Here is a 118,868-nt window from a genome sequence, read left to right as displayed (position 1 = left end):
TGGCTGCGAATACCTGGTTGCCGTTATCAATACACAGCCGACTGTTGACGGGGCCTTGTGCGGGCGCGGGCGGTAATGGTGGGGGGGGGATGGGTGAGATTTACAGTCTTCTTTACCAGGTAACGTCTCCTGTTGTGAAACAATGTGACAGAAAATCAGTAGGTCTGTGATGTCTCAGCAGTGTTTCTTTGCCCCTCTACATTCTCCTCGAGGAGCTAGTCCAAAGCCCACCTCAAACATAGCATATGTAGCTGGCGGATGACTCATCCTCGGGAGAAAGGGGCTGTGTGGTGCAGGTAGCCTTGCAAATAAACATTTCACAATTTGCAGTGTCTACTCAAGTACTTTGCTGAGTTAAAGTCGGATCTGTCTGCCTGCAAAGACAAACTCTGCTTTATTCTGCCTCCCGTGGGTTTAAATGCCCCCGTGTGTGTTGCACATGTGGTGACTTTTATCACTAAAACACTGAGACACACGCTTGGCAATCCACATTCTTTGTCATTTTGTTTATTGAAACAGCAAATTTGTCATCATTGCAGCAATTGCCATGGAGACAGGGTTAAGTCCCAAACCTGCTGCTGTCATACGCTGCAAGCTCATTATCACAACTTCCAGTAATCCTGGATGGGTGACTCCTCTTGGTTGATGGTTAGGGAGTATGCTCATATTCAAATGATCCTTGATTCCTGGTAGCGTTCGCACTCGATTCCCTTCTGAAAAAAGGCTACCTTGGTTCGTTACTATGTTTTCTTCTTCTTCTCAGCATCCCATGATTCTCTGTGGGGTTATTCTTGTTTCATTTTTCCATGGAGATGTTCAATAAAAAGTTTGCGGTCGTGGGTGGTTTTAAACTTTCTTATGATGTAGCTAAATTCATGTATCAATGTTTTGTTGTCTTAACTTGGATTTTGATGATCCGCGAGGCTGCGTTTATTTCTTTGTTGTTTTACTTTATGGCGATTTCAGCTCAAAAGGACAGAACTGTAATTAGTCAACATGAGGGGTTCAGTCCTCGAGAGTTACCGTCCTGCAACTTTTAGATACATCCCTGCTACAACACGCCTGAGTCAAAGGGCTGACTTCGCTCACTAGCAGTAACCCAGCTCTGCAGAGGCCTGCTAATGAGCAACTCATTTAATCCAGGTATGTTAGAGAAGAACTGTATCTAAAATTTGCAGGGTGGTAGCTCTCGAGGACTGGACTTGGGCACCTCTGGTCTACATGTTAAAAGAGTCCGTGCAGCTTAGGACAAAAAATGATCACGACACAGTGCTCTTAGAAAGTATTTGCCTCTTTGTTCCATTTTTGCTGTTTTGCCACACTAGAAGGTTTAAGATTGAGTCAAATTTTAGATGCGCTTATATGCTCAACAGCCGCTGAGTCAGGGCCAGATTATTGAAAACTCTTGCAAGCAGATGTCCAGCAGATTTCCATGCCTGAGCTTCACGTTTACAACTTTTTTCCCTGCCTCACCTTGCCCTTGTGTCAATATCTACTGAGCAACCCTGCTTCCCTGCTTCTGTGCCTTGACCTATGAGCTTGCCTAACGTCTCAATTTGTTTGCCTACCTCGGATTATCTGTGTGTGGCCCTCACCTGCCACTTGAATTACAAAACAATCTCTGCCATTCTGCATGATGCCTCTGCAGTGAGTGAAGCCTGCTCTCTCCACTGCCAGGCAGAAACCAGCTTGCTCCAGCAGAGCTTCACTGACTGGATCCAGGCTTCTGCTTTGAGTAAACCTTTTAAAAACAACTCTATGTCTGGCTTGAATTTTAGGTCCTCGGTCTATTTGTCCTGACAAATGGACAACATGAAGTAGGCTGATGCATCTCAAAACAGTGGTTAACACTCCCAGGAGAGGCCAGACTACCAAAATTAATCCAAGAGTGCCCTGAAAACTCATCCAGGAGGTCACAAACGAACCCAGAACAACATTTTAAGCTCTGCAGACCTTATATACCTCAGTTAAGGTCCAAGTTCATGATTCAACAATAAAAACTAGACTTGGGCAAAAAGGCATTCATAGGAGATTCTAAGGTGAAAGCTACTGCTGACCAATCAAATATTTGCTAAAAAAAATCTCGATGATCCCACAAATCTTTTGATACTTGTCAGCTGTGTGTACCATTATATTTGGCCAAAGACCAATGCTGCATTTCAGAAATGGAACATTACACAGACATTGCAATATGGTGGTGGTAGTGTGATGGTCTGGAGATGCTTTGCTGCTTTGGCCAATTGGTGTCATGGTTTGGGTTCTTGTTTGTTTTGCCTTTGGACTGCCTGCCTGCACCTTCTGCCGAGATTCATCTGCCTAGTCTGGTTCTGTTTGCCTGCCTCACCCACCACTACTTATCATCTTCACAATAAATCTTTTAAATGTAACTATATGTCCGGCTGACTATCGGGTTTACCAGCAGTAATCATTACTATTGACAACTTCTCCTTACTGATGTAACCATAAAGTCTGTTCTTTTCCTAAAAATCCTGAAGGACAAAGTAGCAGCAAAATAGTGAATCAGTTGAAGCATATTTGTTTCACAAGTGTTTTAGTGGGCAGTATGCCAGGTGGAGCTGGGATTTTGGTACAATTTAGCCAAATGTGCCAAATCTGCACCAAATGTGTTTTTCAGCCCATGAAACGGAATAAATGTGCAGATTTCCATTGTAGGACTCTTTATGCATATGAAATAGTCTTTGGTCAGCACATTCACCCCTTGTATTATGAAACTTACCATTTTGCATGACATTAAATCAATACTCTACAAAGCAATGCATAAAGCCAAATCGTAAGCTTGATTATGCAAGGAAATGACGTCACTGGATCTGGTGTTACAAAGACAAGCTTTACAAACCTCAAAAGGGGGGTTACTCTTGTTTCACGGGATATCGGATATGGGAGGTTTCAGCCAGTAGATGTGTGTTATGTGTAGTGTTTTTTTTTTTTTTCTAAAAATAAATAGCTGTAAAACCATAAATATTTGAGCAAAAACATTAAACATTAAAGCCTCCTCTTGTAAGCCAATTAGAAACAAAAAGCCGTGTTTCACGTTGTTTTGAAGCAGAGTTTGTGTAAACACCTGTCTCAGCTGGGCCCACCTGTGGGTCCCTCGGGCTTAAAGGGGTTTATAGACAGTCCATGTTTGAAAATGTTCCAACGTGGCTGTATTAAAAACAATTCTGTAGTGAAGAATGGACCAAAATACAACGATGTAGAAACCTCACCTCCATACATCATAAATGTTTGGCGGCCGTTATTATTGCCAAAGGCTGGCACAACCAAATACTACAAACTCGCTTTTTCACAAAGGGCCAAGTTGGTTTGGAAATGAAGTCATCATTTGAAATCTTTCTGTATTTACTCGAATTATCTGTGTGAAATTAAAATTTGCAGATAATCTGAAACTATGGATCTGTCAATCTGTAGCCAACAGGCGCAAATGCACGGTAAACGGTTGAAACGTTGAACATAGATTGTTATGTTGAAACGTGCCGCAAAGCAAAAAAGCTGCAAAAAAGAGCAGCAATCGTAGAAAATAGAATAATGCAAACTTCAAAAATCAAACAATCAAAAAAAAAACAAATGCAACAGAAATAACGATGCAAAAGAAAAAATTCTGCAAGTACCAAAAACAACAGAAAGTTTAAAAAAAGCTACAAACTAACTAAAAGAACACTGAAGTGTGCCAGACCCCCCAAGTCAGGTGGGACCAGAACCTCAGGAAGGACAGTAACGCAATCCACAGAAGAAAGTTCGGAGGGAGGAAAGAAAACATACGTAATGGTTCATATCCTTTTAAAACACTGCAATCTTTCACAATTTTATTGAACATCAGCATAATTACGGAGGTAATATTAGCATGCTTGTCTTTACAGACTCCTCCTACTACCCCTCAGAGGTCTGCCGTACTTTTGTTTTTTAGAGCAAGTTTGCAGATTTTTTTAACTTGCTGTTTTGTTTTGTTTTTTCAATACTTGCAGCATTTTTCATTTTGCTTCTATTAAATCAGTTTTTATGTTGCACCATATTTGGCCATTTGTGGCGCTTTCAGACATTTGCTGCACATTTGATGCATATTTGCACATGTCAGCCACCGTTTAAATTGTGAAAACAAAACCAAAGGCAAAAGAAGTCTGTAAGTCCAAAAAAATTTTGACAACATTATGTTGTTAGCTCATTAACTTTTTTTACAAAGGAGTATTATGATCATTTGGATTAATTTTAAGATTAAAGTTGAAATATTTAGAATAAAGTCAAGGATCCAAGTTGAAGTTAGAAACTCTGCATTATTCAAAAACCTGTTTCGTGATTAAAGTCAAAATATTGAGAATGTATTGAAAATTATATCTTAAACAAAAGTTTGACCGCTGGAACCTCTGTGCTCTTCCCAGGCCGGTGTGTCATGATCTGGATAGCCTACATGCTGACTGTGAATCAACAAGGTGTTTATATACTAAAAAGAGTAGAATAATATTCTAAAGTATAAAGTTACTCACTCATTTACACAAGGCATGGTTGTCACAGGTCTTAGTGGCACTGTTAGTTTGGTTTAATGGTTACAATTAAATATGATATAGAGACTTTATTCTTGTTATTTTGACTTAATTTTTATGAGCTTTTTTTTTTTTACATATTCTTAATATTTCAACATTTCCCACATCATTTTGACCTACTTATTAATACTAAAATGGATAAGAAACAAAAAATACATCTTTTATTGTTACCTCCCCAAGTGACCTTCATACCCTATCCTAACTTTTATTTATTCTTGTTGAAGAGGGAGAAATATCCCTTTACATTTTCTTGAATCCATCCATCCATCCATCCATCCATCCATCCATCCATCCATCCATCCATCCATCCATCCATCCATCCATCCATCCATCCATCCATCCATCCATCCATCCATCCATTTTCCAAACCGCTTAATCCCTCATGGGATCGTGAGGGGTGCTGGTGCCTATCTCCAGCGTTCACTGGGCGAGAGGCAGGGTACACCCTGGACAGGTTGCCAGTCTGTCGCAGTTTTGGTTTTACATTTTTATATTATTTATATGCACTGATTCTGCATACACACCTGCAAAGGTTTTTTTTCCTCCCTCCGTTGACATGTGGCATTATACGTTTTTTGATGTCGAAGACAAACAGTTCCAGTCAAATTTCACAATTTTACATTTAAAAATGGAAGTTGAGTAAGTAATGCAATGCTACGTATTTGCAACATATTTCAGAATATACAGTAAACAAGTCTACACTCGACCTTTCTTGCCCATCAAGAGAAAAAATAACTTTGTGGCAGATGGCTTTATTACACAAATGTACAACTTTTTTTTTTTTACAACTGCAAGAGTTCATGTATAGAGTAGTAGTCGATGTCTGGGTAGCCAAAGGGTCTGCACCCACCAATATTAAAAGCCACATGAATATCCAGAACACAGCGGTCCTCAGCACAGGACTGTGAGGGATGGTCTTGGCAAACAGAAGCTTAGGCTTCTTTGGCCTTTTTACACTGGTGGCCGTTTTGCCAGAAGATTTTAGGTGATGCTGCTGCATTCACGCTTCATCTCTCATGTTGTGTTTTCCTTCTTCTCGTGTGGATACTACAACGTCACCAAAGAGCAGATGGAGAGGCCTCCACTTTCAACGTCACAGTGTGGGAAAATTTGCAAAGCTTCTGTGCGCAACAAAGAGAAGCTGTTATTATACGAAATTACACTGAATAACTATACAGTACCATTGTCACAGCTTTTTCCCAAATAATTTAAATCTCTGGCAGAAGCAAGTGTTTATAAACTAATGTTTTCTTAATTGCAAAGCTAAAATGGTGAAGTATGTACTGCCAGTGGTTCTAAAGACAATGAAGTAAGGGATACCAGTGCTGCTGAAATTAAGGGGCTTTATGGTAGGTGATGGCCTCAGTTTAAAGGAACTACCCTTGATTCTGCTAAAACTCCAACCATGAGTGAGAACAGTTTAGTTTGAACTGTAAGCCTCGCTCCCAACTGTTTTTACTCAATAAGAAACCCCTCGACATGCACGAGACTAAACACAACACTCAAGCCTGAGCACAATCTTCCGGTGTTAAACAAGGCTTCGTCAAGGGACTTTTCTTCATTATGTTTGACATAAATTGCTATGTTTCAGGTAAATGATAAATTATATTTTCTTACGTAAATGGTCAACATATACATACATGCTATGTTGTTCTATTTACATACCCTGTCGTGCACACGCTGGAAGAGTTGCTGCTTAGCAAAGTCGTCATAGGTAGTTCACAGTTTGCTGCTTAATCCTGCTGGGAAAAAAAGCCTGGGCTCACAAGATCATGCAATCAGCCAATTGTTATTATTAAATTAGCTCTTTTAAAGCACAATACAGTACTTAAAATGCCTTTTTCTTAACTACAAAAATAAATTCATACGTATAGTTCCTTTAAATTGATGTAGAATTAAGATATCTCCTTCTATAAAAGTGTCATAAAAACTGTTTTTCGTTTCTTAAATAGAAATGTGCTCCATGGACATTGCTTTGTTTTTGACTCGTGTGTAATTTAACAAGAGTGTTAGTGGGGTGTGAACAGGTTATGTAAACTTTCCATTGAGAAAATTGTTTGGACATTCCCATTTCTAAGATACAAATTTGCTTTTTGAACTGAACAAACTTATATTTAGAAGTTCAGCCCTACGTGAGCTAACAGCAAAACGCTGGCCAAATTGGCAACATTCAAATTCATGCTGATTTCACAGCACAGGCCATAAACTAAACAATGTAACTAGACTTGTTTCTCGAACAATTGGGGTTTTCTTTAAAAAAAAAAAAAGATAGTTCCTTGTGCTTTCCAAACAGAAGTTCAATTTAGCTTCCAGCTTTGATAACTGAATACAAGTGTTTGGTTGCTCCCCTCTCAGATCCAAAGCTGTGTGCCATGTGTTTGCACAGCTGCATCATCATCCACATATTTGTTTACCTGGTAAAAAGCAGCGAAGAGTCCATGTCAAATCCAACCAAAACTGCTGGTGCTGCTACAATTGAGTACTGTGACATGTGTTTCTGATGCATGAGTAATATAGATCGTTTTGTTTATCTTTGGTCTTTGAGTTGTATTCATAACAGAAGTCTACTGATTTGTATCCCAGACCATGATTTATTTATTTATTCTAGTTTTTGCACGAGCTAATATTTGCATAGTACATTAAGGTTTGATTAATGCATATAATATAGATATGACTAAAATAGGAACTTAATCAAGTTTGGGAGTTTAGAAATAATTTGCCAAGGTTCAAAAATGCATAATTTTACTCCTCATTTGCAACCTCCAAATAAGACATGTTACATTTAAAGTCATGGTGGGTGTCACAGCAACTCTTTGTTGTGAAACCTAAGGCATCTCAGCTTAATTTAAAAGATATTTTTCAAACAAATGTAATTGAAAATGTTTAACAAACTGGACAAAAACAAATACAAAGTAAGCTTGAGTATGAAACAAAAAACTTATATGTAGAAAATACTAACTAAAATTGTAAAAAAACAAAAAAAAACAAACATATGCAACTTTGATAAAATGTTTGTTTTACTTCCATAGTTTACTTTCTTTTGTGTCTTCTTTTAGTGATATCACAAAAATGGGGAAAAATGCTGTTTCAGAGACTTGTATAACATGCAAGCTATGAAAACAATAAAAAAAAAATCTCATCAGTTATTTGACAAGAACATTTCTGGTCATTGTTATATTTTTGTCATCAAGACAAGTCTGTAACTTCAACAGATGATTGTTTTCATCTGATTTAACCGATAAACAAGGCAGAATGTCATCAGTACCAAAAATGACATTTAATGGAGCAATAAGTAAGATATTTGCTGTAAAAACAACCTAAATCATTCTCACAATCATTTGGTTCAGAGTGCTTAGCCTGTCTTTACTTCCTGGTTCCTGTGCCAATCATATGAAAGTTCCCAGGGTTCCCAAAACGGAGCACAGCATTAGGTAGCACAGCCTGCAAACATGGAAGCAAGTCAGAGAAGCAGAACAGAAATAAAACAGAATACAACAGCATATACATATCCTTTGTTCCTTTAAGTCAACTCACATCGGTGTGGAATTTGCATGTTGTCCTTGTGTCTGCGTAGGTTTCCTCCGGGCGCTCCGGGCTTCCCCTACATCTACAAAACATGTTGGTCAGGTCGGCCATTAGTGGTGTGTGCTCAGTCGCAGCGGCTCAGGCTAACCCCCCATCTGATCTACGAAATTTTGTTGTATTTACCATGTATGGACAGTGACAAATAAAGCATATTTTCCTTATTCTTATTAAAGAAACTATTAGCGAAATTTCACCACTATGTAGGCTGTTGAGCAGCGTATTTGCGCAAAAACAAGTGTGACAAGTCTAAACAGACTCGGAGCTAAGCCCAGCCCAGCTTGTAAACAAGAGACTGGAGAACAACATGGAAAGAGATGGTGTGTGATGTCATACCATGTTCCATCTAAAAAGATACCTTTAATTCTTCACATAAATATTTCTTAATTATTTTTATCTGAAATATAAAACTATTGCTTATTGCTCTTTTAACAATTACATTCATATTTCCTAAATAGTGCTCCAAAAGAGTATGTGTTGACAAAACAGAACTGAACCTTGTGCAGATCCCTGAGGAACACCAAAAATAAGCACTATTTTGTATAAATTTTTATCATGTATGAGATGAAGTCTATAATATAGAGGTGTATGACCTTGTCAAATAATGAGGAAACCATTTTCAAATAGGTTATTAATTTGTTTTGGCTGGTTAACGTTTCAGATGATTTAGACACAATAATAAGCAGTTGACTTGGTTTTATTGAGGTGGTATTTCTTCCAGATTGTTGTTCTTTTCACTTGCTTGGTATGTTGAGTGTGTTCTCTACAACAGAGCCAAATAATATCACATGTGTGTGTTCCTGCAAGGATTTATTGTTTCTAACGTCAGATTGCTGTGACCTATCCATGCCCCAACGCATGCAGCAATTTAACAGTACAACCACACAACCCCATGTGTTCTGGGAAATTAGTCATATGCTGGTAATACCATCAAATGGGTCTCTGAGGTATCCTCTGTGTTTGGGCACCTTGCCTCACTGTCTTCACTTACTGGTGGATACTACCCTGCGAATCAAATTATTTACATACCCACAAATGTGTCTGCTTGTGAAACAAACTATGCATCCTGAAATCTGTCAAAATGTTAGGATCTGACCAGTGATCAGCAAGTAATATACAGAAAAATAGTTTTTCCCTGTTCCATAAATAAATCCAACAGATGCCCTGACCAGAGTCCATGCTTTGTAGAGCCACCCTTTCCCTACAGTCCAAGTATTTTAAGGTCTTTTATCTCTTGTCATGGTCTGGCCTGTCTGCTGTTTTCATCCTGCCACTCTTTCTTGTCTCCGTGTTAGTTTAGCCTCATGTACAGCACCTGTGAGCCGGCTCATACCTCACACTTGTTTCCTGCTCTCTATAAGCGCTCCTTAGACAGCGAGTCAGTGCCAGATTATTGAAAGCTTTCAGCTTGTAGGTGTCCAGCATTCTTTATACCACATTTTGTCCAAGACCATGCTTTCTTCATTTTCCTGCCTTGCCAAGCCCCAGTCAGACATCTACTCAGGCTTCTGTTTTCTTTACCATGACCTGGACTGTTCCCTCGACTACGAGTCTTGCCTTGCCTTTTGGATTAGTCTGCCCTGTACTGACCACCAGTCCGTGACCCAGACCTGTTTCCTGGACTTGGACCAAGCCTCAGCCATCCTGTCATTCACCTCTGCAGTGAGTAAACCAGTTCTCTCCGCTGCCAAGATCTCCAGCTTACTCCTGCAGAAGCTTCCTGCCTGGACATTTTTGTCTTTTAAAGACAACTCCGTGTCTGTCTGGTATATCGGGGACCTCGCCGGTCTGCTGCCTAACACCTCTACTATCTTTGCACATCTGGACATTGATTTTTTTTTTTCTTCCATTCTTTTTGAGAAAACAGTTCAGTCTCTTTCAGATTGGAGGCAGCAAACAGTTTTAAATTTTCAATTGGATTTTGCTCTTGAATTTGACTGAGCCATTCTAATATACGAATGTACTTTGTTATAAACCGTTTCATTGTCAGATTAGCTGAATGTTTAAAGCAGACGATGAATCTTCCAGCTGTCTCAATCGTTTGGCATCCTCTTTTAGTTTTAGTTTTTTTTTCAGGATTACCATGTAATTAAATCCTTCCTAATTACCGTCAACTGTTACTTCCACCACTCTCCTTCCTTAAGAAAAGGATCCCACAGCTTGATGCTGCCACCGTAGTGAGTCACCTCAGGGATGGTGTGTTCAGAGGGATATGCTGCATCAGTTTTCTACCTCAAATAGCATTTTATACATTGGTCAAAAAGCTCAGATTTAGTCTCATCTGTCCAGATCAGTTTTCTCCATCTTGGCTGAGTCCAGCAGTTTTTCATTTCTTTCAACATATATATTTTTTTCTTGCTAATTCAATAAAGTTGTTGAGACACGTCAAATTAATGACTGTCCTGTTGCTAGGTTCTCCCACCTGAGCTATGGATCTCTGCAGCTCCTCCAGGGTTACCAGGGGCCTCTTGGCTGCTTCTATGCTCAATACTCTCCTTGTCTGGCCTAATAGTTTAGGTGGCATGTTTGCACACTCTTTCCACTGCAGAATGATCGACCGAACACCTGTATGAGATATTCAAACCCTCTTTCATCATTTCTCCACAACTTTATTCCTGGTGTGTCTGGTCTATTAATTTGTCTTCACAATGCTGTTTGTTCAGTAATGTTCTTTGATAAAGGTTGAGGCCGTCACACAACATGGGAATAATTTTGTAATCTCTTCATTTCCAATTGGATTTAAATCTACTACATCTCTCAAGGATCCCTGTAGCACATTGAAATGGTTTATATGTTTTGTGTTCCTCAAAAAAAAAAAAAAGCATAAATCAAAACCGTATTCATCTGGTCAGAGCTTAAAGAAAACTAGAAACCAGTTTAAACGTCCAAAAGCCTGATTGGTGGATCTCCAGCTGATCTCCAGACAATGGCGATGGTTCTAATGTTTCCACCAGGACAGGCTAGAGAAACCCCCAGTCTTGTTTATTTATGATGTGTCAACATTCGGTTTCACCAAACTACCCTTGCTAGGATCTTATAATTGTGACTATAATCTCTTCTGGCAGGGGGCTGCACTACAGTGCAACCCGTAACTCGCTGTTGCAGTTTTCTCTGGACACAAAAAAACTAAAGAGAGGTTGACCAGCTGCAGGTGGAGAGTCAGCACAACACCACAGAGCCTTCATCTTCCACGACATCCTTTCTTTTTATTCTATAACTTAACTTTTTATCCCGGTCTAATTGGATTTGTTTCAAATAAAGTTAGAAACACGTCGATGTTACACCTACACAGGTGTTTCCACTTGCTACACTTGATTAGACCTCCTCTCAGGACTGTGTGGGTGTGTACAGGCTGCCTAATTCACATCTGCATCACCATCCCCTTTAGTTTTGTTACACTAGTTAGGGAAGCACCAAGGTGTGAATTACACTGAGACATTCGGGGAGGTTGACTTTTTCCTCCAGGTTCTGACGCAACTCTTGTACAATACAAGGAGTGTTTGATTTCTTTCCTGTGTTTTTGCTGTGTTAACATGTGTAATCGGCGATAGCTTACTATGAGATTACAATAAAGGATAGTCAATTAACAGTCCAAAGGATAATTACCTGGCACTTATATTTATTGCCAGATTTCCTCAACAAAGCACTCACTCTACATATAAAGTGTGTACAAAACAAACCTTCATCTGAAAATATAAACAGATAGCCTCAATGTTGGACTTCCACATGTGCCGTCAACATCACACAGAGGGAGATGTTTCTACTGTACAGGGTTTACAACAAGTGTCTTCTCCACTATCAATTACTCATTCACCTAATTTCTCAAAAACGTCAGAACCTATTACATAATCTCATTTAAGATTCCTTAAAAATATAAAACAAATGTTAAAAAATACATGAAGCAGAGGTTTCAGAACTAAACTCGGAAGTTCAGAAGTTGGGGAGCTACAGCAAACAGTGTTGTTTTTATAGGATGCAGGGCATATAAATACAAAGAGCTACAAGATGTGGTTCCTGTAAAAGATCTTAAATAGACTTTTTTAAGCCACGGTTCTACTGGTTATGAGATATAGAGACTGAAAATGTTGCCAATGCTTAGCAAAATACCTTAGGCTCAGTCTGAACTCTTGGACTGGATGAAGGCTGTATGTGAACCAAGATGTTCAGGTCTTGCCACAAATTCTCAGCTGGATTTAGTTTTGGACTTTGACAGAGCACAACATGATTTATAAAGTTGTTGAAACTTCTAACACATGAATTTACTTTGACATAAACCATTCCATTGCAGCTCGGGTTGCATTGTTTAGGACTGCTAGCAGAACTTTGGCATAAATCTCAAGACCTTACCTGCCTCTAACAGGTTTTATTTTAAGATTACCTTGGTCCATCCATTTTGATACAAACCCAAGCATTTCACTTTCCCTGATGAAAAAAAAAAATCCTCCTTACAGCACACACCTGCCACCCTGCTGTTTCACCATAGAGATGGTGCATTCAGGGTTATATGCAGTGTTACTTTTATGTCCCAATTAGTGTTGTTCTTCCACATGTTTACTGTGTCCCCTACATGGCTCTATGAAAACCATGGCTTTCTTTTAACAATATTTTTCTTTTTTCCACTTTTCTATTAACAATGGGTTTGTAGAATGCACAATTTGTCGTTGACGGATCCACCCAACTGAGCCGCTGATTTTTGCAGCTTATCCAAGTTACCAAGGCCCCATTTGGCTGCTTCACTAATTAAAGATTGTTCTGACTGACACAAACAAAAGAAGCAGAAGCAAAATATCCTCACATAAGCTTGGAAATGACAGGAAAACTGATTTTTTTTTTAATTATTTTATTTAGTTTAGGACTAGTGGCAGTTCTATTGACTTTGTTCTGTATAGAGACCATTCTTGAGACCACATTTTGAAAGTAGCGGTCGTTTTTTTATTTTCACAAATGCCACACTCTGGTGTTTTACACAATGCATGTTATCCTTAGCATGTGTGGGTTCTCCCTTGGTCTAAAACCGTGTCTGTTAGGTTCTCTCCAAGTATCCCCTAGGTGTGAGTGTGTATTATGGAAGGATTATTACAATTAAATGCATTTTTTTCTGAACATACTCACTCTTTCGCTCGGCTCCATCAAAGCTGAGATAAATCATGTTGCTGTTGAAAATATAACACTCAAACATTTACCTGAACCTGATATATGTCTATTTTTCAAATAATTTCATCTGAAAATTTCAGGTTGAAACTTGGTACAGATTCTGCACAGTATTTAACTGAAAACCATAATCTCAATGTAATTGGTATTTCCAGAGTGAGTGTCTTTTTCATATGTTTTACATTAATGCTAATTCTTGAGTTTGCTTAATAATAAATCATGTGTTTCCTAATAAAGTAAATAATTTGTTTTCTACCCCTGATATAAAGGGGACATATGTAAAATCCAATTTTTAGCACTTAAACGCAAGTTTTTGAGTACTTGGAGTCACTAGGAGTGCAGAATATGTGAATGTAGTCTTTCCAGGTGCTACATAGATATCTTTATACTCATTTTGGGTCATATTTATCAGCCGTTAATTTTTTTATATTTTGTGTTACGTTTTTTTTTCCCTCCGTTTTCTTTTATTGTTTGTTTTTTTACAGAATGTTTACTGAAACCTGAGCCTTCTCATATGCTTAAGTCCATAAAATTGAAGTACATTCATGTCTAATTTATGTCATTTAGATCTACACCAAAAACTGGTTTGGTCTGTTACAAATCGCTTTCAGAAGCTATAATTGCATGAACTAATATACTGAAATTTAGTGTTGAACTTTAAGCCAAAACGAAAACACTTCAGTAATGTCCTAAAAAAGCTCAAGGTTTTGTTATTATTGAGTGTGTAGCTTTAAATAAGAAAACCTTGTGGAATTGTGACAAGGCTCAGTGGGTTATTTTTCACTGTTATGCAACAGCTTTGATTAGTGATGTTGTTATGGTTATTGAAATAAAGAGAAACACTGATGTTCTTGGAAACCATGGCCATCCAGATGAGAAAATGTAAAGGATTTTGTGAAATATGTTCATTAATTCTGCCTTCCCATTATCACAAAGTCCAACTTCTTTTTTTTTTTTACTCAGGTCACAATGACCTTCAAACCTTCAAGCTAAAATGTCTCGGTGTAATTTTTAACAATGTGGTTTTACAGTCAATTATGGTTTTAAATTACTACACACAAAGCTGTGCAAATGTGGCGAAGCACCTCTTCTCTCATTACATTTTCTCAACATGTATGGAAAAAGGCAACAAAAACATAAAAATAAAAACTTTGAAGACAAATTGATTAGAAAATTGTGCTGTTTTTTTTTATTAACAACAAGTATGATTAGATGTTAAACAACTAATTTAGGTTGTTGTATAAATCCTGCTCAGCCTAATTAATTTATATTACTGAAAGGGTAAATTTAAATAATCTGAAATGGTAACATTTGTTGGAACTGAAACAATCAGATGGTAAAGTTTGCTATAACAGGAAAAAGAGCATAAATCCTTAATCACAAACACTTTTTACCCGGACAATTGACTGAATATGGTTTAAAGTGCTTTGGGGTCCTCAGGACTTCGTAAAGCGCTAAACAGGCGATTTTATCCTTTTTTTGTTTTTTTTGCACACCATATTATATACTAACAATCTGATTACTATTCATTAGGGGTGTGACAATATGCAGAAAAAACAGTTCGATATGTTTTCAGTTCACTTCTATCAAGAGAAATAAACAAATGGTGAACACTATAGGGCTAACTTGAGATCAGGTTTGATATTTTTATAAGTGATAATGCCCGTCGGTGTGTCCATTATCAAAAATTATACCTTGGTCTGGTTGAATACTCGATTCTGATTGGCTGCAGGGTGTCCGTTAAATGGTTTTATAGCACATCTATAAATAGCATGATTGTTCTGAATCATTGCTCTGGTAACCGCAAGGCAGTTGACGCTACCGACACAACGAGAGATAAATAGTCCTCTCAGCCGCTTCTTGTGAAAATCTTACGATTTTAACCCACCTGGATGTACACTAGAAAAAATAACTATTAGCCACTAATAAACTGCTCTTTAAAACACTTAAAGAGCAGAACTGAAAACAACATGTATAGTAATCTAACATGTTTAATGTTTTCTTGCTTTAATCTTAGTTGGAAAAGCACAATTCTATATTGGAGACCCCTGAGAAAATATAATTTTGGGCAGGTAATTTGGTGGTTAGGCCTTAGGTTTAAATCTTGTTTTAACCAGGGTCTCTTTGTGCATGTGGGAGTTTTCTCCAGGTACTCTACTAGTCTTCCACTCTCTCACATCATGCAGGTTAGTTAACTGGTGTCTCTGTGTATTACCTGTGTTGGACCGATGACCTGTCCATGACTTCATGATACTGTGTCTCTTGACTCCTGGCACTGGCTCCGGCCCTCCTGCGATCATAACAAGATTGAGTCTGAGGCAAAATGAGCAACGTCTATATTTCAAGAAGCCTGATAACATTGGTGGAATGCATGTTTCATTGATTCTGCCTGAGTAATCCTTTTGGTTTTCATGCATGGAAGAGTCTACTTTAAGGACAAAATCTATCTCAGTCCAGTTTCAAGCTAATTTAAACAGAAATGCATGATGGATATTCCTATAAATTGCATTTATAAATTAACCAAAAAACAAACTCAAAGACCAGTGGTAACTGACTAAAAGTGATCTTTTGTTCTCCTTCAAAGAGGAGATTGACTACCTTTCAGTCAGGAATAGAAATGCTTGTTTTCAGGTATTTCTCAGAACAGTTATCTAGACCTGAGGTCCTATTCATTGTTGGTCATGTTTCCACTTTACTTAGAAGTAGAAATGTAGCACGCGTGAAAGAGGTTGCTCATGGCTCTTCCACGTGTTCAGTAAACTCCTGGAACCAGAACCAAACGGAGAAGCAGCATTTAGTTCCTATGCTCCACTTATCTGGAACAAACTTCCAGAAAACTGTAAAAGTGCTGAAAGTCTGAGTTCCTTTAAATCAAGATTAAAAACGCATTTGATTAGGATTGCCTTTGACTGCTCTAGTTGAACTAGTTTACTGAAATATTATTAGTTCGACTATGTAGTCCAACTGTTTTTAATGTTTGCTTTTAGTTTCTATTTTCCCATGTTTTATTTTGTTTCTACATTTTATTCCTACTTGCTTTTATTCTGTTTCATTTTCCTATATTTTAATCATGTAAAGCACTTTGCATTGTCTCTGTACTAAAATCTGCTATACAAATAAATTTGCCTTGCCTTGCCTTGCCTGGTAATTCTAGAACTTTGCACCAACCTTCCCAGTATACTTGTTAAGAGATTCCTACTTTCATCAGAGCTGCCATTTTCTCCTTTCCTCTATCTAGTTAGAATGGTCTGCAGGTCCTAACTACGTTACGTTGAGGATTTTTTTAATCTTTCCTCATGGAAGCTCTACTGTATGTTTTAAGCTGCAAAGTGACTGACTATCCCTAGCACCCTCTATTTCAGTTGTTTAGAGGAAAGGATAATAGTTTTAGATGGAGTTTTTTTTCTGTAAAAGGAGTATTAATGTCTTATTTTATCCAGCTTACATTTCCAGATGGGTGTCAGGAGGCTAGTAGGACACACTTGCAGATGGTTTGATTGATGGTTTTTGGCTTATCTCCACAAGTCACTGACTTCACAGGACTGATTTCAATCTTTGGAGGCATTTGGCTGTGACCAATAGAATGTGTTTTCACCAGAAGAAAAAGGGTTTCACAAATCACTTACTGTGCTTTCTTCAGATCAACTAACAATGTTTGGACCAGAATCCATGACCCCCTGCATGTCACTTTCCATGTAAAAGTTGGGCCTATTAAAAGAAAACCGTGAGGACAAAAAACGTGTTGTCCTCACTGCAACTCTGACCCAAACATATGTTAATTTTGGAGACGGGGTAAATTGGCGACACAGACGGTAAAGGGGTAAACTGCAGCCAAACTGGATGGTGATCCCTCATGGGTGTACAATTTCACTCCATATCAGGCTAATTTATTTATACATAAACCTTATCAGAAGCATTCAAAACCGCGGTGTTATATCAAATAAATCCTAAGCCATCTTAAATAAAAGTCCATACATCATTCTATCTGGGTTTTCAACCATCACATTAATTTCCCCGATGATCACCAGGGTGTCGTGTACCACAGATTAACAGATAAATTGTGACAACTACTTTAACTGCTGTAAATAGTAAAATACACTTGCGTGTAATGCTGCTGGGTACGGTACATTGACACTGCTGGAAGACTTTGCAAATGGGAGAATTAGGAGGGAACACGGTTTCAGGGATCAGAGAGTTCGTGGCCAATGATGATGATTGGCTAATATGCTGCTTCAGACTCTGAGGATTGCATTCTGCTATAACCTATAGGGGAAAGTGTCTACAACCCCCCAGGTGCCGGCTCCTTTACCTGCTCTCCAAACCCCAGAGCATAGAGGACGTGCACTTACCGCTCACACATACAGCTGCAAATGTTCTAAAATGCTTTTTGAGCGTTTTATTTAATGCAATAATGGGGTGTCTTTATCATCGTGGGGGGAAACCTCTCATTCAATGTTTATAACAGCAGTCAAGTTTACTTTTTAGTAATTTATTTTAAGTTATTTTATATTATTTTAATGTGGACAACATCTGTGCTTGTGTCTTTGATTTACACATTTAATAAACTCTTCTCTGGGAAATGTCTTTTCACATTTTCTTTGCTTCTTCTCACTGGTTGCAATTACACAATGAAAAAAAAAAACGATCAGCCGACCCATTTTTAATACACATTAACATTCATTAGTTGCTTTGCATTGATCATTTGTGGTTGAATCTGGGCATGTAGAGGGCAGAACATGAGGTGGAACCTGGTACACAAATGTCCTGGTACAGCTGTGATCTTTACAGGAAAATTTCAAGGTGGTGTGCATGCACATGGTTTTATAAATCTAAATTTTGATCTTTTTTTTTTTGCTGTACGCCATTTTCTCTTTTTGAGCATAGGTGGCCTTTTAGTATGGATTCCATGCAAAGCTTTATAAATGGGACCCCTGGCCTGATGTTTCACTGGCAGGATGAAAGTTAAATTGCTCCTCCTGAATCCAGGGTTGAGCAGCTGATCAAATCCTTCGTTCCTGTACCCTGAAGGAAGCTTCCCCAAGGAACCGGGGAAGTATGATCCCTCCGTAGTTCTTTAAAACTGGGACCACCACCCTGGTCTGCAACTCCCCAGGTGTTGTCCCAGTACTCAGCACCAATGAAACGTTTCAACACTGACTGCCACACAATGTCCACGGTCCACAGCGTTTGATGGAAAATCTTTCCCACTCCTAGTGCCATGCCACTGGGGAGCTTTCAACTTCTTTGGCAACCTCTGTCATAATGATCATCGCCAGGGCCTTGTGATTATCCCCACAACTCTTTTGCCTCTAAGGTGAAAGAAATGTGAGCCCTTTCCCAGAAGTTGGCTTCCACAATCCAGGCTGTAAGTGGAGGTGAATCCAACCATATTTCGCTAGCATTGCTCAACCATCAACATATCCTTGCCCACCAGTGAGGGAACTGATTATATTGACTTATCCACTACATATTCCCAAAGACAGACTAAGCCGCAGGAAATGAGCATGTCCAGGCCTCCACACTCACCTGCCACCCAGCTTGAAGGGCACTCGACCCTGATGTTCCCCCATGCAGGTGTTGGATAACCACACAGACAAGACTTCATGTAGCTTCTTTTGGCTGAGCCCGCCAAAAAAAGACGTCCCGCCACCACCGTAGAGATCCACTTCTTTCCGTGATCTGCCAGAAGTTGAAAGTTGTTTCCAGTTCAGACAATTATCATTGTTATCACATGCTTACTCATGTTGTTTCTCAACTTTTCCTCCAAGTAGAGTTTAGTTGGAAAGACAAAGAAAAGAAGACGTCACCTCCTGCCTAAATGACATGTAAATGTAGTTGAAAAATAAATGTAAAGCGGCCCAAAAATGTCTAAGAAGCTCGACCTTGAATGTGTTTGTTCAAGCTATATTTTCACACGTGGGCCAAAGAATAGCCTTAAAGGGGACATATCATGCAACAGCCACTTGTTTAGCTCTTAATACATTTTGTTGTGTACTTAGAGTCTCTAAGTGTAATGAGTGCAGAAAAGTTTAATCTAGTTTCTCCAGGTGCTGCGTAAATATTTCTCTATTCTGTTTGGGTCATATTTTTTCAATCCGTTCAGTTTTCTATTTAATTTTCTGAACAATTATGTGACAGTATTTGCTGCAGAGCTGCTAAACAAGGTCATGGACTTCAGCTTAACAGTTTTGGTCATCCACCATTTGTATTTCTCGTCACCATTTGTATTAACCCGCACAATTCATTACGCCGTCAACCAGCATACTACAAAAATGACCGTAAGGGGTGGAGTGGGATGCTTGGCGACTTGGAGGGGGGTGGAAAGAGCCTTATTTGCATTTAAAGAGACCACTCCAAAACGAGTTGCTGTCAGACTCACCTCAGAAATGGGGCAAAAGAGGGGCTGTGGGGCAACAATGGGACTTAAAGGGTGACGTAACAATCGCACTGCATTGTGGGATACTTAGTGTTAATGTTATCACCCCATGTCGGCGGTTGGACACCTCTGCGTATGAGTCCTGGCAGAGCTCTGTCCTCAGCCCTGCTCTCTGTTCTGCTATCCACCCCACAAACAAAGTGGGGAAGTTTGCGGACGACACTACTGTAGTGGGTCTCATCTCCAACAATGATGAGTCCCACTACACATTTCTGTAAATGAAGACTCAAGATCACTGCAAAAAATTACCTCATTACTTGAGATTCATGAAGGAGGGACTGATCCACGTAACACGGCTCATATCATTCGAAAAGGGACTGATATCAGAGCTCTCGGACTCTGATACGAACTTGCATGCTCTAATGTTTGGAAAAAAAATTTATATATATACCTAGTCTGTTGTTTATGTGTGTCATGTTATTTGTGTGTATCCTAAGCCGGTGTCTGCCACTATGTTTTTTTCACCATGAAAAGACATGGTGGCAATAAAAGATTCTTGATTCTTAAGCTGTTGCCCCGGAAAACGGCGACCACAATCGTGTGTCCTTTCAATCACCATAATGACAAATTCAGACCGAAGTATTGCAGTTCCACTTTATGTAGTCCACTGAATGATTTTAATGTGAAAAGGAAGGCATTAGAAGTATGTCCCCTTTGATCCTTAAAAGGGACAGATGCATTTGACAAATGACATATTTGTTACTGTAAAAACTAAGGAGATGAGATTAGCTCAAAGCTAATAGTGCTTCATTTTCAGCTAACTATGTTCATAAAAGATTTAACAAAGGACCTACTGATAGTTTCAAAGATTAACTCCCAATCATGTTAACTTTTATGCGAGTATTCATAGTGTGATGCCAGTCTCATGCACACCTTTTCAAATGAAGTGTTTCCATGGATATAAGTCTAGCTGTATGTGGGCTGGATTTCTGCAGATGGAGGTTAATTAAATTTTCTCCTGCCTACCTTTGGCTCCGGTTTTTAAAAAGTTAGCAAAAATGTTGCACCTACTTGCATCAAATGGGAACTATTGCTCTTAGAAACAAATCTCCAAACTCTGCCAACCAGTTTACTTACCATATCTCCTCCCACTTTCCGTACTCTTCCTCCTTCAAGTGCACGCAAAGGAGGCACACTTTACTGATGACGAGCAGAGGACGTCTCAGTCAAATGAAAGAAAACTAATAACAGGCCAGCCGCTTCTCCAGGAGCGAAAATTTGGCCCTCAGTCTTTGTCTCTTTGACACACATAAGGAGTCATGCCTCTATATTTTCTAATGCATCCTGTATGCACAAGCACTGGGTCTTTCTGTTTTGCCCTTTCTTTCTATCTTGCCTGATTAAAAAACAATATCCAGCTTATAAATACAAGTTAGGCAGACACCCACACTCATTTGCAGTGAAAGGCAAATGACCCTGGTGATGAGTCATTGCATTCAAGATTGTTATATATATATATATATATATATATATATATATATATATATATATATATATATATATATATATGTGTGATTTAAGAGTATGATGGAAGCATGAGAGAAACAGAGTTTTTTCTACCATTTCGATCATCAGGAGTCTGATTTATTTTGTGGCTCCTCCAAAAAGGTCTCCACGCACACTACATGGCAACACCTGCCAAAGTCAATTTAAAATGTGGTGTCAGTTGTTTTCATGTACATTTAAATGAGCCAAAAGAAAGAGAGCTTTTACCACTCTTTGATGGCAATGACAGCGATCTAACTTCGCCAGTATGTGAAAGGTGCAGGTGAAGCATGTTCAAAGACATAGCAGCCAAAACAGACAAAGATTTCCTGTCAACAGAGAAACGTGTCCATTCTGTGGGACTACAATTTGTGCAAGGCTCTTTGCCAAAAAGAAAGAAAAAAAAAAAAAACAGAAAGAACCACAGACTCATTTTGGACATTAGGCCTAAGGGGTGCAAGTCTTATCTAGCTGCATCAAGTTTACTTTGTTTAAGAAAAGAAAGAATGGGGGAGCGTTGGGTTGGGGGTGTGGGTGGGGGGGGGGGAGGTTGTAACGGGAGTCTTTAACGGGGAGTAAAAAGGGCTGAAAGGATTTTTATCCAGTGATATTATATATCTGTCCTGCTCAAGGCAGACAAAAGCACACTGCAAACCACCAGAGAGCTGAGCATGTCATCTGAATAGTATGTCTTCTTTGCAGTGTTGTACATCCAAAGGCTTTGTGCGGCCGAATTTAGTCGGCAGAAGGCATAAAGGAGGCAGTTTGTTCGCCCCTGACAAGTGTGCTTTTATTTGTGCCGGCCCTTTGATGTATAGAGAAACTTTGGCTGGGATATCCCTTGCAGACAAATACGCAAGAAATCCCACTCCTTTGTATTATCTTTAACAATTCCCTCACCATTCACTCCAAAGCTTTTATTCCTTTTAAGACCGCTATTTTAAACTTTCGGTCTACTGTCTGTCTGTCACCTGTAATACGGTATCTTGTCTGACTTTGGGGGATGGGGGGGGGGGGGTATTTGGGTAGAGATCCTCAGACAGTGGGTATAATGTTAATAAAAAACAGTAATCTGTAAGCTATTTAAACCTTGTGTTAGTTCAAAATAGGGCTAAACAATGTAACAAAAGCTGAAGGCGAGACTGAATCTGAAACACTGGGCGACAAAGGGAAGGGGCTCAAAATTTCCACTGGAATTGTAGAAATAATAGGAGGAATTTAGACTTTATTTTATTCATGTATTTATTTTTTTATTTTGATGAAATTTGCCAAAACGCTATTAGCGTTGAATGGGTTCTGAAGAATTAGGGGAAATCTGAAAATAAAAATTTAATGACTTTGATCTTTGTGCCCTCAGCCTACAATTAATTTAAATACATTTCTCAAAAGGTGAAAATCAGTCTAGTGGTTTTGGGAACACTAACATTTTACTTTGTTTGGTTCCCAAATGTAAATTACTGTTTAGTGCAAAAAAATAGTATGCATCTAACCAAAAATGCTTTAGGCTTTTCGTTGGGCCAAAACTCAGCTTCAAACCTGGTACAAGATCCATCCCATGTATAGTGCATACAATTTAACAGACATCTATACACGGTATAAAAAGAAACAACTTTTTCTCACTACTTAACAATAAATCACACTAAAACTGTTCATCTGTTGGGATTACAATTTGTTTACCTTTGCCAAATTCTGGTGTAATAAGAGTGAATTCCTTTATAAGATTTCTTGTTTGACTTTTTTTTCTTCAAAATTCAAATTTCCTCAATTACTGTACATATTACACATAAGCTATGACTTGGACATTTTTGGATACCCTTTCAAGTATTCTCACAATAGTTTGCTGGAGTTTTTGGCCCTATCCTCCTGACAGAAATGGTGTAACTCGGTTGGATTCAAAGGCCACGAGCACCACGAGATTGGGGCTTTGTTATGGACACTTCAAAACACGGAACTTTGTTTTTATGCTCATTTGTTCCTTGTTTGTTGATTTTAGTTACTGATGGTCATGGTCCATTCGGAAAACCCATTTTTGCCTAAGCTTTAATTTCCTTGCTGATAAATGCCATCATGACGCCATCTATTCTTGCAAAGTGCACCAGTCTCTCCTGCAGTAAAACACCCTAGGCTAATAACAGACAATTGATTGTGGTCAATTCACCCCTTCAATGATTTACACCCTCTTTCTTACTTTCATATTCAATTTCCACAATGTCTCTCTGCATTTGCTTTAACAACAGGGGTTTTATTAAAAATGTACTGACATTTTTCTTTATTGTAATTAAAAATCTTCCTGTTTCCAGTAGAAACTGTAACGGGATAAAGGCACATGAAACGACAAAGCGGTGCAGTGCTATAGCTGAAGAATTACTCTTTACAATTCATTCAAAAGTCGATTCTAACAAATTTGAGACGCCACTCTTTCAATAAACTCTTCTTAGCAGTCATCTTTTGAATATGATGTCTCTACATCAAGTTAAAATCAGTCAAATTCTCTTGAGGGGTAATTATTTACTCTGACCGGAGTCCAGACTAGTTATGTAATTTAGAGACAAAGGCTGAAAAAAACGATCAAAGGTTACGATGATTATGTTCATCAGCCGTCTGTTTTTCTTTTGTTTCGGGGGTTTTCGTGGTATAAATGACATATTTCTGCTGATTGCAGTGAAAAACATTTTAATTGTCAGGTTTATTATTTTCTAAGCAAAAAAAAATAAATAATTTAATTTAAAAAATATTTAGAGCTTTGGATCACATCCATGGATCCTAATTACCAGGCTTGAGGAAGAATCAAAAGGATAAAATCTGTAGTTAGGCCCCTTAAAATGGTTATATTGCTCTCTCCCTGTCCACTCCTCTTTTTCTTTCACCTTTTCTCCTTTAGCATTTTGTCTCAACTTTATTCCTTTATTTCCTACCTTCCTGTTTCTGTGTCCATTGAACATTAAATAACCCCAGCATGAAATCTAATAAAGCCTATTGCATATATAAACCAAGCGGAGCACTATGGCGAAAGCAGTAAGGCTTCACTTGTGAAAGCAAAATCTGTTGGGCTCTCTTTGGCATTAAGACAACTCTTGCCAGACAGGACACAAAAAAAATGTTTTTTGTTTTTCTTGTGCAATATTCTAATGTTCTGAGACACTGAATTGCATTATGTGTAAGCTATAGTTATCAAAATTACAATAAATGAAGGCCTAAAACGTACAGATTTCTGGTTAAAACTAAACAAAAACCAACATAAAATGAAGAACTCTCATCCTCCTAGGGTAAAATTCCTGTATTTATATGACTTAATGTTGTAATTGTTGGCAGTCTTAAAAGACATAATAAAAATAGACCTAAAAAATTGTTTTACAACATCTTTATTCTTTTGGAAAAACTGCTGTTACTTGATGTAGTTCAGTTTTTATTAACTTAAACTTAACCAAAAAACACATCCCGCCACCACCGTAGAGATCCACTTCTTTCCGTGATCTGCCAGATGTTGAAAGTTGTTTCCAGTTCAGACAATTATCGTTGTTATCACATGCTTACTCATGTTGTTTCTAAACTTTTTCTCCAAGTAGAGTTTAGTTGTAAAGACAAAGAAAAGAAGACGTCACCTCCTGCCTAAATGACATGTAAATGTAGTTGAGAAATAAAAGTAAAACGGCCTAAAAATGTCTAAGAAGCTTGACCTTGAATGTGTTTGTTCGGGCTTAACTTAAACAGCTTTTTACATCGTTCTTTTTTTTTTTTTTCAGCTTCTCCTTGTGAATTGTGCCCATGCTTGTAGATAATAATAGATACGTTGATTTTTATGCTTGAAAGAAAGAATAATGCAAAGCACAAAAGCCAAAAAAGTAGTGAAAGCAAAGTGTCTAACTAGAATTTTGGTTTGCACAATGAATATTTAAATGTCAATTTGTCCAATGAGGAGGAAGATGTTTGGATAAATGTATTCTGAGAGCAGTAGTTTGGAGACCTATTTGACCTGCAACCTATCTAGGGATTTGAACCTCTCTGTGGCAAACCAAGAAGGACTTTAGCCCACAACTGTGGTGAATAGCTGCTTATTGCAAAAATTACAATACTTCCACTTCTGCTCCAGTTCTGAGCACTGTAATTACTCTGATGCACGCCAACATGCATCAGCACTGCCATTTCTCTCAACAATTTTATCACCGATAAAGCTTTCTTTATCTTAGAGAACCATTCGGTAATTTATTACAAGGACACCGCCAGCCACACCACTCAAACAAGTTCATCTGCTGCTGGTAAATTTCCCACAATGACATCTTGTTTGACCCTACATGTCACTTCAAGCTACTGCAACATATGCTGGGGCCGGAAGAAGCGTTAAAATACTGATTCAATATCAGGCAGCAGCTGCAATCAAACATTCACACAATAATTAGTCTCATAAATGACTTGGCGACGGTAAAATAAGTCATTATTGCAGCTAATTATCTCAGGTAAATATTCGGGGGCCATGTTTGGAGAGAGCTGTGACAGATTTAATTAATATTGTGATCTCTGTGCATCGGCAGACAATTTAAACTGACAAATTGATGTAACTACAGTAAAACAAAGCATTTTGTTTGCCTAAAACTTTATGCTCACAAACAACACCCATGGTTTCCTCAACAGTCTGGTTGTCGAATCATCGCTAGAGCTATTTGTCGATGTCGTGTGCTGCGTGCTTGTTCCCCAGGCTCAGGTTGTTCCTTTCCTTGAATCCAAGTTTGTAGTGTTTTCATAACCCTGGTGCAAAAAAGTGTCTCCAGTGGGTAGACTGTGTTTAGCAGGTGAAGGCAAATTCATGCTTCTCAAAGCGGCAAGTACGTTCACAGAGCTCACACACATTTCCTGCATTGATGAGCTGTGGGGAAAGTAAAAGTGCTCACTCCTTCTTTTTTTTTTTTCCTGTGTTGTCATCCAGCATCACTACATCCATTTGACATATTGCTATTAGAAAGCTGTTTGTCAGAAAAACGATCAATTTTAAGTGAACAGCACCAGACATCCATGCTCTGCGGTTCCAGACAGCACATCATCCTCCTTATATGGTTGGGGATTTCCATCTTGTAGGTACTTAGTACCAGAAGCTCTCACTGTATTAAAAAGAACAATCTGAAATGTACTTATCTGCTTTGAAAAACAACAGAAAAGCTTTATTTATATGTAATACACATTTTAAGGTTTTCTTACTCTAAGATATGATGCTATTTGATGTTTAACTCAACATAAGAGGAAAAGCCAGCATCCTATCCCACTCTGCAGTTTCCTTTCTGGCCAGTTGGGACTTCAGCCGCTCTGAGCACTTCGGCAGTGAGCATGGATTTGCAGCTGAGGGATTTGAACTACCAGTATCCATCTCCTTTGCAGCTACATTTTATTTCAGTGGGCCGGTAATAGAGCTAAAACTCTTGACCCCTCCATTCCTGGGTGCCCATAAGTGCTTAAGCAGATAAAGATTAAATCCATCATTCAAACATTTTAGTGTGGGTGTCAGAAAAAGGCTTTTACATAAAAAGTTTTTTTTTTTTTTTTTTTTTCAAAATCTGTTTTGTTTTAATGCTGGGTAATATGAATTTTGCAGGGATGCTTGTCTTGAGTGACATGCTTTTATTTTGCTTATGCTCAGTTTTAGTGGCAGGGATTTATGCTGGTTAGTTTTTAATATGGAAACTTAAATACTGATATATCAAAACTTTAGTGTCGTAAAACAGAAGGATTTAATTTTTTTTCTTGTAAAAAAAAAAAAAAAAAAAGAAGTTCAGAGCTTTGGTGTCCGGTTCAGAAATCTTCAGCTTGTGCTTCGTCTGTATGCTGGTTTTGAAAAGAATCCCAAACCGTGACTATCTGAGCTAAGTCCCATAATCCACAGTGGGCAGCTGCACAACTGCAGGAAAACTACCGCACATCTGTAAGCTATAAGAAATAACCACAACTTTCTACTTTTATTGTCGCATTCAACTTTTCTGATACATTCCAGTATGTCTGGCTTCTCGTGCAGCGGGGTCCTGCAGAAAGGAACAAATTCCAAGGACAAAAACCAAAAGCAAAAACCCCTACTGATTGTGTTGTTTCTGTTTCCCACCTAGAGTTCGGAAGACAAACCGGGACGGAGGGACCAAGATGAAATGTGAACTTCCGCAGCGACGTGTGTTACATGCATGTGCTGCACTGAAGGTCAGTGCTTCATGCCTCTTCCGTGCAGTATTTGGCTGAGCGTAAAGGGGCTACCATTTGCCGGCTTGCCTTGCATGCAAAATTTCAGGTCACAACCACTGGGAGCCAATAATGCCTTTGGCTAAGCAACAAGATGCAAATATATCTATTCAAATCTGCACCACTCCATGCACATCCAAGCTTACACAAACACAATCTTGTCTCAGAGCTCCGAGTTTCAGCTTTAAAATACAACGCATTCATTTCAGTCATGAATAAGTCACGGTCAGGGGCAAAAATTTGATTTTTTTTTTCTTTTTTATCTGCTCCCATTAGTTATTGACCAGAAAGAGTTTATGCAACAGATTTATAATTATTCAAACTTTTATGCTTACCCTTCTCGTTCCTGCTGTAGTTTGGCAGCCTCTCAAACCCAATGGCAGGCCCCGAGATTACCCATCTTGCTCCGGCAGCCATAAAGATACTCTCAGACAGGCAGCATCCTCCTCTTCGGGCTGTTGTGCAGATGGGAGGTTAGTCAGAGCTAGGAGATCAATGCCCTCATATGTCACACCCAGAGCTACAGATTTCTGCCCCCGGGGCTCTAAAGACAGAGTTTAGATAGTCACCTGGTATTTAGCGTGTACAAGATGGTGCGGAAAGGACGAATGACTCTGTGTGCAGCCACACACACACACACACAAAAAAAGAAGAAAATAAAAACAGATAGGAGCCATCAATGTCACAGTAGCCCCCTTTGGTGTAATATCAGCCTGCTGAGCCGGTGGGGCAACCCAAATATCATTCATCCTGACACTGTCCGTGACACTATACATAGAACAGCAAAATTAGCACAAATGCAGCGCTCGCCATCAGTGTGAAGTATGGTGGCAACGGGGCGATTATTTACGGGCTGCATTACTTTCTGAGGACCTGAGCTCTGAGTCACCAGCCGAGCCTGATAATTAATTCCTCACTCCACAGAAATATTATGAAGCTGCTCCACAGAATGACAGATGTACGGCACCGAGCACAATGTCAACAGGGTGACTGCTCTAAGCTACTTTGACAGGGACCATCCGGAAATGAAGGCCTCATTATTATTATTTTTTTTTTTTTCTATTTTTGAACAGATTTAGGCCTTTGTCTGTACAAATCACAACGCTCTCACACTCTGCAGCTGGTTTTCTGCAGAACCCGACTTGTTTGACCATCAAATAGCAAAGAGAAGAGGTGTTGGACTTGCTTCTGTGCAAGTAGGACTGTTTGCTTTGTTTCGTTTGCTCTTTGTTTGTCCCAGCGCTCAACTTCCTGTAGATACAAGAGGTAAAGTGTGTGTGTGTGTGTGTGTGTGGTGGTGGGGGGGGGGGGGGGGACTGTAAGAGATAACCTGCAGCTATTTATAACAGCAGGTACTAGTAAGTGATGACGTGAGGGCACATGTTATCAATATTAATGGAGCAAAGATTAAGACAGAGTAATGATCCCGACTGGATCCATTCATGCTTAATAGTTGTCATTACGTTGAGGAGAGACGCACTTACGCAGACTCCAAGTTTTAGTTCATTTCAGCGCTGATTCCAGGCACCCGTTCTGGCTCAAATGTGATTAGCAGATGTAAACAGGGAGAATGTATGAGGACAGCCACGTTATAACTACTTTAACAGTATTTTTTTTTTTCCCGGATTGCAGGAAAGTTGATGCCATTCTAAATATTCAGATCCGGACACTGTGCTTTGGAGAACACTAATGTTCTGATGTCAAACGTTTATGTGTTTTTGTATATGAGGGTTTTTACGTGATAGCCCAAAACAAAGTAGCGCAAAAGTGTGAAAAGGAAGTGAAATGATGCCTGGTTTAAAAAAAAATTTCACAAATGAAATTCTGAAAAGTGTTATCTGCATTGGTCTGAAGCCCTCCTGAGTTACTGCTTTTCACAGTAATTACAGCTACAAATCTCCTCTGGTGTCTCCACCAGGTTTGTTCATGTAGAAACTGGAATTATTTTGCCTATTCTTCTTTTTTAAAACAGATCAAGCTCAGTCAGATTGGATTGAGAGTGTCTGTAAACAACAATTATTTTTTTTTTTTTTGCCTCAGATTGTTCATTGCATTTGGGTCTGGACCTTGACCGGTCCATTCGTTCACATGAATATACTTTGATCCAGACCTCTCCACTGTAGCTCTGGCTGAATGTTTAGGCTCATTGTTCTGCTGGACGGCGAACCTCCACGCCAGTTTCAAGTTTTCTTCAGCTTTTAACAGGTTTATTGTTTTTTCAAAGGTTACCTTTTATATAGTTGCATCCATCTACCCCATAACGCTGACCAACTTCCCTGTCCCTGCTGGAAGAAGTATCCCCACAGCATGATTTCACCACCACAATGCTTCAAAAAGGAGATAGTGCGTTCGGGATGACAGGCTGTACAATTTTGTACAGGGACTGGTTCCGCAAAGTCCTGCAAACAGGACTCCTCATAGGTTCCCTCCAAAAATGTCTTTCTTCCTGACCATCTTCAATATACGCCAAATTTGTGGAGGGCATATCTGATAGGTCAAATGACGGTTCTGTAAAATAGATTCTGCCACCGTGCATCTCTGTTGCTCCTCCAGAGTTACCAATGGCCTGTTGGCTGTTTCTCTAGTCAGTGATCATCCTGCCTACCATCTCAGTTTATGTAAATATCCATATCTTGGTAGTTTTGGCATTTGAGGGAAAGAATATAGACAAAATATTTTACTTTTTTTTTAAACCCAGTAGCATGTAGCTCCCACTTCACAACTGTGTGCTACTCAGTGTTGGCATATCAAAAACTGTGAAAAAGTTCAAGAGGCACCACCACCTTTCTAAGGCATTGTTACTGATGTCCGCATTCATCCTTTGCTGCTCCCTGTGGGAAAATATTGTCCACTGAAACATTTGAAAACTTCTAAAACGGACTTTAAAAAAAACAAAAGAACAAATAAGAAACAGGTGAATTATCTTGGCATCCCGTCGGACGCAAAAGGCATGCAAGTCGTATGCAACCCAGGGGGTGACGTGATTGATCTGTGACCTTGTGCTTGGCCATATGATGATCATTATAATGAAGAGTGCGGGGGAGGGCATGGATAGTGCAGAAGAGACTAGCATGAGTCAGTAACAAAGTCTGCTAAAAAAGGAAAAAAAAAAAGAAAGCTGTGGGAGCAGAGGAAGTGCTAACAACATCACAAGTAGGAGCAAGTCAAGTTACCACGTCAGAAAAAAAAAAAGCAAAAAGGCCCGAGAGTAGGATGATGGTAGGAGCCGGCTGGTGACGGGAAACATACCTCCTCATCATTTCATCGTGTGAGGTGATGAAGGCAGTCCACACTCAATGTGTTACTTCTCTCCCATTTTATGTCTGTCTTTTAATGAGTAAACCCCCACCGACCCCCCCTGTGTGAAAACCCTACAAGGAGTGACTTCAAGGATAATAAGCTGTGTGTCACTCAATAGTTGCAGACAAGGTGGACAAAAATCTTCATATTCTTATAACAGGAGAGGATCACAAATCAAAAAGAAATATCATGGTAATTTTATCTGATTATGCCATCTTGTGTCTTTGAGGCAGAAATGTGTTTAAACAAATTTGCGTTTTTTTTGTTTGCTCAGAATCACCTTTGTTTGTCAGTAGCAGTCCCGGCCACTGAAACTGCTGGACAGAAGTTGAGTCAGGTATTGTGGGGTGTTAATGTAAAGGCGTGTTAATGGACCCTTTTCAGTCCTCACAGTTAAAAATAATCAAATAAAAATTAATTTAAAAGAATAAAAAAGTGGGCTGCCAGAGTCACACATCCGATAGATTTTTGGTTAACCGGAGTTCTTTGGAGATCCGTAGGAGAAAGTCTAAAGATTTACCAGTTTTGTCTCCTGGCAGAAGTTACACCCACATGCAGGTTCCCACGACGTGCAACCCAGTGCTGCGTGATTTCCTTAAACCATGACAAAGAGTAATTTATATCACAAGGCTGACACTTTCGGTACACACGCACAAACTCCAAAAAAAAAAAAGAAAAAAGTTTGGGATGCTGACAAAGAGTCAGGCAAATATCACCTATTACTCATGTTACTTAGTACATTTGGGGCTTCACTTGCAAAGCACAGCGCTTCGTCACTGCATAACAATCAGATGGCTGAGTGTTGGCAGCGCAACTGATGGAATTTTACTGAAAACAGATTTTGCCTTTGAACTTCCTCGTATTCCTAATCGAAAGGTGTCATACCTGGTTTTTAAACGCCGTGGTCGCATCTCTTCAGTGTCATTTTTTCCCCCCCTCTGAGGGACGTGGATTAACTTTTGAATTTTTCCTCAAATTTGTCCGGAGGAAGGGAACAAAACACGCAGCACACCCCGCAGAAATTGTCAATGTAAGTATTTGAGAGAGATGGGCGGAGAGGAGGGGTGGGGTGGGGTGGGGGGGAGACAAGAGCGGGGGGGGGGGGGGTTGTTTTCGACCAGCAACAAGTTCCTCAAGAACTTAACACGCAGACATAGGGGCGCTATAAATGTGTGTTTGTTTTGTGGAGACGACCCCGCTGCGCATTGTCCGCGTTGGAAAAGATCTAAATGTCCACTGCGTATGCGTAATAGGCCGGTGGCCCATTGCCAAATAGGGAGTTTACAGTCTGCAACACAAACGGGCGCATAAGTCAGAAGTTTTATGTCCGTCACTGCTCCTCGGTGCGGATTTAAAGCTTTAAAGGCACTCGTCGAGCGATCAGCCCGGCGTGAAAAAAAAACAAAACAAAAAAAAAAAAGAAAAAAAAAACTACTGTCTCCCCCATAAAACTTGTGCCGCCGTCGCTCATTTCAATCACGTAAGACCCCTAATGGCGTTGTCCGGGCGAGGGTGTTACGTATATCTGTAGAAGCTTTTCTGACAAGCCGGGCGTCCTGTTGTTGTTTGTCTTAACTGTGGAGCCACCAAGGTGTTGCCTGAGAGAGTTTAAGCACGCCGATATTGCAAAGGGTTATTAGATTCATAAGTCAGCGAAGTGGTGGGCGATCTACTGAGCACAGCAGAAGTTCTCATATGATGACTTCAAACAAGACACATTACCTACCAGCATCTGTTGGAGTGAGTGGATATTAAGACACTTCTATCTCCAGGACAGCGTAGGGGAAAAAATGGTGAGTAGCATTTGGAAACACAGCGGCAGCAGCGGCAGATGATGATGATAGTGATCAGGGGGATGATTACAAGTAAATAGTCGTGCTTGGTGTTTAGTCTGGCAGCGCATTGCTGGAAGGGTTGGACTCGGGGGCTACTTGACAAACTCAGCATCGAGAAACCCATGTCTGCTGAGGCTGGTGTTGACAGAGCTTGTGTGAAAGAGACTGTGTGGCATTTCTCTGCTCAGGATATGCCGGTTCAGTGAGAAAGGGGTAAGGAAATGTTAGATTGGGTCTGCGCGCAATGTGTGGATGTGATCTGGGCTGCGTGTTTGGCACTGATGGGTCTTTATGTTTAATGCATGCATGTATGTTCTTCTTTTTTTGTTGTTGTGTGCGCCGAGATAAATAAGCAACATGTGCCGCTTACCTGTGACACTTGTCATATGCCAGGAGGTGAAGCGAACGGTCCGGGCTCGGTGTCAGTAATTTGGCACTAAGAGAGGGCTGCTTTCGCACTGAACTGGACCGGCGTTTGTCATGATAGGCGCTCTAATCTGGAAGGAAATGTCCGAGCAATATGTGATCAAATATTAACAGGACTGTTTTGGCAAGGGGTGGGAAAATACACGTGGCAAGGGGAAAGCAGCTTGTTTTTTTTTTTTTTTTTATCCCCCTTCTTTTGCGTCTTCTTTTTTTAAAAGAGAGAAAAGCGGTTTAAAGTGGGCACTCAAACCAAAAAGCATGTATCTTTTCTTGGCCCCTCATAGTTACCCTGGCTGTGCTATGCTTTCAGCACATTGGACAGAGGTACCGGAGTCGTGCATGGACTAAAACGCCGAGTGGACGCCAACTCTCTTTCTCTCTTTTCCCAACCCCCTTTGCCAAACCTGGGATTGTTTTTTCAACTTTTGGTAAGCTCATTCTCAAGGATCCTTTGGTCTGTAAATGGGGAAATTAACGGGATTCTAACAAGAGACAAAGGTAAAATAATAATAATAATAATAATATAATAGTAATAAAAAAGATAAAAGCAAGGGAGAAAAGAAAGAAGCGCTTGCTATTTTTTTTAAAGAGACATAATAACAGCGTTTTTTTTGTAGCGTACTGTCAAAGTTGAAATGTTAGGGGCGTCTGGTCTTTTGCACAGCACATTCTCGGTACCTATAAGCCCCCCCACACTGCGTTAAACTTTGAGACATGCAAGTCTTGGTCGCGGAGATCTAACCACGCACATAGTGGTTGTCAGCCTCTTGTAAAGGTAAGAGCACAATACATTGTTTTCATGTCAGTCTTTATCCATTTTTTTTAATTTTTTTTTTGCCCATTATTCCTGTCGTCTTTGCGGGCTTCTTGTCAAATTAAACTCCGGTTTTTAGAGGGGGAGAAACTACAGCATGCAGCCCTTTGCCTTGGCTTGGCTGTGTTGGTAATTGTGGACATGCAGTCACCGAAATAACTCCGTCAATAAGACACGATCCAGGTGACTGGGTATATAAATAAATAATCGCTTTTCTCATTCTTCTCTCTACATTTGGACATTTGTTTATCAGAGCGATCGGAGCGTGCAGGGTGGAGGAAAAGAACAGGGGGAAATGTGGTGCTGGTGCTGGTGGTGGTGCTGGTGTGTACCGCGTTTAAACTGGGGCTGGATTTTCGTGCAGAAAGGGAGCTTTTCGACGCGTTTCTGGAGTTCCCGAGCACTGCCTGCTGCAACATTATTTGCGTAATCGTTGCGTTGTGCCTAATCATGCTCCCAATATGGGACTTAAGACGCTGCAGTGATCCTTCCAGCACGATGTGGAGTCAAGATGCAGGTGCATATCATTCTAACCTCTATCTGGGCTTGATTTGTTTTTGTTTTGTTTTTTTTATTTTCCTTCTTGTTTAGTCTGCTGCATTCACGATTTGTCTTCATGTCAAACCCTCTGGATTTTGTTATCAACCAAAAATAGCCCTACTCTTTACCCTAGTCACCCCCCTTTCTTTCCCTCCATCGCCCCCCTCCCGTCATCACCATCAAATCACTTGTGTTTTTACTACGACCGCTCCACGGTTTCATTCATAAGGTGCTTTTCACTTCACCTGCTACCCTACCCCCTCTCTCTTTTGTCCGTACACGGCTCCATGTCGACCTGTCAAACGCCGGTTGCACCAGTGAGTAATATTTAAAAAAAAAAAAAGAAAGAAAGAAAGAAAAGAAGCAGGAAAAAAAGAGGGGAAGTGGAGATAAAATGATGAAGGGTGATAAAGGATTATATTATTCTCAATCGCCTTCCACGAGCGCCATATGCGAGGTTTCGCTTTTTTTTTATAGCGCAGATACAAATTGCCACCTTATTACTATTAATGTTTTTTTTTTCCAGTGTGAAAATTACAATGAAGATGGGCGTGGTCAGAGAGATATCCGCTGACAGATGTTATGGCTGAATGTGATGCTGAGAGATAAGAGGGCTTGATGTGGAATTGTTCAGGAAGCGGACGTTTTCTCTCATTTTCCTTTTCTTTCCTTGAGAACACTCTTCTCTAGAATAGAAAAAAAATAGATGCACATTAAAAAAAACGCTTTAGGACTTTTATTTCTCTCTTTCTCTCTCGCTCTATCTCTCTCTCTCCCTTCCTCTCTCTCTCTCTCTCTCGACTTGTAGCCTTAAAATCGTCTTGCACAGAAGCTGTGGATATTGCCTATTTCCCCCCCCCCCCTCCCTCCCTCCGCTACCACTCTTCACATCCCTCCCTCTTTCTCTCTCCCTGTCTCTTTCTCAGTCATCTTTTTTTTTTCATTTGGTCAAAGATTTAAGATTTCTGATCTAAGTCGATGCAATTACATGGCAAAAACAACAGCAAGAGGAGGAGAAAAGCCCCCCCATCACCCCCTCCTGACGCTTAACGGTAGTCCTGTTTTAATCAAGACTCCTCGTTCCAGGATGCGACTTCATCCAAATATGAGCGCATCCAGTAAATTCCTAATTGCATTTAAATTATGGGACTTTTCCGTCGGCGTTTACGGCATTCTTTTTTTATTTTTTTTATTTTGTTTTCCTCTCTTTTCTTTTTTACCCAGCAATGCAATTAACGCGCGCAGATCGGTTTCTGCACACTGACGCCTCTTAGACACTGAAACCAAAAATAGATCATATTACTTATGAGGCTGTCCGACGCTCATCAAAGCGCTCTTTTAATCAAGACGCGTCGCAGGCTTCAGATTACAATAATATTAATAAAATGGGGAGGGGGAAAAAAAACAGGTTTAAACTGTGGCAATTTAAATAAATCTTCGGCCTTTTTTATTCACAGATGAATTGTGTTTCATTAATATTAACAGTGTATCGGGTTTCTCGGCTTTGTTTTTTTTAATCTAATATATCCTCGGCGTATATCCCGGCTGTGTAGCAGTATTTTTTTTATTATTATTTTTTTATTTTTTTCCCCCCTCTGTTTCAACTGAGACGTGGGATTATGGTGTGGGCGTGGGCGTATTGGGTGGAGGAGGAGGGATGAGCGGAGGCGGGTAAGGAGGGGTCTGTGGGGTGGCACGACACACTTTGTATGTATGAAGGTTTTTTATAGCACTTTTCTGCAATGTACGTCAGCGGATCAGTCCATAAATGGGGTTGCGTGCGCTTGTGTGCGGGCGTGCTCCCGCGTGCGCTCGCGCATGTGTGCGTGCGTCTCCGCGTGTGTTATCTTTACCGAGAATCTCCCCTCTCTCTCTCTCTCTCTCTCTCTCTCTCTCTCTCTCTCTCTCTCTCTCTCTCTCTCTCTCTCTCTCTCTCTCTCTCTCTCTCTCTCTCTCTCTCTCTCTCTCTCTCTCCCTGTGCACTCTCAGCTCTGCAGAGTTGGGGTGGGCGTCAATAACAAACCTGATGGTAGGTTTCATTACAAAATAAATAAATAAGTAAATCAGAATAAAAACTATCGGTAGGCCTGGAATGAAATGCGATGCGCAAAAAATAGCCTGTTTATTATCCACGTTAAATTGTTTTCTCCGGCTAATGTTTTCCCTGCTTTATTTTTTTTTATTTATTATTTTCTTTCTTTATGTTGATGCAAATGTGGGCCTTGCTGTGTCTTCTTTCCGTTGCGATCAATTTGGGTCAAAACGTGGGTTTGAACGGGAAATCTGACCCGCACATTTTGATTAAACTTGGAACGTGACAGCCCACCTTGCCGCAACGTTTTCATTCATGAAACGCCAGCCCCCGTTTTAATCCGCGCTGATGTCTCATGCAAATAATAAATAGGATATTGATTATTTTTGGGCGGAAATCGAGGCTCACGGCTTAGCGGACGTCACGATATATTTAGAGCTAAAATTAATCATCTTGATCGTTATGGAAATGTAGGCAGCACCGCCCGCCGCGCCGCCGCGCCGCCGCCGCCACCACCGCGCCGCCCGCCGCCACCGCGGTCGCGGCTGCTCCTGCTTTAGTCACGGCACCATCATCTTCATCATCACCAGCACCTCCGTCCAATTAACAGACTTGCTCAAACAAGTTCTGGCAGGGAGGCGAAGCCATGCACCTTATTTTGCATCTTTAATTATCGTCATTCAGTGGCGTGATTGTGGGTTTCACACAGAGACGGAAAAAGAAATAAATACAAACCCACGATAAGTTATTAATACACAGTGGATATAGTTAAGATATCTCACGTCGGAGCACTGCGGGACAAGGATTCTCGACACTGTGTGTGTGTGTGTGTGGGGGGGGGGGGGGGGCAGAGGCATAGAGAGAGAGAAAAGGAGGCTGCATGATGCTGGCAAACCATTCACGTGTGTCTCCCAGCAGGTGAGCATGCAGGCAGCCCTGGATCCAAGCAACTTCTGTAAAACATCAAAGTGCTGAAGTTTATTAAGATTCACTTAAAAACACAAAAGAAATTAGAGGGGTTGGGAGGAGGGGGGGGGGGGGGCTGTCAAGATCAAACTGTAACACAAGCTTAGCTTTCTATCGGGTGTGAATATAGTTTCACATTTGCTCCTAATTGATGTTTCAACGCTTCCAAGTATGTATCCAGCAGGCCTGTGGCAGGAATTGTGAGCTTTCATTCATGGAAAACCTCGTCGGGGGGGGTAGAGAGGGTTCAGACAGGATTTGGCAGGATGGAAGTAATGTCGCCCCTGCAGCATGGAGGTGTGAGTGTGTCTGAGGTGGAGTATATCTGAGGCTTATATAAAAATTAAAAAAAAAAATAAAAAAATCCCCAGTCTGCTGTGGCTGCCTCATGATTACATTAAAGGTTATTGTCATCACAGGAGGGATGACATTAGCTCCTGACTCCAGCATCCGTTTAAAGGACCCAGTTGACTGGGTTTGTCAAGCTCCCTCAAAGTCTTCTCCGGCTCGTTTGACGTCACCCGGCCCTCTTACAAAATGTTTCCCCAGTTGACGTGTTTGCTCCTTGAGCAGGAATGCAATTCCACTTTGATCAAAATACCCTCGTCGCCTCCCTTTATCCCCAGTGAAAATGACATTTCACAAAATGTCATTTTGCCCGTGTAACACTGCCCCCCCCCCCCACACACACACACACACACACACACCACACACACACACCACACACACACACCACACACACACTCACCACCACCTTACACATATTTCTACTTGTTAAGCGAAGCTTTCGGTGGCGTGGACATGTCAGGTCCTCATCATCGTTGGCGAGAGGAGCCTTGAAGGGTTGTGCAGCTCCAGTGGTGGGTTTTCTTTTCTTTGCAAGGTATGCAGCTGGTATGGAGCTTCCATGACCTGCTTGCACTGAAGATCTCATTCCAAGAACTAAGTGCTGGATCTCAAGAAGTCAAACACCACATCTCAAGTAAAAGGGTGACTGAGCTGGGTTTCTCGTTGTAGCTTTCGGTTGGATCAGTCAAAAAGAAAGATCATGGCCCCTTTTGTTTCATTGAGAAATACCGGCCAGCCCCCCCCCCCCCCTTTCCCCCCAAAAAAGCTCCCACCCTTTTTGAACCACCTTTAGTTGTGCTGTAGTTGCATAAATGAAAGACAAGAGTATGTTGTTGATTTTGCTCCTCTAATGAGATGGCAAGTGATTTATTTATGAATTACTTGTTTGGAACAGCCCCGTTGTGCAGAGTGCATTTTCTTTTTTTCCTCTCTCTCTCTCCCTCCCTCTCTCTTTCTGTAAAATCCTCTTTGGAGTCATGTCGCTCAGTGATTGCTGATGCAACTCTTTGTCATCCAGAGTTTACCCTCACCTCCTGTGTGTGCCTTCGGGGAGGGCTATATCTATCCTGGCATGTCCCCGGGTGTGTTGGAGGTGGGAGTGACTCATTAAGCAGGTGTGAGCATCCACTCCCATACTGTTGCATGCCAAACAAGAGCTCGATGCAGGGAAGAATCATGATGGCAATACAGCAATAGCATCACACTAAATCTTTGCACTGGACCTGGGCCAGGCCAGGGGGATAACGAGCTGTGCTATCCCTCCATTATGCTTGCTCTTGTGCTCGTCTGAGGTGGGATTTCCAAGTGTTCATCATCACCCCCCTCAGTTGGAAGATTTGGCCTCCACTGACATCTTTATTTGAATCCAGTAGATGAAAAAAAAGGGGGGGTACCAGCCTGTTTAAGATGGTGGTATCAGGGAATGAGAGCTGTTTTGAAGCTTTGTTTGGGTCACATTAATAACCTAGTGAGCCTGCTGAACAGCATCTGCAAGAGACCAAATCTCTTTTAGACCAAATATGGAAGAATCTACCATGTGTTTTTCATATATATATATATATATATATATATATATATATATATATATATATATATATATATATATATATATATATATATATATATATATATATATATATATATATATATATATGTATATCTGTATATATGTATATATATGTATATATATATATATATGAAAAACACATAGTATATATATATATATATATATATATATATATATATATATATATATATATATTATAGGAATGACTCAGACTATTATGTGTTCTGGTGAAAATGATCGACATAAGTGGCTTTAAATGGCATAAGAACGTCCAAAAGCATTACTAAACAGTTTAACTCTATGCCCACTTTGTGCAGATGCCAACACAAAATGTTTATTTTTGACCAACTGGGTATCTAATTTTACTGAAATGGGGCATCTTTAAATGGCACACAGTGCATCACGACTTTGGTGGAGACACGGTGTTACGCAGAACCTCCAGAAAACGATGCCTCCTCCGTAGGCTGAGACTAGAAAAAAAAAAAAAAAACACAGGGAAGAAAAAAAAAAGAACATGAAAAAAAATACGGAAGAGGAGAGGCTTCTTCTGCGTTGCTTTGTGATCTACCCAGACATTATGGCGTGGATGCATGCTGCACGGTTTGCGGACAAACAAAAGCGCGTAATGCACGCTGGAAGCGCATTAACAGCTTCGCCTGTGGGCTGTTTAGACAGCAGATCTGTGGCGACCAGTCAGCCAGCGGCAGGTCACATGTTGCAGCGTCATTGTGTAGTAAAGTTACAGTAGTTTCAAAGAGGCTCCGCATTTCAGCTCCAGAGGTCTCCTCCTCATCCCCGCTGCCGCTCTCGCTGCTGCCGCCGCCGCCGCCGCCGCTGCGTCCTCGGCATGCGACAACTTCACTTTCAGACGAACTCCGCTAACGAGCCGCGCAGCCATGGGAGTGCATTACCTCAGCAGTGCAATTTCCACCATCAATAATTTAATCTATTTGCTCCAAAGCTGAAGAGATATCCCGAAGCTTCTTCTTTTTTTTCTCCCCTTCGTCTTTCGGGAGAGTTGCAGAGAGAGAGAGAGAGAAAAAAATTACCGCTTAAGCAAATTACTGAGGGAGTTGTTCAAAACATCCCAGATGACACCACTATCCTGTTGAATGGTCTGTTTTACGACTGGGCAGTAAAAGGTAGGCTATGGGGTTTGTTTTTGCTTTAGTTGTTTTTATGTCTTGTTTTGCCAGAACTAGTTTGAAATACTTTGAACGTGTCTGAGATAGAAAGGGCAGACAAGTGTGTGTATATATGTGAAGTTTGCGGGAGGGGGGGTCTAAAAGTAGCTCGATCAAGTCCGGTTATCCTGCGGACAGACAGCGACGCGGCCCGAGAGGGGATACGTGTAACCTTATCCCGCCGTTCATTAATAAAAAACGCACTTATTATGTTGATTGGGTTTCCAGCGGAGAGCACAGGCTCAGGAGATGTAATCTCATGCAAAAAAAAAACTAAAAACTAATAAACAGCACTTTTATTACATTAATAAAGAAGACTATTACACTAAGCTGCTTGTGCGTAAAACCCTCCAAGTTTTCGCATTTTACTGCGGTTTGACTCTTACAATGTAAAAAAAAAAACAGCTCAAGAAAGTCTGCATTTGTCTGTTTCCGCTCATTAGCTTGCAAGCACCCTCCTCCACGGTGGACTGAAACGAATCATTTGCCGCGGTTTTATTTCGTTGTTTCTGTAGAGGAAAGAAATAAAAAAAAGAACGTAAGGAGGTGGGGGGGGGGCGAGAAAATAACAAACTTTGATGGACTCATTAAGACTTTATAGGACACCCGAGACCCAAAAACGCTCAGCTGCGGCCAACTTAAACTGTTGGCTTCAGTGTGGTGTGCTGGTACTAAGTAACTTAACGACATAAACAACAAAGAAATCATTTAAAGTGTTGGAAAACACTTGGCTGCAGTGGTGACAGCTTCGTTGGAAAAATAAATTGCAGCTGGAGACCACATATGTATTAGCAATGCAGAAAAAAATCTATCTATCTATCTATCTATCTATCTATCTATCTATCTATCTATCTATCTATCTATCTATCTATCTATCTATCTATCTATCTATCTATCTATCTATCTATCTATCTATCTATCTATCTATCTATCTATCTATCTATCTATCTATCTATCTATCTATCTATCTATCTATCTATCTATCACATGGTGAATGTAAGACATGAGGCGCAAGAACAGAAGCTCTGATTATTTCACGGTCTCACACGCCATCTAGTGTAAGAACTGAGAACTGCAGCTATCCCAATTCTGAGTTGAAGGCCTCTTGGTCTTGTTTCAGTGTCCAGGGACTAAAATAAATTTTATATATTTTTTTTTTTTATCGTAAAGCCTTCATAGGATGCTATGTGCATTAACACATAAACTGCATGGATTCTATATGCGAGAGTCTGCTAAAAAAAAAGAAAAGACGATTAAAAAAAGAGTGGAATGATGGAAGAGACTAATTTAGGTAGCATAAATCTGCCGGGGTGTGTTTGGATGTTCTCTGTTTCTGTGGCAGGAGGCAGGTATGATCTGTGGCAATGCTCATCTATTACCAAACCTGCTCCGAAGCTGGCGCCCGGATTGAAAACAGATCTCGGGGAAAAGCACGGTTCCACATGTGTCAGCCATTACTGCAGACAACTCAATTAAGTCCGAATGCCTTTTTAAGTGCAGCATTGTGGCACACAAGTCGGCTCTGGGGTGATAATGTTTGCAGTTTTTCTCCGGGAAAACTTGGAGGATCTGGAGCCGTTAGGGCCGTGCACGTTGAGCATGACAAAACACGCTTCTTGGGTAAATAGTTCTGGCTGCTATGGTTCTGGAGGAATTAAAGAAAGACAGAAATGCCCATGAGGGAGCTGCAGTGGGAAGGAAAAGAGTCGACGCGGCGCACATTTCTGTTCAAACACACGGGGCACGCTTCGTCCTTTCATCTCCACTGCTGCTGTTTATGTTGCTTTGTAATGGCTTTTAAGGTATCCTGCATGCAGTTAGCAGAGATGAAGCCATAAAGTGGGCCGACATGAGGGAACGCTACTGAATGTGCAATAATACTGGCCTTTACTAGTCCTTTCATGCTTTGGAGAAACTTTTCAGCGACTGTCAAAGGAGGCATTTATCACTTTAATCCCCACCTGGCACAGAGAATGAACGCGAGGGTAAGTTACACATCCCTGCCATACAGCCGGGCCCTCTCTACCCCCCCCCCCCCCCCTCTCTCTCTGAGGAGATGAACAGGTGGTCATCCAGAGACGTCAAAGCCAAACACTCACCTGCTCCCATTGTTCGGGGCGTGGTGTCGTAGATAAAGGCGTGTTTGAGCAGCAATTATTGCAGGGCTTTATTTCCCCTTTGCCCTAAGTTATTAGCTCAGCACTCATATTTAGATGGCCGGAGCCCTTTAGATGAAACTTGACTTCACTGTGTGCATACCTGGATTTCATTTAAAAAAAAAACGTGTTTTAATCAGAGCGGGCCGGAGGAGGTTGCACTTTACTCAGGGAACGTTCCATCTGCGGTCCCCGTTCTTTAATTCCCGTCGAGCTGCGTTACTCACCCTCCTTCCGTTAACACCGAATTATTGTTATTTGTCACATTTAGCCCCCTTTGCAGATGCACGGCGTAGATTCTCCGCCGGTCCCACAGCAATTAAATGATTCATTGGCTTTATCGCGCTTTAACAGGATGTTGATTGGGAGCATAAGCCATATTGATTGTCCTGATGGAAACAGGAAATCACAGAGATAGAAATAAAATCATCTGTGGTTCCCGGTGTGAGGATGCCCGGGGGAAAGGCAGGCAATTGCGCACCGTTGAGTGGCATTACCCCCAGCAACCTCCTCCCCTCCATCCTCTCCCCTATGGAGACCTGGAAGAGACGTCATCCGTGGTTGTTATGCTGCGAAATGACGCTGGCACTCTCTCCACCACCCTGCCCCTACCCTACCCCACCCGCCCCTCGCTGCTGCTGCTGCTGCTGCTGCTGCTGCAACATTACCCCTGTGGTCTCTTACGGAAGATGCAGCACTCCTCGTCTGCACCATTTCCAGCATGAAGTTTGACGCCTGACAGTAATCAAGCCCTCGCCTTCCGCCGTCATTTCCCCTCATGTGGAAGTGGAACCACTTGAGCGCAATGCTGATAATAATATCAGCCTAAATGCATCCTACACATAAAGCTCGTGACTGGCCTCGATCCCGTAAACCTACGTGGTTCTCTCTGTGCTGGGAAATCGCGGCTGCAAACCCCTCGACCGTTTGAACCGGAGCATCGCTTCAAACAATGAGCGGGACTTATTAGCCATCCTCGGTGATAATTTGATAATCGGCTCTTCATCCGTGGCCTTTGCCCTCATTGTTGTTTTAGTTGGCAAGAGGAAAAATACCCAACATCCTTACACACACACACACACACACACATACACACACACAGTGAAGCCTGCCCCTCCCCATGCCCTCCCTCTAACACGCACACACTCATACACTCTGGAAGAGCACGTCACTGAGCTCGGGGAATGAGTGGCTCATTAAGAAGAAGGATGTGATATTCTGAATAGAGACTGTGAGACTCCCAGCACGTCTATTTTTAGCCGCGATATCTCTATGGCACTCACCGTGGTGTCGGTTAATTGCAGCCACAGCCCCAGATACCAATTAAGAAAGAAACAAATGCTTTTTTAAGGTGGGGATGTGTTCTTTTTTTTTTCTTTCTTTCTTTCTTTCCTCCTTCTTACTGGAAAGGTCCTAGTTTCCAGCCTTAGCGCGTTTGCTCGTCCCGCTTTGGCCGTGTCAGGTTTGGGACGCGCGGAGGGCAGTCAAAGAAATCAGCCGGCCTATTTTTAAATGTCTCCCAGTGGAAACCAAGATCTAGATTTTTTTTTTTTTTTTTTTGTTCTAAATCGTTAAGGTTGCCTTAATGTCTCTGGCTGTCGGATGGTCACCATCTTATTGATTTGCTGTGAGCCTTAGAGCTTCTCGAAGGTAAGGGATGCAAACGTGCTCAGCCCGGTTCAATAATTAAGGACATGCGTTCAGAATTTTCTCCTCATCTGGCTCCCCGTGTGCTCCTGCGATTCTCAGATGTCTCCCTGGTCCTCCAGTACGCAGTCATGTTTTGCAGAGTGCTGCTAATGACCCATTTATTTGATTCAGGTGGGCTGAATCCGAGACGTGTCTGAAAGTTGAAGGACACTGGCCCCACGAGGGCCCGAGTTTGAGACCCCTGGTACATGGGAATTTGCCCCTGGTGGATCCTGCCCCCCTTTAAGAAACAGACCCCTGGTTGCTCATTCGTGACCACAAGGTTTGCCGTACCGACCTGTTTGCAGTGGCAGCTGCAACGTTTACCGCTCAGCTCGGCCGGTCAGTGCATGCTGGACAGGTTAGAGGTTCCTGAGGCGTTTCCGCCGGCGAATTCTTGTTGGTCGGCCCTTTAAAACGATCTCTCCAGGAAGGGACTAAAAACGGCATGCACGGCGTGAGCTTTTAAAAGGAGGCCGTTTCTGATGCGGGGTTGGGGTGGAATGATAGCCGGGGCCATTATGAAACCACACATGCCTGCACACTCCTCGCCATGCTCTGTAACACAACCCTTCATGAATAATAGCAAGCCTGTTAGGATGTTTCAAGTATCTATTTTGTGCACTCTTATCTTTAGTAATAAGCAGTCGTTCTCTCTCTCTCTCTCTGTGCTGTCATCTCTCTGATGCTCGGCACAGCTTTGCCGCTTCTGCTGCCAACAAATTGAAATCTAAGCCAGACCTCACATAGACTTACAGTTTGCAAACAGTTTGAAAGCACTGATGACACGGTGCCATTATCAGTTTGATAAAAAAAAACATGTTGTGGCGATTCGAAAAAAAAAAAAGATGTCCGGTTTTGGCGCGCAAACAAAGAGTTGTGGGTGTTGAAGAAGGGCCGGAGCGGTGCGCGACTGATCAGGAAGGGGCGAGCTTCGGTAAAAGCCACTCCTGGACTAACCGTCTTGTTCTCTTCCCTCTTTTCTGCTCTCTCCCCTCCAGTTCCACCAGGTTAGAAGAGTGATGACCATCCTGTTCCTTACTATGGTTATTTCATACTTCAGTTGCATGAGAGCTGCGCCCCTGAGAGACGCCCCGGGCATGCGGGGCCATCGGACGGAAGGCTACCTGGGCGCTGCTGCGACGGCCCCCCGGGGCCACGGGACTCCGCAGAGTGGCGGGCCGGGCCAGCGCGAGGAGCTCCCCTCGCTAACAGACACGTTCGAGCAGGTGATAGAGGAGCTGCTGGAGGTGGAGGGCGAGGCGGCGCAGCTGGGACAGGGGGCCGACAAGAGCCAGGGAGGCGGGGGCCCGTCGTCGGTGGCCGCCGCCGAGGCCAAGGATGTCGACCTGTACAACTCGCGGGTGATGATCAGCAACCAAGTGCCTTTGGAGCCGCCGTTGCTCTTTCTCCTGGAGGAATACAAAAACTATCTGGACGCCGCCAACATGTCCATGAGGGTGCGGCGGCACTCCGACCCCTCGCGGCGCGGAGAGCTTAGCGTGTGTGACAGTATTAGCCAGTGGGTGACAGCTGTGGATAAAAAGACGGCGATAGACATGTCTGGGCAGACAGTAACCGTCATGGAGAAGGTCCCTGTCCCCAATGGCCAACTGAAGCAATACTTTTATGAGACCAAATGCAACCCCATGGGGTACACAAAGGACGGCTGCAGAGGAATAGACAAGCGGCATTATAACTCCCAATGCAGGACAACCCAGTCCTACGTGCGAGCGCTCACCATGGATAGCAAAAAGAAGATCGGCTGGCGGTTTATAAGGATAGACACTTCATGTGTATGCACATTGACCATTAAAAGAGGGAGATAGTGCATAAAATGTATAGATTTTATTGAAGAGTTTAAAAAAGAGAATAAAGAGAAAATATCTATTTGTATATATACATAACAGGGTAAATTATTCCGTCAAATGATAATTTTATGGACTGCATGTAAAAAAAGATGAAGTTTATACAGTAAAGTGATACTACAGTCTATTTATTGAACATATTCATGACCTTGTAAACAATTAAAAAAAATCTGATCAGTCATTTTGCGCCCAGTTTAAATTACTATGTCACATTAATCGAGACATTGTGATCTGTTTACTTTGCCAAGAAATTAGAAAACGAAGGGGGAAAAAAAAGAACAATAACAACAACAACAAAAAAAAAACAAGACACAGGCAAGGAATGAATGAGAGAGGACAGTTCCATCTTCAAAAGCTTGCATGCTGCTTTTAAATTGTGAATTTAAAGAAATTCTCCACTTTCAAAGAAAAAAAAAGTTTAAAAAAAAGGATATGATGCTGACCAAAAAAGAAAAAAAAAATCATTCAGTTTACATATTCAGCAGAAAATGATTTCCTCTCGAGTAAAATTATCTGTTTACTGTTCTAAACTTCTCAAGGTAATGTTGGAATTACATACTATGTCAAGGTGCTGTTGTCAAAGCTTTGCTGTTTATTTTTTTATCCGCACCAGAGGAAAAAATATATTTAAAGAGAATATATATATATATATATATATATATATATATATATATATATATATATATATATATATATATATGAGGAATCTATTCATTGACATGTTTCTGGGTTAATATTATTCATTTTGTATGTTGTGAAGTTGTTTGCAATATTAAACTGAAATATTTGAAGAAATAAAAATGACTATAGGCAACTGAAAAAACACAATCAATGTCAATACAGTTTCCACGGTGCATCTTTAGGCAGGTTAACTCTTCTTATGTAGCAAATGAGCCGCTGAGAAGGCCTGGTTTTGTCCTAAAAAGGTCAAAATCATCGTCAACAACATATTTTATGACAACCTGTGGAGCTACTTAAGAGGGTTCATTTTTTATAAGCTGCTGGAAGAGAACCGTAGAATAATGGAGAAAGTAAGAAAACAGTCTTTGGTGATAAACAAGGCAAATGTTCTCCTCCAACACGGTGACGCAACACAATTAATTGTCCCTTTATATATTTTTTTTTAATACCTCTTTTTCCTAATGATCACTTCACATGCGAGTAAGAAACTTCACGGCTCCAGGCCCTGAACATCGGGAAAAACGTGCCTACACCTTCAAGTGCAGACTAGTACAAGTAGGCCTTGAGTACACACCAGGCATGCCTGAGGTCGACAGTGATGGATTCAGCCACCCATACGTTTGTGTACATTATACATATACACCCAAGATTTTGTTATGAGTGCAAAAGGTAATCCCATCTTTGAACCACCTTCAAAAGAACCGTTGTCACAGATCGTACCCAGCTCGACACTCGCTGTGAGCGGAAGTAAGGGCCGTCCTCGACATCTGGGAGACGACTGGAACATCCCCTTCAGCAGAAACTCCTCACAGCATCGCATGCCAAGTTTAAACGTCACAGTTTAAGGTTCCACTGGGACAGAAGCACACTGCATTTGTCCCCTGCGAGAAAATATTTGGAAAGAGCACGTTTTTTTCATGTTTCATCAGCAGCTTCCTGTACATATCCCAAACACTTAATCTTTTCTCTCCAACTGAAAGGTAAGTGTTGCCAATGAAAAAGCTGACACTAAAAGGGAAGAGCTGATCAGCTTTACATACGGTCCTGGAAGGATTCTTTGACGATACCAGATTAAATGTATTTTCCACCCCAGAATAATGTTTTTTTCTCACCATGGCCACAAAGCCATTGTGATGCGAGTAGAAAAGCCATCCGTTTTCAAGAAGTTTCAGTTTAAGATGGAGCTAGGGGCAAATTTTGTCAAACTCAAGTGCAAACACATCCTTGTCAAAAAAAAAAAAAAAGGAACAATGAATCAAACACTGGGATTCTTACTCGATAAGGTAAGTGCTCCAGTTCTCAGGGGTATGAACCTCGGGCTGTTTTCGTTGCAACAATTTACAAATGAAAGAAAACTGCCACGTCCTAATTACACATCTCTTACACAAGTCGTCAGAGTGAGGCCCGTATCTGCTGACAGAAATATAGTATTTTATGAAATAGGCACCAAAAGGTTTTGAAATTATAATGGGAGTGGAAGGGCTTAAGCTGGGGGTGTAGCCGAAGAGATGAATACAGTCTAGAAGAGGAACAACAATTACAGCTGCTGCACATATTTTAAATTCTGTTGGGACTGTGGAGATTTCCCAATAATCAATGTTGCAGCACTTTTTTTTAATCATCTGTCCAAAGCAAAATGTTTGTGTTTCTTCACTAGATGTGATGTGGTCAGAAATGATTCATGCTCCAAGTTGTAGCCTACAGAGAGCGATGCAGTAGCAGCAAGAGTAATTCTGATGGACTTGAATGTACAGCAATGCTATAATTGGCCACAGGAGGGCAGTAAAGAAACGAATCGTCCTCTGGGGGACAGCAGAGTTTTCATTTTAAGAGTTCCGTTTTATTAGAACAAAACCTATTTTTCAACTTTATTAAGAACACATTTATTCTATAGTTACAATTTTACAATCAGTTCTTAACCCGGATTGCGGTTAAGAAACACTATATGGTTAATATGGAAGGTGCAAACGGAATAACCGGATATATGCGCATCAAAGATTGATTCTGGTGCATCAAGCTCACTTTAAAAAAATATATACGAGCCCAGATTGTTAAGAAATCAAAGAAACAAGCTCGCACGCTTAAATACCACAAGACATAAATGTAACTCTATGAAACCCCCAAGAAAGGAACAGCGGTTTTTGACTGGGCGCTCCTCGGTCCGAGGTTTACCTGAACGCACCACATCACTGGCAGCTAGCCTAGCCGTGCTAACTTAGCTAATCTGATTTACCGTCTCAGTTAAGCGCACGAAACGTTTGTCAGGATTACCAAATTTAGTTTTCCTTAAACTCTCCCCAAAGCGTCATATCACCCCAAGACCGTCCAACCTCTGTTTTGGAGAATGGCATCTCTTGGTGAGCCTGTGCGATTGGAAAGAGGTAACAATAATTAGCTAGTTAGCTCTCGTTATTCGAGAAAGATCTCGGCCTAGCTTAGCTAGCAATCTCTTGAATAAAACTAAAACTGCCTTCGCGTCCATGTTGTGTTATTTGGTTGCACACATAGCGTTAAAGGCGTCTCGTGGACCATTTAAGTCGACTTGGTTTGGCCAAGCGGTGTTTAAATACGGCGTCATGTTGTTTAATTCACACTGGCTAACTAGCTAATATTGACAACAGAGTGATAGCCCAGCCCAGCTGGTCTGGTGAAGTCATGTAGAAAAACCAAGTCTCACTAATCAAAATGTGTTCATCGTTACAAGCAGACAGAAGGATTAACACTCCAAATGCACTTTGAATAAACGAACACTTTTACCTGCAAATTACGCCCGTAAAGAGGCAATTATATCTTTAATTTTGTCACCTCAAACTTCAACACGTTTAAAGATGCCTTACAGTAATAAAATGCAGTAAAATGAAAGCCAATTAAAAAAAATAAGACTTCATAGGGAACAGTTTGTTGTTGCTGTTTTCTGGCCTTTTCTGAAGGATGTTTGCCAGAGAATTGCTTCTAGAGCTGATGACAGCTAACCGGACGCCATTGAAGTGATTTAAGTAATGTTAAATGATTGATTTCTTGCTCCAGCAGCACCTTTAAACACACCTGTACAGTAACTTGACCTGCGGAAAACAGAAGAAATAACAGGGCTTGTTGCCAATTGCTATTAAAGTAGCAAATAACAAAAACCTTTCCTCAAGATCTAAACAAAATTAGGATAAGATAGTCTTTATTGATCTCACATTGGAGAAATTCACTGGTCACATCGGCTCAATAGTCAGGAGTAGGAAAGGGTGCATCAATTATATACAGTGGATCAAAAAGAAAATGAGAAAAACATAAGAATATAAAAAAAAAAAATACAAACATTCAAAAATTCATGGGCGACTTTGAGATTCTCGTAGGATCACTGTAGTGGCATGGTATTAACTAGAGCCGCACATTATACCAAGTCACCCTCCTCGTCTCAGTAGTAATGCGTGCATTATTGCAATTGCTGGATGCAATATTTGGTTGACTGTCGTATTTCAGAGGACGTGCATTTAAATCTGTAGTTTAATTTCGAATTGCCGCACCTTGATGCCTGAACCCAACATAGATTTCAGTCGAGGATATGCTTAAGAAATTTGAATTAGGAAAACAAGGAGATGAGTGGGAAACATGTGGGTTAATCACACCCTATGTCGAGGACCGGTGTCCTGGAACCTTTAGATGTGTCCCTAAATCAAATGGCTGAATTATCGCCTCAGTAAGGCAAGGCAAGGCAAGTTTATTTGCACATGTCAGTAACAAGACAAAGTGCAATCAAGTTCTCCAGAGTCCTCCTGCTAATGACCTGATTATTTACAGGTGTGTTGACGCAGAGTAACAAATAAAACTTGCAGGACACCGGCTGCCGAGGACTGGAATTGAGGACCACTGCACCACTTTTTCTTTTTTTTTGATCCACTGTGTATAACTGATGCACCTTTTTCCTACTTTTGGCACCTTGTTTTGAATATTGATTACTGAGCCGATTTGTCAAGTGAATTTTTCCAATGTGAGATCAATGAAGCCTATCTTATCTTATCATCGTCTCCAACAACGACTATATGCCAATCATTAGGTTTTCTGAGATCTTGCAGCCCTAGTGTTAACACAGAGGTGTGTTTTATGACTCAGTCGCTTTTATCTAATACCTAAGAGCTACAGATGTTTCTGCCGCTGCTTAAATAGTCGTAGCATGTTGCACTTTTTTACAGTTTAAATTTTTACAAAACAAAAGAAGTATACCGGCTAACGTCAGCGGGTTAGTTGGTCGGGCCGTCTGCTCCTGTAGTGCAGTAACGTAGCGAGAGGATCCAGACATTAAAACAAACAAGATAAAATCAACAAAGTGAAAAGAATTCACTTTTCTTTGTGTCAATGAAAACAGGGTTTATGATTTGCTTATGCAACTTGATTTAATAGAGTGGTAAAGAACACAGAGTCAAGACTTAATCCTTTTTCTGTGTAATAAAACATAACATAAAAACTAAATGGCTTGATCTGGGTGTTTGGCAAGGACAGTAATTAAACAAACTATGTTGTTTTCCTGGTCCGGTGCCCAACTTTACCATTGAGGAAACAATTGAGGAATTGAAAAGATTCCAACAATGTAAAAAAAAGATTTACTAATATATTTGTCGTAGAACTGATCACTGAGCAGAAAAAGTAAAAACCAGGATATATGGTGACTGTCAGAAGTCACCGTATCACCTGGTTTTAAAATCACAGGCAGACTGGCCCAGGTTTTGCAAACTCAAGACATGGCTTCTTGTTTTGGACACTAAGTTATGTCTTTTTCTGGCTCTTCTTCCTTAAAGCCCATATCTGTGGAGTCTACAGCTTATTGTGGTCCTATGGACAGATCCTCCAGTCTCTGCTGTGGAGCCCTGCAGCTCCTTCAGGGTTACCTTTAGTCACTGTACTGCCTACCAGATTAATGCCCTCCTTGCCCAGTCTCTGCGTCTTGGTGCTTTCCATTTCAAGGTGATGGAACATCAAAGATTTGGATGTTTTTTTTTTTTATGTAACTCCACCCTGACTTGTAACTTCTCAACAACTTTGTCCCTGACTTGTTTGGAGAGCTATTTGGACTTCATGGTTTGATGCCTCTTGCTCAGTGGTGCTGCAGCCTCTCGGGCCTTTCAGAAAAGACGTGTTTATACTGACAGGTCATGTGACACTTAGATTGCACAGAGGCAGCCTTCATTTTTACTAATTATATGATTTTTTTGAATGTAATTGGTTGCAACAGAACTTTTTAGGTGCTTCAAAGCAAAGGGGTTGGACACACATGCACAGGCCAGTTTTCAGTTTTCTTTCCTAAAACTTTTTTTTCATTTCACGTCACCAATTTAGATTTATTTGTGCTGCTCTATCACTTAAAATAACATTTAAAAAAACAACAGGTTTCAGTGTAACAAAATAGGCAAAAAGCCATGGGGGGGGGTCACTTTTGCAACCTACTGTACATTTTGTTTGCCACGCCGAGATCTTCAAAAGGCAAAACACTTCCAATTTATTTAGTCCAATGTTATTTATTGCCTTTTGTAGCTTTTGATCTAATTTCAGACAAGGCTCGATTCTATGTTTGTATAAATCAGACAGAATAATTTCTTCAACACCAGCGCAGGATTTTCATTTCCATTTCTTCTAATGTAGTTGGGTATAAAATCAAGAGGAAAGAGTTATAATCTGAACCAATACAATACAGATAAATTCAAATGTATTACTGAATTATTGTATTATACAATTCTAATTGTTTATTGTATCATTATAAACAATAAATGTATTATTATTATGTAATATTATAATCTATTAGTTTCAATAAAATTTGATTCGAACACTTTGTTGTACTTCCATTTGGCTCTCTACTGCTTCTAGAAACAGCCCAAGTCCTAAAATAACCTTTCCAGATAATTTTTTGGCAATAAATAAATGTATTGTTGGTGTCTGGAAAACATGCCGTTTCAAAAACCTCCCAATATTTGCATCACAGTAGGCGAGCCCTCTGTCTTTTCTGCTGTCTTCATTCTCTTCAGCTCGGTGCATTGAGGCTGAGCGCATGCTGTTCCCACATGAACCTTATTTTATCACTTGTGAATATTGAACTGTGATGCTGCTGTGTATGTTTTCTGGTTTGGCAGATATCAACCGTGCCATCGAGCTGCTGGACAAGCTGCAGAGAACCGGGGAGGTTCCTCCTCAGAAGCTGCAGGCGCTGCAGAGGGTCTTGCAGAGTGAATTCTGCAACGCTGTCAGAGAAGTGAGGCGCTTTAAACACTGAACCGTATGGCCTCTTTTCTCTCCTGCGTTGCTTTAATCATCTGGTATGGTTTTAATGCGTCTTTAGGTTTATGAACATGTGTATGAAACTGTGGACATCAATAGCAGTCCTGAGGTCAGAGCCAACGCCACAGCGAAGGTAAACCCAGGGCCGCTTTCTAATCTTTAATTCCTATTGCAGCAGTTCACATTTCCCGTCGAAACGGCTAAATGAGTACGTTTGCTTTCTTTTAGGCCACCGTGGCAGCTTTTGCAGCAAGCGAGGGACACTCACATCCGCGTGTGGTGGAACTGCCCAAGACGGAAGAAGGCCTGGGATTTAACATAATGGGCGGAAAGGAGCAAAACTCGCCGATTTACATCTCGCGGATCATCCCAGGAGGCATCGCCGACCGTCACGGAGGCCTTAAAAGAGGCGACCAGCTTCTCTCTGTGAACGGGGTGGTACGTTCAGGGCACTAAGGGAAATTCAAAGGTTTAGCCTTCTCTAAAGCAGAGTTCGAAAGTTTGTAGAGAACTGCGTGGACAGACAATGTTCCTCAAAGCACAGGCGTGAGCAAGAGGGCCTTGCAAAAGATTTAATTAGCGTGGGAGTTAGGCCTCTATATCGTCGGTACCAGCTGCAGACACAAATAAAATCAAAGTCTTCAGCAGTAACAAGAACCCGACGAACCGTTTCTCCATTTGACATCTGAAAGAGGGAATCAGACGAGGCGTACACACAAGAATGACGAGCGCAGTTTCCCTTCAGACTGAAAGGGATTTTTGTTCTTCTGGTACTGAAGATGTGCCCAAAATAAGATCTGAGACAACTTGTTAAAAGGGAGCAGTCTATTTCAGTAATTCAAGTCAAGTGGAACTCTCATCACACTGATATATTTGAAGTGTTTCTGTTAATCTTGTTGATTTTGGAAAACCAAAAATTCAGGTTTACTCAGGATAGGTAAAGGTAAAGAAGGATTTTTAACTACTAAAAAGGATGGCCACACAGCGTGCAGTATGTGCACTCTATTTGCCAGATATCCTTTTGCATGAATCGGTGCCTTAGTGCAGGGTGGCCTGGAGGAGGTCATCACTGACTTTGAAAGCTTCACGTTGTACTTTAAGCAACTCTTCTTCCATGTCTCATCACAGCAGTCCAGTTCTTTGTTTGTCCTAAACCCAGGTGAGACATTTCTGGCATCCTATTATGGTCAAGCTTTACACCAGGATTGGCCCAGTTGTCCTGGATACGACTGTGTGGGATCTCTCTAAAAACACTAACCGGGTCTCAGCCCCGCTTATTGTGAATCTAACTTAACTCTTGAATGATTTGACTTCACCGTCCCTTCAAGGCTGCAGCTATCCATGTTGCTTGTGAACCATTTCCCACCACAGCTTTTCCTTCCACTCAACTTTCCGGTAATATGCTCAAATACAGAAATCTTTACCTTTTGTGAATTACCCACCATCAGCACTCCTGTGTAGGCTGTAACGTAAAATTTCTGTATTAAAAAAAAAAAACACTAGCTGTCTCAGAAACAGAATTTTATGTTTTCAATAAATATGTCATGAAAATAATCACTTGAAATACATCACTGTGAGTAATAAATCTATATAATAGGAGTTTAACTGTTGAATTGCATTACAGCGATTCGATGATATTTTGATTTGCAGACGCACATAGCTTCTGTCCCATTAAATGCTTGTCCTGTAAAATGAGTGATTTATCGTTTCCCTTCAAAAAGCACTCGTCCAGCTTGTGAGATCTCTGTATTTTCTGTTTCCTCAGAGCGTGGAGGGGGAGCACCACGAGAAAGCCGTGGAACTCCTGAAAGCCGCTCAGGGCACAGTGAAGCTGGTTGTAAGGTACACGCCCAAAGTCCTTGACGAGATGGAGTTACGGTTTGAGAAAATGAGGTCGGCAAAGCGCCGGCAACAGAACAACTATCCTCAGTAGGATTCTTCCAGCTTCCTGCTCGGCTCCCGTGGGTCTCCTCGTCTAGTTATTTTGGTTATCTGCTCTAGTCTCTCTTTTTATCCACTTATTCCACCACTTCACTCCTTCCACACATGCAAACTAAAACAAAAATGGACAAATTTTAGTTATTTCTAACACGTGCTGTACATAGTGCTTCGAAGCTCCTCTGTAGCATTTTACTATTCACCACTGTTACTGTACTTGACACTAAAACTCTAGATACACTAGAATGATTATGATTGTCTGTGACTTGACAACTTGAATGCAGAGTTGTTGTTTTGAGGTAAACTGTGCGACTCCTTTTTACCAGAAGAGGTTTTTATTTGTTTTATCACAGCCACTATTAAGTGCCTCAGGGCAAACGTGTTTATGTCATGTGCTGTGGAAACTTTGTTTTATTTTAACATTTTAAAGACAAGAACTGGTGATTAAATGTTTGTGGCAGGAAATACAACAACATAGTATGTTTTCTTTCTTTTTTTATCATATTAAAAATACTTTGTGAGCAATCTTTAAATGATAGATTTTAGATTAATGTCATCATAAAGACATGACAGCAATAGAAAAGCTTGGGAGTTGAGATAGAAATGGAATAGAGATTACCTTTATTGCCCCTCAGTGGGGAAATTCAAAATGGTTTCGTTAAAAAAAAAAAAGATACTGTAAGATCGCTGTAATGTCAAGGCTCAAGCTTTAGTTTTTCTTTCTTTTTTTTTTTCTTTTTTTTTTTTTAACAACTGTACTGCACGGTAACAAGCCCAGCAGGGATTTAATGGAGTCTCAGCAAGACTAGAACTGAGCCGGCGCCACCACTGAGCCTCACAGCAGAACATTTCTCAGAGTTTGGCTCCGACAGAGGGACAAACTCTGCAGTCGGCCTGAACCGAGACATAACCCGTTCAGTTTCCACTCATATCATTATTAATGTACGCCCGTCATACATATGAACCTCACAGTTTGTCACTAACAATGAGTTTCTCTATGTTGTTCATCTTCAGTGAGTTTGGTTTCTAAAATCTCAAAAATATACAGCATTTTGGTGTTTTTTTTTTTTTTTGTTTTTTTTTTGTTGCTTTTTTTGTTTTAAATGTGGATCGCCTGGCTGTTTTCACTCTTCTCGTCCTAGTTTTAGCTTCTAGAGATTTCATAACTACCTACTAGGAACCACCTCCTGACTGCGTTTGCTAGAAAGCAGTCCCACAGCATGATACTACCACCACTATGCTTCACACCTCATTAAGCTCCCCATACGGCTGATGTTTGTATTAGTATAAAATGTTCTAACACGCGGCATTTTCATTGTCTGTTGTGATCAGCTGCAAATGTTGCAGGAGTTTAAAGGTGCTTAAATATGATGGTAGAGGTTCCTTTATTTGGCGGCAGTCTGACGTAAAACTGTAGACGGCGACAGCGGTGCTCCAGCAGCTTCAAGTTTAGAGCAGACCTGTTATTTGGTGGTTTCTTCCAGTTTAAGCTATTTCTCTGATGACCAAGTAGCAAGCCTTAAAGTGGTATGTATGTACAGTATAATGAATGTAGAGGTTTGTTCGCTTTCTTGGATCTGCTTTCGGACTTTCCCTAGTTTTTCAGGGTTCTTTGATTCAGTGACGGCAGAAACAGCACAGAAAGTTGGGAGATTTTCTACTAACATTTGTTTGAGGCTTTGATTATCAGTGAAGTGATCGTCGAAGTAGCAATACAGATATATTTGATCCTGTGTTTATTTTAGAAAGCCTGTTGGAAATTCGATTGTTCACAACCAAAAACACTTATTGCAGTATTTCTTTGCTACGTTTTGAAGCAAAAAAAAAGCGGATTTTAACCCAACGTTTTAAATAAGAAAAAAAAAAAAGCGTTCAGGCAGATTCTCTGCAATTTTCCCATTGCTTTTAATGCAAAAGTGAACATTTTAATTTCACATTGACTTCATTTTGCCTTTTTTTTCCCCCCAATAGTTGATTAAATTATAAATCATTAAAGGGTTGACAAACAAAAACAGAAGAAACTTGAAGTAGTTGCAGCAGTAAATAATGTAATCAATAATGTTCTTAAAACTGTCTTGGCCTTGTTTCTCTCTTGCATGAATGTTATTTCCAAATAACATATGTTCTCAAATGTTTCTTTTCACACATTAAGGTCCAAAATGTCACTAATCTCATACAATGAGCACTCCATTTACAGCTACATCACTGCATGTAAACTAATACTTTGTATTCCTGAAGTCTTTGCATTCTTCAATCCTGTATATGATGAAATGTTTTATGTTGGGAATTATTTGAATTAGTAAAATCTCTTCTGAGTAACTAGAACAGCATAAGTGAGATTAGCAGTTTCTTAAATATTCCAGTGAAGGAAAATAAAAGTTAATTTTAAGATTAAAACTGTCTTAAAAACTCAACATAAACCAGATCAGATTTATTAGCAGAGATTTTTTTCTTCTATATTTCTAAGGTACGTTTTAGTCGTCCAAGCCATACAGTTGTCTCAGGATCGATAGGCTGCATCTCTGGGACACTAGAGCAACACTAGGAGCTCGGATTAATCTCAATGAAGGAAACAGACGATTAAGTGGCTTTAACAGCTCGTTAGGAGATAATGACTTTTAATAACAAAGTAGTGCTAAGGTTTCGTTTTATTCAAAATGAACATAGATCTAGTTAAATTAACCTCTAATTTTTAGCATGTTCTCTCATGACAGACATAAAGCCAATGTAAATAGTCATAGTTTTTCTGAGTGGTGGGTGCATGAAATTTGATCATTGAATGTACAGTTTGGTGTTATATTTTTGTGGTCTTTACTAAACCAGGTGTTAAATAGGACAGCTCCCGCTAAAACAGTCCACTAGTAGTTTCTGAATCGACTAATAAAAGTGTTATTTGGCACATTTTGGGTACCGATTATACATAGTATTCTGATATAGTGACAGGTACTCATAAAGGGGGTGTTAACATTTAACAAATTGCATAAATGATACATTTTGCACACAGTGCCATTTTATGTAATGGCTACGCTCTTAGATTTCACAACATTTGTGGAGGGGGGAAAAAGCCTAATCGCTGGGCAAAATGTAAAAAAAAAAAAAATGGAACTGGCTAAATGTAAATCAATTATCTATGCAAATTCATTTTACAAACTTTGGAAATAAAACCTACTGGTGCAAAACAAGCAAACAACATTGAAAGAATGAAAAAATGAAACATGACAGGTGTACTGTGACACAATGGGAGTTACACAGCTTTACTACATCATTACTAAACTGATCCGCAGCTGAATTTACACTTAAAATCTGAAACGTAAAGTCTAATTGGAGATGGTTAAAGTCCAGAGCAGGTAGTTTTCTACTAAGCGATATTTAGCAGGGTGTGGTAAAGATGTAGTCAGAAAGGAGTCTGCTGATGTAACTTGCCGTCCAGACTGATCTGATATAACTTCATTTTTTGGGCTGCAAGTAGAAAATAAGTACAAAAAAATAACTTTTAAATGGGTACAACTTTATAATAAGACAGTCCTTATAAAATAGTTCTATATACTGTAGTTATTATTTATGACTTTATAAATAATACGCTGGTATTTCAAACAATGTAGTTTCACTGTTGGGTTAGGAAACAGATCCTTTTACCTTGATTCGCCCACTAACTAATTTCCTATGACTGCTTTATAATGGTTTATAAGTGATTTACAATTTATTTATAACGACATTATTTACTATTAATCATTCATGAGTTTTATTATAAGGTAGTATCCATGAATTGGTGGAAATATTGGAAGTTAATATTTTAAATGTTTTCATATTACTTAGAACATTTTGGGTTTTTTTTGTTTGTTTTTTTCTAAGTTATAAATGACAAATCTTTAAAGCTAAATAGAAGATTGCATATAATTCTCGTTTCAAAGAGTGGCTATAAAGACATCGGTTTGTAGCTTATTTGAAGTTTGCTTTTGGGTCGAGTGTAAATAAAAGTCTTAAAGTAGAACAAACTTTGCTCCTTAATTCTGTTAAGTCCAGCAGTAGCTCGTAGTTTAATCCTCACACACATTCATGTTTATATCGGAGAAGTAAACATAAAGAGACTTGGTGTTGACACTGCATAGTCACAGTTCCTCTGAATGTCTGTGCCCGTTGTCTGAGTTCAACTTTTTACAGGTTTTCCTTGTCTGTAAATCTGAAACGTCAATAGAATATTTTTTTATAATGGTTTTCTTTTGATATTTTTTCTCAATTTTTATAAGCGGTTTTCCTAAAAAAAAAAATACAAATGATGCCAGGGATTGGTACTTCCATTTTGACTTTATACCAGGGCAATATCAGCTCAGCCCTTCCAGAAGGAAGCTCTGAATCACAAATGAGATATATGGTCCAATATTGGTGCTTCTTTTCTGAGCACTGGAATAACTGTTCTTTTCTTTGTAAAAAAAAAAAACAACAACAAACACAGAACATTTGTTCAAATTGTTGGTCATGTTTTAGGATCTCTTGGTCAGTTCTGATTTAATAATCAGTAGATGGTGTTGTGTTCTTTTGTGTTGTCTGGTTTTGTTTTATTTACTGTGTTATATTGATGTGAAATGTAAATGTTGTGATGTAGAACATGAACATAGTTGTATCAGAAAGTCCAATAAATTGTGATTACATTTCTGAAATTTAAGTGATTTGTATTTTTTTCTTTCATTGCAACTCTTGCCTTAACCAGCAGACTTATCTGCTGATGGGGCAGGTTGGCTTAAAATTATATTTTCTTGTGCTAGCTATTGTTATTGGCAAAAAAGGTGTGCAGCCATCACTGCTTTGCATCAAAATAGCTTCATGTGAAGGTAAACTGCTTCTAGGGTCATTGTAGCTGAAAGATCAGTTCAATAGATCATCAAGAGGAGAAGTGATGAACCTTCATGACACCCAAGAGTCCCCAGCAAGTGCAAGCACTGGTTTATCTCAGAGGCGTGCATGACAGAAGCACTGATCTCTATTTATTCACTGGATTGCTGATTGGCTCGAAAAACTGAAGTCACTTGCCACCATCTTGCTACTCCCTACTGTCACAGAATTACAACGTAAACATGCCGACGTGTGCAGCATTTAGCTGCAACAACTAGCAGTTTTCTGGCTGTGGGAAAATGTTTCACATGTAATTTTGCAGTGCATGTACTAACACTATCAAGTACTGAGAAAGTCATGTGCTGAAATATTTGACATGTTTTATATATATATATATATATATATATATATATATATATATATATATATATATATATATATATATATATATATATATATAAGCTTAATATTTATTCATTTTGGACAAACCTCTTTTTAAAGAGGTAAAGATTACTGGGTGTGAGTAAAAATCAAGTGTATGTGCCCCATTTACAGGAAAATAAGTTATTGCACTGTTGTGTTTGACCTACTGACCAAAATGATCTTTTTCCTGTTAACATTATTGGTGCCGTGTGTTTGACTACAAGTCATCTCAAAGCATTACCTCTGTGTGTGGGTGTGTTTAAAGAAGCAGTTTTACTCTGAGGGATCTATATGTGCTGTAAATGTTTCTAAGACTGAAGTCTCAACAGAAGCGCAGCAGCTAATCGGAGCTGTTTGTCTGTAACCGAGTGCAACAAGTGCAGCTGGTTGTTAATACTGAAGCGCGTGGCCCAGCTGCTGTTTTCTTACAGTACAGATTCCCATCTGTTGCAGAGGCTGCATCACTTTAGCTTTTCTGGCAACCAAAGCAAATCACAACTCATAGCAAACATAGCAGCAGCAGTGAAGAAGGGGGAGTAGGCCGGATCAGCAGCAACACTAATGAGCAGCAAAAAAAAAAAAAAAACACTGATTTTAGTTAACTTGATGTTTTAAGACACATTCACCTGGTGCGAAAAGATAAAAATGTTATGGTTTAAATAAGGAAAGGGAGGTCTGAAGAAAGTACGTGGTCCTCTGTAGTGTCACAGCTAATCTTTTGTTAAAAAATACAATTAAATATCTAATGTGAAAGCTGAGAAAGCAAAGCAGGACTCAAATCCTTGCGAAACATTGATATTATTGTTTGTTTACTGATTTATTTAAAAAGAATTTAGCAGAATAAAGCTGCTTAAAAGAAAGGTAATGTGTAGAATGATTTCTGAAGGTCACTTTTGTGTGACCTTAAAGACCACATCAAGAATGATCCAATAGGTTTCTTGGCTGTTACTTTTGTTTAATGTTTAAAAGATGTTTGGGAAATGTTTTCTGAGAAATAATGTTTCGCAAAAAAGAGAAAAAAAGCCCAGAAACTGATTTTTAAAAACTCATGGATTCAAGAATGATTTCTCTATTTCAAAAGTCTACGTCAGCAATCAACAGTCAACAATAAAGACAATCATAATCAGTTTGTCAAATAAAAAGAAAAAAATGCCCACATTTAAAATTCTGTATTTAGTTTCTCGTGTAAGTTGGAATTTACAAAACAGATCCTACTTAAGAAGAAGCTCAAAATGAATGGTGTCCAAACTTTTCAGCATGAGTGCCTAAGTTGTCAGGTCAAAAGTACTTGAGGGCCAAAAAATTAATTAAAATAGAAAAAAAAATTATGCTGTGAATTTTCTACAAAATAAGATAATTTTAATTAAACAAATCAGTTATATTTTTAGTTGAAAAGGGGTGTCTAAATCAGCGTAGATCTAGTTTTAACACAAAATCAGTTCAGGGGCCACAAAAGTCCCCCAGTGTTGCACTTTAGACGCCCCTGCCATAGATATAATATAAGAGAATATATATAATAATAATATAAGATAAGATAAGATATATTATGTCATAAATAATATAAGACATAATATAATACTCTTTATATATGTCTATGGCCCCTGCTGTATGTGAAAAGAAATCGCAAACAAACTCCGGTGCAGCAGGAGTCATGGCGGGTTACATTCCACCACTCACGAAGAAGAAAACCCTTTTCCGCCTTCCTCCAATGACGTCACGTCCTTTCTGCCCGTGCTACCCTCGTAGTGAACACGCGCTGTCCTTCTTAGCTCAAGTGAGTGTCCTTTTTTTATCCAAAAAAAAGCAGTATTCTCTATGAAAATAGTCCCGATAGCTAAATAAAAAAACTATCTTGCGGCTCCGGCCGCGTTAAGCGCCGAAAAGCGGCGTTTCCGCCAGATTTAATGCGTTTTACTCTGAGCGGAGCGGCTGCTCTGTTAGCTTGTGGCAGAGAGAGGGAGACGCATGCTCCCCGATCACTGAAAGACGGATCTTCTTATTCCCGTCGCTATTTCAGATTGTTCTGTCACATGTGGGTTTATTTAAATCAGATAGAAATCGCTAATAAAAGCTCGTCTCGTTGACAAATTGTAGGTCATGAAAAAAGGCCTCTAGATCAGGGGGTTCCCAGGTGATGCCGATTTAAGATATTTTGTATTTCTTTGTGAAATCGGAACCAGAGTATAACTTTACAAGATGCTCAACATTCCTCATTTTAACGCATAAGGAAGGCTGCATTCTTCATAATTTTACAAGTGTATTTTCAACATCTGACTTTTTTTTTCTTATAATTTTCCCTCAAAAATTGGAAAAATCCCACCCACCAAAAGAGTGTCAGCAGTACCTGGCACTGTTATTTTAGGGTCGCAGGCTAAAAGGTTTGGGATCCTCTGCTCCAGATTATGATACTCAATAAGATAAGATGGGCTTTATTGATCTCACATTGGAGACACTTTTAACATCTGCTCAGTAATCAATAATCAAAAGGAGGAAAAGGTGCATCAGGTATATACAGTGTGTCCATATGTATATACAGTGGATCAAAAAATAAGAAAAATAAAAATACAAAAAGGAAATAAAGCAGAGATTTAGGATGTCTTATGTACATTCACGGTGACTATATACATATGTATTGACGTACATTAATAATCTTGTCCTTGCAGCTTTGTGCATACGACACATAGTACAGTCCTCTGCATTTAACCCGTACCTCTTAAGAAGCAGTGGGCAGCTTCTGTGTGGCGCCCGATGAGCGTTCTACAGGCCATTTTACAGGCCACCATTATCCGATGATCTTTAGATAGTTAAAACGTATTTGTAATAGCATAAACCTTCATGATATATGGGTGAAACTAGTTTTCATTTAAAAACATTAATAAAAGAAGTATTATTCCCTTGTAATCTTCACCTTCTCCATGCTTAAACTGATTTACATGAATCCTGACATTTGGGTCATTATAAAACCCTCAACTAAAACGAGTGCCTCTCTGCTTCCCTCAGAGAAAAATGCAAATCCATTCATGAAGCAACTAGTAACAAATTGAGTAAATAAATGATAGGAAAAAAAAAAGTGGAGCAATATCTAAATGTCCGGCTGTGTTTCAGGATGCGTTACGTCGCCGCTTACCTGCTCGCCACCCTGGGAGGCAATGATAACCCGGAGGCCAAGGACATCAAGAAGATCCTGGAGAGCGTTGGCATCGAGGCTGATGACAGCCGTCTGAACAAGGTACAGAGACACCGCCGCATGGAATCGGTGACTTTGGTCTCACCTGCAGTTGAACAGGTGTTCATGTTTATTTCTGTTTCTAACAGGTCGTCTCAGAGCTCCAGGGGAAGAATGTGAACGAGGTGATTGCCACAGGTACGTTTGTTTTCTTCAATTTTCTTCTTCGTTTCAGTGTCCGGTAAAAAAAAAAACAAAGGTACGCTTGTTTGGACAAATATGATTGTGACATATGGGTTTAATGTAAGAACTGATCTCTAGACATTTTCCATTGTTTCTTGATAATAACCCCAGTAGCTGTGGCGTTTTAGTGCCAAAAACAGCTTTTAGGCATTCCATGTTTTCTTTTTTGCCTATTTAATCACATGATACACACTGGAGTTACTATTTGATTGCATAACCATTGTTTTTGGTGACTGCAACCAAGAAACGGTGGTGTGTACTTGGTTCTGTGAAGTCATCTTTTGATTGATGCTATTACATTTCAGTGTTTTTCTTTTTACTTAATCTTCTATAAACCCTAATTAACGGTGGACACTTGTTGTAATTGAAACAATAACTTCAAAGCATAAACAATCCACGGAAATGCTGTAAGATGCCCATTGTAACAGGTGTTTTTTTTCTCGTCGTGTCTCATTGTTCACCTGTACTTTTTATCTCCCCCCTCCAACCTTTCTTGCCTTCAGGTTACAGCAAGCTGGCCAGTGTGCCATCAGGTGGCGCTGTAGCTGTTGCCAGCTCTGCAGCCGCTGGCTCAGGTGGCGCTGCTGCTCCTGCTGCAGGTGAGCATTTTACATCAGCACCTTATTTGTCTCAAGCGCTGTTAGATCTAAATGCAAATTAGTTACTTTTATTACAATTTATTAACCCAGAAAATGACGTTGAGCTGTTGTGTACAAATCATATAGTTAATATAGTTGATGCTACATTTTATTACTATGTTGTAGTAAAAGCATATCTTGATCGCTTTTCGTAAAATAAAATCTGTTTTGTGTTCTTTGGATTGAAACATGTTAAAATTTTGTCCTGCAGCTGCCGAAGAGAAGAAGGAAGAGAAGAAAGAAGAGTCTGAGGAGTCTGATGACGACATGGGATTCGGCCTCTTTGACTAAAATATTTTTATGTCATAAATAAAGTTTGTTAAAACTGAAAATATTGCCTGTCTCTGTTGTGAAATGTTCACAGAAACTCATGTTGTAATAATATTCCATCAGTGAATAATGTGGCACCGAGTGTTTTAATTTTCGCGAACTGGATTAGAAGGCGCTGGCGCACATCGTGTTCAGTTGATTAGATTCCTGGGCAAATCCGGCTTTATATGCATGCAGCAATACATTTTGGACACTAGGTGGCGTCACTTGTGAACAACGTGACGTAAAAGATCCTTTTGTTTTGGAAATTTCAGCTTTTTGAATAATTTAGTAACTTGTTCTAAGAATACCTGCATTATTTACTGATGAATGCAGAAACCTGAGCTAACAACTCGTAGGTACGATTACAAAAAAAATCTGTTGAGTCATCCGCAATCTTACTTTAGACATGTTAAATATCTTTCTTAATACATGTTAGCGGCTACTTTTTCCTTAAACGTAATAAAGAGGGCCTGAAGCTTATGTGACTTTCGGTACTTTGATTTGCTTTTTAGTTAAAATAAGTTTCAAAATAGTGAGGTTTTCAGAACAATATGGCTATAATAAAAAGAATCACGACGTTTATATCAAAATAAACCATAATTTGTGGAAAACGACACAGAGGCATAGATTTATTCCTTAGAAATGGTTGAAACAAGCCATGTGTCATGAATTATAGGTGTAAAATAGTAAGCCATTGTGTACTTTATTCACAGCAACATCAGTTATAAAACGAACTAGTTTTAATAGATGTGGCTTTTAAGTAACCATGTCTGACTGGGTGTGCTGCTTTTATGGCCCTCCCAGCCACAGTTTCATCTACAGGTGCTTCTCAGCTGTAACAGGCCTTGGGCCATTTGGGTACGGAGCACAAGCAAATACAGTATTAGTAATCCATTTAAATCTCACATCAAATACTAAAATTTATGGTTTGTCAGCTGTCTCTGCAGACATGCTCAATTTTGGATTCTTCTCTTCAAATACTCACCTAACCTGCACATCTGGCTATATTTACCAGGTTTTATTTAACCATACATTTCTGTTATTGACCAAATAACCATAAAACACCACAATAAATAGTTGAGGCCTATTCATTTGGACAGGTTATGGCGTGTCACCACATCAGTTACTCAATTCTAACTTTTTTCAAATGCGTGAACGCCGTTGTTACACAAACCACAGATCATCTGAGCAGCCTCACGCGCTCAAACGTGAGTCATCAAAAATGTGTCATTAGCCTGTTTGGCCTGGGTCCTGGCAAAGTTCACACCCAGCCTCGATCCCTTTGACATCCTGAAACAGTTTTGATTCCTAAACTAAATAAAGGCGAGAAAAGAAAAACGTTGACATGAGTCTATCAAATAGTTGATGTTGTTTTTAAAAACCACAGCATTTATGGTATTAAAATGTTGTAATCAAAAAGTACTTTCGGGAATTAGGTACCATCCCGAGTAGTGAGTGTATATATATATATATATGTATATATATATATATATATATATATATATATATATATATATATATATATATATATATATATATATATATATATATATATTTACCCTTGAGCAAGAAAATATATAAAGCTTAATTTAATGTTTAAAACTGGTCACATTACGTTTTAAACAAGCAAATACATTAAACTGGAAATACAACTTAAATATTATTTATTATTATATTTTATGGGTGTGACTTTAACAGAATATGTCACATTTTAGCTAGAACTTTTAATAAAAAATAATAGTAAAAACAAATAAAATAGTCTTCAAAAGTGAACAGGCTGGATCTCCGTTACAAAAAGGCCCCGCCCCTTTCCGTCATGACGTCACGTCTAATCCCTTTATTTACCGACGCTCTGCACGTATCCCCCACAGTTCATCCTGGTTAACGGACGGTGAAGGTTACCTGCTTCAACAGTGCTTGAACGGCAACCTTTAACTGTCTCAAAGGCCCCAACATTTAAAGCAGCTGTTTCTACTCCGCTTTCCGTCCCGAAGCTGAAACTTTAGGCACCGCCAGCTACGTTTGATCCTCCGCTTCGCCTGAGAGCTAACCAGCTTGTTTTGCTAACAACGCAACCAAGAGCGGCGACCTCCTCAAAAGACGGTAAGAAACGACACGGGACTAAACGATGTCCGTGCTTGTATGTTGGCCATGTAATGGATTCTTAACAAATGGTCCCCTTTTTTTTGTCTTAACTTTTTATTTTTTTCCCACCACATTGGCTTTGCTCATGGGACATTTGGCACAAAAGCGCCTTACGGGTTTATGGCGCTCCATGGCGCACAGCAGCCTGGCCCTTTTTTTTTTTTTTTTTTTTTTTTTTTTTTTTTTTTTTTTTTCATGCAGCTCTGGGGACTTATTATATAACCTGGCCTTTTATTTTTTTAATTGCTAGACTTTTTTTTTTTTTTCCCAATTATCTAAAAGGCTTACGTCGACTAACATGGGTGTATTTTCCCTCCCAAGTGTCCTGTTGCTTTATTTATTTTAATTGGACTCTTGTGTTGCAGAACCATGACTTCCCAGGTGAGACACAACTTCCATCAGGACTGCGAGGCTGCCATCAACAGGCAGATCAACCTGGAGCTGTACGCCTCCTACGTCTACCTGTCCATGGTGAGAGTCCTAATCGGATTATCCGAGGGGAAATGGAAGCAGCTGCAGTAAACAGACATTTGGGGGGAAGTTTGTGTGTTGAAACAGGTGTTTTTAACTGGTTACCTGAAAGAGGAACCATGTATATCAGTCTAGTTTTCTATGGCAACATTTATATTTGATTGGGGAAGCGTGAAGGTTTTGTGTGCAGGTGTTTCTTAGAATGCAGATAAAGCTGGATGGGGGTGGCTGGTGTAATAAAACTTTTGGTTTGACTAGAATCTGAGTAAATGTGACGTGGTGGTTTTTAACCCAACGTTTTATTTGAGGTGTGTGTAACGAGTTGTATAAATTCAACCCACTTCTTGGTTTATTTCTTTATATTGTTTTGGTAATTTTGGATTAATCATGTGTTGGAAGATTTTTATTTATCAATCGTTTCTTTCTTTCAGGGTTACTACTTTGACCGGGATGATCAGGCACTGCACAACTTTGCCAAGTTCTTCCGTCATCAGTCCCATGAGGAGCGTGAGCATGCTGAAAAGCTGATGAAGCTGCAGAACCAGAGGGGAGGAAGGATTTTCCTGCAGGACGTCAAGGTATTAAAAAAATTGTCTTTTTGAGATGTTGGATTACTTGTGGGAATTGTTGGCTAACAAATTTTGGGAGTGGCTAAAAGATACCGAGGGTGTGGGCATGAAGTGCAGCTTATCTTCTCTGGCCACACAAGCCAACCCCTTCAGATTGAAGTAAAAACGTTAAACTGGAAGCCCGCTTTAAGAGGACCGTCTCGATCTGATCCTGGTTTCCTACATCGAGTGTCTCACTGCTCTGCTGCTCTTTGTTTTACAGAAGCCAGACAGGGATGAGTGGGGCAGTGGTGTCGAAGCTCTTGAATGTGCCCTGCAGCTTGAGAAGAGTGTGAACCAGTCACTGCTGGACTTGCACAAGCTTTGCTCCACTCACAATGACCCACATGTGAGTATTTTAAAAGCTAAATTGATTTGGGTCGTCCCCCCTCATTTAGTTAAGCGTTGCCACTTTATGAAGACTAAATCTTTTCTGATCTCATTGTCTTTTCAGTTGTGCGACTTCATTGAGACTCACTACCTTGATGAGCAGGTGAAGTCTATCAAAGAGCTGGGAGACTGGGTGAGCAACCTGCGGCGCATGGGAGCTCCTCAGAACGGCATGGCGGAGTACCTGTTTGACAAACACACTCTCGGCAAAGAGAGCAGCTAAATCCGTCCAGAACTCCATTAGAAAGTCTTCTGTCTGGGGACATTAATATCTTGCTTTCAGAAACTTAGAAATAAGCCTTTTGCATGAAATTGCTCATTCATTGTTCAACAGTTACTATAGAAACCTTTTGGCTTTGTTGTAGTTCCTGCATGTTTTGCTGTCTTGTTTAAGACAAAGTGTTAACCAAACCAAATAAATCCAACCCTCTGGATTCTCATTGGTCTTTGTGTATTTGCTTTTATTCAGTGAGTTTTGTCTAAACTTGATAAGCAATCTTCAAAGTAAAAGGTCAACTTCAGCAGATATCTTCAGAAATGGATCCCGTTTCTAAATTTGTTTGGAAATGTAACAATTTTTAAATTATCTTGGTCTGTGTTTTAAGGGTCTTGCAGCTTAAAATGTTGTCGGTGCATAATTACAGTTTACTTCAGAGCTTCAAATCTCAAGTATAGGCCATACGTCTCAAATGAGCAACTTGCTACAAAACTAATAACCATCTGACACCGGTCTAGGTGCTAAAGTCTAGTTTGGGTAATTGCTTCAAAAGATCACCTTTGACACTTAACGTATAGTTAAAGCTAAACCGAGATGACAATGCCTGTCTGAGCTACTGAAATGTCAGCTGCAAGGATTAGTTGGGATAATGACTTGTGCAGAGTTACTATCTGCACCTCCATTTTTATTCTAGAAATACCTAGAGCACAGATCAGCATGTACTGCAATAAACTTTTATAAAAGGTATTCAATTAAAGTTTTTTTTTTTTTTTTTTTTTTAAGCTGTTACCTGAATTACATAATGACTGTAGTTATGCAGCACATTGCTACTAGTATAACAGGGCTGGCTGGTTCAATAACAATCGATAAACGCCGTTCAAAAATTTTTTTTTTTTTTTTTTTTTTTTTTTAGTTGAAGCATCCAACCACAAACTTGGATCCAAGAACTGTCACAAAGCTCTGCCCCATTCATAGACTTCAGAGGGCACACTTTTTTTTTTCTTTTTTTTTTTTGTATAAAAACTTGTTTCAGTAAAAGTTGAATAAATGGCTGAGTTTGAATTCAGTGTTTATCTAAAAATAGGTTGCTAAGCAACAGCATAAAATGGCATGGCTGCACTTAAAATGTTTTGAATTTGATATCAAGCAATATGATTTCTATCAAATTTTTTTTTTTTTTATATATGTATATTGTCCAACCCTATAACATATGGTAATTGACAACTGCAACAACTTCTCCCTGGATATTGAGACGGTTATATATTCATAAGCCCTACAGTATAAATGCATCTGTGGTCTGAGAGCTCTTAACATGCACCTGTGGTGCAATGACAATAGATCCTCAATTATATATTCTGGGATATCAGGGTTTTTGGGTCTCATGTCATACACCCATCCTTCCCACTTGATCCTCAGCCATCTTGACTCTTATTTTGCCAGCTCAGTAACTGTGGTGCTACTGGTCTAGTTTTTAGGGAGTCTCAATTTATGGTGTGGCCCAGTCTTCCTAACAAAGCTATCGTATTGTAAGTTTGCTCAGCCTGAAGGGTTTAGGTTTGACACCTTTTTTTTTTTCCTAACTTTGACTTTTTTTTATTTTGGCTTCTGCCAATTAGAGCTCTAGGCAAAAAGAATAATCTACCATACTGGCAGATTATTCAGATAACCTTCATTTTTTTCCCTAAAACACCTTTTTTTTTTGTGCATGCAGATTGTCATCCTTCATCTTACTTTTCCAACTAGTGCAGCTCTAGACCGGTTACATTTGCCTGGTGTCCTGAAATCTCAATAGCTGGAGGCTTGATTTATCTGTATAAACACTTGTCTGCCTCTATCTTGGCAAGGTCATTTGCGGTTTGCACTTATTTAGCAAGTTGGTGTCCTTGTGTGACCATTTGCTTCATTTTGTGTTAAAATTTGAAACACAACTCTTAAAATTGAGGGTTTCAAGGTGACAGCCATCTTTATCAGCTCGTTCAGTATTTTCACGGAAGTCTTATGTATTCCTAGTGAAACTAAGATGTGTTTATGACTTTGTTTCAAACGAAAATATACGGCGTACTTTAAGTTTTTGGATAAAATGACATTTCCAAACATTTATGCCGCAATGTTGTGCGATTTTGAAGTCGTCGGGGGACTTCCAATGTCATCCATGAAAACTTTTACAGGAAATGCCTGAGGGTTACCATACGTCACCAGACTTTTGCTGTTTTTGAAAGCTGGTTTCCTGCTCCTTCTAGTGCTGATTCAACAAGTTGGTGACATGGCTTTAAAAGCTGCATATCTAACATCAATCATGCACATGTGTACATACAGTATATTAAAGGTATATTGTAGTTAAAATATAAATATTGGTGGAACAAAGGGATGAACCTGGTGGACTATGACAAAAAAAAAACATTTTTAAAATGAATTTCCAGCGAATTGTTAACCTTAACACTGAATGTTGTTAAATTGGTTCAATCAGTTTCTTCTTTTACAATAAAGTTTACAATAAATCTCCCTGGAGTATTATTCACCAAAACAAAACTCCTGCACACTGTCAAACCTTGCAGTGAGAACTTGCTTTAGCAACTTTAAACTGAGAGTATCTTCCAGATAAGAAGTGATTCGGAATTTCTGACAAACCTCTTCTGGATGTCATTTAAAGAGTTTACATAAGAACTAGCACAGCTATTCTGATAGGAAATAAAAAATCAGAAAGGCCACTCATAAATATTAAAAACCTCATATATCAAAAGATATATTTCCGTAAATGGAGACCCCAATAAATGCAACGACAGACACTGTTTAAAATACGGCCCAACAGAGACTGGACTTCCTGTGGTAAGTCAAGAAGTACAACGTTACACAAGCGCTGAGTCATCGTCTAAGCAGCCATTAGTCAGGCTGTTTGGTACACATCTATCTCTGTGCGATTTGGCTCATTCACAAAACAGGATGGGTCCAGATTTACGAGGTCTGCAGAGAGGATCATCGGGTTGACCTTGCCTCCAACAAGGCCACGCTCACGTCTAGGCTCAGGCAAAGCGCAGCTAACATCCCTGCAGGCCCCACACACCCTGCACACAAACTGATTAGACGTTTACCTTCGGGACAGACCTACATATAACCAGCTGCCACGGAGACGATTTCTTCCCCCAGGATTTGTATCTGATGAACAGTCAGAGTACTCAGATGAATACCATGCTCATTTGTACCAATCCATCCATGTATTCTTTTGTAGAAACATCAAACATGCATGTATAGATATTCACAAGAAAATTATGTATATTGCATTCAAAATGCCTTCATTGAGAGTAAAGTGTATGCTCAAACTTGCTGACTGAAGCTGATTCTGATTTAACTTAAGGACATAAACAGGTAAGTTAATGAATGGAACTTCACTCATCCACATAATGCAGCCATTGCCCTTGTAGGCGTGTTTATGGTGGGAAATTAAATATCTAAATAGGATCAGTCAGGATAAATGCACAATAGGCAGAAATGATACATTGTGGTGCATTTTGATGGCCAGTTTTGTGGTACTAAACTTCACTCAGCCACCTAGGACTGATTAACTTGATTCGAAGCTTAAAGACAACGAGACTTACCGGATTTACATCCTTTAACTTTTTTGCTCCCAAATGACTGAATTGTGAAATACTCCTGAATGTATTTTAATGAAACCTTTCTGGCATTTATGTTTTGCATGTTCAAGAAGCATGTATACTCTTTCTATGGTTCTCTTTGTTATGTCCTAACATGTCGATGATTAATTTGTTGGTCTTTAGTTACACATTGTTATGGATTTGTCAGGCAAAATCCTTGGATGTCCATTTTTAGTCCTTTTTGTTTTTGTTTTTTTGTGAAAGCCTCTATTGAACGTTCTTCACATCTGTCTAGGGTTTCACTATTACATTTAAAATAAAATTACTGAAGTGTTTTTTTATATAGATTATTTTTCTAAGGTGGCTCAAGTATATTAGGGCTTCTAATCCACAGCTTTCTGTTTGCTTAGGGTGTAATAATGACATAACACAGACGTTGATTTTTGCCACTACGTTGGTTGAAAACTGAAAACTCGTATTCATCTCGTCGAGATGCACATTGAAGAGAATCATGAGGAGGTAAAAGAAAAGATATTCAAAACAGGCTGTTAGAGAACGACAGAAAAGGCTGACTTTTTCTGTCTGATCCTCACAAGTGTTAAGTGTGTGACTGTTGCTTAATTTGACCAGGACTTTAACTGGAACAGTGACCTTTAGTCAGATGAGACTATCAAGTAACATACACTCCAGGTGAGTTTGATGTCAGACGAAAGATAATATGTGACCCTCGCTAGGTATGGTGGAGGATCTGTGATGCTAAAGTCCCACAAGGGTGTAAGGACCTTATAAAAGTTAAAGGGAGCATAAAACTCCTTAAAATATCAAGAAGCTTTATAAAAACTCTACATTTCCCCAGGATGTTGAACAAGTGCGGGGGTTCTGTTTTCCTGGGATGATCCTGGATGAGGGTTCTTCGGCTGCACACTTGTTTCAAGTTACTCTTTGTGCTTTTAGATTAAAATGTCAAACGTTCACTCAAAAACACATTAACAAATGAGTCACCAAGCGGTTGGTAGCAGTTCCCCTTTATGAAAACGGTCAAAACATCCTCCCTTATTGTACCTGATTCAGAACAAAACAAAACCAAATCAGGAAACAACAGTTTCTGAAAATGAGAAGTGGCGTAAAGAACAATCAACACATTGTTGAGTCATCCAAGCGGCCGAGGAATATGTAGAAGTAAATGGAGAGCTCCAACAGTTCCTGCAAAGCAGAGAGGCTCATGCCTCTTCCAGCTCCACCAGCACACCGTCGCAGTCTTTGGGATGGAGGAACATGACCGGTTTCCCGTGAGCACCTATCCGAGGCTCCGCCGACAGGGTCCTGATGTTCTTTGACTTCAGGTCGGCTACGGCAGCGTTAATGTCGTCCACCTGCAGGCCGGATGAAAACTCTGTCAATCATTTATCCGCAGTTGGTTTATCTTACACTTTACCCCACTGTACCATAAACTGGGACAACCACCAAGTCAGCACAAGGTCAGCTTTGTCAACCCCCTCTACTTATGCACAATACAGTCGTTTTGAACAAAGCAACATGTTAAGTTTGAATTTAAGTTGCTATGATGAGAATTGAGCCTAGCATTTTCAGACACAAACCTTTGACCAACAGCAAAATGTGCAACACCCACATTGTGTGGAGTTTGTGTTCTTGATTTATAAGATACGTGATGGAAATACCGAGGTAAGCAAAAGAAGAAGAAAAAAACTCAGCAGTTTCTGCTAATCAGCAATTTTCACTGGAATTTTTTTTATTGCAAGCAGTTTTTTTTTAATGAAGGCTTATTTCCATTATAGCGCACTGCAGGCCGTCATCTGAAAATAAAAACATCCAAAGTTCAATTTAAAGTAGGACCGTTAAGGTGGAATTCTCCATCTCCAGATTCCTCAGATAAAAATCAAATAGTCCCAAAGCTTCAGCCCACCTGACCACATTAAGTCACATTAAGGATCAGCTTGATCCTTAATGTGAGGATCTTCGATGCGAGATTTAAAATAAACATTAAATCGCTCATTTTTACTCCTCAAACTAAGGGAAGGGAAAAATGTAGACCACTGTCTTCACTTTGAAAAACTTTTTTTTGGTAAAGAAAATGGTCGATACACTCATAATTTATCAGATGTGCTGACAATGATTACCATTTTATGCAAAACTTGCCTGATTTAGGTGGAGCCAGGACATATTATTGTTGTTTAGGATGATCCTTCAGAAAGAAGGCTTTATTTGGTATAGATTTTATTCCCTAACTTTGGCCCATAGCGCTGCACACAGGGGCAGTTGTCAGCATTATGGCCTTGCAGCAAGAAGGTTGTGGGTTCCACTCCTGGCCAGGCCCTTTCAATGTGAACTTTGCATGTTCTCCCAGTACGTACCAGGGCTCCTACTTGGTACTGTAGCTTTTTTCAAACTTCCAAAAACATGGATGTTGGGTAAACAGGAGATTCTTAATTGGTTGAACTATTCTTTTCAGGAATGTCAGGTGGTGTGAGCCTTCAAAATTTAATACTAAGGGAATGTTTTAAACCTCACCTTATTTCTTTATTTTACATTATTATGTCCAATAGACTTGTTATCCAGGCTTTCGGGAGGTGATTTTAGATTTTTCTTATATTTCTGCTGAATTTGTTTCCTATTTTCTGTCCAATCCTCTAATCTGATCATGACAGCATGTTGTGTAGTTGCTGCTAAATAAAATGAGGGGTGTGGGCAGATGGGGGACAAAGGAAGGAGTGTTTGGCCCTAAATGCTATATACAGCAGAGATTAAGTCCTACTTTAGGAAACCGGGAAAAAGGCCAGCACAGATATAACAGGACTCCAGACTTTCACACACCACTGTAATAATAGTAGTCACCTTCTTTGAAAGGTGAGTAGAATCTGCATTTTTGTTTTGTAGATGTTAGTAAAACTTTAAAGGCTTCAAACCAACAGTTTCTGTTTCATCAGTTGAGTCGCACCTCAATACAAATGTGGTGCATCCCTCCTGACTTGTTTTTCTGTAAGAACCCAGAGATGGGGCTCTTCTCCCCGAGAGGATGGAGCAGCTCCAGCTTAGTGTTGCCCAGCTCCACAAACACCGTGTAGACGCCGTGTTCCGGCAGGGGGACTTTTTCGCTCACAGTGGCACCGAGCACATCTCGATACAGAGCCGTGGCCTTCTCCATGTCGGGGACGGCGATGGCTATGTGGTTGAGTTTCCCCAGCTTCCACAGGGATCCAGGAACGCCCTGTTGGAGAGCAGCTGTTGTTGAATGTGCCCTCAGGAGGGCGGCACGAGAACATCTGGAAATGCCTGCCACTGAACAAACAAAGTGATATCATGAGATCTGACAGCCTTGTCAAAAGATTTTTATAGAATTTAATAACTGGTTTGTTCACGGCTTTGCTGACCTGTTATTTATTTATTTTTTAAATAAGTTCAGGTAAACGTAAGGTAAAGTCGTTCTTTGAGATTCCAAAAAATAAAAAAGACTCTTTAACTTTAAGTTCTTTACCTTTAAGTCTAGGGTAATTTGCTTATTGGAAAGAGCTCACAGTAAATTAAATTAAACATTTTGAACATCTGCCTTAGAGACAGCCAGATCAATGCTTTAATGTTACCATGTACCATCTTATATTTGTTTTTATTCTCTCAGCTATTTTTTATTTTATTGCCAAGCATTTTCCAATTGTAATGGTTTTGAAGATTTTATTAATCACATTTTTTTTTATTGTGGTGTATGTTTTACTTTGTTCGTGTCTTACTTTGTTAGGCATTTTAAAACACATTATTTTATTTTATTTTTTTAAATAAAAGTAAACTGAAACTGAAGTTTGGCATTTTCTTTAAGGGGAAATAATTTTTCTATAGAATCTTCTAACATATCTTGAGATGAGCAAAGGCTAAGTCACAGAATAAACTTTAGACTCTGTGACTAGATGGGTGGACATGAAAAGGTGGAAAGCTGGATTCAACATTTAGACAACAGGACAGGGAATAGTCTGGAAATGGATATGTTTTCCCGAAACTGTTTCCCATAGTTGTTTACAATAAACAATTGTCACTATAGGTTTAAATGTGCTACTTTTCATGTCTTTATAAAGCCCCACAATGTTTAGAAGGGTTTGGACTTTAATATGGAATATGGAACAAACATGTGGATTAGATCGGCCCTACTTTTTCTCACTGAACAGACAGAATGAGAAGAATGTGTTTCTCTGTCAGTAAAAGTGAATCCTAGATGCCTTCATTAAAATGCATCCAAGCAAATCAAACCTAAAGAACAACGATGTAAACAATAGCTACTATGTGTAACTTGCGCACAGTTCTGTCCAGCAACCTTAAAATATCCTTTATTGTCACATCAGACAAGGCAAAAAAAAAAAAAAAAAAACGCCCGATTGATAATAACGGCGGTATAAATAAGTAGAGTGTAGAAGCTGGTGTTATACAACAATCAGCGTAAACACAAACCTGCAACCTTCAGTACGGCGGACGCCATGTTTGTACCTCGGAACTAAGCTGCTGCAGTAAGAGTTTCCCTTCGACCCTGTTTACCCGTGACACTCAGACGAACACACATGTGAGGGGAAACATGGCCGACGGAGAAATGAGGAGAGTGCTGGAGGACTGTGTCAAGATAATAAACGCCAACACGGCACAGCCAGAGAACTTTCTGAGGCAAGTAGCTTTTTCAGGTGAAACAGATGCAGATTATTGCTCCGTAATCAATAAGCGGAGCTCCACCTGGCTAGCGCTCAGCTAAAGCTAACTGTGTAGCATTAGCAAGTAGGAACAACAAAAAAAATGTAGAAAAGTTGAATAACACACAAGAAATAGTAAAATAATCCCTATACTACAAAACAAAAAAAAATCCGCATGGTTTAAAAAAATAAAAATACTGTAGAGCCTAAAAAAAAGGACCAGTTCTGCAGGGTTTTTGATAGTTTGCATTCTTCAATGCAGCAGGGACATAGGAGACTATTCTTTTTTTAAACATCAAAGCATATATATATATATATATATATATATATATATATATATATATATATATATACCCCTTACCTGCTCCTGATTGTTATCAAACTGACAAATGTTCATCTAAAGTATTTGCAGTTGGTTGATGCGTTCACGGAGTAAAAATCGGGTGGTTCTTAGTTTTATTGCTTTTAATGATTAGATTCAATGTTTTTATTTTTGTATTCTACTTTCAAGTAGCTAATTTGGTTCTCTTGACTGTTGACTGGACATCTCCATCTCTAATAAACTGACAAATAAGTGTGAAACAGGAGTTTTCACATCTATCTGTTTAGTGGTTCTGCCATGACATTACGTTGTGGAACACAATACCTTGGCCTGCATGCACCAATAATGCTGGAAGGTAAAGGTTAAAACATGGACCAATAGTCTTAGGCAGTCTATTGTGGGTCCATAAAGTCAAACGTTGGTCATAAAACCTGTAGATTGGGGTTTTAAACATAATCAAAATCAGTTAGTTATAATTTAATAGACAATCAAAGATTAAACTAGCATATTGATATCTTATCATGTGCTTGTACAACTAAAACTAAAACTTTATTTTGGAGATCACAAACCTGCTATTAGTTTCATTGGTATCGCACATTTAAAAATAACAACAGCGTTTCTAGATCAGCAAGATTTAACATTTTTCACATTTTCAGCCTTCAAGATGGACCTGCAGCAGAATTTACTTCCCTTACCAAGACTATGTATGACCTCCAAAAATCCGAGGAGCCTGCAGGATACAAGGGCAGCCCGCTGGCTCAGCTGGTTGTGGATAACTTTGACGAGGAGCAGATCTGGCAGGAGCTGGAGCTGCAGAACAATGCTGTGATGAAGCATTTTAAAAAGGCCATAGGTGAGGCTTTAACTAACACGCTAACTTTGCTGTCAGATGACGAAGAGATGGAAGAGGCAGAAGAGGATGGAGAAGAGGAGGAAGTAGAGACAGATGACGAGAACGACACTAAACAATCTTCCAAACGAGGCAGAAAGGCAGCAGAGGCAGAAAGTGACTCCGAGGAAGACTCTGATGTAGATTTTGACGTGGACGCTCTTGAGAAACGACAGAAGCAGAGGAAGCAGAGTGCAAGGACTGACCCCAGAGGAAAAGTCGTTCCCTCTGAGGTCGACGACACATTCTTCAAACTGTCAGAGATGGAGTCGTTTCTTGATGAGATGGACAAACGTGAGGGAAAGGAGGACGAAGGCGAAGATGGTGTTGACTACTTTCAGGACCTTCCGTCTGATGAGGACGATGATTTGGACTTGGATCAGATAATGTCCTCCAAAAAAACAAAGAAAAACAGAGTATGTACATCACACCTTACTGCAGGCCACGATAATACTGAGGACAAAAAAAATATTAATTTTGTTTTAATTAACAGACAAAGAGCTCCAGGGATCTCAAGTACACAGACTTCTTTGATGCTGTGGACGGTGAACCAGCTAAAACCGATGAGCAGTCAGATGGAGAGGATGAAGAGATGGACAGCCAGGATGAAGGTGAAGACGACGACGATGATGATGATGAGGAGGGAGGTGATGATGAAGAGGAGGGAGGTGATGATGAAGAGGAGGGAGATGATGGGTAAGTGTGTTCAGGGTTACACAATGCTTTAACCACATGTCAGAGAAGCTCTTTAGGTTGATGGCAGCATGTCTGTGCTCTCTGGTAGAGATGAGACAGCAAATGCAACTAAAGCGTCTCAGAGGAAGGTGACCTTTGACCTGTCTGGGGACGAGGACAGCGAGGGGGAGGACATGGAGGAGATTTTTGGAGGAAAAGCTCCAAGCTCGGACAAATCCGCATTAAAGTCTTCATATGAGAAGCGACACGAGAAGGTAATGCAGCTTCAGATGTTGCTGAATTGATTTGGTACCAATTCTGACACTTCTGATACCACTGATAACATTTTTAAGTAATTTACTTTTTAAAGCCCCAGTGTGTAAGATTTTCACTCTGGCGGTGTGCTAAATGACAACCTCGCCGTTAAGCCCGTCATAGCTGCTACCGGAGTCACGGAGTATCATAAAAGTGGCAATGTAAACATGTCCTCCATATATTAGCTACCGCTAATAGCTACAGTCATTGTGTGAAATGTTTTTTTTTACTGTTGTTAACTCTGATTTTTTTATTTTTTTTATTTTTTTCTAAACCCAAATACGCAAGTCACAGTTTTTTGGGCTTGTTTCTGAACGTGCAGTCGCTTATTTGGTGTCTAATATAAACGACTATTAACACCAGTAAAGAGACCCGCTTTTGCGCTACAGAGAGCATGAACCGGCTGGCTGAAATATTCCTGCACCACTCAGTGTTGACACAAAGGAGAGAGAGACGAACTGATGAGCCGTCTCGGCTGAGAGGAAATAGTAGTTGCTACACTGTTTCTAATAAAAAGCCACAATAAACTTCACTGTTTATATTGAATTAACTTACCTGCTGTCCAGAAGAAAGCCTGCAACCTCAGCATCTGATTTAAATCCCCGCTCCCTCATGAATTATCTCCACCTGGTAATAATAGCCGATATAAACACGTTCAAAATTCTTGGTCACTTTGTTTTCCCTCTCGCTGGGCAACAAAGAGTATGGATGGCCCTCCATTTCAACAAAAAATGGCAAATAGGATGATTTACTGTCGTCTTTGCTTGTTTTATACTCCTCCACAGACAGCACCTCTTCAAATTGAAGAAGTTTGGCCCCTTTCAGCTACTGAAATCAGGAATGGCGAAGCAACATGGCGCCTCCCAGTGGGGGCTCCTCCACCTATATATTTATAAACTACTAAAGTTATGAGAACGCTGTAATTTTTTGATGTGATGTTATTAGACATTGCCAGAATATGTATTTATAAAAACAATACTTAATTTTTGCTAATTAAAAGCCAAATTAGATATACACTGTCCCTTTTAAATTAAAGCAAAATGGAAAGTTTAGTATGAAAATGTTGAGCAATGAATTGAAGAAATATTTTCTATCATTTTACCTTTTCTTTTTTGCTATTTTGATATCCTGTGATATCAAAATAGCAAAGGAATAGGAAACTCTTTGATGATTCCTTGAATAGAAATTGCTTGATCAGTACAAGCCAGTCTGTCTTTATGTTGGAAGGATTTTTTTGACCTGAAAAAAGATTTTTAATTCAGTTTATTCATATCGAGCCAGTTCAGAACATGTCGTCTCAAGGCACTGTACCAAAAAAAAGTCATTTATGTAGGATCATACAGACAGATTTCAAGTCATATTTTCTGAAGAACGTGGAACAAGGTTACCTGCAGCTCACCAATAGCGATTAATTGTCTCCGACGTTGCAGATGTCCCAGAAGATCCAGGAGCTGGAGAACGCAGCTCTGGCAGAGAAGCCGTGGCAGCTGTCCGGAGAGGTGACGGCTCAGACCCGTCCAGAGAACAGCATGCTGGAGGAAGATGTGGAGTTTGAGCAGTCCTCGAGAATGGGTGAGTATGTCACTGTTATTTGACGTTGCAGTTTATTTAACAAGCCTTTCAGGTACACAACATAACCCCATCTTGTTTTTCAGCCCCTGCTATCACTGAGGAGACCACCCTGCAGCTTGAGGACATCATCAAACAAAGGATTAAAGACCAGGTGCGTCATAGAAACTCTCGTTTAGCCTGTTCTTTTTTATTATTGTTAATCTATTCATTAACTAAGGTCTTCATGGTGTGTTAATATAAGGCATTTGATGACGTGGAGCGTAAAGAGAAGCCCAAGGAGGAGGTTTTTGAATACAAGAAGAGGCTAACTCTGGACCACGAGAAGAGCAAGCAGAGTCTAGCAGAAATCTACGAACAAGAATACATCAAACAGACTCAGGTTTGACTTTAAGCTTGTTTACATTTCTGCTATATCAAATACAAACCAAGCAGCCTCCATTTAATTATCCTGTTTCAGAGTAAAACCGAGGAAGAGGAGAACCCAGCTCACGGAGAAATTCAAAAACTTATGGAGACGCTCTTCCTAAAGCTGGATGCACTTTCCAACTTCCACTTCACACCAAAACCAGTGAGTCTTTTTTTTTTTTTTTTTATTTGATACCAGTTACTGAAAAAGCTACCAAATAAACTGAAAAATAATGTATTTAATTTCAATTTAGTAAAATACAAACGTCAAAAGGAATAATTGACTGTAAATGAGATGCTTCGCATGTTGTAAAGGGTAGCAGGACAGTGCAAATGATGATTATCTCATCCATGTTTGCTTTATTGAACAGCCGGTTCCAGAGGTCAAGGTGGTGTCTAACCTCCCATCCATCACTATGGAGGAGGTGGCTCCGGTCAGCACCAGTGATGCAACGCTGCTCGCACCAGAAGAAGTCAAGGTTTGCCCGCTTCAGTCCAGTTACAAACATCTCCGGTGATGTCAGTGTTTCAGTGGCGCAACAGCTTATACCCGTTTTGTTTTTTTTTAAAGGAGAAGAGCAAGGCCGGAGACATACTGGGTGATACCGAGAAGACGTCTACTGACAAGAAGCGCGACCGACGGCACAAGAAGAAAGTGAAGCGTCTGAAGATTAAGGAGAAGGAGAAGAGACAAAAGCTTAAAGAGGCCAGAAAAACGGGGGAGAACAAAAAGCCGTCGAAGGCTGAGGTCACTGAAAGCCTGAAGAAACTCTCAAAGGGAGGCAAAACCACAATACTAAAGGTTGAGTGCTTTATTTAACTTTGCTTTGCACTCATCAGTTCCTTAGAGTTTTTGCTCTTAATGTGAACACTGTCACCAAATCTTTGGTATACTATGTTTTGTTCTAAATTTTGCAAACACTTTTTCTGCTTCGTCATGTTTGTTTGTTTATTTGAATTTTTTTTTTTTTTGGCACATTACTGACAGAGCGCAAGCCATACATAGCCTGCATATCACAGTTTGGGTATCTATTTTTAGCCTTTGTACAGTTGGCTTCCTTTTGTGCAGGTTGAGCCACACCTTTAGGATACCAAAACAAACACTTCATTAACCCTTAAATAGCACTCTGTGTTTCTGAAGTGACTCATCTAATTCTTTGTTTTTGCTTTCAGGATGAAGGTAAGGACAAGGCCCTCCGGTCTTCTCAAGCCTTCTTCTCTCAGCTGCAGGACCAGGTCAAAAGTCAGATCAAAAGTGCAAAGGAGCAGTCTTCCAAGAAGAAGAAACCAAAGGATGTTTCTGTCAGCCAACTCAAGCTGTAATGACTGCTGATTTTGTTTTTGATGATCAACTTTTCATTGTACAGATACTTTTTAAAAAAAAAAATGAAACGCCTGCAATATATTAAACCTGAAAGTCTATATAAATTGTTTCCATTTTTATTAAAATGTGGTCACATCTTTGTGTTTATTCACAAGAAAACACTTAGTTTTATTATCTATGTCTCATGGTTAATGTGATGCAGTGAGGGCCTTAGTTTGGGTTATGGATCTGCTTGTGTCAAACAGATTGTCCAGCTTGGCACCGGTAATTTACTTTAGTCTGTCACTTTACCTTTTTAGTCCTGCTATCCCATCGGGATCTATATATTAAAAAAAAAATTACAATCACCGTCTCAACTGTGTCCAACCTCAGCCCCGAAGAAGAACAGCTGCAGGCATTGTAGCTTAACAGTGGTACCACTTTCAAAGATAACGGCTTTTTGCTATTGCTATCAGAATCATAAGAGCATGAATTTCTGACAGAAACGGAAATAGAAGCCAGATTTATGTACAGATTTTGAAGGTTAATGGACTTAAGCTTTTGGTTGGCTAATATACAGTCATAATGTAGTTTCTGTAATTTGTTTCTGTTTGGGATTTAAAAATTACCTGGCTATGATCTACCAACAAGAATTGACAATGGATGTAATATATTCCCTAGTCCTAAGAAAATAAACACACACACACATATATATATATATATATATATATATATAGAGAGAGAGAGAGAGAGAGAGAGAGAGATACTTTGAGATTTTTTTTATATAAACAGGACTAAAAAGACAGGAGACAATAGTTGGTGGAAGCAGCTTAATAAATTAATGCTACCAAAAAGTATTAAAACTTTATGCATACTGAAGTTTGTACCAATGCTTGAAACGTCTTAAGACGGGGTTTATTCTTAACGAAAACTGCAGCGTTTCAAGTTTATTGTTCCTCCACAACTTGTTGACTGCATTTGCTCCAACTGGTTCCTCTGCCATGTTGAATGTTATTTAATTAAGCTCCATTCAAATTATCACAAATTTTGATTGAAAGTAATTTTTTAGATTTTAAAATGTAAACAGACATTTATTAATAATACACAAGCCATATTTGTATATAACAGGAGTTTTTACATGGCATGGGCAAAAACACACAGGCCTAAGTAGTTGGAGAACGTGTTTATACAACTTTTAGGGAATTTCCAGTGCCATGTGGAAATGCGTACCAGTCCTCATAAGGATGATGTTTTAAATATCTGAAATGGTTAATCAGGATGGAAAGTTTCACATTTTGGATTACTGAAATGTTCATTTTGACAAGGAAGTAATTTAATCGCGGTAAAGGGTAAACTTTAAAACAGTTAATTAAACTTGTAAAGGATTTTGAGAGATCTATAGTATACTTAGTTTTGTCCAGCAGTATATGTGTGAAATGTAATTCAAATATAACATTTTATTGATTTTTTTTCTCCCTGTTAGACGGCTAAAGTGTCAGTTTGTATTCTAGAGAGGCCAAAATGTTATTTTGACATTTTAATGTGAGGTGTGTTTGTATTATATGTTAAAATGGTTTGCCATACAGCGTCCCCGCCCCTGCTAAAATCCCCATGACGTAGACTCAGACCATCACGGAAGTGAACTAGGCGACGGAACAGGGACACAAACCTAAATAAGTTGCTTCTCTTGACTAACAGTTACTGATATCCAGGTGAGTCTTTTCTTGTTTCATTTTCAGGATACCCGTCTTTAAAAATGTACAACAATTGTGTAGAGTATTTAAGTTTGTTAGCGTCAGTTTGTTTTTGTTTTTAAAGCGTTTAGCGCAGAGCTAGTAGTTGGGAGCTAACCGACGCAGAGCAGCTGAACATTAACAAACTGAACACTGGGAAACAGCCATGGCATGAACCTGAACGTAAACCGCTGTGATATAACGATACATAATAATAAATAAAATAAAACAAAACAAAATACAAATACGAAATGTTAAGACCATAAGTGTCAAAGTTGCCCGTTGTTAGCTTGCGTTAAGCTAAAGCTAACCGACTTTATTGTAAACACAGCGAACAGTTTCACATGTCAGCGTGATTTCAGTGTTTAATTCCCGCTGTGTTTACGTGTGTTTTTATTTGTTTGGGGCTTAATCTGCGCGGTCCTTCTGTCCGTGCTCCTGTCACGGGGTGAGTCACTGCATCACATGTTTCCGTGTTTTCTGATCGCCTCGCCATCCTCTGCTCGCAGAAACACTGTCGTCATGCTGGGAGGAGGATTCAAAGGAGAGAGGCTCAGGGTTAACCTCCGGCTGGTCATAAACCGGCTCAAACTCCTAGAGAAGAAGAAAAGTGAGTGGCTCGAAGTTGGCGAAACCGGTTGGGTTCATTTTCTCTTGTTTCGTGCCGGTGGTGACCTTTTCCCTCTTTCTCACCCATCTTCGCCCATTTCTAATGCAGCTGAGCTCGCCCAGAAGGCAAGGAAGGAGATCGCAGACTACCTGTCCTCCGGTAAGGATGAGCGGGCCCGGATTCGCGTTGAGCACATCATCAGAGAGGACTACCTGGTCGAAGCCATGGAGATCCTTGAGCTTTACTGCGACCTGTTGCTCACTCGCTTCGGCCTCATCCAGTCCATGAAGTGAGTACTGAAACTGGCGTGTCTTCTACAACCCGTCGCCATGCTTTATACACTTCTTTTTTTGTTTTTGTGCCTGCCAGGGAACTAGATCCAGGCTTGCAAGAGGCAGTGTCCACACTGATCTGGGCAGCACCACGCCTCCAGTCAGAGGTGTCTGAACTGAAGATTGTAAGTGCTGTTTCAATAGGGGGGATCCTTTTTTTTTTTTTTTTTTATTCCCCACCTAATTTATTTATTTAAAAAATGGTATTTCTATCAGGTCAGTCTCATTTGTTGTGCTTCCTTCAGGTGTCTGAACAGCTATGCGCAAAATACAGCAAGGAGTACGGCAAGCTGTGCAGGAACAACCAGATTGGCACAGTCAATGACAGGGTAGGCAATGTTTTTTTCCGGGTTACTTGCTGAAGGTTTTGTGAAGAATGTGTGTATCTCTTGACGAGCAGCCATCTGATATGCTTACAGCTGATGCACAAACTGAGTGTGGAGGCCCCTCCCAAGATTTTAGTGGAGCGCTATCTGATAGAGATCGCCAAGAACTACAACGTGCCATATGAGCCTGACGCCATGGTCCGGGTATGCTATTGTTCTTCCGCTTTTCATGAAGAGATTTCGTCTGACCGTGTATGAAGGATGATGTCATGAGTTTGGCTTATTTATTCTCACTGTCTCCTGATAGCCTGAAGTGTGTCCCGGAGAGGAGGCAGACCTCATTGATGTGGATGCAGACAGGAAGAATGGAGGTGGAGGAGGAGGTGGTGGTGGTGGAGGTGGTTTCTCTGCTCCTCCTGCCATGCATATGCCCATGCCTATGCCTATGCCCATGCCTATGCCGTCAGCTTTTAACTACCCACAACCAAAAGGAGCAGTAAGGAATTTGTAAAGTTCTCTTTTGACACATTTTAAAGGGTCCTTAGTCGGTCTTAAAAAGTATGAAATTCACCTTTAGCCTTTTTGAGCAAATGAATGCATATGAAAAGGAGAAATCATACAGAAATCCATTAGCTTTTCTTTTTTAAGTAATCCCACTGGGATTATTAAAGTGTCTGATTTTTTTTCTTCCATGTTTTAAAGTAGAAAATTAGATTGTCTAAAAAATTATAAACTGAAAAGATATTTTTAGCCTGAAATCAATGTCTTTTGGTTCTTCCATATCGAGCCTACAGTTTAAAGTTTTTAGCATGAGGATAAAGTACAAACATATAATAAACATATAAAATAAGTAATTTTAACTATTATCTCCTAAAGGAACCAAAATGTACTAAGAAATTACTTAATTTGGATACAATGTTTATATTTCTGCATCCACACCTCTGAAACTCCTTTTGTAAACACTAAAACATACATGCTGCTCCAGGGGGTAGTAGTAAAGTCTAAATTAACAGCGTAGAATAAGCAATGCTGAGCTAATTATTTTTTCTACAAGCATTTGGGGCTTGAGTTTCTTTCCATTGCCTCTCAGTTCTCAGTCAATAACCAATGTTGCATGCACTTTAGAGTGTAGAGTGGTCTGAGTCGGACCAAGACTAGACTTTTTCCCCACAAAGTGAGACTGATGTGGGAAAAAAATTTTTTAAGTCTACTTGGATACACCAAACCAATGCAAAATATCCTCTTTAGAAAGTTTTTTTTTTTTTTTTTTAAGTCCAAAGAGGTCCAAATGCATCTGAAACCTGAAAAACATCCATGTTATGTAAAAAAGGTTTGTGGTAATATGGATTATGTTTGACCAAAGTTTTGCTGACTGTTTTCCTTTTCCTTCAGGAGCCTTTTAACCCTTCAGTTGGGACCTACAACAGCTTCCAGCCCCCAGTGATAGGAGGGCAGCCCCCTCAGCTGCCTACTTCTCCCCCCACATACGAGTCTGTAAGTGGCTGAGTCCTTCACATCAAAGCTTCCCCACCCCCTGTCCCCACTGATGGACAAATGGACAGGGCAGGGCAGCACTCAGGGAAGGACAGTTTGTTTGGCTTGCTTGTAGCTTTGCCTGCCTTCCTCACTTGCACATCTAGACTTAGGTCCAGATTTAAGTTGAAATTGGCACGGCCCTTGTTCTCTTTAATCTCTTACTAAATGTATGTAATTGAAAGCTACGCACTGAAAATGAGATTGGAGTGCAGACTCAATAGTAAAGACATTTATCTTTTTTTTTTAAACATTGTTCCAAATTACAACAGATAACAGTAAGAGAACAAAAAATGACAAATTCTTATAGTTATACTGAATCCAAATTGTCCCAAATATTAATATGATCTCATTTAGATCCAATCGCATACAATCCAATTTACAGTGTAATGAAAGCCATTTGATCATGTAATGGCAATTGGTAAAAAGTTTTCTAAAGAAGCTCAGCAGATCGCATCCATAAAAGGACTTTGCGTATGGTGGCTGATTTGTCAACGTTAAAATAAATAAATAAAAAAAAAGACATTTTGGATGTAGAAAATCTAAAATTCACACAATTCTCAGTTTCTAAGATCTAAAAGTGTGAGGCTGTGTCCATTCAATTAAGCTAATTTATGAACATATTAGTTTTATTCAGTTACTTCTGGCTGCACCTAAAAAGTCTAAAAGCTGATTATGGTTGTGGTATTTTCTTTTATAAGCTGCAGCTTTTGACTCATAACATGTTGTCTGAATTATAAGGAAATGGTTGAATAGCTTTAATGGTTAAACTAAATATGATATTTGCATCTATCAGCCAACTAAACAAGTCCTTTCAGGACGTCGATATATAATTTTCTAAGTCTATTAGAAAAATGCAACATGTTAGCAAATAAAGAGGAAACGGTAGGTAGAAAAGCAGCAAGTTAAGACAATATCAGACTTAAAGAAATAACGTAGAAAGGCGAGAGATGTTTAAAAGTCCTTTTCAGAATATATTTTGGTTCAGTGAAAAGATAATCTCGTGAATCATAACACGGCACCTGTGTCACAGAAACCTTCACAGAGAAGACGGGTATGATGGCTGTGTTGGAGCCGCTGTAAAGGTTCAGCGTAAGTGAGACGTGGCATTCTGTCAGTCACCTGAGCCCTACCAGATGGCGCCTAATTGTGTTTCACCCACACACAAACTGAACAAAGAAAAACAACTGAAAACAGCTCCAGTAAAGACCTGGCAGAACATCAAGCTGGGAACCAGACTTTAGTCCCTTTTGTAATAGAAAAATAAAGTCTGCACCTCAATTGGTTTTCTTTTCATTTTTTTTGTTCATTGTGCGTGTTTTCCACAGCCTGTTGGTTATTGTGAGTTGCTTCTGCTTTGACTAACACGAGCGGGCCTGAGTCGCTTTGATTTTTCGAACAGAGAAGCGAGGCTGCCTCCCTCCTAACATCCGCTTTGAAGGGTGAAGGTTTCTCCGACAAACTGAGCACCAAAGCATTTTCTGTCTGCTCATACGGTTCTGTCTTTGTGAGCGCTAACACATCCAGTTTTATCTACAGTAGAGAAACGACACGATCTCTAACTCACGTTTCTCCACGTTATAGATCGATGACCTCCATGACAAACCTTCTGTTCCTTCTCAGGCTGTAGGTGAGTGTGATCTGCAGATTGGTTCATTATACACAAATCCACCTCCAGATACTGTTTTATTATAGCTTTTTTTTTTTTTACTTTCATACGTTGACGAATCATCTTTCTTCATGTACCGCTTCCCCGGGGTTTTTGTGAAGCTCACCCTCTGATGTGTTTTGGCTGTTTAGAGTAAAATAATAAACTGTTTGCCCTTCCTCTCAGGTCCCAGTCCTGCGCCTCGTCGCTCGTATGACCACAACAATCTACCAGAACTGCCCTCCGTCCCCGACACACTCCCCACCTCCTCCCTCGGCGGCCACACCACCAACTCGGACGACATCGACTTTGACGATTTGACGCGGCGGTTCGAGGAGCTGAAAAAGAAGACCTAATCTGTGACACTGCTGGGTCCACGTACCGTCTCTCCTGGGCCAGCCAGGACAGGAAGTGGGGAAATGTTTAAGGTTTTGAATCAGATATGGGTAGTTCTCCTCTCCCCCCCTTTCACCCGTACAAAGTAATTTTACATAGATTTTAAACATATACATATATTCTTACCTCCTTTTCACAAATATGACCAACTTACTGAAGGTGTGGGTGCTCACCAACCAACCCTGTCTGCTAGAAAATGTAACGTCTTTTACTGGATGCGAGTGCCTCGTTTTATTTCTATATATATCTACACACTCTAAATTACAATCATGTTGATGCCGAGCCCTTTTTATTTGGTTCCATTTAAAGTCGCACTGTCTTAACTTTTCCCAATTAGCCAGAGCAATTAAACGATTTAATCAAATCTAGATTTAATTTATTCTTTTCTACGGTTTGGGGTTATACTAATATTTGCTGTCCCTGCCTTGGTTCTAATTTTTGCATTTTTGATGCCACTGTGTCTCCTCGTCACGCCTCAGAGCCGCCAAACGAGCCCGACAGGTCGCCCCACTGCGCTGAGAGACGGGCATTTGCACTTAATGAAGTCATCATATCCTCTCACTCTTACCCTGAATCCAGGGCTCACCGTTTTCATAAAGCAATCAGACAGAAGCCATATCCGCAGCGTGCTGTGTGGTTGGGTCGCGGAGGTTTTTAAAGCGGCTCCGTCCGCCGAGCTGCTTTAATGACAAGACGGTGTGAGGCGTTGAGGAAAAGCAGGCAGGGAGATGCTGCTACCTACGTTCAAGACGATCGGGCTCTGTCTTTAAAAACACATAAGCGTAGGAAACCTCTCGTACAGAACATTTGTTGATACACGATCGATCATCAATCGAACTACTGATTTACCCGGTACACCAAAACAGGTTTGGCAGCATGGCTTTGTTCATTGTTTGAAGAATCTGTTTTATAATTACTGTCTTTAAATAAAAGATTTCCCCCCCCTTTTTTTTTTTGAATATCAGTTTTACCAAATATGTGTACTTTGACATATGTGAAGTACCTAATTTACAAGCACTCCTGTCGGATACAACAAATATGATTGGATCTAGTGTTTGACCCCAGAAGTGGTCTTTATTTATTTTTTTTTTTATGTTGTCTTCTGCGAATGTGTGCAAGGGTCTTGTGCTGTATGTGCACCGCTGCATTTGCCTTAGCTGTTGTCTCTCATCCGAGGCCTTGCCAGTCTGTGGAGGGATTAAGCGCTCGTCATCCGTCAAGACTGGAGTCATGTTACCTGCGTTGGGTGTCGGTATGTTCTCTGCTTTTATGTAACTAATTCTCTCTGACACGATGAGATAAAGTTGAGCTTTGGATACGTAGCAATCTGTTGTGTCACCAGGGAAAAAGGTTCCAGTGGAAAAGGAAAAAAAAAACTGAGAGGAGTTTATTTTTGTGCAGACATGACGCATTGCTGTAACTTTATCACACCCAGCTCTGCTTGCATGGCAAATGGCCGGCGGCCTCGTGAACAGTGATTCAGCAGTTTCTGGAGACACGAGGAGTGGCTTTCAGTCTGGATTGTAAACACTGTTTATTACAATGTTTTAACATGTTTTTGTAGGATGGAAAGTGAGATTGACACTACAGAGCTGCGATCTGCTCCCTGTTTATTTTCTATGTTGGACTTTTCTGTTGTTCTGTTTCTTTTGGCACAAAAATGTGACCTGTTGGAAAATGTTCGTTTTTTTTCCACAATGTATGCTAAAAAAATAATAATAATAAAAGACTGTTTGGAACTGGAGTACTTTTTTCTAGATTTCTTTGTCCTGTTTTAAATCACTGTAATGCGCAGTTGTGTCCACTAGGGGTCCGTGGCGGGGTTTAAAACGGCGCTAAATGATGCCGTCCTATAGACATCCTCAGGTGTACTGCAACAGATTAAACTATCATCAAAATGTTCAATAATTCAAAAAGTGAAACATGTATATGGATTAATCAGTTTAATGTTTATTTCTGTTTATTTAGATTCATCACACATATGAAAACTCCAAATCCCCTTTCTCAGAAAATTACTTTTGAAAGCAAGTCTTTAATACTGTGAAGTTATGGTAAGGCTTACACAATCATAGGGGAAGAGTGGTAACTATCAGTGACACCCTGCCAAAAGGTGGGCAAGTCCCAAGAGGCTAACACTGAAGAAGGTGGCTATTCACAGAGTGCTGTATCAGAGCAAATTAATGGAAGGTAAGTTTAAGGAAAAAGAGCACAAGGGAAATGGATAAGCGCACCTTTAAGAGAAGAGTCCACTCAAGAGTTTGTGAGGTTGACATGGTGTGAACTGCAGCGGATGCTGATGCTTCATTGGAGAAACAGCCAGAAACTGGACTGACCCACACCCACAGAGCAGCTATGGGCTATTATCAGGAGAAAGCAGAGATACACCAGCACCAGCCATGCAGCTGAGCAGCAGGATGCTATTAAAGCAACGTGGGCTGCCTAAGCACCTCAGCAGAGCCACAAGGTTTTTGCCTCCATGACATGCTGCATTAATACTGTAATCAATGCAAAAGGTGGACCAAGAAAGTATCAAGTGCATATATTGTACAGTACACGGATGTTCTATGTTTATATTAGCTATTCGCAATGTCACAGTAAAAGTTTATTCAGCGCTGGGTGATATGGTGCATTGATTTTATATTATAAAGAGGTGTATGGAAAGTTTTTTAGGCTGGTAAATTATGAATGAAAGACGGTGTGGTTCCTATGGATCACAGGTGTCAAACTCAAGGCCCGCGGGCCAAATCCGGCCCGTCAAGGTAAGTTATCCGGCCCTCAAGAGCCCAAAAAAAAGCATATCATGTCATAAAGTAGAGGCATATATCCTTTTAAAGTGTATAAAGTGGCTAAAACTGTGCCTCCTGTAAGTGTAACTCACCACAATATCAACTTTTTTTGCAGATAAACTGTATAAACTGGGCCTAAGGGTGCTACTTTTATGTTACTGTGCATTTTTTATACTTCTATCTGAACTGGAATGAAGTTATGAAATGAAAAGTATTGTCTATACACGTGCAACCGGCCCTTTTCATGACTTCATGACGCCAAAGTGGCCCCATATAGAAATGAGTTTGACACCTCTGCTATAGATAAAGCGAGTTACTATAAATCGATGGATGGATCCCTCAAAATTAGGCAGAAATTACTTTATTTAAATTCACACATTCAATTTTAATGCAGAAAAAGGAATAACCAGAACTTTGTGATCTTGTGAAAATCACAAATGATCTAACACAGAATAATAAAATGTCTACGAGGGAAACATGAATTTCCAAACCAAAAGCAAAGACACAAATGTAGTTAGGCCTGTCACATAAATCATTCAGACACAGGGTAGACTGAATCCCACAGGAAAAACCCACCGATCAAAAAGAAAGTGCAACACCCCCCTTTCAGCAAGTATTACATGGATGGAAGTGAAATTAAAAATGTGATCAATTATCCATCAGTTCCCATATGTGCAATTACATAAGTTTACCTTCATTTCAAGTCATTCACTGTTACACAGACAGAAACAGGAGCCTCTGAAAACTAATCTTACTACTTGTAATGTTACCTTTTGAGTGTTATTTTTGCTCGAATGACGGATTTTAAAAGTTTTACATTTTTCAAGTTTTACATTTCTATAATAAAGAAAAACTTGGTTTCTGCTGTGTTTTTGAACATAATGTAAATTAAATTCTGTACCGGTTCAACTTGAATATAAGCAATTAATTATACTAATGTGAAACTATGTAAAAATATATATTGATTCTGTAAACAAACGACTATTTTTATAACTTACTGACTATGCTTTATAGGACTAAAAAAGGTTCCACTGCTAGAAATCCCTGATAGAGTTCAGTCGTTTACATTAATAAAGATACATAATTATCAACATGTTCACATATTTAATCAGTCATTTCATCACCCATTTAATGCAGCTCCCCTCTAAAGAAAGATTCTGTAGCTATGCAAACATTTGGTATTGATAGAGCGGCACATGTTGAAGAAAAGCAGGCATGATAATGCCGATCATGCAGAACACAGCCTGTCCATTGAAGAGTTGCATCCTCACAGCACATTTCTGCCGGTGTACCGTCTGCATCTGTCTTGTTGCTCTGTAAAATAGAGAGGAAACATCCTCAGCTCTCTTTGGATGTAACTGTGCACTGATAGGAGTCGGCAGAGGGAATTCATTCGGTGTTGAATCCGGTCGCTCGATTAAAGTTGTCCACAATTATTATTTTATTTTGTCTCATGAAATGTCAAGGCAACCTCTGGCTGCTTTGAGAAACATGAATAAATTATCACGGTTTAATTACATTTATAAATTATCTCAGGTTGGTTCTAAGCCAATTCTTCCATCAGAAGATTTCTATTTCAGTTTTTGTTACATAAAGCATTACATATTTTATGAAAACATCCTCTCTGAAGTGAAAAGAGAAGCACAATAATCTCCTGATGTAAGAGTGCCAAATATAGAGAGGGCAGAGTTGCTACGGCCCCACCTACTGGAGACAACGTGTCCCTCAGGCTGCACGAGAAAAAGAGGGATAAGACGTAAACATAAGAGTCTGTGATGTCATTTTCTTTTTGTTTATTTCTTCATCTATGTCAAAATTTGTTGAATAATCATTTATTGAAACCCAGTTTACACAGCTGAGCTGAAACAGTAAAGATGCTAATAAAATGTTCTTTGCACACAAGGAGTGACTCTTACATGTAAGTCATAATGTAGTGCGCAACGTTTACACTACCAGCAAATATGCTGTTTCATATTTGCACATAATGACTAACCAAAAAATGAAGGATGTGCGATATATTGGCATTAACATCGGTATCAGCTGATGTTAGTCCATTTTTAACATATCTGTATTGGTCCAATAAATAAATAAGACTGGGCAAAGAGTTGATATTTATCTCCCTCTTTTTGCTATATCTGAACATATTTCGGGAGGGGGAGGTGAGAAGGTAGGCCTTACGGTATTTATTTAGGCATGTGACAGAAATAGTGATGTAGCGCAGGATTATGGGTCATTAAACCAAAGGAGAGAAGCAATGTGGTTATTTTTTCACAATGTCAAAAGGGTAAGAAAATATATATAAAACATGTAATACTTTATTGGCCATAGCAACAACATTCAAACTGGATGTCAGCGCAAATTTTATATCGGAGCATCCCAACAAAAAAAATTATGCAAACTAATTGCACAGTTCAGAAAATAACAGCACGGGGAGGACTAAAATAAAAGTACACTGCAAAAACGGATCTAAAAACAAGTAAAATATTCTTAAAGTTAGTCTATTCATCCTTGATTTGAGCCAGTAGATAAGATTATCTGTCAATGGAATGAGTATCTTTGCTCCTAAGATAAGATAATTAGACATCCTGCACTTGAAATCAGATGATGGAGAGGAATTGTTCCCATTTTAAGTGGAAAAATCTCATTCCATTGGCAAATCATCTTATTTACCTGCTCAAATAAAGGACAAATACACTAATTTAAAGAAAATTGTACTTATTTTTAGTTGTGTTTTTGCAGTGTAATTGCAGTCATCTTCCATTATGCAAGAAAACAGCCCTCACAGATGCTGACACTATAGTTCTTTCCACCATATATTCTCTAAAATGCCACTAAACCTTATTAAGTCATGCCTTATTAATACACATGGTTCATTAAGTCCTACGTTAATGTTCATTTTACCTGACAGTGCCTGTGCTGCTTCTTCAGTCTCCTCCACAGCAACAGGTTTCAGCAGCAGTGCGAAGAACACGGCAACACCTATCACCTGGGAGCACAAACACGTCACGGTAATCTTTCAGAAACTTTATGCTTACAGAAAGATGGACACTGAACAAACAGTTCCAGGCTATATGTATTGATAAAAGTGCGAAATCTTCTATTGAATAAGAGTGATCTTTCCCACCGACCTTCAGAGGCTGCAGGACGAAGATGCTCTCAAAAAGGGACAGACCCAAAGACATGGCCCACTTAATGGATTTCTCTTTGCCATACTGAAACCCATACAACAGGGTGAAGTAGGTGGATATCCCACTGATGGAGAGCAACAGGAACCAGCCAATAAACACGCACCACCAGGGCAGCTTGAAACCTGTAGGAGTCTTCTTCTTCCTCCTCACAGGTGCTGGGCTATCCAATAACAAAAAGAAGAAAAGAGAAATAAATGAAAGAAAACAGAGGTGAGACGTAAACAGAAGCGTAAGTGGACGAACCAGTTGGACAGGTGACTGCTGAGGACCATCTCAGCCTTGCGGACCAGCAGGTTGGTTGTGTTGAGAACCTGCTGGTACTCATCCTGACTCGAGAAGTTTCTTGCATCCAGTTTCTCCAGGTTCATGTGGAGGTTGCACAGACTGGCCAAGAGGAACTTGCTGCAGTAAACCCAGTGGTTGTCACTCTCACTCTCACCTGTGGAGTGTAGATCAGTAGAGCTTTCTAAGTTGTCTAAAATGTTAGCATCATCTAAATCTTGAACATGCATGTTAGACCCAATCCTAACCAAATTATTTAAGGAAGCATTCCGTTTGATTAATGCCCCTATTTTAGACATGATTAATATATCCTTAGTAAATGGATAGGCACCACAGACTTTTAAAGTAGCTGTTATTAAACCTTTACTTAAGAAATCCTCTTTTGATCAAGATAGCTTAATAAATGACAGACCTATAGCTGATGTTCTTTTCCTATCTAAAATTCTTTAGAAAATAGTTGCTAATCAACTTTGTGAACATTTACAAAGTAAACTTGAGGAGTTTCAGTCAGGCTTCAGAGCTCATCATAGCACTGAAACAGCTCTGGTGAAGGTCACTAATGATATTCTCATGGCCTCAGATAATGGACTTCTGTCAGTACTTGTCCTGCTAGATTTCAGTGCTGCATTCGTTACAGTTGATCACAATATTCTCCTACAAAGACTTGAGCATACTGTAAGGATTAAGAGAAAATCATTAGGCTGGTTTATTTCTTATCTGTCAGACAGATTCCAGTTTGTTCATGTTAATAATAAATCTTCAAACTCTAGGGTCACTTGTGGAGCACCACAGAGTTCAGTCCAGCCAATTCTCTTTACTAGATATATGATTCCGATCGGCAAAATTATCAGACAGCATGGGATTAATTTCCACTGTTATGCTGATGACACTCAGCTATATTTATCCATAAATCCTGATGAATCCAATCAATTACTTCGACTGCAGGCATGTCTTGATGACATCAAAACCTCAATTACTATAAAATTTCTGACAAGACAGACGTTCTCATCTTTGGACCAGAGTCCTTAAAAATAAAGTTCTTAATCAATCACTTAATCTGGATTGCGTTAAATTGGCCACATGAAATAAAGTGAAAATGTTGTTGTTGTTGTTTTTTTTTAACCAAGACATGTCATTTAAATCCTATATTAAACAGGTTTCCATTGGCTTCCAGTTAAATCAAGAATAGAATTTAAAATTCTCCTTCTCACGTATAAAGCTCTTAATAATCAAACTCCATTAGAGCTCTGATTCCCCGTATGTTCCCAACAGAGCACTTCGCTCTTGGTGGAACCAACTCCCACTTTTGGTCCGTGAGGCAGACACCCTGTCTACTTTTAAGACTCTTAAAGACTCTTAAAACTTTCCTTTTTGACAAAGCTTATAATTAGAGTGGCTCATGTTACCCTGAGCTATCTCTATGGTTATGCTGCTATAGGCTTAGGCTGCTGGAGGACATCAGGGTCTATTTTCCTCACTCTGCTGAGTTCTCCTACTGTTCTCCAATATGCATCGTTAGTTATTATTTTAACTTTTTGTTCTGTCATTTTTCTCTTCATAGTAAGTACACCTGGTCTGGCGTTCTGTTACCTGCGACATCATCCAGGGGAGACAGATCATCTGCTATTACCATATAACATAGAAAGGATTCCTGGATCAATGTGTGCATCTGTGAAATTTTTCTGTCTCTGCTCTGTTTTTTCTAACCCCCATTCGGTTGAAACAGATGACTGTTCACACTGAGCCTGGTTCTGCTGGAGGTTTTTCCTTCCTGTCAAAGGGGAGTTTTCCTCTCCACTTTCGCTTCATGCATGCTGAGTATGAGGGATTGCTTCAAAGCCATCGACAATGCAGATATTGCAATCTGCTGGGTTTCCTCAGATGGGAAACTTTTTGACCAATCTGTCTGAATGATTTGATTGAATTTAACTTTGTAAAGTGCCTTGAGATGACATGTGGTGTGAATTGGTGCTATATAAATAAAATTGTATTAATTTGGGGGATTTAATTGGGGCTAACTTGTGATTAAAAGCCTCTCTGAGGCATTTGTTTGAAAATTGAACTGTAATCATATGATATACTTTAACCAGTTAAAGTTAGATGAAACAAATTAGTACCCCTCTGTCTTATTCGGTAAAAAACATAAATATTTGTGGGGTGTTTGCTAAAGTTGTCAAACATTATATGCAAGATAGGATTCTTTTCAAGCCAGAGTAACTAACGTGAGCAGGCTGTTTGACACCAGATTTATCCTGCTTTGTTGGCTTGGTATTGACCATAATATATATTTATAACATTTAATTACTAAATTATTTAATATAATCGGTGCCTTTTTAAATAGTTTAATTTATTTATTTTTTGCTGAGTCTATAATAATTGTTTTCATTTTCTGTGATTCTAAAAGATGATCTCCTTTTTATTTAAACACAAATGTATTTCAGCATATTTTCAGTCTATTATTACATAGATGTGTTGTATTGTTTTAAGACAATTCTGTGAAACTGCAAAGAAATACCTTGTATATTCTGGATAAAGATATGAATCCTGTCCAAAGCTGGTGAGAGGTCATTGGAGGCCTCTAGCCTGGGCATCTCTGACAACTTGTTCCTCGGATTCATGCTCAGCAGAGAAATCATCAGCTCGGTTTCCTGCAGTAACATAAAATTAGATATAAGTTTATTTTCTGCACTCGACTGACTTAAACAATAAGATGGAGTCTAATTTCTTTTTCTTTTACCAAAGAAAACTCACCTTCAGAATAGTTGGTATGCTGACAACAGGAGGTTTGAAGATCTCACCAGGATCATCTTTTTTGGATTTTGAAACCAGGCGAGGCCGGATGCTTCGGAAAATGGTTATGATGAGGATGTTGATCGGAAACATGAGGAGACCGCACTGCACGCCCACCATGAGATCCTGCCAAGTCATCTCAAGCGACCCTGAGGCAAAAATGAAACTATGTCAACGTGGAGTATCTCACAACATTTTTATCGGAAGCTTTCCATTTAATAAAATAAATTATTCTTTACTCTTGCTTCAATTATTACATTGGAAATATATAGATCGATAAATATAAACAGTATAGATACAATTAAGGTTCTTGACGTTTAGGGACTTTGTTTTATTTGGTAATTAGCATAGATCATATGTGGGATTCCTCAAGGTTCCATTGCTAAGCCCTCTTTATTTAACGTCTATGCCCCCCCCCTAATTTTGGTTATACAACAATGATATACATTTCCTTGTTACTACAGTCCCTTACACTAACTTAGTATGCCCATCAGTGAGTAGATGAGTCAAATGTTACTTCACCTTAATATAGAAATGAAAAAAAGTAGTCATTTTCGGTCCTGAAAATGCAATACTAGAGCTCAGAATTCAATCAAGCTAAAGTGCACTGGTAGCTGCAGAGTATGCCAAGTTACTTGTTAGGTATGAACCACCTACATCTTCCTGGTCATTACAAACCTCTTTAGTGTGTTTAAAAACAATATTCAGTTTAGTTTCTCTGTTATAAATGTACAATTTATGATATGCTTTTTGTATATCATGGCTACATTTAAATGCTGATGTTTTTATTTATTTATTGTATTTAGATTTTTTTTTTTCCTAAATTGTCTTGTTTATAAATGGAGCTATCCAATATGAACTTCCCCTTGGCTAATAACACTAATCAGTACCAATATTTTGAAATGTGATCACATAAAGCCAGATTCTACTATAGAATTACACTCTGGTGTGTGTCTTGCATTGCTGTTTTGAGTTTTTGCATTTGATCAGATGAACAGCGAATTTCACATAGAGTAAAATCCTCCATCTATGTTTTATTTGAATTCACTCTACAAAGAGTAAAAAAAAAAAGATTTCTGACCACATTTTACTACAAATATCCCATAGACTTTAAGTGTGGGAAAAAAAATTGGATTTATTTGTACATTTTAAATAATTCTAACCAGCATTTCAGTCAGTTTCAGATACAAAGAGATGTAGCTTGTCTACTTTGAGGACTGTTCACTCTTAAAAGAGAAGAACGTATAAATAAGACCGTTCAAAGTTGTCTATATTTTATAAAGGGAGCTTTAAATAAAAAATGTAGTGCGCCACTGGAAATAAACAGGACACGAAGAATCCATTAAAAGGCCCTTTTTTCTTTTTTTATGTTATGTATTATACCATCTTACTCACTTTATACAAATATTTACAAAAATCCAACAACTGCCTTTTTAATGTAGACATTTATGGTTATAAGTGCTGTTTGTGTAAACCTCGCTGTAGATCTTATTTCTGTCCCTTATCGTGTCGTTGCTGCCCCTGTATATGTGCTAAAAATCTTCATGGTTTAAATGCTTCATTTGTTTAGACAAGGAAGTTGGAAATCCCACTGGATGCCACGAGAAAGGAGATTAAAATAGTTTTAAATCTACATGATTGTTGTGTCAGTGACCTTAGATTAGTTTCAGTTTAATTTTCAAAAGTCTCATAAAGAGCAGCTTTTCTTGGTGCCTAAAACTTTAATCCTCAGATCACTAAGATATATCGATAAAAGCTCGTCAACCACCTATTGAAAAGAGCACAGCAGAGTTTGGATCTACAGGGATGTTCCAGAAGGCGATGTTGATGGCCATGGTGCACAGGAGCAGGCACATGCAGCAGGAAACCCTCTGAGCTCGGGTGAACGGGCTGCGGGAGGGAGGATCCACGATGGACACCCAGATGTGCTCATCTCTAAAACCGGTTGATGTTCGGGTCTGGAAAATGTTCCTGACCAAATAATAATAATTTAAAACACACACACACAAAAAAAAACAACAGAACAGTTAGACCTGGGTTTGACAACAGCTAAGGAAGATATCTTCAGTTTGTAGAACAGATTCTGACCTGAAGCTGGCGATCTCATTGGTTTTCGCAGCGTTGAAGGTTTTCTTGGTCATGCCGTCTCCTTGGTCAGCGCTCAGCCAGCAGTTACAGAAGAAGTGCCAGACACTTTTTGTTTGAAGGTCCTGTATGGTTGCTTTGCTGACATACCTTAATGGTTGGGGGGAAATAAAATACAGATTTTTAGGTAAATGTTTGAAACAGATATTGCCGACAGTTTTTTGAGTTATCGCTTTAGTGCAATTGAGACAGAATAAGTGTAGTGTTTATTAAAAAGCTCTGCCTCCGTTACCATGATGGGTGACCTCCGGAGTTGTCATGCTGAAGTCGAAGGCTTTTCAGGTCTCCCAGTGGGTATGGCGTGGACAAAAGGAACATATCGAAAGATCCTCTCTCAAACACCGGCTTTTCTGGGTCGGTGAGGGTGTGTATGGTGCTCTCTGCTTCTGTGCCAATCAGCTTTAATGTGACCTGCAGGACAGCAACGGGAGCTGATGGAGCAGCACTGGGCAGTGACACCTATATGCCACGTGATCCACACCTAAACAACCACACTAGCTCAGCCAGCATGTACTTTAATACATTTATTTGATGAGTTAAAAAAATATTATTTTTCCTGAACTGATTATACTGGTTAGGCAAACAAATGTAAAAATAAATGATCCCAAATAGCACTTTCCCTTTACAAATAATGGAAAACTGTTTAATACCAGTGTTAAAAAGTTAAAAGTTTATTTTTTTTAGTATTTTCAAAATCTCATTACTTGTTTGATGTCGAAATAGAGATAAACAAAAAGTCTTTAACAAATACCACAAAAGATTAATCAGATTAAGATTAATCCCTCTATCATTTGTAAGCTTATGTTTCAGATGTAACCGGTGACATTGTTTGGAAACATTAATATAAGTGTTGTCTATGATGAAATCTGTCAAAAAAAATGTGTTTTTTAAATATCAAATGAAATACTAATTCTGTCAGTAAATTGAAATTCTTTACATTAGCAGAAGTGCTGGCGCCTCTGCGATGGCCCGTCTGGATCCCGACCAGGTAGTTGTACAGAGCTCCTGAGTGATTGTCCTCCAGCACCGTTATCTTCCTCTGAAAAACATAGAAAACATCAAAGTAAATACAATTGTGCAAAGTGCATGGAGAAATGTTTTATTCTACTGATATGAAATTATTAATTTCCATATGAAATTCTCTAATTTATAAGATATAGTATGTAGATTTAAAAGCACACTCATTTCTTGACAGACGTCTGACCTTGGAGCTGGCTCTGCGGTCAGCGTAGCAGGCCCACAGCAGTGTGATGAGGTAAAGACCATAGAAAGCACACAGCAGGGCCAACACCACGTAGTTCTCATTCACTGTGGCAAACAGCTCCGCTGTTCGAGACACGTCAACGTAGTTTGGCATCACAAAGAAGGAGCTCCCAAAGAGGGTCAGGTGGTTACACAGACACTGTGTCAGCACGGCAGTGCTTTTCTCTCCAACCTGCATGGCACAGAAACACGCACCGCTGCTTAGTAGGCTATGCATCTGCTGCTGGTACAAAAATAGGAATGCACATGAAGATCCAAAACGGCGTGGATACCCTGCAGCCTCTGTCGGTCCATTCCTGTTTCCCAGCGTCCCAGTAAAGGCACCGGCTAACGTATGTGGTGATGTTCAGCGTCACGTCTGTTTCCAGTGTGAAATTTACAATTCTGGTTTCTACATACCATGACCCTAAGGTGTCATTTAACATCTCTGGGGTTATCAGCCAGTGATAGTCATCTGAGGACAGAATGCACCAGGTTGGTCATCAGCCCTCAACCACAAAGAGCAAAAGATGGCGCAGCTGCTGGGGACGGTTACCTGTGCTGTACAAAATGGTTGTGTTCTGAAAGTATGTGGAGTTAGGAGGTGAGTCGTAAGACAAGGAAACAGCCAAAGTCACGTTGATGCTGGGTTCGACCTTAAATAAGATGGTCATCTCAGTGTTGGACACATTAATCTGAGTTACTGACTTTGTGCCTTTGTTCAACACGGCGATGTTGCTGGTCAGAGGTGGAGCATTGGGGCGGCGTAAATATATCTGAGGAAACCAGAAGCAGAAAAGGCATTTTCATGCTAAGTATTATGATTGTGAAGTTTGTTACATATCCAACAAAGCGCTTCAAAAAAGTATGAAAATATTTTATGTTATGTTGGGCTCTGTTGAGAGGTTAGAAGCTGTCTGTACCTTACCTGCTGTAGCTAACTTTTAGCATATTGACTTTGTTTAAAGGTAAAGTCAGCGATCTTCCCCAAAGTTTCCCCAAGTCCTTTTTGAACAACTGCACATGCCCAACATCACCTTACCTGCTCTTCTGCTTCTCGGGGGGGGGGGGGGGGGATCGGGTGACAAAAAATCTCCCAAATCCACTCTGGTCTTATTTCTTTCTACTGAGGGCTTCCTTTTCTTCTCATAAACTTGTACGCGGTTTGCTTCTTGTGATTGTCTGCCATGTTCAAAGTTTATGGTGGGAGCAGTGGAGCTACAATGAACGACTAACACTGAAGCTAACCGCTAAGCGAACTGGATACATAAACCCTTAAAAATGTGCAGAGAGCTGGTGGAAACTAAGAAGGAACGAGCGCACACACTGGCGTTACGAGAGCGCATCAGAACGATTGGCATGTGGGACAACCAATAGATGAGGTGCACTTGAGAGACAGAAAGGAGTGAGAGCAGGATGAAAACTCTGAGCAGTCCTTGGCCGTCAGACCGAATGGCAAGGACTGGTCAGAGTTTTTACAGGCCTGCAGCTCCCACAGAGATAGATTTTTTTTAAACCTTTTATGTATTGACTACTTTCCGAATAGAAGGACGATTTTACCCAATACAACAAAAAGTGTTTCTGAACAGGATTACTAATTATAGCTTTAAACTATGATGTATTATTCCTCCAGAGCAGATTCCCATCATTCAAAAACATCTCCAATTTCAAAAATCCCACAGGATTTTCTATTGACACCATTTTCTAGATCGTTAAACCTGTCGCCTTTAATGGCAGAAAACTTTTTTTCCCCCCACACACTGGCTGTACCTCAATCATCTCTTTCAGATTTTCCACCTTAAACTCAGATGTCCCATCAGAGAGTACAAGGCTGCAAACGCTTCCTGATATGTTGTGTGCAGAGGGGTACGGGTTGGTTGAAAATGTGGCCATCTAAAAATAAGACATAATCTCTGTTAGAAAGGCTGCAGACACCAGGAAAGAAAGAAAGAAAGAAAGAAAGAAAGAAAGAAAGAAAGAAAGAAAGAAAAAACACGTGACAGTAACACACAGACCTGTGCAACAATGGTTTCGTGTTTTCCAATGATTGACTCCATCGCTGAGAACGAGGGGAGCTTTACCATCCCGCCGTCTTCCTCTGAGCCTATCACTGCGTTATCGAGTTCCTCGGGTTTGTAGCTTGTTGAAGAGAAATAAAATTTAGTCTAACTAGATAAGCAAAAAGATAAGAAAACGAAGAAGCAACTCACGGGGCTGTATAGACGGTGCCTGATGGGGACCTGGTAACTCTCGCTGTGGTCACCCCGAGCAGAGAAGCTTTTTTAATGATCTCCAACGTTTTCTCAAACACATACTGTTAAAGAGAGAAAGCAATGACGTCTGACTTTGAGGGCCGGAACGGTGAAACGGTATCCATGTGTTTAACAGTGACACCAGACAAACTCACTGAATATTGGCTGGCATCCGAATCACATCTCTGTGACGTCATACGCATCATGGCAGTGCAACTCTTGATGATGGAGTCGATGGCCTCAGGGTTTTCCAAAGCAAAGGTACGGTTCAGTTGGTTTGTGATATTCCACAGATATCCTATAAAACTGTCCTGTGAGAAGAGAGAAAAAGACAGAGCTCGACACATCACAAGGCAATGAGATGATAAAAGAAGACGTTTATTACGACAGAAGAACGTAGCTGCACAAAGGCTCCCACCGTCTTAATTCGAAGCTCTCCTGGAATTGTTTCCATTTTCCGCAGTCGCCACTTAGCATACTACCTCAGAAACACAGCAAATGCTTCAATGTAACACTAACATTTGGGAACATTTGTCTTTTTGTCACAGGAACTCATTTGCTTTCTTCATTTAGTGTCATAAAACAGGCTTGCCTCACCGTTAGTTGTTCATAACAATGTTGTTGACCATTTCCGGAATACCTTTTGGTCCCTGATAAGAAAAAGGTTTTCTTTATTTTTTGAATATTATTTATCTGTCAGTCAGATGTGGAAACATCACAAAGAGTCAAAGATCAGCCTATGATTGTCTTTAAATTTTCACACAAGATCGAATATAAGAACCTACTTACGATGTCTAACGGATTCACTGGAATTGGTTGTATTCTGAATAGAAAGAATGAAAAAAAAAAGAAAATTAAATTGATCCCCACAGCTTTTGACATCTAGCTTGATATATATATCTCTTACCTCTAAACTTGATGGAGTGATCAAAGCTTTAAAACAAAATATATATACACATTTTAGGATTTTAAATGCAGTGTCACAGCAACTCTTTGGTGATAACTTCCTGTGTCTGATTTAAGGTTTAAGGCAGACGGCAAAATGCAGAGATAAAGTAACAGCTGTCTGGGAGCAACCACTTACTACGCCTGCAGAGAAATCCTCGACTCTTGCTGCAGTCAGACGTTAGGAGCCGAAGAGGATTCAGCTTCATGTAAGTACAGAGTTCTGTTGAAGTTTCTGCTTTTTTCCTTTTTAATCCCCTTAAGACCTGAGAGAAGAAATAATGGAAAGAGTAATTATGAGCTTTGAGAACTGAACTCTTTGCTTTTCACAAAAATATTGTTTGTATTAAAGAGCGAATGAGATCTCACATGAAGAAGCTAATGAGGGCAGGATTAAAATCCAATTTGTAGCACCTAGATCTTCCACCAGAGGGCAGAACACTAGTATAAGATTCAATATAATGAGTTAACCTACTTTTGTTAAGGAGGTAGAGGGCAGCATACTGCAGTTTAGTACAACATTATGCTTCTGGTAGATTTAAGCTTAAAGAAATTATTTGCCGTGTTTCTTCTGACTGAAAGTAATATACATTTTTTGAAGTAGGCTACGTGAATCTGGTTGAGAAGCTATGGAGGGATTTGACGATTAGGACGATGCATAGGAGGCCTTCCAACTCCACAAACGTTGAGCTCATCACCAAAGATATGTCATCAAAATAAAGAGGAAACATTCAAAGCTCTTATAAGAAGGGTTTAGATTGTTTACATCAGCAACCAAGATTCTTCAACTAATGGTTGAGAAACGCATGAATAAATTGTGGCATGCCATTTTTAAAATAAAATCTTTATAAAAACAGATCGAGATTTGTTTTTAAATGCCACTCCTTTTACATTTTTTTTTCATTATATTGGATAGACGCCTGTCTCCTTTCTCGTCAGAAACAAACTACTTGGATGAAAGAACCTTTAAATCTAAATCTGACAGATGTATGGATTAATGTGGGTTTAACTGCATGTTTGTGGCTGTGGGATTAAATCAAAAACACACATGCACAAAGATTTTGCATCAAGTTTGGCTTTCGGGACATTTTACTGAACAACCCCAAAGACACTGTCTCCAGATAAAAAAACAACAATTTAAGCTCTGAAGCACCTCGGTCAACATTCATTTTAAATGTGCGTTACCAAAGAATTTGAGGCCGAGGGTCAATTTGTCGCCTTTCTAGTTCATACCACACGTATTTTGTAGCATTGCAATGCCATCCTATCTTAAGCTACTTCTATTTTCTAAACAAACTATTTAATTGCCATGCACAGTATCATTGCACAACAGGATTACTCAGGGTTTAGTTGTTAGTTGACTGTGCGTCTGATCCATGTTTCTGCTAGTTGACTAGAATGCAATTTCAATTTCAATTTTATTTATATAGCGCCAATTCGTGAAATATCATCTCAAGGCTCTTTCCAAAGTCAAAGAATGAAATATGAGACACTCCTGATCAAACCAGAATAGGTTTGGATGGTGCGTCACATCAGTAGATATTATTTACTGAGGTCACAGAGCTATATTTCCTTACATTAAGGTATGTACAGGAGCCAATTATTTTTAAAGCATCTGCAAAACATCTCCGAGCAGGGTACTGGGTAACTTAGCGGGTTGAACTGAATAAAACTGCAAATTGATTAAATGTTAAAGGGCTTAAATGACAAACAGCAACCTGTATGAAAAATGAAAATCCACACTGAAAGCAGAAGTGATCAGTTAAATATTTCTTTAGATGTTTGTAGAGGTCTCGAGGTTTTTTAGACTGTAGTGCTTGGTAATAGCACACATTTAAAACCTCTGTAAGCTGCTTCTCAGTCTTTTCACATGAATAATGCCAGGTGCAAATAATCTTAATTGTGTTGTTTTGTGCAAATCCATCCTTCCAACATGCCATGGTGTCTTTCTTTTAGCTGTTTCACTGTAGCAAGTTGTTATCCTTGTGATGTTTACAAATAAGTTAAACAAGGGAAACTGGACTTTTTGTGCTTAGCCCTAAGGATTTTTCAGGCACCTTTATATTTTATATTTATGTAATCCTAATCTGATCATCTTTTTCTTTTCACTTTTCAAACACATTTACGTGTAGTTTAGATGAACAATGAGAGAAGATAATAAATGCCCTGTTATGTTTTGTTCAGTGTTATATTTCTTGTTTCTTTTTCATCAAGCAAGAAATGCTGTTGTACGGACATCTATCCCTGACAGGGAAAATGTATTTAAGAATATTTAAATCAAGATGTTGGAGCCTTGATGACAAAAATTTAACTCAAACCCTGACTTGCGTTATCCAAAAAAGAAAACAGCCACCTCTACTACTGGATCCATGATTTCGTTGTTATGGCCCTAATAAACAGTAAACATCTAAGGTTTTACATATTTTGTGGGTCCACTGGGCATGTTTCTTGTTACAAACTTTGTCCATTTGGCTTTATTGTTGTTGATGAATAATGACACTACAGAGACTGGAATTTCTTTATGCTCGAGATAAGATCTAAATGATTTTACAACCTGGTAAGGACCATATTACTGATACGTTATATATCAGAATTAATTTTAATTTGACCATAAGTCTGATTTACACTTTTTCTTCCCTAAAAGAATTCACCAGCAACATGTCACCCAACTGAAGAGACTATTTTCACAACTCTATGTGTGAAGGCCACACTATGTAAGGGATGTAAAGAGGCATTTTGTTTGCCACTTTTACTGTTACAATAAACCACAGAGAATTAAAAATAGTTTTACTCACTTGGGGAGGGATCCCTTTGATGATCTTTGGCCCCTTTTTCCACCCACCAGGTGAAGCTGCTGGGGTTTTTCCCTCTGGTAATGTTGCTCAGGAACATTTGGATCGGGCTGTCCAGCTCATTCAGCAGCTTCCCTCCTCTCTCCTCACAGATGCTCCTCGCTTGGTACCAAGTTTTCGGCTCCTCCACAAACTCCAAGCAGACATTTTCCCATACCAACTCGCACGTCGATGTCAGGTTGCTCCCTGGGCACGTCTCACACTTTTTGGCTAAAGACAGGCTTCCAAATGAGAACCACAATATAAACGCGTGGAATAACATGTTTAATGTTGTGCTGCTGGCACCGTGGCTGTAACCCTCTTCTGAGCCAAGTGCCTTCAGTCTTTCATATGAAAATGAGAGAACTTCCTCCAGAAAACAACTCTGCATATGTTCTAAATACTTTAGGAAAATCAGTGCAGCCACTCAAACAAGATGCAAAGTGAAGGATTCACTTGATGTCACTCAAGGTGACTCAAAGCCAATAATATTTTCTTAACTTCATTTAAAATTGTATTATATGTGTATTATATTGTACAACAGTGCGATGTGTATCCCATTGACAACTCTCATAAATAAAAGTTGTTGTTTTTTTACTTTAAATATTTAAGTAAACCTCCCTTTTCTTATAGGAAACCTCAGTAACTTGGGTGGATGAAGACTTTATGCTTGTGATGTAAGTCTCGCGAGAAGTTGCGGAGGAAGCGCGAGGGTTTGTGTAACACATGCAGGAAATGTGGCGTCCTTTGACGCACTGACACAGCTCCGTCCATGGCGGGACGATTGAAGGTAAAGTTACACAATACTGTAGCAAAAAACGTTTTTCTTTTTCATTTTGGATTGGATGTTTCTGAGCTAAACACCGGGTTTCCGTTTGCTGGCTCCGTTTAATTGCTCTTAAATTAGCAGCTGAGCTGTAAACAGTGGCTTAGTTCTGCCTCTTGACCCAAGTTACACCGGTTTATTTAGCAGCTTTTATCCTAGCTCTGATTTAGTGAGACAGCTGGGCAATAATACATGTCAAAGTGGCAAAGACTGAGGCCACCCCTCAGCTATTACTGAGAGGAAAAAGAAATACATGTCAGTAAACTTTTCATTCTGTACCTTTTTGTTAGCTTCCTTGATCAGCCATCTTTGACCTGCCCTGAACGACCTGCTGAAGTCTATTCTTCTAGTTATATTATTTCTCATGAAGCACATTAAAAACTAAAGAGCAAGCAGAGCTTAAACATATGTCCAGTTTGTCCTTATTAAAGCGACCCTGCCTTCCAGAAGGACTCTTAAAAGTGAAGTGTGCTTTTAATGCAGAATGTACACTACTCAATAAATAAATAAATGGGACAGTAAAATAACATCCTAGATCTGAATGGATGCAATGTTCATATTAAATACTTTCCTCTTTATATAGTTGAATGTGCTGACAACAAAATCAGAAAAAGTATCAGTGGAAATCAAATTAACACATGGAGGTCTGGATCTGGAGCCACACACAATGAAAGGGGGGAAAAACACACAGGATGTGTAAGGAGAAAAGCACAGTATCAGTGTGCTGAGGTGTAGGGTCCGCCATTCTTAAAGACAGAATATCTTTTTAAATCTGCGATTTTCCCAATCTGATCTAACTTCTTTTTTTAAACAGAGATTAAAAGTAAAGGTCGGTGACATTAAGAGCAGACGCTTCACAACATACTGGCCCTGCTTTGATGTATCTGAGTGGCATGATGATATCATTTCTCTTTATTAATTCATACATCATCACCCTGTATGCCTGCCTTAGTTTAATTCATTACCACATACACATGATGATATTCGCTAATTGATTAAAAGCGGTTTAAACCGAGCTGTTCAACTGAGCTTTTGTGTGTTTTCATCAACAGAAACAGCTCAAAGAGGCCGTGAAGGTCATCGGCTCAGGCAGCCTTTTGTTTGCCTCCTACCTCACCCTGGTTGGAGATGAGCGCTTCTATGCCAACCAGCTGATGCCTCTGCTCCAGAGGTTCGTGGGCCCAGAAACAGCACATGTGTTGTCGGTGAAGATGATCGGACTGGGCCTGGTTCCTCTGAACCGCTACCAGGACCCTGCATCCCTGGTAAGCAAATCACATCGAAGTCTTCTCTCCAAACTGGACTCTTCCCAGGGAGGCTGATGTTAAAACATTGTTTCATGCGCTGGTGTGTGTGTGTGTGTGTGTCTACAGGAAGTGAATGTGCTTGGACTGAAGTTCAAAAACCCTGTTGGGATCGCAGCAGGCTTTGATAAAAACGGAGAGGCTGTTGACGGCTTGTACAAACTGGGTTTTGGTTTTGTTGAAGTGGGGACGATCACTCCGAAGCCTCAGGAGGGGAATCCCAAACCCCGCGTGTTTCGGCTCACTGCGGATCAGGCAGTAATTAACAGGTACGATCACAAAGGTGCGTCCTTCTAGCGCACGGGCAGAGGTGTCAAGTAACAAAGTACAAATACTTCGTTACTGTACTTAAGTACACTTTTTTAGGTATCTATACTTTACTCCATTACTTATTTTTCTTCCTACTTCTTACTTCTACTCATTACATTTTCACACAAGTATCTGTACTTTCTATTCCTTACATTTTTAAAACAAACGTTACTCGTTACTCTTGGCTTCAGTTTTAAATTTATAAATATTTATTTCACGCAATGTGCGCCATCCACACCTAGTGAAAACTAGTGTAATTGGATGAGTCATATAACGCAAAGGGTATAGTTTACCTTAGGTATTTGATGGAACTCACACATTTATGTTCTGGCAGTTCTGCAGGCTTGAATACTACCTCTGTTTGGAATTGAATTCCAATAAAGTTTGAGAGAGAATATGCTCCTTGAGTGACTTTGTCTTTGACTAATGGGTTAATGATTATGTTGTGTCTTGGGCCACATGTAGAACTAATCAGTGTTTAAATTAAGCTTTCAATTCATAAAGTGGCATTTTTTTTAAAGGTTACTTTATACTTTTATACTTTAAGTAGTTTTTGGAGCACATACTTTTTCACTTTTACTTGAGTAAAGAGGTCAAGTTGATACTTCAACTTTTACCAGAGTGTTTTTAAACTGCAGTATCTATACTTCTACTTAAGTAACAAATGTGTGTACTTTTGACACCACTGCGCACGGGTCGCCGACATGATGCACCAGGTAGCCCCCTAGGACCAAAGGTGGCGCCCACAAGCCTGTTCAAAAAATAACAATAGCATACTTGTGCTTACATAGATTTAAAATGAGAAATGCAGTAAGACATGTTTATATTACATAAAGTTAAGGTGAGCTCTGACTCTACTTGGTCAAAGGTCAGTACAGGTAGCCCTTCGTATGACACAGTAGCAATGAAGTAGCTCTCAACTCCTAAAAGGTTGGTGACCCGTGTTTTAGTGCATTTGATCGACTCCTATAAAATACTGGATAGGCAGGGTAATATAGTCCTGCTAACTATTCTGTGGTTTGAGCTGCCTTTCATCGATTTTACCTGTGCTCCTGCTATGATCTGATCGAAATAAAGTTGGCTTATGTTTCTCCAATTGCCATAATTGGTCTGCTATTAATTAAACTTATTTAGCTTTTTGAGTGCGGTGCAAAGATTTAATAAGCCTCTGATTATTCTGTGCAATAATCTAAATTAATGTGATTTGCTTTAAAAATTTTAGCTCATTAAGGGTTGTTAACTTAAAGCGTATAATGTCCACTTCTCGCGCACAGTTTAAGGCTGTAAGTGAGATGTAGCTTAAGGTATCAAAGTAATAAACTTGACTTTTATCTCCGTTGTTTGAGAAACAAGATGGATTGTGTTTTTTTTTTTTTTGTTTTTTTAACAATTATTAGTAATTAGTGTCTTCTGTGCTTTTTCCAGGTATGGATTTAACAGCTGCGGTTTGGCAGAAGTCCACACAAGGCTGAAGGCTCGGGCAGAAACGCAGCAGGAGCACAGCAACAGTGAGTAGGTCTCATGTTCTGTAAGTTACTGTAAATGTGTCGAGTGAACACGGATACAGCAAAGGAGCGTTTCAGTGTCCTAAGTAGGGCTGGGCCTAAATATGGCCTAAAATCAATATTGCGATATATTAAGCAGGTCACCTCGATAACGCTAGACTGAAAGACGTAGCTGCGTCTTAAAGGGACAGGAGCACAGCCTACCTTTACCTATAAAAACAACGTTTTCTTTCATTTTTCTTAATACTGAAAATGCTGACATGGGCAAAATGAAGTCGGTTATTGTATTAATTGCCGGTGTCGGTAAATTGTTTGATTTAATTGTTGCATTGTCTTGGAGGAGGTTAAGCACAGAATTACGGGAGATTCAACCTTCCTGTTCTTGATAACTTGCTGCTTTGAAATGTTCCTGACCTCTCCTTTTCTCACGTTTTATTACTCGCAGCACATTTCGCACATCAGCGCCCTCTCCGCTGATGAAATTACCGCCGAGTCACGCGGACAATGATCCAAGCTGGGCTCTTGTGTTTACCCGGACCTTCCTCTCTGTGTGCTTCTCTTGCTTACAGCCGGCCTTCCCCTGGGCATCAACCTGGGGAAGAACAAGCTTTCCCCAGATGCAGCTGCAGATTACTCGGAGGGGGTGAGAGCTCTGGGCCCGCTTGCTGACTACCTGGTGGTCAACGTCAGCAGCCCTAACACACCAGGTCTGCGAGATCTCCAGGGGAAGGCTGAACTCCGCCAGCTTTTATGCACGGTAGGACTTGCTGGATGTGTCACAGATTAAAACCTTCATGGCCTGTAAAAAATAAATAAATAAATAAAACTCAGGAATTATTAAGTAGAAGATGACTTAAGGAAAAGGGTTAGATACTCTTAAAAAAGGAGCTTTCTCCAAAACTTGTTTAGTTGAAAGAAAAGCTGCACAAAATGTTGAATCACAAGATCAGTCTGTCCAAAATCTTAAGTGCAAAGGTTTGATTGGATGCAAAATTTGGAAGGGAATTACATTTTAAGAGTCACAAATTTATTCTCTGCTTGTGAATAACAGGTTTATTTTTCACAAGCTCAACGTGCCGATAGTTATGTGTGTATGGCTACTCCAGATTTAGATTTCAGTCACTGAGATGCTAAAGGAAGTGGTGCAGACATGACAGAGAAAACAGAAGGTGGTTTGATCTCAATATCATCATCGCAATAATAAACACTGATATTATTGCAAGTTTTCCTAATATCCAACATCTCTATTGGAAAGCTGTGGTCCTTGATAATTAATTTTGTGTTTTGCCTTTATACCTACACAACTTCCTGCTTATTTTCTATATCGTTTTGATCATTTGCAAAAGCAGTAACCTTGAAATTGGGAAAGGTTGGATGTGGGAGGGATCGACCGTGCTTCGGATTCTCAGCAAAAATCAGAAAAGACATGTCCTAGGATTGAATATCGATCTGCCTTTAGACACGTTGAAGTGTGGCCGATATCAATAACGTCAGAAGTACAGATTTGCTCACGCAGTCATTACGTCCTGCTACCTTGACGAACTCTGTATCCTGTTGCGGTAGCACACAACTGCAATCTGCGTCTTTTTTTTCTTTATTTAGCTCCGATTCCTCGTAGCAAAGCAAAATTGATTGTGTTTCAGTGAAGATGATCTCACTTTGTATGTGCAGCTGTAGTAAAGATCCCAAATGAGGTGCACATGCTGTTTTCATTACAGCTAAAGGACAATCAAGGGCAGGGTTAATGAATGCCGCTCTGCAGTGACAACATGTGCTTTAGAAGCCCTTTGGCCAATAACCTCAATGTAAGCGTGTTGGTTTTTCAAGTAGTACTGGTTTAAAAATAAAGGGGGGAAAATTATCTTTAATAGCAAATAAGCATTTTCTCTCTGTAATAATGCACTTGGGTCATTTTGGATGAAATTTAAAAAAAATAATCAAATAGCTTGTGCTCAATAAGTTTTTCCTTTTTACTTGTGATGAGCCACTCTTTGAAAAAAAAAAACTAAATTGCTTAGAAACTAGGAAGTTAGAAATGAATCCTTTATGTTCTCAAGGTTTTAGCTCTTTCAGAGAAGTGCTTTGAGCTCCTTCTCATCACATCTCCTCCTGTCTGCTCAGGTGTTAAAGGAGCGGGATGCTCTGCAGGAGGAACACAAACCTCCGGTCCTGGTAAAGATCGCTCCTGACCTCTCTGCCCAGGACAAGCAGGACATCGCCGATGTTGTTTCTGAGGTTTGGAAATTCTTCGCTATGTCTTTGTTTTCAGTTTGCATTTAGCTTTGTTATTGAGCTTGTTAAATACATATAAGGGAAATAATGGGCCTGTGGAGGATTGATCTGATTAACAATTCGGTTGTATAAAACATGTTGGGGTTTCTTAAGTTTAATTTCTGTTCTCCCTCAAGAATAAGCAACGTGGGGTTTAACACGTCATATGTTCCTTAGGTGTTACAGTCTCCTAAGTCTCATGTTCCCATGCAAACTGCACACACCCTTTGCAAAGCTGACTGAACATTTTCGCTTTGCTTTGTGCTCATTTTAAGTCTACTTTTTTCTTCAGACTCTTCACAGTAGCAAAGAAAAGGTTTCCTGGAGACACAAATATTCAGTATAATTTATTGTTATAAGTCACAATGCAAAATAAAACAAAATTCTGGAAAAATCCCCTATTTTGCAGTTCAGGGGAAAAACCTGCTGTTATTTAAGGGTCTAAACAACTACCTTTAGCGGCGGTATTTTGAAGCAATACAGAAAGCACTCTACTTTGTCTATCTTACATCATTAGCCATGTTTCCATCAGGAAAGGTTGACCTGAAACGGCAAAATCCCAAATAACTTCATCAGTATTTTCCTTCCCGAAAAAGTTAATGTGCAACATGGGAAATGGAAATCCATTTGCTGAATAAATTCTGACGTAGCGTATATTTGCCAAACATGACTGATCAGCTGTTTCTGCTGTCGCCGTCGTCCTGGATATACCCATAAGGCGCATAGAATTGCATTTCTTTCTCTGTCTCCAGACAGAAAGTAACATCGCCAGTACTGCTGGATCTGACAGAACTGCAACTTACCCGATAGCAACAAATTCCTGAGAACATCTTTCCATTTTTCTCCAGGCTAGTTTGCAACCTCTACTTCCTGTTTATTACTGCCATGCGTAATGTCAACTTCTGACGAAATCACGCTTTGTGCAGCCTGGTTAATTCATGCCAAACCAGTGGATGGAAACATGCCTAATTCGCATATATTCCCATGATGGAAACATGGCTATCGTGGCGAGCCATTGCTTCTCTAACTCCATTGCTGATGTCTTTCCCTCTTGACAGTGTGATTAAACCTGTATGCTGCAGACCAATAGAGCTGTAGCTTTACTGAATGTATGTGAAGCCAAATAGGAAGAGATTTTTTTGCAACTACTGAGTGTGATCCAAACTGATTTAGAGCAACTCTTGATTAAATAGACATGAAAAACAAAAGATCTTCAGGTGACATTGTAAGGTTTAATTGAGAGTTTGTTTTTAAAGATTTTGCAAAGATTAGGCCTTCAACTAAAAACCTGTTTTCACTAAATAATGATGGAGCATTTAGTTTAATGCTGCGATTAGGGTTTATGGTTAAAAGTGCTCCGAATCTTCTCAGTGCAGAGTTTAATGCTTGTTTTTTGCAGCAGTGCTGCTCTGGGAGACAGGCCCTCACTCCCTGTCTGTGTTTCTCTGTGGGCTCTGTGTTTGCAGCTTGGAGTGGATGGTTTGATGGTGTCTAACACCACTGTGTCCAGGCCGGAGGCGCTTCAAGACCCGCACAAGTCTGAGACTGGTGGGCTGAGCGGCCAGCCCCTCAAAGACCTGTCCACTAAGACCGTCAGAGAAATGTACAACCTAACCAAAGGTTGCCGTCGGCATCTTTTCCTCTATTTGCATTCCCCTTTAGAGTAAAGAACGCCCACCTGAAGGACAGTTTTGATTGGTTTTAGGTAAAGTGCCGATCGTTGGGATTGGCGGCGTGGCCAGCGGACAGGATGCGATGGATAAGATCCGGGCTGGCGCCTCGCTGGTCCAGCTCTATACGGCTCTGACCTATCAGGGTCCGCCCGTGGTGACGAAGATAAAGCGAGAGCTGGAACAACTTCTAAAGTGAGTGTAAACATGCAAGGAGATTATTACAAAGTAGCAAACAGGAAAAGGCCATGAGATCTGGTTTGCATTAATATTTTTAATTTATGAAATTTTATGCAAAAACGGAACTAAAAACAAGTAAAATTTTCTTAAAATTAGTGTATCTGTCCTTGTTTTCAGCAGGTAAATAAGATGATCTGCCAATAGAATCAGATTTGTGCACTTAAAATAGGAACAATTCATCTCCATCATCTTATTTCAAGTGCAGGATGTCTAATTATCTTAATTTAGGGGTCAAAATACTCATTCCATTGGCAAATGATCATATTTACCTTCTCAGATCAAGGACAAAAACACTGTTTAAGAACATTTTGCTTATTTTTAGATCCTTTTTTGCAGTGCATTTGATAGAACAGCAAGCAGTGGTGACATTAAATGTGGAGCAGTAGTTTTATCAGGAAGTTACAAGAAAGACAGTCCAAATAATTAGAGAAGGTTACCAAACAGAGGAGGCATCCATAGATAAATTAGACAGCATTACCAGTATTTGAGGGAGTTTGACTGAATCAACATAGTTTTGCAACTCAGGGCATGAATTAATAGCAATCATTGTGTTCCCGTTTTAAAACAAGACGTTTATCTCTCTGTGTCTCAAGGCTTTGCAAATCCATTTGTTTAGCTCCATTCATACACAGGGTAACTCAGAAAGCTTCACAGGAAGGTAAAAGGACACGGATATGCATTGAAAACATGGTACACATTAAAAGAACAGTGAATAAAAACATGGTGATTTCTAAAATAATCATTTAAACAAGAAGCCAACAATAAGGTGCAAGTAACTGCAATGTTTTCCTGATGTAAAGGAGCTTTTATATTGAAACGAAATACAGAGTTCTGATGCCATCAGTTTGACAGCAGCTTAAAAAAGAAACCATTCAACAAGGAGAGGCAAGTTTACGTAGAAATAAAGTGATGCATTAAACTTTTATTGACAAAGACAGCATGTGTGAAACATTTCCTTTCTATTCTGTGGTTAATATTTGCCGCCTCGATAGTTGTAGCTATTCTAGAGTAACTGGAGCTGTTAAACATATAATCAGGTTTAGAATAACTATTATCTAACTATTAATGCTAATGTGCTAATGATCTGTTTTTGTGTGTTTGCAGAGATCAAGGTTTCAGCTGTGTCTCTGAGGCTGTTGGAGCCGATCACAGGCAAGCAGAGGGAAAATCTTAGCGCTCTCTCGCCTCCCAGGGCTCTGCAGCACGTGTGGTAGCCATGTCCTCAGCATAAACCAACGCAATCATCAGTCTTCTGTAATAAATTCAATTTCATCGTTATTGTTCATAAGTCTGTTTGGAGTCCCTGGAAAATAAAAGATATGTTTTCGTATTGAGGTTCACATTTTTCAGAAATTACATTAATACCATAATAATACATTTTCATTAATTTGCCTGTTTTTTTTTTTTTTTTTTTTTTTAACAGTATTAAGAAGCTGATCTATAACCTGATTACAGCAGGTCATGTTTTGTTACAGTGTAACACGTGTTTTTAAAATGCAAAAAAACCCAAAGTGCTTGAATACATTATTTTTTGCTTCATTTGTGTAAAGAACATAGTTTGTCATCATGATGTTCGTTTTCAACTTTAAAACTTAAATTATTAAATACAATTAAAACAAACTCTTTTCTCTTAATTTTCAATTATAGCTATCGGAGTGGAAAAAAAGCTCGACATATTTCAGGTGAAATTAGATCCAAACATCTTATTCATCTTGTGCAGAACTATAGGGTGACTGACACCTGCTTGAGTTTCAGTGCGGCAAACCTATTTTTCTTCCACTGAGATGGGAATACTCTGCTCATTATAAACACATAGCGGGGGGTTCATCCCTTGGTTTCTAGATGTTTTATACCAGAGTATGATATATAATATCAGGAGTCATGGGTCGGAGTAAAATGAGTTTATGAATATTCTTAGTACAAAAACTGTGATCTTTGAGTCTCTTTGTAATTCCTGCCACTATCCTGCAAGCAGTCTTTCTCTTCTGTGCAGGTCGAAGGGGTCGCAAAAACAATATATGCAATAGGCAAGAACCTGACGAAGTGTGAGAATCAAAAAATAATAAAAGTGCAACATTTAAAGAAAATAATTATTTTTTCCTAGATTAGTCCTGAACAGAATAATCTAAATATAAAGGAAACGCGTCTGAAGCGACAGATGCAGTACGTGAATTTTGATGGAGAGCTTGTTGGAGTTCAGTTTTTTTTAGATGACTTTGCCCTGTGCCAGCAGCAACAAAGGAAGTCCTTTCAACACATATCTTGACGATTGCAGCAGATGGCGGCTTTTAGAAACATTACTTGCTTTTCATCACTTATCAAAACATTCGGATGCCCCGGATAGGTTTTTTTTTTTATTAGTCATTGCCTGTGAAGGCAGCTACACTGTGAGGATCAGCTGTGAGCTGCTCCTTCATCTCCTGAGGCGAGGCCCTGACTGTCTCATCCCATATGTGGTGTCAGAAGGGGAGGGGAATTTGCTCCCAGACAAGCAAAACTTTCTAAACTGATGGCCACTTGGCGATATGGGTTCCTTGAATAACTTCTGTCATTGCTGGGAGGCAGCAGTTGTGATTGCACAGCTTCTGTCCCTGGCGGGGGTGGGGTTCTTGGCTTTAAATCTTACAGCTAGCAGGAAATGAAAGGTCCACTGTATAATTTCTCCTACATAAAGCATGTGTTTGTGCTTCATGTCTCCGATGCGTTTGTGCTCCAGCACCTGATGGAAATGATTGCGTTGCCCTGTCAGCAGGTCATCTAGTGCTGCAGGTGTGACATGAATGAGACCCTGAGGGCCAGCGTTGAGAACCACTCCTCTAGCATACACCTCAAATAACACCAAAGTGGTCTAGTAGCAGGTCTGAGCCCATCGTACAAATGGGCAATCAACAGGACAATGAGCCTAAAAAATAGAAATCTGCAATAGAATGGCTACAAACAATAATCAAGGAGATTTAAAGTGCAGACCTCTAACAGGTTGAGGTCTGCACTTTAAATGTGATTGGACCTTAGGAGAACCTGAATAAAATAAAGTACTTTTGTAGCGACAAGAGGGCCAAAAATCCATCTATAGTGACATGATTGAATGAAACGATACAGAAATCCCATGACCACCCTCACAGCCTGGGAATCTTTCTCATCCCCGTGACTGTATGCTTTGCTGTGGGCATTATTTTATTATCTCAGATTTTGCATCATTGGAAAACTGATAAAATATAAATATAATTTCCAAAAATCTAGTCATTCAGACATATCCCATAAAGAAATGTAAAGGAACAACTACATTTCAGCCTTGTTAAACTGAGTATTTTCAGAGTGTTGCGTTTGCAGACGTAAGGAGACAATCTGATTAACCTGAAAGCTCTCATAGATTGCTGAAACCTGGAGTGTTTTCGGATTATGGTAATTGGGTGACCTTTACTGCAGTATGAGGTCAACATTGTGGAGAGTCTCATTAAGTGTTGGATGAATGAACTGTTGCAAAAT

The 118,868-nt window shown here is 39.7% G+C and overlaps 9 protein-coding genes across 20 annotated transcripts; 7 read left to right on the top strand and 2 right to left on the bottom strand.

Moving 5' to 3' along the window:
* The first annotated feature begins 31,662 nt into the window (after positions 1-31,662).
* Positions 31,663-46,777, top strand: bdnf (brain-derived neurotrophic factor). 9 transcript variants are annotated; one of them, XM_036130784.1, is made up of 2 exons: positions 31,663-31,753; positions 45,282-46,777. In XM_036130784.1, exon 2 carries the CDS (start codon positions 45,303-45,305, stop codon positions 46,107-46,109), a length of 807 nt encoding a protein of 268 aa, XP_035986677.1. In that variant the 5' UTR covers positions 31,663-31,753; positions 45,282-45,302; the 3' UTR covers positions 46,110-46,777. The 9 variants fall into 9 exon arrangements, with proteins under 9 accessions (XP_035986677.1, XP_012706212.2, XP_035986675.1 ...); XM_012850758.3 differs by lacking the exon at positions 31,663-31,753 and adding an exon at positions 32,317-32,516; XM_036130782.1 differs by lacking the exon at positions 31,663-31,753 and adding an exon at positions 32,589-32,771.
* A 2,224-nt stretch (positions 46,778-49,001) lies between these two features.
* Positions 49,002-59,685, top strand: lin7c (lin-7 homolog C (C. elegans)). 3 transcript variants are annotated; one of them, XM_012850768.3, is made up of 5 exons: positions 49,002-49,186; positions 52,940-53,058; positions 53,146-53,217; positions 53,313-53,522; positions 54,850-59,685. In XM_012850768.3, the coding sequence occupies exons 1-5, from the start codon at positions 49,174-49,176 to the stop codon at positions 55,015-55,017; spliced, it is 582 nt and encodes a 193-aa protein (XP_012706222.1). In that variant the 5' UTR covers positions 49,002-49,173; the 3' UTR covers positions 55,018-59,685. The 3 variants fall into 3 exon arrangements, with proteins under 3 accessions (XP_012706222.1, XP_012706221.1, XP_012706220.1); XM_012850767.3 differs by having other exon boundaries at positions 49,002-49,210; XM_012850766.3 differs by having other exon boundaries at positions 49,002-49,210; positions 52,931-53,058.
* A 2,240-nt stretch (positions 59,686-61,925) lies between these two features.
* Positions 61,926-64,656, top strand: LOC105916325 (60S acidic ribosomal protein P2). The gene is made up of 5 exons (XM_012850771.3): positions 61,926-62,049; positions 63,381-63,504; positions 63,591-63,639; positions 64,188-64,283; positions 64,534-64,656. Exons 2-5 carry the CDS (start codon positions 63,382-63,384, stop codon positions 64,611-64,613), a joined length of 348 nt encoding a protein of 115 aa, XP_012706225.1. The 5' UTR covers positions 61,926-62,049; position 63,381; the 3' UTR covers positions 64,614-64,656.
* Positions 64,657-66,491: 1,835 nt separating this feature from the next.
* On the top strand, positions 66,492-68,688 carry fth1a (ferritin, heavy polypeptide 1a). Its single transcript, XM_012850769.2, has 5 exons — positions 66,492-66,737; positions 67,145-67,250; positions 67,682-67,828; positions 68,082-68,207; positions 68,313-68,688. Exons 2-5 carry the CDS (start codon positions 67,149-67,151, stop codon positions 68,469-68,471), a joined length of 534 nt encoding a protein of 177 aa, XP_012706223.1. The 5' UTR covers positions 66,492-66,737; positions 67,145-67,148; the 3' UTR covers positions 68,472-68,688.
* A 4,372-nt stretch (positions 68,689-73,060) lies between these two features.
* On the bottom strand, positions 73,061-76,621 carry mcee (methylmalonyl CoA epimerase). The gene is made up of 3 exons (XM_012850770.3): positions 76,508-76,621; positions 75,012-75,352; positions 73,061-73,428 (listed from the first exon to the last, which is right to left on the bottom strand). The coding sequence occupies exons 1-3, from the start codon at positions 76,533-76,535 to the stop codon at positions 73,276-73,278; spliced, it is 522 nt and encodes a 173-aa protein (XP_012706224.2). The 5' UTR covers positions 76,536-76,621; the 3' UTR covers positions 73,061-73,275.
* On the top strand, positions 76,603-82,343 carry mphosph10 (M-phase phosphoprotein 10 (U3 small nucleolar ribonucleoprotein)). The gene is made up of 11 exons (XM_012850752.3): positions 76,603-76,714; positions 77,716-78,364; positions 78,442-78,644; positions 78,733-78,898; positions 80,369-80,510; positions 80,594-80,661; positions 80,752-80,889; positions 80,968-81,078; positions 81,287-81,394; positions 81,487-81,717; positions 82,089-82,343. Exons 1-11 carry the CDS (start codon positions 76,629-76,631, stop codon positions 82,236-82,238), a joined length of 2,052 nt encoding a protein of 683 aa, XP_012706206.2. The 5' UTR covers positions 76,603-76,628; the 3' UTR covers positions 82,239-82,343.
* Positions 82,344-83,818: 1,475 nt separating this feature from the next.
* Positions 83,819-90,540, top strand: ist1 (IST1 factor associated with ESCRT-III). Of its 2 annotated transcripts, none has more exons than XM_012850755.3 (10): positions 83,819-83,930; positions 84,461-84,561; positions 84,670-84,850; positions 84,931-85,018; positions 85,139-85,222; positions 85,313-85,423; positions 85,527-85,715; positions 86,612-86,713; positions 88,376-88,382; positions 88,587-90,540. In XM_012850755.3, exons 2-10 carry the CDS (start codon positions 84,474-84,476, stop codon positions 88,754-88,756), a joined length of 1,020 nt encoding a protein of 339 aa, XP_012706209.1. In that variant the 5' UTR covers positions 83,819-83,930; positions 84,461-84,473; the 3' UTR covers positions 88,757-90,540. The 2 variants fall into 2 exon arrangements, with proteins under 2 accessions (XP_012706209.1, XP_012706208.1); XM_012850754.3 differs by having other exon boundaries at positions 88,337-88,382.
* Positions 90,541-91,939: 1,399 nt separating this feature from the next.
* pkd1l3 (polycystic kidney disease 1-like 3) lies at positions 91,940-103,953 on the bottom strand. The gene is made up of 18 exons (XM_036130776.1): positions 103,900-103,953; positions 103,637-103,792; positions 103,440-103,543; positions 103,245-103,368; positions 103,000-103,122; positions 101,786-102,005; positions 101,523-101,704; positions 101,192-101,422; positions 100,925-101,026; positions 100,220-100,398; positions 99,931-100,077; positions 99,611-99,813; positions 97,804-97,991; positions 97,568-97,700; positions 95,014-95,209; positions 94,711-94,930; positions 94,484-94,568; positions 91,940-92,896 (listed from the first exon to the last, which is right to left on the bottom strand). Exons 1-18 carry the CDS (start codon positions 103,933-103,935, stop codon positions 92,850-92,852), a joined length of 2,676 nt encoding a protein of 891 aa, XP_035986669.1. The 5' UTR covers positions 103,936-103,953; the 3' UTR covers positions 91,940-92,849.
* Positions 103,954-107,926: 3,973 nt separating this feature from the next.
* dhodh (dihydroorotate dehydrogenase) lies at positions 107,927-116,717 on the top strand. The gene is made up of 9 exons (XM_012850753.3): positions 107,927-108,047; positions 109,136-109,348; positions 109,457-109,656; positions 111,122-111,204; positions 111,771-111,958; positions 113,323-113,436; positions 114,939-115,092; positions 115,178-115,337; positions 116,487-116,717. The coding sequence occupies exons 1-9, from the start codon at positions 108,030-108,032 to the stop codon at positions 116,554-116,556; spliced, it is 1,200 nt and encodes a 399-aa protein (XP_012706207.2). The 5' UTR covers positions 107,927-108,029; the 3' UTR covers positions 116,557-116,717.
* Positions 116,718-118,868: the final 2,151 nt, after the last annotated feature.

The sequence above is a fragment of the Fundulus heteroclitus genome, unplaced genomic scaffold, assembly GCF_011125445.2.
Source record: "Fundulus heteroclitus isolate FHET01 unplaced genomic scaffold, MU-UCD_Fhet_4.1 scaffold_38, whole genome shotgun sequence".
Classification (NCBI taxonomy): domain Eukaryota; kingdom Metazoa; phylum Chordata; class Actinopteri; order Cyprinodontiformes; family Fundulidae; genus Fundulus; species Fundulus heteroclitus.
This window is presented reverse-complemented; position numbering and strand designations above follow the sequence as displayed.

Excerpts from the sequence above, each read along its gene's own strand:
- bdnf (XM_021309594.2), top strand. The coding sequence starts at position 42,337 with ATGCTTTGGAGAAACTTTTCAGCGACTGTCAAAGGAGGCATTTATCAC. Across the intron at positions 42,421-45,281 it reads CACAGAGAATGAACGCGAGG|TTCCACCAGGTTAGAAGAGT; the intron begins GTAAGTTACACA and ends TCTCCCCTCCAG.
- mphosph10 (XM_012850752.3), top strand. The coding sequence starts at position 76,629 with ATGGCCGACGGAGAAATGAGGAGAGTGCTGGAGGACTGTGTCAAGATA. Across the intron at positions 78,899-80,368 it reads ATGAGAAGCGACACGAGAAG|ATGTCCCAGAAGATCCAGGA; the intron begins GTAATGCAGCTT and ends CCGACGTTGCAG. Across the intron at positions 81,395-81,486 it reads TCGCACCAGAAGAAGTCAAG|GAGAAGAGCAAGGCCGGAGA; the intron begins GTTTGCCCGCTT and ends TTTTTTTTAAAG.
- pkd1l3 (XM_036130776.1), bottom strand. The coding sequence starts at position 103,935 with ATGGAAACAATTCCAGGAGAGCTTCGAATTAAGACG. Across the intron at positions 99,814-99,930 it reads AATGAGATCGCCAGCTTCAG|GAACATTTTCCAGACCCGAA; the intron begins GTCAGAATCTGT and ends TTATTTGGTCAG. Across the intron at positions 97,992-99,610 it reads TGCTGTGCTCTTTTCAATAG|GGTCGCTTGAGATGACTTGG; the intron begins GTGGTTGACGAG and ends TTTTTGCCTCAG.
- mcee (XM_012850770.3), bottom strand. The coding sequence starts at position 76,535 with ATGGCGTCCGCCGTACTGAAGGTTGCAG. Across the intron at positions 75,353-76,507 it reads CGCCGTACTGAAGGTTGCAG|TGGCAGGCATTTCCAGATGT; the intron begins GTTTGTGTTTAC and ends TTGTTTGTTCAG. Across the intron at positions 73,429-75,011 it reads TGCACCACATTTGTATTGAG|GTGGACGACATTAACGCTGC; the intron begins GTGCGACTCAAC and ends TCCGGCCTGCAG.
- dhodh (XM_012850753.3), top strand. Across the intron at positions 109,349-109,456 it reads ACCAGGACCCTGCATCCCTG|GAAGTGAATGTGCTTGGACT; the intron begins GTAAGCAAATCA and ends GTGTGTCTACAG. Across the intron at positions 109,657-111,121 it reads GATCAGGCAGTAATTAACAG|GTATGGATTTAACAGCTGCG; the intron begins GTACGATCACAA and ends TGCTTTTTCCAG.
- LOC105916325 (XM_012850771.3), top strand. The coding sequence starts at position 63,382 with ATGCGTTACGTCGCCGCTTACCTGCTCGCCACCCTGGGAGGCAATGAT. Across the intron at positions 63,505-63,590 it reads ATGACAGCCGTCTGAACAAG|GTCGTCTCAGAGCTCCAGGG; the intron begins GTACAGAGACAC and ends TGTTTCTAACAG. Across the intron at positions 64,284-64,533 it reads CGCTGCTGCTCCTGCTGCAG|CTGCCGAAGAGAAGAAGGAA; the intron begins GTGAGCATTTTA and ends TTTGTCCTGCAG.
- ist1 (XM_012850754.3), top strand. The coding sequence starts at position 84,474 with ATGCTGGGAGGAGGATTCAAAGGAGAGAGGCTCAGGGTTAACCTCCGG. Across the intron at positions 85,019-85,138 it reads AGGTGTCTGAACTGAAGATT|GTGTCTGAACAGCTATGCGC; the intron begins GTAAGTGCTGTT and ends TGCTTCCTTCAG. Across the intron at positions 85,424-85,526 it reads AGCCTGACGCCATGGTCCGG|CCTGAAGTGTGTCCCGGAGA; the intron begins GTATGCTATTGT and ends GTCTCCTGATAG.
- lin7c (XM_012850766.3), top strand. The coding sequence starts at position 49,174 with ATGGCATCTCTTGGTGAGCCTGTGCGATTGGAAAGAG. Across the intron at positions 49,211-52,930 it reads GCCTGTGCGATTGGAAAGAG|GTTTGGCAGATATCAACCGT; the intron begins GTAACAATAATT and ends GTATGTTTTCTG. Across the intron at positions 53,059-53,145 it reads TCTGCAACGCTGTCAGAGAA|GTTTATGAACATGTGTATGA; the intron begins GTGAGGCGCTTT and ends ATGCGTCTTTAG.
- fth1a (XM_012850769.2), top strand. The coding sequence starts at position 67,149 with ATGACTTCCCAGGTGAGACACAACTTCCATCAGGACTGCGAGGCTGCC. Across the intron at positions 67,829-68,081 it reads TTTTCCTGCAGGACGTCAAG|AAGCCAGACAGGGATGAGTG; the intron begins GTATTAAAAAAA and ends TTTGTTTTACAG. Across the intron at positions 68,208-68,312 it reads CCACTCACAATGACCCACAT|TTGTGCGACTTCATTGAGAC; the intron begins GTGAGTATTTTA and ends TTGTCTTTTCAG.